Genomic DNA, 121,896 nt, shown 5'->3' with positions numbered 1-121,896 from the left:
CATCATTCATCTAATCTCAGGCTTCTACTTGAGATACTCGTATAAGTAAGCAAGATATTCGATGCCAACTGTCAGCAAGACCCATAACGCGTACACAGCAGCAAATTTTCACCTAAACAAATCTTTTACGACAGGCGCTCACGGTCGACAATATTGTGACACACAGAACACTCAACTGGCGTCACAATAACGCGAGTTACGACTGCAATAACTGGTGTTCGTTGCTACAGCTCGCAGGGTGATTCCAACCCTTGACAACTCGTAGAACACTCGTACACACTTGTCAGGGTAAGCGATTACTTTGCGAGCGATAATAACGATCGATTTTTATACACATAAATATAGAGCGTGTCATCCACGAAGACGCGCCCCACCATTCTTCCGCTAATGTTTGAGTGTTATCGGTACAGGCTAAATTATCCATGAGTGCACACGCTCACTACAATAATGACGCTCAAATTGCTCGGATCAAACTCCCCGCACCTCGCCCTTCCCTCAACCAAAAATTGGTGGGGCGCGTCTTCGTGGATGACACGATCTATAAGCACTTACAAATTTTTCAAACTTGAACAAAGTAGGTATATTTTCTTGCTACATGTAAATGATAAAGTTCTATGATTAAAAAAAGAAATGAAACAATTTATTCTGTTAAATATAAACATTAGTGTTTAATTTTCTTTCTAGATATGGTAACAGCTGGCTCTGTTTCATATTCAATCTCCACTCGTGGCTTCTTCTTGCTCACCAACTTCTCAGCAACGTCCTACAAGAAAACATAGTTCATTTTAATAAGTATTTAGGTATTATTCAAAATAAAAGTAGGGGGATCAGCTCAACTGTTCGAAATAAGTAATTTCTATTATTCTTTACACTGATAACTATTTGATTTAACATCATGCAATATACCTCATCTACCACGCATGCATCGTGCCATCAAAATATACCAATTTAATACCAAAATGAATGTGACTATGTATGTCACTTATTAAGTGTGAAAAATGTATACCTCAATATCTGATGTCTCCGATTCAAAATCACTTCCAACATCAGCTCCTTCTTTGCGCCCAGAATCACTTTCCTAAAATAAAATTGATTTTTAGTAACCAAAAAAAAACACTAAAACTTCAGTTGAGTATTTTGGTAAAGCAGCATTTTGCATTTCAGTATGTGAAAAATATATCTAATACCTACCTACACCTTTAGAACTATACTAAAAAGCAATACCAAGAGCTTTGCACATTAATAAACTAACAGTATTTGATAGCCATAATAAAAACTTGGACTGATTATGGAAAACAAAAAAGTTTTAAAAACTTGTTTAGTTCCAGTAGTCCATATTAGCAATACAGTTTAAAAAAAATCATCTCAAATAAGTATGGTAATCATGTGAGTTACATTAGGGGTTCAGCCAAACCAACGCGATCACACGCGATCAGCCGGCGTGCAGCGATGGCGATCCGACTTATGCATTGCGTTGGTTTGGCTGAACCTTTAGAGTAGGCGCACACCGTTGATTTTTAGTTGGCCGATAGTTGAGCCCGATTTTAAATTGTATGAAGAATCGACCAAATCGAATCGGCGTAGTGTGCGCACTCCCATACATGCCCATACTGATCAACTGCCCGACTAAACTATCGGCCGACGAAAAATCAACGGTGTGCGCCTACTCTTAGTGCCGAAATGATTTATTCCTAGTCACAAACCTCATCAGTGTCCATGTCGCTGTCCGCTTCCACAAACTCGTCGGCGTCCTCCACGGCCCTCTTCAGCTCTCTCTCTAACTCCGGCTCCATTTCTACCTCTCTCTCTTCCTCATCCTCATCTTCCCTCTCACTCTCACTTTCGGCAGAAACTTCTTCCGCTTTGAGCGCTTCGTCAAATGCCATTTGTGGGAAGTTGTATATGTCGTTGTACTGGAAATATTAAATGTAAAACGTAGGAAATATGCTATTGAATATAGAAAACCTTTCAAGAGCGAAAATATAGAGTTGATGTAGAAAGTAAAGGTAGTTTTTTGTAAGTGCCAATGTTTTTGTATGTAAGGATAAAAAAATTAAGATATACAGAATAGATTTCAGCATTACTAGAAGAATTATCACAATGATAAAATAAATGATACTCACAGTTCCTTTCTTAAGCCTTTCCAGCAGTTGTTTCTCTATGGCGTTGTCTATGCGGGCCGCAACTAATGCTTTTTCTTCACGCCTCCTCTCTCTCCTTTCTATCTTACGCTGTATTGGTACCAGTTCCTTTCTGAAATTCAAGAGACAGCAATAATTATTAATTTGTTATACTAATTTATATTTTCATAGTTGTCTGGAAATGCATACCATACACAATTTTTTAAATATCTTTTACAACAAAGCAGACAATTATCCAAAGCAATAAATAGCTAAATGCTACTAATAAAAATAATACTTACACTCGTCTCAGTTTCAGTTTTCTCATGCGTATGAGATATTGTGTTATTTTAACAAATCTTTGTTTGCATTTCGCTTTGATGAAAGCTGGCCAGTACAAAAGATTTTCATTTATCTGATGAATTGCCTTCTCAAAGTTGCGAGACAGTTTCACTTTTTCCCACTGTTTTGCTGGAAACATCACTCTGAAATACAAGAATACATGATGCTTAAATCATTTATTAAGCAGGTGTGTTTGTTTCTTGTTTACTTTACATTTGAATTCATACATATATTTTCACATAAAATTTAAGTTATATTGGGTACCTTTCAGCTGTTCTCATGAACAAGTAAATGATACCATTTTCTTCTCTAACGGTTGCGTATTTACTATTGGCTAGAGGGCAGGAGGCCCTGCTACATAGCCCGGTGAGGTTATATTCATTACGGCAGAAATGCTGCGTTTTTGTCCTGTAAAACGAAAAATACTTTATGAGGCGAGATACTTGATAAAGGAAACATGTTTTAGGGACAAATTATATTATTAAGTACTTACGTTACTTTATGTGAGCAATGCCTCTTGTTGATGATGGCCCATACAACCTAAAAAAATACAAAATTTAACACCTTAAAGGAACCATTTCTAAATAAAACCGGAATAAATGTTACATAATGCACTAAAACTTACATCGTCGTGTTGCATTTTCTTAGTTTAAATTGTAATTTATCACAATAAAACGAATAAATTAAAACGCGCAACGCAACACATTCACCCAAAAAAAATCAACACATGCTTTTGACACTGACATTACTTTTTTTCAGTTTTTTTTTATTATTGGCTTTGCACTGCATTACTTTGCACCAAAATCCATAATCGACTAAGGACATAGTAACCTCGGAATCGATTCATTCAATTGAATAATCGTTTTGCGCGTCATGTTGGTATGACAATTGAGCTTAGTTTAGTCACAGCACTTTAAGAAAAAAATAAATTTGAAAAGTCGGTTGGATTTATGGCTGTGTGTAAACAAATTGGTTATTTTTCGTGTTTTTCTATTTCAAGAAAAGTGAAAATGTTAGCATTGTATCTGCTAAACGCTTCAATAATAGCGAACTAATGATATTTAGATTTTATTAATTTCAAAGGTTCATGCAAAATGAGTGACAATATCAAAGTAGTTGTCAAAGTTAGACCTCTAATTCCTCGTGAATTAGAAGAGAAACTTTCTTATCAATGGCGCGTAAAGAATAACACCTTATACCAGCTGGATCAGAACGGTCGGGACTTTGGATCGTGTTTTACATTCGGTAAGTACATTTTTATGTTACAGGTTACATTGCATATTTGGTGGTTCGAGAGAAATCAATTGTTATTCTAATAAGGATTGCTGTATACGTCATGAGTGAAGGTCACTATCTGTAAAAAACCATACTTGTACATTTCAGATCAAGTTTATGACACAGAAACCAAAACTAGTGATATTTACAATGACATTGCGAAGCCCATTGTGGAAGCAGCAACAGCTGGCTTCAATGGCACTATATTCGCATATGGACAGACCTCCTCAGGCAAAACTTATACCATGACAGGCACAGAAGACTCCCCAGGCATCATACCGCTTGCTGTGTTTAATTTGTTTGAAATCATCAAGAATATACCCGACAGAGATTTCCTCGTGAGGTACCTTATTCCTTATTTATTAATTTTTATTAACTTCTGAAACCCGTAACTGATATCTGTCATAGAATGTATAGCACTCATAAACAGTACATTATTTTTCTCAAATAATTATGACACATAATAAAGAACAATAATGTAGTATGTAAATAGTCCCATAAAATAATTACTAACTTTACAGAGTGTCATACATAGAAATCTACAACGAAACAGTGAAAGACCTGCTGAATGACAAGAAGAATGTCAAGGTACATGAAACTCTGCAAGGTGTCAAAGTGGACTGCACAGAACAAGTTACCACCTCCCCGGAAGAAGTGCTGAAATATTTAAAAGAGGTATGTAATATTCTAACATTGAATTATACCTCACACAACCCTCATGATAAAAGAAGATTGATTTCAACAATGTCTTGAATGTGACCAATAAGAATTGTATTACTTGTAATGGAAAGGTTACAAATCCCTACTACTATTAGGAAATACCTATTTCTAAAAAGATTCCTCACAGGATGTTGTTTACTAACAATATATTTCCATTTGTAGGGTGAGGCGAACAGGCAGACAGGTGCAACTAATATGAATGAAGAAAGCAGTAGATCTCATTCAATATTTCAAATTGTAAGTACATACTTAATTATTATAAATTGTGAATTGTATTTTATGTTTCCAAAAATATTTTTAATAATGGCAATTTTGCCTAATGGTTTCCAAAGACTACATGCCTTTTAGCTCTGGGCTTCGGCTTGACACTACTTTTTGGGACACCCTGTATAACAACCTACTCATAGCAACTATTATATTATTTATGTTTGTTTAGACCATAGAGTCCCGTGAACACATAGAGGGAGAAGCGGAAGTGGGATGTGTCAACGTGTCCCAACTCAACCTGGTAGATCTGGCCGGCTCAGAGAGAGCAGGTCAAACTGGTGCCACCGGCATAAGGTTCAGAGAAGGCACCCACATCAATAAATCTCTATCCACACTTGCACTAGTCATAAAACAACTGTCGGAAGATCAGAACAAGTAAGCAATCTTGAGATTTTCTTGCTATGCAAAGTAGTTAATTTATTGTAGCAGATATTTTCTTATGTGCACTTTTCATTTTTAATTCAGTAAGAATTCCTACAACTTCCAATCATTCGATTTCATATTTTAGATAAGATTAGTCTAATCCTGAAACCTGTAGCTTATAATGATGAATACTATATTATGTATACTATCATCATTTCAGCCATAGGACGTCCACTGCTGAACATAGGCCTCCCCCAATGCTTTCCATGTTGATCGATTGGTAGCGGCCTGCGTCCAGCGCTTCCCTGCCACCCTTACGATGTCGTCGGTCCACCTTGTAGGTGGACGTCCCACGCTGCGTTTTCCGGTACGCGGCCTCCATTCCAGAACCTTTCTGCCCCATCGGCCGTCATGCCATGCCTGAAGACTAGAGTGTATAACCAATGTGTATTACCAGTGATAACTTATGGCTCGGAAACGTGGCCTCTCACTATTATAGGCCTTATACAGAAGCTCAAAGTTGCACAGCGTGCTATGGAGAGGGCTATGCTTGGTGTTTCTTTGCGAGATCGAATCAGAAATGAGGAGATCCGTAAACGAACCAAAGTCGCTGACATAGCCCGACGGATTAGCAAGCTGAAGTGGCAATGGGCAGGGCACATAGTATGTATACTATTTGATCTATTATTACAGGCACGTCAACTACCGCGACAGCAAATTGACGCGTATACTCCAGAATTCGTTAGGTGGAAATGCCAAAACAAGTATTATTTGCGCCATCACACCTGCAGCGGTTGAGGAAACCATCTCCACGCTCCAGTTAGTATCTCCATCTGCTATTTATAAGAGCTGGCTCACAGCACAAGCTAAGCTTACTAATCATCTTAGGCTGAGTTTCACCAACTTACTAAACGTAACTAAAACAATAACCAGTTTTGTTTATGGAGTTTCACACACTTTTGACGTTTGTTAAAGTAAAGTAAGATAGTGCAAATCAGCCTTTGTTGAGTCCCAGACTACACAGACTTTGTCGACCGATGTCTGGTAAGAAAGTATGCACATTACACCAATTTGGTATTTGATTCCGTGTACAAATTAGAAGCTGACCAAACTATTGGCTGACAAAAAGTGTAGTCTGTAGGGGACTTATATTTCACATGAGTTAACTGAACCAGACTACTCAAGAAACTTAGCTTGTAGTATGTTATATGTGTGTATGAATATTGACTTACAATTTAATAAACTGTTTATTTTTCCAGGTTTGCAAATAGGGCCAAAGCAATTAAAAACAAACCAGAAGTAAACGCTGTTGCCACAGATGCGACTATGATACAGAGCTTGACGAAACAACTATCAAAGCTACAGTCTCAGCTGGAATCCAAGAAGAACTTGGAAGTTATGCTCGAAAGCAAGAAAAATGTGGAGGCACGTATTGTGTTTAAATTTATTGTCTTGTAGCATGTTATGTAGTTGTTTTGTTATATGTGCTATTTTGCAATAAATATGTTTGGTCTGATATGCTTTTGAAGATGAAGGTCGCCACACACGGTCTTCACGCCACAGCCACAAAACGCTGGTGGCCGCCACACGAAAATGTATGTAAATATGCCGTTGACAGCGTTTTGTGGCTGTGACGTGAAGCCAGTATGCGGCGACCCTTAGAATAGTCATGTATTTTTTTTATCTATGCTCAAGAGATAAAGTACCCATTTAACATCCCTATTCTATTTGTTTTACAGTTCAATTTGCAAAAGCAAATAGCGGCCTTACAGCGGTTGATATTGAACGGGTTCGGACAACGGAGCTCAATGGATATGATGGCAGGCAGTCGCCGAAAACTGGTCCCGCCGCGCAGAATCACTATATCCACTTTGCATCCTATAGAGGAGAACCCTGTGCCCTCAGTGCCAAAGTTTCACACTCCACTTCTGAAGTACAAGTATGTATTATTGCATTTTATGGCTCTCGATATCTACTAGTTACTGAAATAAATATCAGGAATTAACTGTTTGTGCTTGGCTCAAATAAGAAATTAAACATATGAAATCTTATTCGAGTGTCCATAGTGCCGCCCCCGCGCGTTTTAAGGCCTATTCAAACCTGAGCGATATTCGCTGCCGCTGTGGGTAGAGGTACAAACCGCGCGGGTTTCGCTCAGGTATTTAGTATCAAGTATCGCGGCTAGAGCGACCTGAGCGATATTCGCTGCCGCTGTGGGTAGAGGTACATAGGTAGACGGTAGCGAATACCGCTTAGGTCTGAACAGTATTATTACCGCATACCCACTGGGTTTTCTCTGCCGCAGACGGTAGCGAATACCGCTTAGGTCTGAATAGGCCTTTATGTTTGACGCATCGCGAAAAACTAAAGGTATAGCCAAACCAACGCGATCAGCCGGCGTGCAGCGATGGCGATCAATGCATTTAAGTCTGGTCGCCATCGCTGCACGCCGGCTGATCGCGTGTGATCGCGTTGGTTTGGCCGAACCTTAAGAAAGTCAGCCTGACCAAGCACTTTTGGTTGGTTGGTTGTGTGTATATTACTTGATAAACTTTTTTTGTAGCCCCATGGTGATTCCCGGCGCTCCCACAACGGATTTTGTGCCGATCCAGAATGCTAGTAAAGGGAACAGTTTGTCTTGTTTGCCGGAAGAGAGTGAAAACAGGCTGATAACTCCGCCCCCATACAATAAGAAAGTCAACTTCAATGATGAAATCATTGAACTTGGTAAGTTGTTTAATGAAGAAGGTGCTTACTGTTTATAGTTTGGCCTAATCTCATAAAGAAATAGTTTCTTCTTTTTGTTTTTCGCCACTGAGGGCACACTGTATGAGTAATGTAGTTACATATTCAATGAATTTTCGCGCCCAAACTGCTTAACCAATTTAGTCTTTCTTGCAAAAGTAATAGGGTTAGAAATGGCGTATTTTGTTCGCGGGATGCGTGATTTAGACCACGTTAAGAAGCTAATATAAATGAACAAACATGTTCTGTTACAGATAGTGATGATGACAACAGCGCTCTTGACATCCAAACCTGTTCTCCTTATCACAAATGTTATGGTAAGATTTATTTCTTTTTTGGGTGTACAATACAAAATACTAGAATAAAAATTATAACGTCTCAATTATATCATCTCACAGGTTCATCCAAAACTCCTCCGTGTGTTTTAAGAAAGAATGCCAAACAGGCTGAAAAGAATTTAAAAGATATCGTAGAGCTTACTGAGAGGGAGAAAATTTACACACCAAGTGTGGTAAGTAGTCTTAATTGGACTGGTTCTCTTGTTGATTTCATTTGTTCTTTTTCTATATTTATTTATTTATTATTTATGATGTTCCAGATTGAACTGATAGAAAAGTTAGAACAAAACAATACTGTGATAACTAGGTTACAAGATGAAGTTCAAATACTCAATATGAAAAGCAAAGAAAAGGATATGGAAATTGACTCATTAAAAGTTAAAGTAAGCAAATCGAATGACGAAATAAGGAATGTGGAGACTGCAAAGGTGAGATAGAAACGCAACTGGAAAATGCAACAACTTTACCAAACAATTAATAAAAATTCAATTAATAAACGATTATTTTGTTTTCAGGCTGAATTAGAAGCGCTCTGTAAAGAATACACTACCAAATTAACTGACTGGGAAGTCAGCTTCGATACTCTAAAGTCTAAATCCAAACGCAGAGAAGATGAGTTATTATCTCTTCTAGATGAACAAAAGGTCTACAAAAAGCAAGATGACAATAGTAAGTTTTACAAATATTGCCTTTACATCAGATTTTTCAAAAGTTTTCACACAGCATTTGATACAAAATAAGACGACAGTGATCAAGTTATTATTTTTATTTTATTTTCATAAAATAACTACTTTATTTTTACTAGGTAAATTGTTGACTCGTAATCTTGAAAAAGAACTCAACTTCATGGATATGTCAAAAGATATCTCACTAGTCAACAGTGATAATGAAAGTAGTGTCACCAATTTAACTACAAATGACGACGAAACTACCTCCCAAGTTCAAGACCTCGTAAAGGACATGCAAAACCAAATACAATCCAAGAACCAATCAGTTTTAGAGTTAGAGGCTGATCTTTTATCTCAAAAACAGAGGATTCTATCCCTAGAAAATACCACTCGGGAATCTCAAAAAAGTATTGAAGAATTAAAGGAACTTATTCACGCTTTAGAAAATGAAAGAGATTTACTAACATCTACGGTACATACTCTAAATTCAACAATCAAAAGTCAAAAAGCTACAATAGAGTCTGCTAACAACGACATAGAATCATATAATAGCTTAATACAAGAACTACAAATTAAATTAACTAATAAAGATAAAATACTAGATATAAATATTACTGAAAATTATTTAGAAAAAATGATTGCCAATGAAGAAAAGTTTATTGCTAACAATGATAATATGAAGAATATTATTCATTCATTTAAAATAGCTTTAGTTTCCCGAAATAAAGAGATTGAATCACTAAAATCAGCATTTGCAAAGCATTCAACGTTAACGGAGAATGAAAGTAAATTGCAAGAACAATTGAAGCTAAAAGAAACTGAAATAGAAAAATTAAATTCAAACGCATTTTATTTACAAGATCAAATCGATAAAAATATAGCAACTATCGATAATCTTATGAAAGAAAAGACTAACTTAACAGTTATTGAACAACAGCTTACTAGCAAATTATCTGATATTACTGAACAAAATAGCTTATTAGAAAAACTATGCAATGAAAGAACAAAGTGTGTGGATGGATTGAAAGCAAGTCATGACGAAATGTTAGCAACTTTGACTACAAAAGATTCAATTGAAAAGGAACTCCAACAAAAACATGAAGACTTAGACAAACAAATAGGAGAATTAAACTTAAAAGTTGTTGAATTAAAAAAAGAGATAGAACAAAAAGATAATCTTATTGCCACTTTGAAAACATCTGATCTGCAGTCACAAGAATATCTTACTCAGGCTAACTCAATAATGCCGGTTTTAGAAAATATTTTGAGAAAATTCTCTACCACTAGTTCTGTAGAATTATGTAGTGAAATGGATAATGTACCCGGAGTTTTCACTTCACTCAAAGATCACTTAACTGCCTTAGACACCACCGTCACCGAATTTATGTCACAAAAAGAATTAGAATTAGGGTTAAACATTGAATCAAATAATAATCTTAAGACAACGAATATTACACTTGAAAAGGAAGTTGGAGAGCTGAAAGATAAAGTTGAAACTTTGGAAAAAGATAATCGGAATCTGAAACAACTACAAGAGGATTTGTCAAAACAAATAATCACTCAGACCAATGAACGTGATAAAATTAATGAGGAGCTACAAAAGAAAAAGGAAGAAATTACTGAATTAGAAACCAATTTGAATAGTTATGACGACAATAATGAAAGCTTACGCAAAGACATATTAGCCAAAGAACACATTATAGCATCTTTGACTGACAAAGTACAGTCCACCCAATCAGAATTAGATGTTTTGAAACGAGAAGCAGACGAACAGTATAACGAATTTAAACAACAAATAGAAGATCTACGTAACACCATTGAATCTAAAGATGTGTCGTCAGATACTGCACTGCAAGAAAAAGATACTATGATTGTTGACCTTCAAGAGGCAATAAAGAAAGCAGAGAAATGTCTTGAAGAGAAATCCTCGGATCTGGAACGGCTTCATTCAAGGCTGAATGAAGAGATTGATGAAAGAAATAATCAACTACAAACTATATTCGAACTTGCATCCATTGCTACAGCTTCTGTGAATATTGAATTTGAAAATAATAATCACAGCACATACGATAAAATCCTTCTGGTCCTTAATAAATTAGGAAATCATACAATACAGATACATGAAAATAACCAAAATGCCACTGACATATTAGAAACCAACGAAAACTTGAGATTACAGATAAAAAGGATTCAAGAAGAAAATAAAGTATTAAATGACGATATGTTCAAAAGTAATGAAATTATCAGCTCTTTGAGGAAGGAATTGAATGAAAAAGCAAATGAAATCGAAAACATGGTAGCCAAGGCACAGGAGCTGAAAGATAATTTCACCGATCTTGATCTAATAATGAAAGAACAACTTAAAAGTTTGCAAGCTGATAAGGACCATCTAGAAGCAAGATGTTCGGAATTAGAGCTTAATTTAAATGATAGAAAAAGTTCCATTGAAATACAAAACATCGATGATAATGAAGTGTTTAGTGCTAATCATCCAAGGAAATCGTTGAGTACCACAACTCACACAATAGAAACAGTTGGTCCGCCAAGTCTCTTGACAATTTGTTGTAACAAAATTGTGGAGTACATACAACCCAACGAAGACTCAGTTTCTCCTTCCGATTCAAACACAAGCATTGAATATCAGCATAAAGAAACACAATTTGTTAGTTGTGAGTGTCCTTCATTATTGCCAGAGTTAAAATCAGCGCAAATAGAAAGTGTAAGACTGCAAAAGATGGTCGAGCAACTGGAAGCAGTAAATCGGCAACTTATATCAGAACATGAAGCAGTGCGTCGCGAAATACAGCTTCTAGCAGAACCAGCTTATGAACTGCAGAAGAAAATAGCCAGTCACAAAACTAATCTGTCGACTTTAACAGCTACTACTTATGCTGAAAACAAATCGCTCAGATCTCAAGTAAAAGTCCTGCAGCACCATCATAGCCGTTTTCACAATGTCTGTCAAAAAGATTTACCAGTTGTAAAGAAACAACTTTTTGAATTGCTGACAATTCTAAAAGGTGATCCACACTTCGATAGGCTAAATGCCAGTTTCAAGAGATATTCCTTACCAATTATTTTAGATAATAATGGTACTTTGCAAAATGCTAAAAATGAATCTACTTTAGATGGCGATCTTCTAATGTTAGACACCAACTTAACCCTGACGACTTCAGCCGATAACACGTTGATGGATCAGACATGCTTAGACATGACACAAGCTTATGCAAACCACGATTTTGGTTGCCAAACCGATGACTTGGAGCATTTGGACAGTACAAATCGATCTCAAGTCGAATCGTTGACAAAAGATAATATCGAAATTATGAAAAAGATGGAGGCTTTAGAAATGGTAAATAAAGATCTACAGAAACAAATAAATGATTATTCGTTGAAGAAAGCTGGCGCAAAAGATGCTCACAGCAGTCCTATAAAGGCAAAAGATACATCCATCGACGAATGTTTATTTAAATGTGAGGAGTGTGAGAGCCTCAAAGAAAAACACCATTCATTAGAGGAGGAATTTAAATTACTTGCTCAAAAACTTCGCGATGTCGACGCGCAAAGATCGGATTTTGAAAATAAGTACAAAAATCTTTCATTAGAAATTCCATCTACTGATGCTCTTGTTAAAAAATTAAACATCTTTGAGAAAGAGTTGAGCGGTAATATTAAAGAAATAACAAGGCTGAAAAACTTGGTAACCAGCAAAAATGAAGAGCTAAAACTTCTTCAACAAGAAAACGATGCTTTATCCAACCAGTTGATGGAAAATATTTCGGAAACAGATGATTTAAATAAAGAGCTAGATAACATTAAAGACGAAAATGCAAAGTTGGTTGAGAAATGTAAAGATTTAGAAAAAATACATAATGAACCTAAGACAGATGATAACGAAAAATTAGATTGTTCACAGTGTCAAATAAAAGATGTCGTTATAAGTACGTTAAAAAAGTTTGAGATACATTCAAAATTGAATAGAAGTCTCAGTGACTCGGATACTTCATCTAGGTACAATAAGATTTGCACCCTTCAACATGAGTTACACGCAGGAAGAGAAGATTGCAAAGAACTAACTGAAGAAGTCGCCACCATAAAGAATCACTTAGAACGCAGTAATTTAACTGTAGAACAAAATATGGATTTAGATGAAAGCATGGGTGAATCAAATATTTTCACAATTACCAAACATTTCGATACAGTTGAGACTCAATTAAATAGAATTACGATGCCGAACGTTCCGTCAGAACGACAGCCGGATATCTATTCTTCTGAAAAGTTAGACTGTATAACTTTTTATGTTGAAAAAACTGGAGCTGATAAAGAAAACCTAGATGGCAACGTAAAGATCATAGATGTCATGAAATTATTCTACAACGACTTTGTTTTAAAACATAATAACGAAGTTGAAAACTTAGTAAATAAAATAAAATGCTTTGAAGAATCCAAAAAACAATTAGAGGGCCACGTGAACAAGCTGTCCACTGAATATTCTAAGCTAACGACAAAGTTAGAGGAGAAAGAAAATAACATTAAAACAGTCACCAATTCTTTGTCACAGATTAGACAAAATATAACTTTGATACAAGAAGAAATAATGAACCTTAGTCATTCCAATAATAATACTAAAGCAATTGCCATGTTCAAAGAAAAGTTATTAAATATCATTGATAAAGAATTTGAGTTATCGGCTGAAGGCGTTTTTGACATGGTTATGGATAGTCTAGTTAGTAAACATGAAAATGCTTTAACAAGTATTACGAATCAATACTCTAAATTGCAAGAACACATGGAAAGTGTAACTGAAGAACTAAATTCCGTTAAGAACAATTTACTAGAGATGAAGAGTCAGCTAACTGAAAGGGAAAATCAATATAATTTACTGAAGGCACAGAAGGAAAAGATTCATGAAATAAGCAATGCAGTAACATTAGACCTAGTACGAAAGGAGCAAGAACTTTGCCAGACTATAGTGAGTGGCTGCAAAAAACTAGTTGAACACAACGTCCTCTGCTCCAGTGACTTCGACAATACCTTACCGATTCATCAAAATATAAATACGCTATTCGATCGCTTATTGACAGAATTAAAAAATCAAACTGATACTGAAAAAGAAAAACTCACCTTAGAAATTAAGACATCTAAAGCAGAAATAGAAGAACAGCAAAAGGATCTACAAACTTTGAAGCTTGAAAACGACAAATTAAAAGAAGAATTCCAATTGGCTCTATCTAATGTAAATGATAAAGATAATAAATTGGAGGTTCATACATCAGTCATTGAAGAGCTAAATAAAAGGTACCAAAGTGTAGTAGAAGAAAACAGCTCTCATCTAAACACAATTAATGTGATAAGTCAAGAAATCAAAACATTAAAAGAAACATTACTTGAAAAAGAAACTGCATTGCAAAATGCTATGAGCAATACAAGCGAAAAATCTGAAAATGAGTTGACCGAACTTTACAATACACTGGCACGTTACAAACAAGAGATTGACCATTTGAAATCAGTCAACGAAATGATTTTAAAAGAAAAGGAGCTAGCAGCGTTAGAGTTAGAGAAATCTAGAGAACTTTTGAAATCAAACAAATTGGAGCTGGATAAAATGACATCAGACCTACTAGTGTTGCGTGAATCTGTGAAAGATAATGTAACCGTCATCGACAATTTGAAGCAGGAAGCGAAATCATTGTTGCAACAAAATATACAATTGAAGGAACAATTCGAAGCGAAATGTCAGGATTGTTCCAGGTTGGAAATGAATATCAAGACTCACGAAAAGACGGCTGAAATACAGAGCAAAATGATCATTAGGTAAGAATTACTTTATTTTTGACAAATATTTAATTTCGTTGATGTGGTAACATTTATTACATGAGTCTACAAAACTATTTGCACATTTATTATCTTTCAGACTTCAAAAACAAAAAGAAGATGTAGACAAAGCTCTCATAGAAAAGAACAAACATTTGGAAGAACTCACCCAAAAATGTTCAGATTTAACGAAAGACTGTGAAGTTATGAAAAATAATATTAAGACATCTAGAGAAGAATTGGATACAATGAAGAGCGCAAAAGAAGCTTTGGAGGTTTGTTATATAAACTTTAATACATATTTGTTATATCGCGCAATGCCTTTTAAATGTAATTTTTTAGAGGCTTTGTTTTCAAATGTTAGGAACTGGAGTCAAGACGGCATATTCTTAAATTCAAGAAAAACATGCTAAGATCATAAGCCAGACTCCCAATGTCAGAAACATTTAAAAAGGTTACTTACTGACACTTAAATAGCGCCGCCCTGGTGGCAAACATGGGAATTTAAGTTTCATTACAGTACGACACTGGCCACAGGACGACTGGCAGTCAGTCATCTCTTTAATAAATAAAAAGTTGTTTAAAAATCCTTCAAGCAATTTCCTGTAGTTAGAACAAATCTTACAATATCATTGACGTGATAATCTAATATTCAACAGTCTATTTTACCAAAACCATAATCTATTTTATTATTTACTGACTATTAAAATGTTAATTTAATATGTGTACAGATGCGAATTTCGGAGATGGAAATGGATTTGGAGAATGGTCACAAGCCCCGCCTCTCGATGGAAGCGACTGCCGACACTGTGCGCAGGCGCCGCCAAAGCATTCACGATTCTAAGCGAATGTTCTCTGAAAAGGATCACGGAGGTAAGAAAGATAAAAAACTTTTTGCGAGAAGTAACTTTTCTTTGTTTTTGAGCTTTGCGCAGTTTAACAATGTAAAGTGTGTATTGTAATAAGACAGCATGTTTGAAAATATGCAATAAAAATACTTTAGTCATTTAAAACACTCACAACTGACCTTTACAGACAGAAGCTCTGAGTGCAACAGTGGACAGGCAAATATTTTACTGTTATGTTAATAGGGATAATGTGTTTCTAAATTTTTCTAATTGGTCCAGTACTTTCGGAGCCTATTCAATACAAACAAACAATAAAATCTTTCTTCTTTTTAACCGACTTCAAAAAAGGAGGAGGTTATTAATATTAGTATTTATCCGCCAATATGTTCTATTCCATATTTCTATGTTGTTTCAGATCATAACAAAATGGATGCTGTCTTTGAATCCCGATCCAAACCAGCAGACCTCTTCATGGACGTAGATGATGACGACAGTTCCAATGGAAGCACGCCCCGTAGAAACAGCAAAGGGTAAGAAAATTCACACTACCATTACTTTAGAAGACTGATTTTAGATCTTACTGACTTGTTTTTAGATTGCAAGATAAAAGTATCAACAAATATATGTTAAATAGATGCAATTCATGAGGAAACCCATGCAGCGAATCGACAGATGTCACTCCATATGCATGGATTTGACGTCAAAAGATCTAAATTTAGATGATACGCAATTTTATTCCTCTTGAAACATGCCAATTTATTCCTCTTGTATTTTATGTATCCTTACTTATGTGTGGTATCATTTTAATAAAATGTTTACTTGTTCCAGAAGAGACAGTGTATCCAAACATGATCAGGTATGTGTTTAAGTTGGTACAATATTTAGTCTTTCTATTGCATTATGTTTTATCTCGCCTCATGTTCTGGGTCACATAGTAAAAGAAAACAAAAACTGAACGGTTTAAATCATTTATTTATTTCAAAGGACAAAAATTACCTAATATATTATTTTAAAATCTGTTACTTCTTTGTTTATAACCCAAAGGATATTTTGACCTACTTCTTAAAAATTGATTTTTCACATCACCGTTTGAATTCCAAAGAGTTTGCTGAAGTCTAAGAGTAGGCGCACACCGTTGATTTTTAGTTGGCCGATAGTTGTGCCCGATTTCAAATTGTATGAAGAATCGGCCAAATCGAATCGGCGTAGTGTGCGCATTCCCATACACGCCCACACTGATCAACTGCCAGACTAAACTATCGGTCGACGAAAAATCAACGGTGTGCGCCTACTCTAACCGCGAATAGATCGAATAATAAATGCGTATATTTTGTCAGAGCGAAGAACCTGTGTCGCGACCGAGCAGTGTGGCCGAAACGCGTCGCAGGCGGCAGAGCATCCACGATCTACACCGGAGCGTGCGACAAACACCTTCACCGCACGGTAAGTTATTTATATTTTTCTTAAATTAATGAGGGCTATAGTTTTTATACTTAACAGTTGGCACCCCTGGCGATTGACAGGACCTTACTCTACAGTGGCGCCATCTTGATGAGTGCAAACGCGATAGTCCTCCTACCACTTTCGCGCTCACCAGTTGGTGCCACTGTCTTCGCTACTAGCAAGTGACAGGACCTTACTCTACAGTGGCGCTAACTGGTGAGCGCTAAAACGATAGCCCTCATTGTGCGTTCATTGTTTTGTAATAATTTCACAGTAAAATAAAATTATTCTTTCAGAACGATACACAAGCAGATTTGCTGAAATAAACAATATGAAAACTACTGATGACGAAAACAATTATGTGCCCAGGTACGAATATCAATTCATCTTCGCTCCATTATCAGCTTTTTCGTACCTTTCTTCAGGCGCTATTTTTAGTAAATAAGCCGTAACAAACGTCGGAATAAAAATCATTAAAGCTGAGTTGCACCACCTATCTTTGACAGTAAATTTAACCATAACCGCTGCTTTTTGTATGGAGTTTGACAGATTTTTGACGTTTGTCAAAGTTAAAGTAAGTCAAAGTCAAAGTCACTTTGACCGTAACTATAACAATAACCAGTTATTTTTGTATGGAGTTTGACAGATTTTGACGTGTTACAGTTAAAGTAAGATGGTGCAACCCATCCTAAATGTTTTTTTGTGTAAAGACTTGGTTTATGCTTTGAAATTTCGTTGTATTAACCTGAGATAATAATAAGCAATCGTGCTATTTCTTTAGCAATGAAGTATCAGAACTACGCGAGCGTTTGACCTCGTGCCAACAAGAGTTAGAAGAATTGAGGGAACAGTATCGCGAGTTGGACGAAGAGTGCGAGACGTGCGCGCAGTACTTGCGGGAAAGAGACGACCAGTGCGCGCGGCTGAAGAAAGAGAAGGCTGCATTGGAGGTGGGTGTGGTTTAATTTGAACGTGCAAAATTAATGAGCAATAGCTCAGTAACACTGCTTTAAAGGCAGCAATCTACTAAAACAGTGCACAAAACCTTGTTCGCACTAGGCGTAGTAGTAATTTAGCAACTAAACTTGTCCGAACATCAAAAATTTTGTCAAGTAGGTTACTAAACCGTTTAGTAGTCGAGCCAATCCATTTTGTTCCAATTTGACAGGCGAGTGGCACCCGCATCACGCGTCCCTACTCTACGAGGAGACTACGACCAGAGTAAATACAAATGAGTAGGTCATCTTCATAGAAACGCACCGAGCGCGGTTTGTATGTGAGCGCGCCAATACGTATGCGGCGCGCACGCACACACTGACAAAATTTAGCGGGGATTAGCGGGGTGTTGCGTCGGTGCGTTTCTATGAAGATGACCTACTCATTTGTATTTACTCTCTACGACTAAACGAGTCCGAACCGGTTTAGTCGAGTTAGTTTAAAAATTGTGCCACTTTATGTGGTTATGATAGGTGCTATTCTATTTTCCACGAAAAGTGCATTTTGTGTTGACGACTTACGAACAAAGAATAGCCACACTGTTGTTCACCGCAATCGTTGATATGTTACAGGGACTGGTTTCGGAGCTGAAAGAAAAACTACAGTCTATAAATCCAAACCGAAGTCAACAAGAGCCGAAAACCACGTTCTGTCACGCTGCTGTTAACACTGATGAAGGTATTTATTAAAGACACAAATACTTTATTTTTTATTAATGAAAATATGTGAACATTAAACAAGATTTGCGAATTTGATCCTTATTTCCACCACACTTGTATTAAAATCACTTAACCATTTCAGACTGGTCAAACCTTCACTCGGTAGTGGTAGATCGAATGTCATTCGACGCGGAGGTGGACAAAAATAAGCGCTTGACCAAGACCATAGAAGATCTGCGATTCAAGAAGCAAGACCTGAAACTTACGATCGCAAAGATGCAGAAGGCGTTGGAAAAGCATGCCAATAAAGACCATAGGTAATAAATTAATCTGAATTTAGGCAATATTCAATCTAGGTGAATTTACTAACAGGGTGTAAAAATTCTCAAATTTCTAGCCAATCAGTTCTCTCAAAAATAGGACTCAAATACATTATACAGTATTATTTTCATATTTTTTTTTAATGACAGATTTGATTCTTAATTCATATTTTTACAGCAGTTTTTTTTTCTAATTTGAGTGACGTCAATTTTTGTTATCACTTTATGTTTTTATTTTTATTTTTAGTAAAGAGTTAGAACACACTAAAGCAGAATTGAAAGCGTGCAAGCAAGAACTGAAGGAGCTGAAAGAGAGGTACAAAGAGCTCGATGAAGAGTGCGAGACGTGCTCCCAGTATCTGCGAGAGCGAGACGAACAGTGCCGCAAACTCAAAGAGGCGAAGGCCGCTTTAGAGGTACAGTATCCATAGACAATACATGCGAGTTATTTCCTAACGTACTATTGAAGAAGGCAAACTTAACATCATTATATGCTTGAATTTTCTTTACACAGTTTTTTTTACTCTATACGCGCGACAGTATATGAAATTGTTAACCTGTACAATTGTCAATTTTAGTTATATTGTATTTGCTGTGTTATAATAATTAATTCAAGTAGCTGATCCGATTATTATTATTGACCAAATAAGTAATGACTATTATCTATGGTCCCAAACAGAAATACATTTATTACTTTACTAAATAAAAAATAGGGTACTTGACGACCTTTATAACTGACATACTTTTTATGAGCTGTCACAACGTGACTCCAGTAAATTGTCTTAAAATTATTGGTGTTAACTATTCTGGAGGCGTTGCAGTGGCGAAACTACAGGGTGGCAGGGCTGGCAAATTGCCATGGGCCCGATCCGAGGGGGCCCCAAGCCTCGGCCCAAGGGCTCGGAAAAAAGTATTTTTTTTTTACAAAATAAGTATGTTTTAATATCATGGCATGCCAGAGGTCAGGCCACACCTCAATGAATTTGCCACGGGCCTCGGATGGTATAGTTACGCCACTGAGGCGTTGCTAGACAATGTATTTAGGGGGCGTCCATTAATTACGTGAGACTTTAAGGGGGGAGGGGGTCCAGAAAAACCTTACTTAATCGGACGTGGGGGGGGGGGGGGGGGGGGTGTCGAGAAATATCACGTAATTTTTTCCCACAACAAACAGAGTAAATCCTCCGTCTGCATTTGTGAACACAGGCCCAGTTTTTAGATCCGCAGTTTGCTACCAATGCTTAAATATTAACAAAATGTAAACTAATAATTAAAAATTGTACTAAAAGTAAAAAAACTGGGCCTAAGTTGTTTTGTTTTGTCATTTCACTTAATTTTTTTACGCAGGTTGGTTTTTTTTTATAAAATCTAATACCTATTTTCGAAGCATGGATTATCTTATTTACATTGCAAATAGGCATTTTGGAAAATTTCACGAGAGATCAGGGGGTGGGGGAGGGGGTCAGGCAAAATCTCATGAAATCTCGCCAAGGGGGGCGGGGGGGTTAAATAATAGCCAAAATTGTCTCACGTAATTAATGGACGCCCCCTTATGTGAGGTACTTATCCGTTTCAGGCCAAGTTGGCGGAGTACACCGAAGAGTCGGGCAACATCTCTCTCCTGCGCAAGAAGCGACACAGCGCACACGACCAGCGCCGTCCCGCGGCGAGTCTCGCCGACGCCGACACGCAGATCGCTGACGGTAAATACTAGGCTTATTGATTTGATAGATAGGACAGAAAATTTAAAATCTGTTGAAATGATTACTCAGTTAAGACATTGATCAGGCTTGAACAAGTGACACGTATTTATGAGACATGTATGGGCTCCTTAAGAGCATTTGACGATTTGCAAGTACTAATTTAATTAGTCTAAACAAATAAAAATAATTTTGATTTTTTTTTTATTTTGATTTAAGGCGTGTGTCAACATCGCATTTAAATATTATGAAAATCTATAATTTAAATACATAATATCGTTGCAGATTTCCTAAATAATCAAGTTGAGCGAGATGATAATTCAAGGCAGACAAATGACGACAAGTCCAAAGAACTGAAGCATTTGAAAATGGTAAGTCGTTTATTGTTCATCATCATCATCAATTCATTAATCTCCACTGCAGGCGCACGACACGACCCTCTCTAATTTACCAGAGGCAAAATAAATTTCGGCTTTCACTCCCCACCCTGGCCAGACGGGTTGAAGAGGGACGTGTATTTGTAGTTTGCACCATCACATTCAACTAAGCTATCTCGATACCCTTACATTGACTAACGTACATTATTATTAAATAGGCGGTAGAGCGACTGTCGCAGCAGAAGGCAGCCTTGGAGCAGCAACTGGCTACCGCCGCCGCCTCCGCGCCCGTCTATGTTGCTACGGGCAGCGCTATTGTGCAGGTGAGATATTAATAACTTAGATTTAAAAAGGGACAGTGGAGTGCAATTTTTATGTTTTTTTAGACTCGTTTGTTATTAATAAAAATCCACTTATATATTTTCAGACTCAGCAGTTATCTGACGTCATGAAAGAAAACCAGAAACTGAAGAAGATAAATACAAAATTGATTGACATCTGCAAGAAGAGAGGCAAGAAAACCGACTTCGTCAATGAAGACTAATACGAGTATTGCGGCACTAGCAGCCATTGATTGATACCTCCTGACAAAATACGTATTGGTCATAAATGATTAGAATCACTTCAACAGCTGGATTTGTTGATTAAATTATTGTGATTTTAAAAATTATTCAAATTGATTGATGATCATGACACGAATGTTAGACTGCATGGAACGACATTCCACCAGCATTTTACAACGATATTATTATTTACATATTAGAAGAATGTTTGGCCGGTTGTGAGAATCTGTGCCATTGCATACGCATGTGTGTGATTTGCCAATAAATTGTTATGCCCCGTGAATAAGGTACAATAATATAGTATTATTAGATTAGACTGTACTTAATCTTCTGTGGTGCCTAAAACTTAATCTAATCTATATTTTTATAGCAATGTAAAATTTTAGTATTTATATTTTATGCCCTTGTATATAAATTATTATATTTATGCAGTAATAAATACAAATTAATAATATTCATAAATATTGCACAATATGATTGTCACATAATGTTGCTTTGTTTAAAGTAGTACTAGATATGTGATTGCATAAAATAACCTGTTGACAAATGCACAAAACTAATTTTAATACTAAATCAGCACTGAAGATTCTAATTAATTGTATTTCTCTAAAAAAAACTTAAATATGATACGTATACTAATAAATGATGTGATTTGATGTCGTTGTTTCAATAAAAAACAATATATTTAGAGCACAACATTTAATGATACCTCGCATAGATATACACATATTCTTAAAAACTAAAAAACAATGCTCTTTTGAGAAGAGTTTTAAAATCGGAAATGTGTAATCATAACTATCACAAATTTTACTTACAAATACATAAAATAACAAAATGAAAAGGAGGCTAAAATTAATTCACATTGATTCATCAACAAAATTGAGATTCAAAATGAACAACAAAAGTAAAATATCAGTAGGTACCCTAACCTGACTAAGTACCCCTGTAGGGTAGTGAGAGAAATAGGAGGCGGATATAAAATTGGTACTTCATTAGCTTACAGCTACAAGTATCAAATACGAGGCTTACATGATAGTAACACAGATTAAAACCAACACGAATAAATAAATGCATTATGATTAGTATTAAATACTGTTGGCACTCGATTTGACAAAGGAACTAACTCTAAAATCTCACTCTTTGGTTTCCTGGCTTGCACTGGCCACCGCACCATCACCGTTGGCCACATAAGCACCACCATTAGCCACAGCACTGTGACCGTTGGCTACAGCACCTCCGTTTAACCCAGAACAGTGTCCGTTGGTCACGTTACTGTCTCCATTAATTTTTGGTCCCCCGTTGATTTCATTGTCGGATTTTTTCATAAGCAGCTCAATTCTAGATGGCAACTGTTCCAGTATCTCTTCAGTGTCCTCAGTTTCAGCTGTGCTTTTTATATTCTCTCTTTTTTCGGCGATGTGATCAGCTAGCAAGTTTTGGCCCACGACTTTGGCCATGCTAGCTGCGAGGTTGAGACTGCCCTCGTCATTCATTTTCCCGAGCATTGCTGACGCTTGCGCTATTTCTCCGAGGGCTACGTAGCTGTAAAATAATGACATTCGTTTAAGAATCAGTCTGAAGCTTTTGCTTTTAAACATAAAGTACCCACTTCAAATTGACATTACATAATAATAATGCTGGTGGATCGACTTATGGGCAGTCAATTTTCATTGAAGGTAGCAGAAACAAATTTGTATATGAAGTTATTGGTATATTTTTACAGCATTGGAAACAAATTAAAACCAAATGAGTATTTGGATGTAAAACCCGGTCTGCGAGCACGTAGAATTTTGTCCATTGACCCCAAGCTACCCATCCTTATCGCTCGTAAAATTCTACGTGCTCGCAGACCAGACTATAATAGATTGAAAGCGTACCATATAGCAGCTCGTATGTAGAGTCCGTCATGCAAGTTGTCGCGCGCCCATTTCCAAAGTGTCTCTTGGGCAATGCTATCCATGTACCTGGAACGATGATCAGAGATTGGTTACGGTCAGCGTATTGTGTGTCATAACTTTACGTGCTAGGGCTGTACCTATAACATGAGACCGACGCATTCTCAAGCAGTGCTACTCCTAAACGTCGTATACGTAGTTTCAGGTGTATTTGTCACTGTCGCTCATGCTGGCGTCTTGCTTTGTGGGAGAGGGATAGAAACATCCGAACTTCGGATTTTTGGGAGTCGCCCCGCTGGTTTCTTGTTCAATCAAAAGGCTCAAGGAACCAGCCATTGAGCCCGGCAGTTTTGCAGAACTTCGTCTCGCCAAATATGCGCCTCGACTTTACGACTAGATACTGGTCGAAGATAACCCTAAGTCAAGTCGCGTGTTTCCACTCTAGGTCAATCTGGCAAGTAACTCAGTATAGTTCCAAAATACTGAACTGTCCTATGCATGACATTGACAGGGGGGCGCCACCGTCCGGATACCGGATCGCTGGTTCCGATTTTTGCCATGTTGGAAACCATATAGTTAAACGATGGTAGCGCCCCCTGTCATTGAGTTTGGTGGGACAGTTCAGCGTGGGTCATCTATAGCAGTAAGTTGACTTGGGCGCACTTGCCGACAGTGGGGTGGGGATAAAGAAACTTGTCGAGTTCTTATCAAGTATGTGTTCACGTTGACTTGGCTTGGCCAATTTCCCGCAGTGTTCCCGCACCATTTAGGGCAGTAAAAGGTGGTGTATGGTCCCAGATGTCCGTTACCTGATCCGGCACAAGATATACGCTTCCTGGAAGAGCCGAGCGTCCACTAACGTCTGCACCGCGGCCTTCACGTCGTGCGCGCCCAGCTGAGTCGCCGTCTTGCGGAACACGTACCCGCCGTAGTTCTTATTCTCTGAGAAATAAGACACAAACTTATGTATAGTCAGCGTCAAATAGTTCGGACACTAGAGGTCAAAAAGTGATACAAAAATTTGACACAACATTATTGCATTGTAACAAAGACGTGTTGCGAACTTATTGGCTATTTTGATTGGGTGTCACGAACAATTTGACGCCGACTGTACATTCAGCGATGCCACACATGCAGTCATTATACACAAACTCTCACAATGGCGTCAAAGATTATGAAACATCTGTCACAACTGTAGCGGCGCTCACTCAATGTAATTTGACAACCATTTGTTGCGACGATTTTGTAGCCAATTTGTATGGTAAATATAAATTACCTGCTAGTGTAAATGGATCATAGTACAGAAATTAAACATACCTGAAAGCTTATGTTCCTCTCCTTTTGCTACCAATCTATCAATCTGTGCCAAATATAACTGGGTCGCGTCCTTCCAATACCTATAACAATATATTTTTCATTATTTTTACAAGCTGTTGCTTTGAATACATATGGCATTCATGACAATTATTGGTACAAGTAAAACTACACATGGTGAATTTTTCTAAAGTAATTTGGATAAATTCATAACAAAACAATATAGCACAAAAATATTATGAAAAATAAGTTACAGGGTTGCCATGCAAAATACTGACAAGGACAATAGAAAAACTCTTGCTGAATGAGGGCTAGGTCACTGTCACTTGCTAGTGGCGAAGACAGTGGCGCCAACTTGTGAGCGCTGAAGCGGTAGGAGGACTAACGCATTTGCACTGCTAGCCGGTGATATACTTTATCGACGTCAAAATGTATGGACAAAATCGATAAAATGGCGTGGCGCATCCTAGGCCTACAGGATGGCGCCACCGTAGATTCACAGTGGTGCCAACACTGCCAACTATTAAGTCTTAACACGATAGTCCTTAATAAAGTGCTGTTCATAAAAAGACACGGTGAACTTACTTGAGCGACACACAAGGCGCTAAACTTAGCAGATACGGGCAAAGTATGTCTCGCTGGCTGGCGAATTGCATCATATCATCGATGTGTCCGCGGAATACGGCCAGCATAATCCAGCTCTCAAAGTGGTTCGTTTTCAGGTGGCATTCCACTGAAATAAAACAGATGTCGGTTCAAACTTAACGCTGTGACATATTGTGTTGTTTAGATAATAGCTTAGAACAATAATAAACAGTACAGTACAAACAGCAGCACATTATCCAACTCCCTGACAGTTCAAAAACGAAACTTGAATTGATTTTGAACTATATAATCTGTGGTCGCGCACTATCACAAAAGAAACACTATTTTTTTTTAATTGTTTATCCACATTTTAACTGCTAAACTTACTTTGTTCGTCCAGCAAATCATTGACATCCTTGACCGTTCCGAATATTTTAATCATTTCCATATCGTTCTGCGCCTCATCTTCCGGGTTTAAATCAAGTTCGGCGTCTGGTATTTTCTCCAAATATTCTTTGAAGAGGGCCTTCGCTATGTTCAACTCGCATTCTGGTGTCAAGGTTTTGTTCAGGATGGGTAACAAGAACCTTTTGGGTCCTTTCGGGACGTTCGTGCGGTTAGTTAGCCGCGTTGCCACTTGTGTCATAGTGGATTCTTCCTCCTCAGGCAAGGCAACCTTGAGTTTTTCTTTCTTATTTTTGCTACTTTTATTGTTGATCTTTTTGGGTATCAATTCTAGGTTATGACCTGAAAAAGATTTGTTTTTATAGCTTACAAATTGTAGATAAAAAATATTTTCAGAATTTAGAATTACGAAAGAATAACATTCGCAATAATTCATTTCATTACTAACTGACGAAAGTTTCAAGACTTTCAAGGGCTGATAGGTAGGAGACTGCCTACATTAATTCCAACCGAAATTAATTATTTTCTCGCCGATCACAAAGACTGACCAATGTGGCAGTTTATAATTTACCACACCCTTGCTTGGACTAAATCACATCTTAGTTCTGATCAACTATCTATCGTAGTATTTGCTCTCATACCCTTGTATTCTTCTGCTGGATAGTCGGCAGCGTCCCAGACGCGCAGTGTACAATCACCGCCGCCGGACATCACTAGTGTCGGCAGTTGTGGGAAGGCGGACCAACACGCGCCCAGCGTGTTAGCTGTGTGGCCCTCGAATATCGACACGCAGGTGGCGGTGACCACGTCCCATACCTAGCGAAATGTATCCATGTAAAGCCCGGTCCGTGAGCACGTAGAATTTTGTCCAATGACCCCAAGCTACCCATCCTTATCGCTCGCACGTAATTATGTTGCTGTCGCGCTCGCACACTCACTGCGGGCGCCCGTCGCACGGTCGCGACAGCAATATAATTACGCGCGAGCGATAAGGATGGGTAGATTATAGCTAGCCGTATTTTAAACATTATAAAGGTGGGTCTACGCTAGACGAGCCGCTCTACTCGCGATGTCAAGTGTGAACGTACAACGAGCCTACAACACTCCTTTGCGCGATGCAAACCAAACTACGTACCTACTATATGTGAAATTAACAGAGTTTAAACTAACATGTTTTAAATAAAGCATCTACTGATCTGTCTAGAAATTAATAATATCACAAAAGAAAGGCTACCTATCTATTTGATACTTCTAAATTGAAACCGGACGTAGGCAGCAGACGCGTCTAGAGAACTGGCGCTCCAATGTGAATGTCCCATGCCTATCGAAATATTCCACTGTTATCTATTTTGCTTTGGAGGCTACAAGAAACCTGTTTTGAGTCTAAGATGTCTGTCATGACTTGTAGAATTACTTTACAGAGACAGAAAACGGAACTGCAAACTGAATAAATATTAATTGATAGATTTTATCTACATAATTATTTTAATCATCTTATTGTTATTTCAGCCACAGGACGTCCACTGCTGAACATAAGCCTCCCCCAATGATTTCCATATCGCCAGGTTGGTGGCAGTCTGCAGCCAGCGCCTTCCTGCTACCTTTATGAGATCATCGGTCCACCTTGTGGGTGGAAGTCCCACGCTGAGTTTTCCGTACATACTTTAATAAACTTACATAACATCTAGACTTACCCTCACTGTGCCGTCTTGACAAGTGGATAGTAATCGAGCTTCCACATGCGGGTTCCACATAATTTGCAACACTGGCATTTTGTGGCCCTCCAACGTTTTATAAGTCTGCAGCTGTTTACTGCCATCTGTCGGCAATAACACAAAACAGTTTAGCCATTAATTCATTCAGGCAAAAAAGTCAGATAATTTACTGGTTAAATTATTATTTGTGCTTGCCTTCTTTATCTGTGTATTCCAAGATAACAATTTTGCCGTGTTTCTCCACAGAACACACTGCAATCAGATTTTTGTAGGGAGAATCTTCACTCGAGTTCGATGTCTGATGTGGATGCCAGTCGACAGTGTGAATCATTTTACTGTAAAAGAAACACTGTTCAGTAGATTTCTTGTTAGGCATCAGCAAGAACACATTGTAATGTTATTTAATTTGAGTTTTATGTGACTAATTCACAACGATAGACTTCTGACACAACACTTGCGATTGGTGGTTTTCATCTGTAAAGACTGCTTGGAAACGGTGATACTGTCAGTATTTTTAAGGTCTCCCTGTCTGCTTAAAAACGAAACATTTTTTTATGCGTAACAAGACAGGTATTTGACCGCAAACGCACCTGGTGTTAAGTGAGATGAAGATTACGTAGGGTCCCAATTTCCAGGGAGGACAGGGGAGCTGATCATCATGCTTAGAATCAACAGTGCCCTGCGACCTAATCCCTACCTGTACAGTTCCTAGCTATAGAAGGCGTAGTATCACCAGTGTCGTAATTAGGGCGGTGAGAGCGGTGTCCTGTGGGTCTAGTCAAAATGCCATCGCAAACCAATGTGAAGTTTTCACTAATGTCAGTCGCCGCGTCACCAGTGATTCGATTCGATCGGAAAATGGCAGCCAAAATGCACATTGAACCACCAACGACGCGGCGATATAAAAGTTCATTCAAAATCGAATAAAAGTTAAAAAATGTCTATGACTTTGCGATTGTTTTTACTTTTTCTAGCTTTTTTTTTTTAAATTAGTTTCTTCCTTCTTTCTGCTCTCTGTTTACGTCTATGCTTCGCTGTCAAACTAGCTGTCAAAACGACATCGCGATACGGATTTGTCAAAACAGCCTTAGGGTGGGTTGCACCATCTTAGTTTAACTTTGACAAACGTCTAAAATCTGTCAAACTCCATACAAAAAACACCGGTTAACGTCATAGTTACGTTTAAAGTTAGGTGGTGCAACTCACCCTATTGGTTTTCGATCGAATCCAAGCTTAACACCGGGGTTTTAGTGATCGCAATGAAAATGGCGGGTGTTGCGATTCGATTCGATTTTGATTGAGTCTTAAATGCATGTTGGCTAAGCCTTTGTATGGGAAATTTCAAACCAGTCTTTCGATTATCGATAGGTAGGGCTTTGCGATTCGATTTTTTGTCGTTTGACTAAGCCTTTTTTGTTATCGACCTCTTTTGCGATTTGTTTATTTGTTTGCGACTGGTTTGCGATGGGTTTGCGATTTTAAAGTGCGTTTTGACTAGACCCGCAGAACGGCACAGAGCGCAGATTGTGAAGGGTCACTGAAAAACCTAACTGACGGCTGACAACCACGCCGTTGTTATAGAAGGCAGGTATCTGGCTAGGAGCTTTCAATCCGGTCGAATCAATTGCAGCTGGCAGCCGTGACGTCACATCGATGATCTGGTACGGAGAGGGTAAACGCGGGGAGGTGGCAAGTAATCGGGTTGCAGTGTCACTACAGAATAATAATAAGTACTACCACAGAATACGTACAGAAGTTTTACTTCGCGAAGTTATTTAAAAAAATGTATCCTCAATGTCATTAACAATATTGTGTAATTTAGCTTGTCTCAAGAGTCAAGCACCATTTTGTTGACAAACGTCAGTGATCGGCACTGCGCCGAAGCTATAGGGCTGACTTCGGTAAAATCATGTGACGTGAGGTGCCAAACTGCAGAAAATGGCGGAGGAAATACATTATTTATAGCCTGACCAGGAACATAAAAACCCTCGCCATGTTGCGGAAAATTAATGGTACTAATTTCTTTTAATGGCAACAGTAACTGAAAACTTCATTGACATATCACCTTGCATGTCAGTCTATTGCTGTCAAAGTGTAAACAAACTTTATTTTAAATGTGCGCAATTGATTTTGTGAATTAAATTGCTAAAATCTTTTTATAGTCGTGAAAGAAAAGTGGTTCACAATGGTGTTAAAGTATTTGTCGAAGAGAAATACTAAGGGTTCGGACAATATTTTCATTGAATAATGTTTCCGACAAAGGTTGTCAAATTGACTGACATGTTTATCATATAGTACAGTCAACTATGAAAATTAGCTGTGGTTTGTTTCAACTACCTATTTTAAAGTTTTTTGTCACTTTGTAAGTATTGAATTTTATGGAATTGGGAAAGAAGTACCGAGTTTGAAGCGTTCATGAGCAGACATTGTAGTTGAATATTCAAGTTCAGAATTTGATTATTGATGAATAATAATAAAATCCTACTTGCTCGATTGATGGTTTCATTTAATTTATTTAAACCAGTTTACCTATAATATAATATTTTTTTGTTAATTTATGAAAATATTAAATTAGCCTATAATCCTGAAACCTGATACATAAAGTTAGCCTATTAATTTAATACAGGTACGACTGTACCCAGTGTTGCACTATCAAATGCAATTGACGCGCCTCTATGCCAGGGTTTTTATGTTCCTGGTCAGGCTATAGCATGAATTATAATGAATAATATTAACTACTTATTTACCTCTCAGTGTCTTCAGGCAACTTAAAAAAGTACATTCTGTGTTTTTATTATTATTTAGGCAGTTACACTGCACAGTTTATTTAGTACACCATTTTCTTTATTTTTTTTCACCATTTTCCATCATACACAAGAATACGCGTGCGTGAGTTAATGCTCGCTCGTATGTGAGGCCTTGTCGAATAGTAATCCTGTAGGGTGCCATCGTGCGTGTTTTGTTTTCGATGTAAACTCGCGGAGATGCACAGGCCTGGTACTACGTACAGGTTTTCTTCGCGAAGGTATTTAAAAATAATGTATGCTCAATGTCGTTAACAATATAGTGTAATTTAGCTTGTGTCAAGAGTTGAGCACCATTTTGTTGACAAACGTCAGTGATCGGTACTGCGCCGAAGCCATAGGGCTGACTTCGTGAGGTACCAAACTGTGGAAAATGGCGGAGGAAATACATGAATATGCATGAATTATATTTTGTGTTTCTATTTTTATTCAAGCATAAGCAGTTAAAATACTGCACAGTATTAATTACACCACCGTTTTACATACATAGTTTATTGTCTTTACAATGCAAATGCTCGCTCGTGATTGTCCTGTCAATTAGATATCTCAAGAGGTGTAGTCGCGCGTGTTTTGTTTTCGATGCAAACTTGCGGAGATGAACAGGCCTGGTGTCACTCACCTGAACGCCAGGTGTGCGGCTTGCACGTCATAAGGCGCGCGCGGCGACAGCACGGCCACACAGCCCGTATTGCTACCGCACACCATTGCGTGCGGTAGCCAACGCACGAAGCTCACCTCCATCTGCTTGCCTTCCACCACCACGCTCATGGGTGAAGGCGCTGCGGGAAACAGGTGGATATAGAGATTTTAGAGATCACACTAATAGAAATAATACATCACATTACAATATCAGTCCACAAGGCGAATGAGCTAAGGATATACCCTCTTTGCAGCCTTTCACTTGCTCGCAATCGACTAAACGAGTTTTTGATACATGTATCTTAGTTCAACACTGCCTGATAAAGGCTTCGGCAGACCAATCGCGGGGCAGTAGCAGCGCAGTTTGGATGCGGACAAGAAACTCTTTGAAGTGTGTCACACCAAATTTGAACGCGGGCCCGCGCTCCAACCGCGCCGCGCTGCAACTGCCGAACGACAAACAAGGCGGCGCGGGTGCGGGTCAGAAGCGGCGCGAACGCGGGCCCGCGCTGTTACTATGGCGGCCATATTAGCATGACACACCGGACGCAGGGCGGTAGCAGCGCGTTGAAAGCGGTTTTCGAATATTTAAATTTTTGACAACCGCCCGCGTTGCAACTGCTTTGAAACTGCGCTGCTTTCAGTGTGCCTCAGCCGCGCTGCAACTGACCCGCACTGCTTCTGACCCGCGTTTGGTCTGTGGAAGCCTGAAGTGTTTGGATTCGCAAAGAAATATCTGTGTCAAAATTCAACTAATCATCATAGAACTGACCTTCATCAGGCTTGTTCGCGTGGTATATGATGAGGTCGCCGCCCGCGCAAGCGTACAGGTCGTTGCCCTCGCCCCAGCTGATCGAGTAGATGGCGCCACTAAGAGCGGGTATGAACGTACGAGCGGCCTTCTCGCATTTGCCGCTGGTGTCTAGTAGGCCGATCTGAAATGACGCGGCCGTTTAATTTTATGTCCTTTGCTATAGAACATAAAGCTTGGAATCCCGCAAAGGGTAAATTAAATGGTGAGCATGAAGACTACAAAAGTTGTGATTGCTGGTATTTTTTTCGTAAAATGAAAATCATCTCTCAACAAATCAACTCTTGTATTGTAACATGCAGTCACATACCTTGGAGTATAAACTCGCATTTGATTCAAAAACCACCAATTAACATAATTAATTATAACAACCAATGTTACAATTAAAATAAGATTAATCTAAAATCCAATGTCTCATTGATTAATTTGATAACATTGCTTGGTATTGTATGGTAATTAAAAACAGTCAGGGAAAATGTAAAAAAATACCCTCGATTCTGCAGTTCCAAAAGCCACCAAATTCTCCCGAGTAGGATGCCATGCGACAGTCAACACTTTGCCCTGGACATTCTGCCAGTACGTCGACACATGTCCAGGGCTCAACTTCATGTCATCATTCTCCAAGGTGCTGGTTTCCCATATCCTGACACACCCATCGCCGATGCTTATAGCCACTCTGGAAAAGACAAATAAAAAAGTTCAGTAATGACGTTTCACCAAATGACGTCCACTCCTGGACAAAGGTCTCCAAATCGTCGGTTCTACCTAGTGGGAAGCCTGCCCACGCTACGTCTTCCGGCCCGTGGTCGAGACTCGAGAACTTTTCTGCCCCAACGGCCATCATCTTTATGAGCTATGTGCCCACCCACAGCCACTTAATTTTAGCAATTCTGCGGGCTATATCGGTCACTTTGGTTTTCTTACCAAACCAGTAAAAATCGCAAATGGCAATAATCGCAAATGCAGCATTAAGCAAGAAAAGGTATTGTAGCTGACTATGGTGACTTCTCAATTTGCCTGATACAAATGGTGTGAAGGATAGTATAATATTTTACTCACTTGGACGCGTCGTAAGGGCACGATGCCACAGTATACACGAAGCCGCCAGACGTGGCGTGCTGAGCCACTTTCTGCTTGCTGTGCATGGAATACTGGATGATGTAGCGATCCTGCGAGTTGGTATACACCACCCAATCCACATCGGACTCCGACCCCGTCTGCACTCGAGGAGCGTTCGACGAGAGCGAGTATATTGAGCGCTTGTGATATCCATGGACTAAACCCCAATCCAATTTGTTCTTACTGTAAAAACAAAACATTTAAAACCAAATTGCATTAACCCTTATTCAAATAAAGGTAGATATATTACCACTTTGTTTACTTTTAAAAAAGGATCCTAATTTTCGATATGGTAATACTTAAAGATATCTTGGTCACTTATTTATATTTTTAAATATATTTTTTTACTTATCTATGCCATTTTACAACTTTTCAACGTCATTTGTCACTGTCAGGTAATGTCAAAGTCAAACAAACGGTTTTGGTGTGAAAAATTTCAAGTTTTTAGCGCGCGTTTTTGGTATTTTTGAAACTTTGTTCAACGAAAATTCTGATAGGTGTTTTTTCGATTCAAATTCCTAAACTTTAACATTTATTGTATAATCTCACTTATAGGCAACGTCTGCAATTGATTTATTCACATAATTTAGACATTTCAAAGAAGTGGTAAATAGTTTACCATTGTCCGATCCCGTCTTGACAAAAGTTTGATGATATATAAAAAAAACTGTTGTTTTTTGTATGTGCACAAATAAAACTAAATAAATATTTGGAGAAATTTTAAGTTATTTTGATAACTATTTACGTAACGTTTTGACGTTACGTAATTAGTGAATTGTTAGTTTCAGACTCAAGGTAAGCATCCTAATTGTAAGCATAATAAGTAATATTAATATTATTATTTTTTTATAAAAACAATAAATTTATTTCGTTCCCAAAATATTTAATAAAATATAGGTAGAACCAAGAGGAAGTCACTAGTCAAGAACCAAAAATAAAACAAAACGGACAATGGTAACTATTTTACCACCAACATTTAATAATTTGTAGTCATGAATGGATAATGGTAAATTATTTACCACCCAAAAAACTACCCCTTCCCCTATTTTTTTATAAATTTTGATCAAAAATATGAAATAAGTGACCCACAATTACCCAAAATCCACTTCAACTTTGTAAAAAAAATGCATACCAGCTCGCGTTTGAATAAGGGTTAACTTAATTATAATTCAAAATAATTTGGTTAATCAGTAAACCAATTAGTATTTTCACATAAACATGGAATTTTTTGTTCATTTATGCTTATCCTACTACATAATATTACTTGTCACTACCCACCAGTCAATTTTAAGTGGATCACATTGTAGTAGCTGATTCTTTCCATCTGCTATGATCAATAAATCTGGTTTGTACCATAATAATGTAGGGTAAGAAGGCAACAGCTTAACCTTCTGGTTTTTGCTGGGGAAACTGGGGACAACACAGCTGCCCACCAGTTTTCCAGCCTTAGACCATACACGAATGCTTCTGGAAGTTAAGATTTTGATATATTAGTCAATATTTATTTGGAATAAGTAAAATTATAACATAAAGGTAGCAGGGAAGCGCTGGACGCAGGCCGCTACCAATCGATCAACATGGAAAGCATTGGGAGAGGCCTATGTCCAGCAGTGGACGTCCTATGGCTGAAATGATGATGATGATGAAGTAAAATTATTTCAATTCACAGTTGACTTACCCATGTTTACCAATAGTGGCCAATAAATGTTTATGGACATGTTCACTGGCCTCAATTGTCTTTTTTGCTGTCTTTTTTTTATCAACATCAGATTCTTCTGTGTTATCACCAGGCTTATCACTGGTGCTACCATCAGGTTGTGCAGTATCAGTTAATGTAGAAGCCTTCTCACTATCTACATGGGTGTTTTCAATAGCATCTACCAAAGACTGTATAGCAGTTTCGCTTTCAGCCTTGTTCTTTAATATCTCCTCTTTCAGTTTCATACATTCAGCTAAATAGTCGTCCTCTTTATCTTCAGAAGCAACTTTTACGTATATATCTTCTGGCTGATACTTCTTATGGCCAAACTCGTCAGCCTCATGGTCCTTGTAGATGTCAAACAACTCATCTTCTTGTGTAGCAGCTGATTCATCGAAGCTGTCATCAGGCAAATTTTTCCCTACACCTGATGCTTCCAGTTCATTCACCGACTCATTCTCCAGTACACGACTCTTGAGACTAAGCCTTTTCTCTGACTCGTTGAGTGTCTTTTTGAGTGATAGATCATATTTAGGACACCAGCTAAGATTTGTGATTTCATCATCTTGACCACGGACTTTGTATACAATTCTACCCGGCCCTGAAAATATGATTATGATAAAATAAGTGTATTTTTTGCATTTGTATTTAAATAAGATTCACAATTTTTTTTACTCTACCCACCGTTTAAATCTAATAAAATGACAACTCCCTGTTTAGTTCCTACAGCCACATGCAGCGGTAAATGCGGTGAACAGGACATGCAAATTGGCCTGAATTGTCTGATATGATGGAATGTCTTCACAATATTTGAAACCAGGTTCCATTTCACAATACTTCCGTTACCACCAACTGTGATGGCGGTTGTTTCATTTGAGAATCCAACACCAGCTATTTCCTAAAAAGTAAAAAAAAAACAATGGAAATTTGGCAGAGAAAGGCAAAAAATACATAGATAACCGGCATAGTAGTTATTTCCACTTTTCTTGTAGAAAGAAAGAACTACAGGAGAAAGTAACAATTTCATCGCAAAAGTGGGTAGTCAATTCATTTGTAATGGATTTATAAAGCTATTTGATAGAGGGTTGGGTACTACTGAACTTCATCAATTCTGGGTAGCCATTACAAATTTCAAACCACTAATACACTGAAAACTGTAGGCACTGTCTTAGATAAGGTCCATACAAAGCTTCCTTTATTATCTCCTTAAACAGCATTACATTTTACTTAAATGATAAAAGTCCTGCAGGATGCAATAGAAATATGAAACACTAAACCTTTTAATTTTGAATACCTATGTGGGTAGTATTATTTTAAATAATAACAGCACACATTCAAATTTGAGGAAAGTGAATTTAGAAATTCTGATATCAATGCATAAAATGGTTGAAATTGATAACAATATCAATACATTATTGACAATAATAAAATTAGCTCCTTGATCAAACACACAGATCTTACCTCCTTGTCGCTACGATGTACATCATGACTTAGCAATAATTTGAATGTTTTTGACTCAAGTAGAGGCTCCAAGCTCCACAGTTTAACAGCACCACTGGCACTGCCAGTCAGTACAGTGCGTGTTTGTGGCCATTCCGGTGAAATATCCACACTTATGATCCTACCCAACAAAAAACCATTAGAATCTTGATCAACAGGGATGGTAGGCAACAAATGTAATTACATTTTTTAGGTTTTGGCTCTAAATATCGACAGTGCTAATTTAAATGGCGAAACAAGAAATCAATAATAAAATGGTTTGCTCACCTCTCTCCACAGGCTCTGTTGAGGACATGTGCTTTGTATCTTTTACCCTCTATCAAGGTCTTGTCCTCAGCAGATAGAGGCTGCAAAGCACAAAGACTCTTGGTAGGACCGCCGTACACCATCCACCCATCGTTGCTAACCGCTAAAACGGAAACTTGAAACCAGTTGGGCGATGGAGGCAATAAAGTATCATCCATGGTTGTTGAAGAATTTGAAATGATCGTTATAATCCAATGCAAGGTATCGACCTGGAGGTCGTGTATGAAAGACTGACGACGCGCGCAGAATACCAACCAACCAAGTAAGTAAATATTTTTTCACATTCACCCGGCACAGCAAGCAACAAATTTTATTTGACAGTATTGACAGTTGGTTGACAGTTCGTCGATATTTTTTTTCTTCGCCTGTGCCTACTACGGAGTAGGCTAAGGCACAAAATATTAAAAATGATCATGCTTTATCCTGTAACAATTTGGAAGTATTGATGTTTGCAATTAATAGAAAAGAAGAACACGTTTTGCTTTGAGAGTAAATTCTTTTAGATATCGCATAGATTCATCAAACACCTAATATATATCGTATCAATCGTGTCGTTCATTGATAATTTAGATACTGGCCAACACTAGTTTCCTCCAAGAACTCTGTGGTGATGTCAGTCCAAAGGGCTTGCACCCAGAGCCGTAAAACATTAAATAAAAAAAGTTGTCATATCATACTCAGTGTTGCCAGAAGGTTACTTTTGTAACCTTTTAGGTTACTTTTGAACTGCTGTGGTTACTTTTAGGTTACACTAATGAAAAGGTTACTTTTAGGTGATTTTTCAGAAATTGTAGAATTAACTTTACAGGTTATTCAGTAAAAAAAATATTAATAGTGACAATTTAAAAATTATGTCATAAAGTGCATTTAAACTTGAATTTGATGTTAGGATATAGAATTTTATCATGAGATGACATGTTGCTGGCAGGTTTTATTTTAAAAGTAAACAGCATTAGAATAAAGTTTGAAAATAATGACAGGTGTAGAAAAACGAGAAAATGTGACATTGTATCATTGTATTATTGAAGTTCGATAGATTCAGTTGTAAATGTTTTAATATTTAATATGTAATAGATTTTGATAATATTTTAATAATAAAGTGTGAAGTATTGAAGTGGCGGTATTATGATTGATTGAATAACCTCCCAGGAGTTGTGTGGAGAGTCACACTCCTCGAACAGGTTATATGTGCATCGTTATAGGCAATTAATCGGCTCGTTGTTGTATTTAGTGAACAAAACAAGATTAGATCTGTCGTTTCATGTTGGTTATTGTAGTAGACATCAGGAACATCCTAATTTGAATGATTTTGCAAATATTAAAAACATTTTTAGATATATTAAAAATACAGTTAGCAGTGGTATAAAATATGTTCGTGGTAGCGATCTAAGTTTAAAAGCATATTGTGATGCAGACTTTGCAGGTGATCCTGATACTAGGAAGAGCACGACTGGTTTTGTAGTGTTTTATGGTGGTGGTCCAATTCACTGGTGTTCTCGCAAACAGTCAGTAACTGCTTTGTCTAGTACTGAGGCTGAATATATATCTGCAGCCGAGTGTATAAAAGATCTGCTTTACATTCAGAGTCTGATTCATGAGTTGACAGGGGAGTTACCAAAAACACAATTGTTTGTTGATAATCAATCAGCAATAGTTTTGATTAAAAACGGAATCTTAAATAGGAGGAGCAAGCACATTGATGTGAAATACCATTTTATTAAGGAGAAATTAGATAAAAATTTATTAGAAATTTATTATTGTCCTACTAAAGACAATTTGGCTGATATTTTAACTAAACCACTGGATAGAACAAAGTTTTTGAGACTTAGACAATGTATAGTGAGTGATACATAGTGGACATTTGTGATGTGACGAATTATGTAGGTTTATTAGAATATAAGGTTTTTGGGAGTTAACTTGAAATTTTAATTTTAAGTTAGTTATGTAAGGTGTTTAGGTTAATTAATTCAAAAGTATATTTGTTGTATGGTTGTATTGGGTAAGTTAGTTAAGTTGGGTTTTAAGGAGTAGATAGGTAGTTGTTATGATTATATAAAGATAAAATTCAGAGGGGATGTTAGGATATAGAATTTTATCATGAGATGACATGTTGCTGGCAGGTTTTATTTTAAAAGTAAACAGCATTAGAATAAAGTTTGAAAATAATGACAGGTGTAGAAAAACGAGAAAATGTGACATTGTATCATTGTATTATTGAAGTTCGATAGATTCAGTTGTAAATGTTTTAATATTTAATATGTAATAGATTTTGATAATATTTTAATAATAAAGTGTGAAGTATTGAAGTGGCGGTATTATGATTGATTGAATAACCTCCCAGGAGTTGTGTGGAGAGTCACACTCCTCGAACATTTGATTTATTATTTGTTAAAAAAAATGAGTTTTAGCGAATGTTTTTCGATAATAAAACGCAAATCCATGAAACGTTTTTATACGACTGGTCACTTTTCGAATTTAGATGATCAATTGTATTTAAAGGCACTGGGTCTCTATCAGAAGGAACTCTAGGGGTGGAATCTCCATTGGCGTGGGTTAGCGGGCAAGGAGATAATAATATGTTGGATGGTTGACAATCACTCCCTACAATTTAACGTTCCACCAAACTCAATACGCTTTCAAAGATAACCTCGTAGCCGCTTGCTCACACTTGACATGACACAACTGTTTGACAGTTACCTTTTTCTGCGCATCATCTCTACAGTTTATACAGATAACATAATATTAAGATTGGTACTATTAATCATCAATAATAATTTGCAGCATCTGTGTCCGGCGCCGACATATTCATTTTCCATCCATGAACAACCTTACACAATCATCGCTCCGCACCCCCCCCCCCCCCGTATGAAGGTTACTTTTGATTCAAAAAGGTTACTTTTTTTTATATTTCTGGTAATTTCTGACTAGACCCGACTGGCAACACTGATCATACTTGTCAATTCAGTCAAACTTTTTTTGTTGCGAGAGATTTGTGTTTTGGTGTATTTTATTGAAAATCTCATCTTCCGTTATTGTTCTTTACACTTTTTTTGCACAAAATCTTCAAACTCACAACGTTTCAACGTATTGTTTAACTAGGTACCCAGTTATCAAAAGGAAGGCAAACTAAACAAGGCAATCATGGCTCACTACAAAGGTGCTGCTTCAGAAGCTGGCAGAGCCATGCACCTGATGAAGAAACGGGAGAAAGCGCAACAGGAAATAGAACTGCGCAAAAAGAAAATTGAGGAAGATTTGAAAATAGATAACATTGAAAACAAGTTTGCAACGCACTACGATGCTGTAGAGCAGCAACTAAAGAGTTCCACGATAGGTCTGGTCACTCTCGATGAGATGAAAGCGAAACAGGAGCATATTGTCCGCGAAAGAGAGAAAAAGCTGGCTCAGAAAAAGGCTGAAAAAGAAAAGGAGAGACAGAAGGAAATTGAAGCAAAACAGGCACAAAAAAATAAACAAAAAAGACAGGTAAATAAACAAACATAATGGAAATATTAATAATGTTTGATGATAATTTAATTGTAAGGCTCTAGAAAGTTAACGGTTGGTCCTAGAAAAAAAAGTTATCTGAAGATTAGTCTTATTTTTATCTATTCTAAACATTCCCGGCAAAAAAAGCCAAAAATTCAAAAAAAAAATTTTTTTTCATAAAAATTTAAGTCTCGTGCCCCATAGCGCCCCGTTTCCTATACACTGACCGTATTTTCTTTAATCTTTCAGATCCAGGCATTGTCCTTTGATTTAAATGAAGAAGAGGAGGAAGATAGTTTGTCTGATGATGACTCAAAAAAACCTGAAACCAGTTGGAAAGAGAAAGAACCAGTAAGATTAATTATTTTAAAATTTAAATAAGATTTGATGCCCTTTTCTATAAATTTCTACTTATTACTCCTTCACTGCTTGGTTCTTGGCACACAAATTTTGCTTGAAATAGTGCTTGATAGTGGTAGTTATAAGATGCTATCTCATTACATATTTTGTTCATGCAGGTAATAAAAAAAATTAAGAAAAATCCCGATGTTGACACCTCATTTTTGCCTGACCGCGAGAGAGAGGAGGCAGACTTGAAGTTACGTGAAGAACTCCGACTGGAATGGGTGATGACACAAGCCAGCCTCAAAGATGAGCCTATTACGGTCACATTCAGCTACTGGGATGGCTCTGGGCACAGAAGGAATGTCACTTTAAAGAAAGGTAATGTCATAACATCTTTTTATGGTCTGTAAGTTCAACTATAGTGTCACAGCTGTGCTACAATCATGTCATTTGTGGTGAATTTTATGAGGACATAAAAACACAGCAAAGGAATAAAATTCTAAGCCTGAAACAGATCAAATTTAAAGCACACCATAGTCCAATAATACTGCAAATTATGGCATCATTTTTGTCTACATCATCTTCATTGTGTACTGCCAAAAATAAAATTTTAGTTTCTCATATTTTACAGGTAACTCCATCTACCAATTTCTCCAAAGATGTTTGGATACACTGAGGCCTGAGTTCAGTGAACTGAAAACAGTTTCAGCTGACCAACTTATGTATGTTAAAGAAGATCTTATACTGCCTCATCATTATACATTCTATGACTTTATTGTTACCAAGGTATTTTTTTTAATTAATTTGAAGACAGTCTTAGAATATTATTGTAAACTTTATTACTATTGTGTGTTCTTTATGTTACAGGCCAGGGGGAAAAGTGGTCCTCTATTCCAATTTGATGCTACAGATGATGTCAGATTAGTAAATGATGCTACACAGGAGAAACAGGATTCACATGCTGGAAAAGTACTCCTTAGGTATGATTTTACATCATATAATTTATGAGTTTTTATAGTATTTAGTTGGTCATTATAATCATAAAGCATGTCAAATTAATTTTCAATGCATCTTAAACTAAGACCCATAAAAATATTATTGTGTAACCAAGGTGAATTCTGTACCTAGGCAGTAAAAGATTATTGTATTTAAATTAAAATAATTTATTTTTCTTTCCAGGTCATGGTATGAAAGAAATAAACACATTTTTCCTGCCTCCAGATGGGAACCATATGACCCCACTAAAACATACTCAAAGTACACCATTAAAGGAAAGTAATTTTAGCATAATTATGTAGAATAAATATAGATTACTTTTATAAAGCAATCTTGTTCACTTTATAGGCCTGTTAGAGCAATAAATAAGTATATTTATGACATAGCTGTGTAGTTTATTCTAAAAAACAATTCTCATTTAATAAAATTACCCTCGGAACCTGAATAAATATCCTCAATCCATTACATTAAAATTTCCAATTCCTTTTAATCTACATAATCAAATAACCCAATATTAGTCTAGGAAAACTATCTTTCTCATAACTTAAATAATGGAATAAACTTATGCAATAACATGATTGATCAATATTTACAATTTAACCTGTCTAATTTAAACCCTAAAGTCAACAGTTCACTAGTTTTTCTAAATCTTTCCATCTTCTGTCTTCTAGTTGCTCCAAGAACTGCAGCTTGCTATTACTGATGGTTTCTTCATGCTTTATGGGAGGTGCTTGTCTTTGGAAATGAATGATGGCAGCCAAGAGGTTCCATATTGTGAACTCAGGCCATAAGACATCAGTGAAGTAGAGAACACAGTTAGATATCTGTAAAAGATAAAATGATTGAGTGAGCTGACCTAATGGACATTCAAAAACATCTGCAACTATAAAACTAATGCAGAACTTCTAGAGTTTTTGTAAAATGTTACTTTAAAAAACTGTTATTTACCTGCCATATCATAAAGTCTGAGAGTCTCACTTCCCCTGAAGTCCGAACCAACAACTCGGGTTCCCCAAGCTCTAGTGTGTGGGAAACTAATTCTTCATCTATATCATCTGCATGAAGCTCATTGTTTTTCACACCATCTACAATGGCTGAAGCTGCCCTACTAATTTCATCACGTCCTAAAACAAAGTTAATTTATAAACTACATCCAAACTTACAAGATTAGGCATCATTGTAAATGATAAGTTTTCAAATAATATAGAGTACTGCATACCTGTGTAAGCATAAGCGATGTTTAGTCGTAACTTGTTGTTGTATCTGGTTGCTAACATTGCCCTAGACACCATTTTTCTTAAATCTTTTGGTAACATTGATAATCTCCCAGCTATATGCATACGGACACCTAACTCATTTATTTGGTCTCTAAAACAACACAACTACATTAAAATTTACAATCCTATCTTAATAAAATTCAATTTAAATCACAATGGCTTTAAAACTTATTTATTTGGCACTTACATTTCATCAATTAACCTCTGAAATTTATCTCTAGCAAGATCCATGAGTGCACTGACTTCATCTTCACTTCTTTTGAAATTCTCAATGCTGAACGCATATACTGTCACCTCTGGAATACCAAGATCAAGACACCACTGGAATATATTAAAAAAAACTTTATTTTCAAAAACTACAACTTGTTTTGTACACTTGCAGCAAGGTTGTGTTATGAAGTTAAGAGTGATGCAATGTTTGTCAATCCTGCCTTCATCATTCCAATTCAAACCTACCTTTAAAGTTTCTGAAAGCTTATCAAAGCCTTTAGAATGGCCAGCAGCCGTATTTTCATTGTGTTTTTTGGCGTAACGACGATTTCCATCCATTATAAAAGCTATGTGTTGCGGAACGCGGCCAGTCTTAACAACTTTGATACAGAATAACTGGAAGAACGATACGACGTCTTCTTTCACCCACGACATACTTATCGCAGAACACTCCCTTCACTTAATTTGAAAACTAACTTGTTAAACAATCTGTAATTTTAAAAGAATTAAACTAAATAACCTTGCGGTAAATATGATGTGTTCCTCATTTGACAACAACATTGACAATCACCTGATTTTGACGGATTACTAATGTTTGGCCAAAAAACGTTTCCCAAATTATCACATCGCAAACAACGTTTCGCAAATTTTCATTTGGCAAATTCTTATTTGGCAAAACAACTTATTGCAAACTTTTAATTCGCAAATGTCGTTTTTGGCATATTATTGTTTAGCAAATTATTGTTTGGCAAAATATGTTTTGCCAAATGTTTCATTTGGCAAAAATATTTCACGATAAACTATTTACAAAACAATTTGATTGGTGCATAGAATGGAATACAAATTAGCTTGTGGTTATTATTTTGTTTAGTGGGTAGTTTATATAAAATTTGTTCTAAATTAATTTTCATATTTCATTCTTTTATCGAAATTTCCAAATTATTCATTAACAATAGAGGTGATTCTAGCGCTCGGCGGCCGCTGCCGCGGCACGCTTCGCTCGCCTTCGCGCGTTAAGGGTCACTGTTCTAACCTAACCTAACCTACTATTTTCTGCAATACCTACTTTCTGCAACCATACTGTTTTCTGCAATCTCTTTGTTTTACATAAAATTCTTGTGACAACCACGATCATGTGCCTTATGCTTTGATTTGTGGGTAACGGTGGGTATGTGAAGTGTCAATTTGACCAAACAAATTATTTGGGATATAATATTATGGCAAAATAAAACATTTGCTATACAAAGATTTGCCAAGTAAAATTTTGCCAAATGATAATTTGACCAAATGAATTAGTTGCGAAAAGTACATTTGCTAAAAGTTTATTTGGGAAATGAAACTTTGGCGATAAGTTGTTTGCGAAGTGAAATTTGGCGAAAAGTAATTTGGCTAAACGGAAGGATACCGATTTTGACACGTAATGTTATTGTTGCTTTTTTTTTCTATAAAGCTAGCAAAGGATGTTCACATTATGTAGCAGCTTAACTGGAGGAAAATGCCAAATGGCCTTAAGTTTGCCTTATGGACTGTGTTTTATAAGTATATACGTTTTTATAAATAAATTCAACGAACTATTGATTCCGTTCATTGTTCGCTTTGGAAATCATTTCTAAATATAGGATCAAAACTTTTGTTGCAGTCGTATTGTATTTGTATAATCCGCCGTATTACACATGAAGCTAAAGATAAAAATGGAGGCCAGACTTGGAACAAAAACTTGAGTCAAATACCTACTTATCTCTATCTCGCTCTCTGTGGGCCGACCTCTCTTTTTAGTGTGGACTGTAGTATTGCTATCTCCTGATTTAAATCTCCTAGTAAATTCTTCGAAATAGCCAATTCACTAACCAAATCAGAAGTTAAACAAATAAATAATTAAATATTTGAACTACGATTACCTAGTTGAAATAAAAATCACAAAATTGTCGGCCGTTTAGGTTTAATGTGTTGGCGAATCAGGGAATTCCAATTCCTGGGGAATTGGTACCATGTGGCAACATCGGCCCAATCCGGCCCATCATGGCGGTTGTTTACTATTTTGTTCATTATGCAGTTAATTTCGTTTGAGATTGTTTACAGGAAATAATCATTGTTTTATCACAAGAAATGGTGCAAAATTTTGTAGTGCGTGGTTGCGGTAGTACGTGGTGTCCTGGAAGTGACATAAGATTCCACGCGTAAGTGTTTATTTCGTGATTTCCGACATTGGATCATTGTAAACATTTTTCACATTTTTTACAGTAATTTTTTCCTAAAACGTTTTACCAGTATTTACACTTATCATTTAATTATACCTATGTCAAGAAATAAAGATTTTACATTGAGTTTCATTGAATTTGAGCAAATTTATATTTTTTGTTTATTTAGAAAGAGAGAGTCTGCCCACAGAGAGCGAGATAGTGATACATAGTTTGTGCTTCAAGTTGGTATTCGGAGTGTGGCCTCCATTTTTATCTATAGCTTCATGGTATTACATTACGTCTATCATTAAAAACGCTGCGATTCAAGGATTAGCCGGATTTTCTTCGGTCATCATAAACTTTTATGCTCTTACTGCTTCCCGGTCTCCAGTGCGTTTTTCCCTACAAAATCAACAAAAACTAAAAACATTCAACATTTATTATCGGCAATATTGTTGAATGTTGACATGTTTTTGTTGATTGTAGGTATAGGGTACACACACTAACGCCCGTATTCACAAACATTACCATGAGGTCTCAGCAGCTCACCATAGAGCTATATAGAGGAACTATGCCAAAGAGGGACTACCGATCATAGTGCTGTCAAGTGTCCTATTGACCGGTATCACAATTTAGCCATCTAATAGATCTCCAAAGCCGTGAACAATTAAAATACCTACACGTCGTGTAGCTGTCAATGTCACTCTTGTTGATGTGATTTGGTGGTGGGTGGTGGTGATTCTAGATTTTCTTGCCGGAAAAACGATAATTTTCGATTATTACCGCTATGTTCAAGCTAAAACTTTCTGCGCTAGGTCATCCGACTCCCGATAGCTTTAACTGTGAAGGTAATAATAATTCATACACCTTTTACTGTAGATGATAAATTGATCGAATAATCATGAATTTGTTTGCTTTCGTTTTACAGATGAAAAGGAGTATAGAAGTGTAGTGCTTTGGTTGGAAGATCAAAAAATACGGCATTACAAGATAGAAGAGCGTGAAGGTCTAAGAAACATCGATGCCGATAGTTGGACCGATGCTTATAATTCATATCAAAAAGATTTAGTCAGCCCTGCGTCTGAGGGAACTTTAAATGAACAACTGAATTGGTTGCTCTCGTATGCTGTCCGATTAGAGTATGCTGATAATGGTATATAACAATTTACATAAGCTTGTTAAAATCTATTTTTTTTAATATATTAAAGATTGTACTTGTCTACATACTGAAACAATAACACTTAGGTATGTTAAAATGAAATTATGATACTAATAATGCTTTCATGTTTTCAGTTGAAAAATATAAAGATGCTAAAGTTGAAGAAACAAAAAAGACTGCGCCTAATGTGGTATCTTCAAACCCATTGGATAATCTCGATTGTAAGTTACACAAATCATTTCTTATGTTATATGCATTGTCCTAACCTAACCTATCTGCAATTTTAAAATCTCATTTTAGTTTCAAGCCCTGCCTTCAAAGCCGGAGTGGAGAGAGTATCAGCACTGGCTGGGGTTGGCCCACATCCAGACCCAAAAATGAGACTTGCAGCGCTAGCTAAAATACTAAAAACAGCACCTCATCCAGATCCCCCGAAGACTGAAGCAAACATGATTCAACGTCCATCTGATGTCCTTACCCTCTTATTTGTGCAAGATCTTAGAGATTTGCAAACGAAAATTAATGAGGCCCTAGTGGCTGTGCAAAATGTAACAGCTGATCCTCGCACTGACACTAAACTTGGAAAAGTTGGAAGATAATTTATTTTGGTCTAAATCTCACAATAAATATCTTAAATATTCAAAGATGATTATGTTTTCTTTAATAAGATTGCAGCATATGTATTTATTTCAGTAACAAAAATGTATATTGCTTTTTGAGTGAACTGAGTAATTTATAAAACATAAATCCTAAATTAAAAATACACAACATATTTATAGTTACTGCATTTTATTTATTAACAATCTAACAATGTGATACATTCTTGAGAACATTCAAAGCTTTTAGTCATGTTTTCTGACTAATTTCCTGGTATGCCTTCAATACAGTATATTTTTTAACAGAATAGGCGAGGGCTTAACGTAAATGCTACATTTATTATACAGACTTCAACATCACAATTTATTTTCTAGTACTTTGCAATGGCAACTACTATATCAGACCATGCAAAGTTAAATGCCTTAAATATGTTAAAATTGAGTGCATTACCGCAGCAAAATTTTTATAAATGTTGTGCTTTAGAGAGTCGAGAGTATAGCAGATAATTAGTCCATCGTGAGCAGAAATTTGTCCACTAATAGCAAAATTCGTTCAAATTATAGTTTTAAAGTTATTAGGAAAAAACAGATTTTGCTGGGGTAATGTTTCAAACATTACCCCAGCAAAATTTTTTTTTGAAAGTCGTTCTATCCCGGAACCAAATACATGGATAGATAGCTTTTGTTGCGTAGTAATTTGTCCAGGTATAGCAAAATTTGTTCGTGTTCCGGTTCTCAAGTTATTCAGAATTTTGCTGGGGTAATGTTTTGTGATGTCCCAGATCTCGTAAATGGCTCAACGCAGAAGTTTGAAAAAAATACCAATGATAGACCTTGATATGTCCAAATTAGTTCAAGCATTGGTCATTGATTTGAATGATAAACACCAGTGTAATTAAATTATTTCGAAAATCAGATAAAACGGATTTGTGAGTAAACCAGTACTTTTACAATCGAATAAAAAGGTGTAGCATGTACCCTTGGTATACCTTTATAACCACAGTAAATATAAATGATGTGGCTTTGCGCAAAAGAGAGATTTCAAGAAATTTAATTTATTTTAACAGTCTTACTTTCGTGGCCGAATACGCAATTCCCTTATAACAAGGGAACATGGCATACAATGGACAAATTAAAATGTTCCTTGAATAAGCTATCCTGTTAATTTCAGCTTTATATTACGGCTTATAAGAAAGTTATCGGACTGCAAGAAAATATCAGGAATTCTTCTATAAGCCGACCAAATTATAAAGGTCACAAAAAAGCGACCGTTCCATACATAAGGCTTGCCATCTTAAATCAACGGTATGATATCGAGCTTTCGTCAGTACAGTTGCGAACAAAGGTGTTGTGTTGAGTTGAGAGGTCAGATTATTGAAATAATAAAACGAACATTTTATTTTTTAAATACATTTTAAAAATAATTTACATTACAGATAACAATGAGAGGATGACATTGCAAGGTGGTGCCAGTCCAGTCTTAAATCCGTTGATATATGCTGCATCTGCTATCTTTTTGACTAAAAGATTCTTCTATCTCGCAGCTTAGACTTTTACTACAGACCTTAGACAGTATTTTTGGAAAATTCTTACGCATGGCGGAGTAAGGGACGCTCTAGAGACTCATGTCTACAAGGAGTCACATGAACTCCAGTTTTAAATCCGTTGACATCTGCTGCATCTGCCATCTTTTTGGCTAGAAGATTCTTCCATCTTGCAGCGTAGACCTTCACCTACAGACCTTAGACAGTATTTTCGTGAAAATTCTTATGCATGGTGGAGGAATGGACGCTCTAGACACTCAAGTCTACAAGGAGTCACATGAACTCCAGTTTTAAATCCGTTGACATCTGCTGCATCTGCCATCTTTTTGGCTAGAAGATTCTTCCATCTTGCAGCGTAGACCTTTACCTACAGACCTTAGACAGTATTTTCGTGAAAATTCTTACGCATGGTGGAGGAAGGGACGCTCTAGACACTCAAGTCTACAAGGAGTCACATGAACTCCAGTTTTAAATCCGTTGACATCTGCTGCATCTGCCATCTTTTTGGCTAGAAGATTCTTCCATCTTGCAGCGTAGACCTTTAGCTACAGACCTTAGACAGTATTTTTGTGAAAATTCTTACGCATGGTGGAGGAAGGGACGCTCTAGACACTCAAGTCTACAAGGAGTCACATGAACTCCAGTTTTAAATCCGTTGACATCTGCTGCATCTGCCATCTTTTTGGCTAGAAGATTCTTCCATCTTGCAGCGTAGACCTTTAGCTACAGACCTTAGACAGTATTTTTGTGAAAATTCTTACACATGGTGGAGGAAGGGACTCTCTAGACACTCAAGTCTACAAGGAGTCACATGAACTCCAGTTTTAAATCCGTTGACATCTGCTGCATCTGCCATTTTTTTGGTTAGAATATTCTTCCATCTTGCAGCGTAGACCTTTAGCTACAGACTTTAGACATTATTTTTGAAAAAAAAAAAACGCATTTTGGAAGGACGATGGAGACTGATTAGAAATTTAATATTTAAAAATCGTTTGCACGAATTACAATATTCCACATAACTGTACAAAACATTGACAGCTAAGCTACTAATTTGCGAAGTATACCTGTATGTATGGAGTGATCGCTTTTCTGTAACCTTTATAATTTGGTTGGCTTATAGAAGAATTCCTGATATTTTTTGCAGTTCAATAACTTTCTTTTAAGTCGTAATATAAAGCTGAAATTAACAGGATAGCTTACTCAAGGAACATTTTAATTTGTCCATTGTATGCCATGTTCCCTTGTTATAAGGGAATTGCGTATTCGGCCACGAAAGTAAGACTGTTAAAATAAATTAAATTTCTTGAAATCTCTCTTTTGCGCAAAGCCACATCATTTATATTTACTGTGGTTATAAAGGTGTACCAAGGGTACATGCTACACCTTTTTATTCGATTGTAAGAGTACTGGTTTACTCACAAATCCGTTTTAACTGATTTTCGAAATCATTTAATTACACTGGTGTTTATCATTCAAATCAATGACCAATGCTTGAACTAATTTGGACATATCAAGGTCTATCATTGGTATTTTTTTCAAACTTCTGCGTTGAGCCATTTACGAGATCTGGGACATCACAAAACATTACCCCAGCAAAATTCTGAATAACTTGAAAACCGGAACACGAACAAATTTTGCTATTCGTGGACAAATTACTACGCAACAAAAGCTATCTATCCATATATTTGGTTCCGGGATAGAACGACTTTCAAAAAAAAATTTTGCTGGGGTAACGTTTCAAACATTACCCCAGCAAAATCTGTTTTTTCCTAATAACTTTAAAACTATAATTTGAACGAATTTTGCTATTAGTGGACAAATTTCTGCTCACGATGGACTAATTATCTGCTATACTCTCGACTCTCTAAAGCACAACATTTATAAAAATTTTGCTGCGGTAATGCACTCGTTAAAATTGTACATTAGTTCATGCCGCCTCCTTTTTCCAACATCTGTGCAAAACGATTTGTAATAAGAAGCGAGACGTCGATGAATCTCTCCACGCAGTTTGTAATGCAGGTTTCAGTGCGGGAGTCTAGTTTCGCGCCAGGCTTATCCACACATTTATCCCAACAAAAATCGTTGAATTCATGGATCTGAAAAGAAGCATTACACATTTTTATGAATATTACAGCAATCCTGATGTAATTCCATGTTAACATGAAGCAACCAAGAATAAAATTTTACCTGAGCATGAAATTGGGCTTTTTGTTTTTCTGCTAAAAGAAAATCTTGAAGTTCATTATCTACTCCTTTTGTAGCAGAAAAGTCCGACAAATCGCTCATATTGGAGTTTCTAATAAAACTTTTCAAATTTACGAAATTTTGAAATCCAAGAAAGATTTTAGGTTATGTCTAGAACCAGACAGACAAATACAGTTTGACAGTTTGTTTTTTAATTTATCAAATTGCTTAGTCGCCTAAGGAATCCATTTAGAAACAAAAATAACAAAAACGTTATCTACTTAACCCCTTAAAGCCTGATACTCACTAGGCGAGTTACTCTACTAAATTACTTGACTAGTGCGACCAAACGCCTTTACGTATCGAAACTCACGCTTGGGAATAATTCTATCATATTAAAATCAATACCGAGATAATTACAAATATTTTATTTCTCGATCAAACAACCAATAAGTAATTTAGATATTATATTTATCTATGAAACTCTGCACTTTATTCACAACTGTTTTTTGAACATCCGCAAAAATGTGTTGGCAGGCATCAAGGGATAATCTCGCCACTCTTGATTGATCTAAATTAAATGTTTCAGCACATATTCTGTATTCGTTTGATAACGATGTCGTGAAGACACCTTTGTCATCAGTCTGTAAATAAATTACCATATCTAAGTACCAAATAATTAGTCGAAAAGCCAAACTAAAGTAAGCAGAATAAGTAATAAGGCAATACTAACACATATGATTACAGGGACCCCAGCTTCATACAAATCCTTGAAATGGTGGGAATCATAATCAGGAGTTGATTTTGTGTTCACATTGCTAGTCAGGCAGACTTCTGTAATTTAAAATTTGAATATTATTAATAAAATTGGGTTTTATTCCATATTTACTGAACATCCTGCTTGTAACGTTATACTTACCAACAGGTATTTTACTAGCACATAATGCAGACCAAGTATCATTAGTGCCTCCAAATCTAGGATGTATACAAGTCCCGTGGCCAATCCTGTCTGGTTTAAATTTAAGCATTTCAATTATTTCCTCTGGATTACAAACTTCACCACAGTGAAGAGTAATCTGGAATTAAAGAGATAATTTAATAATATTTAATTTTTACCCTAATATTATTTTATTCAATGATTTTTTTTTTATAATTCTTTCTACATTTAACTTAAAGCTGTATGTTTTTAAGTAAATTAAATAACTATCATGAAAGACTTAACTTACTTTTAATCCAGCTTCTCTGGCTCTAGTAAGAGCTGGTACAAAATCCTGAAACTTCCCAATGGTAGGTTCACCACTAAGTTCCAAACCCACAACCACGTCTGGGTATTTTTTATAGCTCGCTATAGCCAGTTCTGCAATCGCTTCAGCTTCTGCCACTGGATAGCTTCGGTTAATGGATATTATAAAACGCGACAGCATAGATAAATGCAGTGATGATTTCCTGGAATATTAAAAAACTTTAAATACTGTAATAAAAATTAATAAGGCTTGGTATCTCTAAAGTAAGGAACTGTGTGTTACTAAATCTGACGGTAGAAATTAACTGTGCCAAAGACAGATATTAAAATCAATAATGGTAACATGTTGATTGTTACAAATACTCATCAACTATTTTATTTACTTACTGCATACAATGCACAATTGTATCAACATATTGTTCTTTGGTCATGTACTGAGTGTTTCTCGGAGTGCTCCTGAGTTCGATGTAACAGCACCCGTCACTGTGGAACTCTTGGAGAGTTAGAGTTGTCGCCATAGCTAAAGCCTCCGGAGTGCTTGTTAAGGAGTGGGCTATGCTAAACACTTGAAAACAGCTGTAACAGATTAAACTTTATTTTGTAGAACTTCAATATTCTTCTTCTTCTCCTTTGGCTATTGTGTTTCCACGTTTGCCAATGTCACATGAGCATAGCCATTAATCAACTTCAATATTATTTTTAGACATCTTTCCTTTAACTTTATAACTTACTTTAGTAAATTCATAGAGAACTTCAATATTCTTCTTCTTCTCCTTTGGCTATTGTGTTTCCACGTTTGCCAATGTCACATGAGCATAGCCATTAATCAAATTCAATATTATTTTTAGACATCTTTCCTTTAACTTTATAACTTACTTTAGTAAATTCATATTCCATACTTACAAAAGTTTGATACCTACTCGGACAAGTTTCTGCAATCTCCCGCGCCTATTTGGAATTCATCAAAAAAGGCGTTCGTCTTATCTTCTAATCCAGAGTCAGCGTAATATCTTTTCAAGTGTAACATAGTAGATCGACTTAAAGACCCATTCAAATGAGCGTGTAGCTCCTGGAATAATACTGTTCATTAATTTTAGTTACTTAAGTACACGTTTACTAAATGAGTTATTAGTGAATGAATTAAAAAAGTTTTTGTAAACTATTTCATTGGTTATTTTATGAATGAATTCTGTAATTTTACTCACGACTTTTGGGAGCTCATGGCAAAAGTTATTTAGATCCATGTCAGCTGTTATATTATTTAAGATTGTGTACGAACGAAAAAAAATATTTTTGAAACGTTCACAAGAACCAAAACAAAACAAGCAGTGACTGACAGACAATCGAATTGATGTCAATCTGACAGTTTACCGGAAGTAATCTCTTTTTTTATAAAATTATTCCAGCACTGGAAATAGCATTTAGGCCAAATCGGTAAATAGTGTTGTACTCGAACTTCCGGTGGTATATCGGTAAGCTCAATTTTTATATGTTGCTAGTCTACCACTAGAATTATAATATCTTTGTCTCTCTGACAAGTTGCTGACAACTACTGACAAGACATTTTGACTGTGATAAAAATGTTTGGAATTTTTGCTATGTTGTGTTTACCTACTGTAAATAATTTAGATTACAAAGTTTATTAACAGAAAATAACCGTGTCGTGTGTCAAATACTAAATAATTATTTCATGTGTATTTGTAGCGATACAACAATGTACTTAGGCATTTTATTTATTACATTTACTTGCTTTATTCAAACTCTACATACAGAACGAAATATTCCTATCGTGATAACGACTTGGAACTTTACAAATGCCACTATAAAAGGTATGTTTCCCTCATTAGCAATATAAAAATAACCCTGTACCTTTTTTTTCTATAAAATTGAAATATTTAATGTTTTTTATATGATTGCGTTTTTATTTGTTATTCATCTAACTCAAAAATAAAAACGAGGCAGCATGGGAAGTGTTAAAAGAAGGCGGAGTAGCTTTGGATGCAATTGAGCAGGGAGCAGCGATCTGCGAAGAGCAACAGTGCGATGGCACAGTTGGCTACGGTGGTAGCCCTGATGAAAATTCCGAGACTACTTTGGATGCCCTTATAATGGACGGGTACTAGAATTTTCAGAACTATTTAATACCTAACTGCTTATTATACCTAGCTTATTGTAATCGTTCAAAATTATTGTATGCCTGATTTGGCCATGAAATTATTAATTGACTAATTAAGTCGTAGAGTAGGTACATAAATTATGATTTATTATGTTTTTCTACAGAAAACCAGAAAAAGGTTTTTGTATTGTTTTAGGAGAACAATGAATGTTGGAGCTGTTGGATCTTTGCGGGGTATTAAGAATGCTATATCAGTGGCTCGACATGTTTTAGAACACACAAAGCATTCCTTCCTAGTTGGGGAACTGGCTACTCAATTTGCCGTCCAAATGGGCTTCCATAAAGAAAGTCTGGTTACTCCTGAATCTAAGGCAATGTGGAAAAAATGGTTTAACGAGGACCATTGCCAACCCAACTTTTGGCTGGTAATTATTTTCTTCAATTTTTAAAATGCATGTTGGCATTTCCAATTTACTATTGTATTTATAAGTAGTTTGTTAATACATTAGTCAATTGGAACCTATATTTTCCTATATATTGAGATACAAAGATTAAGTATCTTATAAATTCATTTATCTTATCTTAGAATGTCAAACCAGATCCAAGGCAGTCATGTGGTCCTTACAGCAAACTTGAAGATAAAAACTTTGAAGTGGATGCTAAAGGTCATAATATGAATGTAGACAGGTTCAATCATGACACGATTGGCATGGTAGCCATCGATACCAATGGAGATATTGCTGCTGGTACTTCAACAAATGGAGCTAAATTTAAAATACCAGGGTGAGAACTACGTAATGTGTTACATAACTTTTATTTCTTTAAATACTTCAGCCTGGACATTTGAAAATTGTTTTCATTTTGTTTTGCAGGAGGATTGGTGATTCACCTATACCTGGATCCGGCGCTTATGCAGAAAATGCTGTAGGTGGGGCTGCTGCTACAGGTGATGGTGATGTAATGCTTCGGTTTCTGCCTAGGTATTGTTAATAAAAATCAAGAATACTTTAGTGGTTTATTTATGTTTTCCTCATGCAGCTCATATTGGTATCTAAACTTTCAGCTTTTTAGCAGTGGAGGAGATGCGCCATGGGTCTTCACCAGACGTGGCAGCGCGGGTGGCAGTTGAAAGAATATCGGGCTACTATCCAGATTTCATGGGAGCTGTTGTAGCTTTATCAAAAGATGGGAAGCACGGTGCTGCGTGTCATGGTATCACCTCCTTCCCTTACGTTGTTTATGATAAGAGTCAAGAAACTTATACTGTTATCAAAGTAGACTGTTCGTGATATGACAATGAATCATGTAAAATAGTATAAATAATAAATATATGACGTTGTATTATACTGAATTAAGTGTTTTTTCAATCCGTTTTATTGTAACTATTCGCATTCAAATTCACCTGAAGTCTAAACGGTTTCGTACGAAATTTGTGCGATTATGTCTAAGAAACCAATTTTACCCGACCCATAATAACACATAAATAGGTAGATGTAAGTAGTCAAACCGCATCAAATCAAATAATTTATTTGTCAGAAATAGGTGATTACAGAATAGTTCTTACTAATTAATGATTAATGGAAAGAATTTTGTGCATACGGAAATGTCTGTCTTATTTTACCAGTGAGACCATAAGTTAGACAATCGCTATCCGACATCATGATGTAAGCGTTATTTAGAAACTACCGATTTTTTAAAGAACAAATTATGAAATTAATTCATTATTTTTTATTATTAATTTCTCATAGAAATTAAATGTATAAACAAAATCATTTTTGTTAGTCGATTCATGTAAAACAATATAAATATGATATCGATTATTCAATTAATCTAAGCTCAAAATTGACACATCCCTATTTTTCCTGCGTGGAGTTTCGGAGCGGAAATTATTAGGTCCGCGCACCGGCCATTTTGTGTTTGACCGTCTTCTAGCGCACACTGTTCAACGTAAGTTTCTCCATTTTAATAATTTTATGAAATAGATTCATAATTTATTCGTCTTTTGTTGATAATTCATAAACTCAAGTGCATTTTGTGAGTGTAGCAATTAAATATTTGTACAATTACTCGTGTTACAGTGTTCTAAACGAATAATAACCTCCAATCATTCCCACGTGTTATTTCAATGATGAAGCCAAAAAAACAATTCATTCGTGGTATCTACCATAGTGTTTACACAGTGATGGCCTAAACGCGTCTGATTTTTGTAATATTCATGAATTGGGATTGGTATTTTGGCAATGGGTCGTAATTTCCATGATGTTATCATTTCAGAATGGCGGACGCTGCTCCTGCCGGTGGACGTGGCGGATTTCGCGGAGGTTTTGGTTCTCGAGGCGGTGATAGAGGCCGCGGGGGCCCACGTGGTCGTGGACGCGGTCGCGGACGCGGCCGTGGTCGCGGCAAGGAAGACCAGAAGGAATGGGTGCCAGTAACAAAGTTGGGCCGTTTGGTTCGCGATGGCAAAATTGACAAGCTCGAGAACATTTACTTGTTCTCCCTTCCCATCAAAGAGTTCGAGATCATCGATTTCTTCCTTGGCCCATCCCTCAACGATGAGGTCTTGAAGATTATGCCAGTACAGAAGCAGACGCGTGCCGGTCAGCGTACGCGCTTCAAGGCGTTCGTGGCCATCGGAGACAACAACGGACACATCGGGCTGGGCGTCAAGTGCAGCAAGGAAGTCGCCACTGCTATTCGCGGAGCTATCATCCTTGCCAAGCTGTCGGTCCTGCCAGTCCGCAGAGGCTACTGGGGTAACAAGATCGGAAAGCCCCATACCGTCCCTTGCAAGGTGGGTTATCATTGATCTTATTTCATATTCAAAATAATTGCAATTCACTGATATCTTTTATGATGAAAACTGATAACAAATTCATTCGTGGTATCCTCTTGAGGTTCGTCCAATGAAGTTTTTTATGCGTCTGATTCTTATATTTACTTCCACTTTTTCAAAGATGGTTTCTTCTCCCTTATTAATTTGTTGAAATATGTTTTCAGGTTACCGGCAAGTGCGGTTCAGTCACCGTGAGGCTGATCCCAGCACCCCGTGGTACGGGCATTGTGTCTGCTCCCGTCCCCAAGAAGCTTCTCCAGATGGCTGGTGTCCAGGACTGCTACACCTCGGCGCGTGGCTCCACCGGCACCCTTGGCAACTTCGCCAAGGCCACCTACGCCGCTATTGCCAAGACCTACGCCTACCTCACCCCTGACTTGTGGCGCGACATTCCTTTGACCAAGTCCCCCTACTCTGAATTCAAGGTCTAGATGGTGGTCGTTGAATTTCATGTTATGAAATAATATAACACAATAACTTATTTTTTTTGTTTTATTTTGTTTTTTGTATTATTCCTACAATATTCAACAAGTTACTTATTGGTAGAAATCTAAATTATTTTCTGCTAGAGTCAAGCTTGTGTAACTACTATTCTAGTAACTTTATAATATTAGTTCAAAATAAATGATTTTCACTCGATAAATATTTTGCAGCAGTAGAGTAGGTATACACAATACACATACATAAACCTGCCCATATAACTATTATACCTAACTTATTATAAATAGGTAGGAAGGAATAGAAAGTATAAAATGTGGGGTAAGTAGGCAGGGTGATGCTAAAATAATTACAACCCACATGCATACCATGCATGAGCGTGACGTGAGAATTCAAAGTAATAAATAGGACTTATCAGACCAGTAATTGTCTGTCTGTAGTTCAACTAGGAGTACCAAGTATGAACACCTTTTTCACATCAATTGAATTAGTCTATTTTTACCTAATTGGGTAAACAGGTACTACTTTTAATTAAAAGTCAAGACTTTATTATGAACTTTTATTAAATTCCTAAACTTCTTTTTCAAACAGATCCATAGTGTGGTCACAAACTTTCTGAAGATCTTTTAGCCCTCGTTTCAGTATTTCTAACGCTGGTGTCTTTCTTGTCTGTATCCTGAAGTGCATTTTGGCTTCAGCTGGGTGTGGCACTGTGTAGCCACAAAATTCTACTTCTTCACTGCAAATAAAAAAGATGAGTTTAAAAAAATAAGTACATACTAGGTATTTTAAGTTCAATTTAGAAATTGGCTAAAACAGGGTGAGATGTCGTCAAAATTTTTGAAAAATAAGGCGTACAGGTCAGCATGCAAAGGATTTAATTATTTCTTATGGAGGACATGTTGACTAGATCTTTGAAGTGATTAGTCGAGGTTGCTATTAGAGCAACCTTCTGAATACAAATATTGAGGTAATCAATAAATGATTTAATTTCTAGATGCCTTTGTTATCATATATATTTCTGTATTTTTGTGTGAGAAATAAATCATTTATTATTAAAAAAACGAAAAAATATATATTAATATACTTACTATCCATTAATAATACATTTTAAAGCATTTCCTAAAGTGTGGCTCTCATTTTGAAAAACGTATGTGCGGCAAGTTAAGCCAGAATCTTCATCACCGGGTAGCTGAAACAAAACAATTTTTGATATAGATTTATTGTACTATGTATTCCATACTTGAAATATATTAATTAATACAATATAAATATTTATTAACAAAACTTTAATAAAAATATTATTGACTAACATGAAAATTAAAGTAATATTAGGTACATACTTCTGAGATTTTCATTTTATGCAGTGGTTTCGATGAACACTTAATAAATAACGTTTGCTTTTGTAGTGATCAAGTATCTTTTCCAAAAACGTATGTTTCACTACTATTATTTTTCATAATTTTATTACCACGATTTTTGAGGTTATGTTGATTACCACAGACAATGAATGTTATGACAATTTACTTCTTAAACTTTATTTTTTAAGCACGGGCTTTGGACCAATACCATAAAGCTAAAATTTTCTAGCAACTTTTTGTCGGTCGATAGGTTTTCTTTCAGCTAATGGTGCGGGTACACTATGCGGGAAATTGGCCAAGCCAAGTCAATGTGAACACATACTTAGTAAGAACTCGACAAGTTTCTTCATCCTTACCCCACAGTCGGCAAATGCGCCCAAGTCAACTTGGCGAACTCCGCGCTACCAGACTAACGCCCGTATTCACAAACGATGCTTGCTTATGTGAATTAGAAAACGGAACGCACAGCGCTGAATAGAGCTTTGTGATTGGTTCGTGTGTCACCCTGTGCGTCCACGCGCACTGTGAGACCTCATAGTAATGTTTGTGAATACGGGCATGAGTTACTAATAACATGAAGTATGGAAGAGGAAATTTTATTTTTTGTGTGTTATAAGATTTTGTGTGATATAAGATTTAGAGAGCAAATTTTAATAATATTACCTTCTCCAGACTACACTGGAAGAGAGAAGAGACCGTAGCCGTAGCGTAGTGGAACTCTAAATAAAATTGTTATGTGACAGAGAGGATCGTTCGTTTCAGCCAAATGACGTCCATTGCTGGACAAAGGCCTCCTCCAAGGTTTTCCACAATGCACGGTCCTGCGCTGCCCGCATCCAGGTTCTTCCCGCGACCTTTACCAGATCGTCGGTCCACCTAGTAGGAGGCCTTCCCACGCTACGTCTTCCAGCCCGTGGTCGTCACTCGAGAACTTTTCTGCCCCAACGGCCATCGTCTCTACGAGCTATGTGCCCCCCGCCCACTGCCACTTGATTTTAGCAATTCTGCGAGCTTCGATGTGATGATTTACCTACTGTATGCAGGTAGCAAGGTAGATGGAGTTTTAAAACCTTCACAAAAATGCGGGCCTGGGTATATTAGTATGTAGGACGTAGGTACATTCTTGTGATAATTTTATTTGTACTTAAGTATAAGTAAGATACAAGTTTATTGATAAGTTAATTAAATAGGTACTAATAAAGTAGTTAAGGTTTTACTGCCTACGTGAATCAATGTTATAATATCTAGAAATAAATAAATTGAATTGACTTCTGAAAGGCATAAGTAGATAGGCATTTAAAATATTATTGTTTAACTTGTTTATAGGTAGGTTTATATGAAAATGTAGGATTTAAATAAGCTCTTAGATAAACTCAAGTAATCATGAAGACGTCTACCACATAATGAAGTGCTCGCAACAAAGTAATTTATCTTTATATCCTTTGTCACCCGCGGCGGTGCCTCGAGAGAATTTCATCATTGTGCTCATGGGTGCCTGCAAAGTGATCTTCCTCAGCATAAATTAAAGTTTGTGGGTTCCCAGACCTTAACGTGAGACGTAGAGTGTCTTCGTGACAATTTATATGCGACGCCGTTACCCTTCCATTTATATCAGCCTCCAAATATGGAGGCAAACCTACCTGCAAACACCGCATATTTACTTAGGCAATATCGAGGTAATGAACAAACCTGTCTGGGTTTGAAAGGAAACGCGTAAGGGATGAGGGTTGGCAATCAAGTCTCAAATTGTCTTGTGCCTATATTTGGAGGCGTGTGGGTGCCCTCGGCTTTGGCTGTCACTGTTTTGGTTAGGGAATTGGGCAAGCTGTTTTGTGTGCCTACCCAACATTTAAGTAGGACCCAATATATCCTCTTAAGTGGCATTAGTTATCGTACCTACTCTATAACTTAAAACAATCAGTAGGTTTTGATTTATTTTACATTATCTTGAATTATGATGTGTTTTAATGTAAGTTACTGATGTAAGTACGAAGGTATCCATCTAATAATCTACTTTTGATCTTCGATATCAAAAATAGAAAACCATCAACCTCTAACGCCAACATTTGAAGTTTAAGTGAAAATAATAGCCATGTTTGCAATTTCTTTCCCCTCGCTGATTCCATTGCTTTTCAACACAAAAGCGTCTGACGGTCGGCGCAAAAGAGATTTATGCGGCCTTCTTTTTGGAACCCCGTTCGTGATAGTGAGCGAGCGAGCTAGGATTAGCGTCTAGCTTTCGAGTGGTATGCGTCATTAGCGAGCAAATAGCTCCAGTAACAGTTCCACTCTCTATTCAGGAAAGCAGCACGTTTTCGCAAACTTTTTTGCAGAGATCCACTCGCTACATAATTTCATCGTTAGGTAGATACGATCTCTACTGGCCATATTATTGTCGTGAAACAGTGGAAGGGTTAATGCTTAATATTATATTGGGTGGATTGTGTACCTACTTAAAATTACTCTCTGGAAGCCAACTTACTGAAAATAATTGAATTTTCAGTTGTTTTTTAACAACTCTCTTACGCAACGATCCCTGTCTATCGTAAAAGTTAATTTGGGTTTCTGGGTTCTATTCAAAGGTGCGTGCGGATACTAATCTAAATAAAATGTGATGTTTAACAAATTGTTTGCTATGTTAACCTTAACGGCAGCAGGGCGCAGCGGTGTTGGCGTGTAACAATCGCTGGGTCAGCATACCTCGTGCCCATAAAACGTAACGGTAGACACATAAAGTCAGTAATGGAAGGTAGGCCTTTATTAAGACACTGCCGCATGGGTTTTACTTAACCATTACGTGTCAGAGATAGGATCGGTGCGTGACAGGGCTGAGTTTAGGTAGTTAAATTTGAATAAAAACAACTCTACATACTTACCTTATTTAATTCTTTTATTAATACGCTACAAGTAATGGTATTACTAAGTTTCCTTCAGTAGGTATTCATCTAATATACGATCAAAGAGTACATTAAAACTTATTTGGAAAATCACATTAACTACCTACGCTCTTGCTACCAAAAGTTGCTGGATAAAGTGAGCCAAACGCCTGAAGCTGAACTATTCACAAAATAGAGCTATTCATAAAAACATTATTATATTTTTAATATAAATGAAAATTATCTTCTACTTTGATAAAGGAAGCAACCGAGGATGCCGGCTGTAATTTTGTTTAGCAATTTAATGATCCGTTCGAATTGTGCCGTCGAAGGATGCCAAATATCGCCGCGGGCCGAGCCCAGCCCTGGCGAATACCTGGAATTCCAGGATCCGCTGAAAGCCGTTATTTAGCTCCGGCACGAGTAATTATTAGAATAAATGCAAAATATAGCGCGGTTGACGCTGTTTGAGAGCCGTCTGTCGCGTTAGCACTTGCGGTTGTTTAAATTAATGAACACGGCCCTGTGAATAAATTTCAAGGGCTTTTCTCGAGGAACTTCTAATGTCGGTTAATAAATTTCATGGGCCATTGCAACTTCTGTACAATCAAGTCCTACAGCTTTCACGCTAATTCAACCTAGCCAGAAAAGGGTTGGGTGGTGTCAGTGGAATTTACAATGAGGAAACCGAAGCTTAGTATCGGCGTACAGGCAGATAGCGGGACATTTCTCTACATAAATTTTCACCATTGTAGCCAAGGAGGAAAATCAAATTAACTTATTTTTAACTAACAACGAAATACAGGAGTTCGAAAATGTAAATCTACTACCATTCAGGGCAAAGTGGATGTCAGAAGACAAAAAAGTTGTAAAACTTTTAGAGCAGTATTGCCAATGATTACGGCTACCGCAACGGTATCACCTTTGGTTTATGCCTGAGATAAGGCACCTGCAAGTTTTATTAAGGCTCACTACACCAGTCAAGGTGCTACGTGACGTCATAAACCAAATGTGTGTACAACAAAGCTATCCGTAGTCACGTAATAAAGACAAACGCAGTCGTGTCACGTGACACATTATTAAATTGCAAGAAAACAAAGCAGGCAGGAAGAGGAACGTACCTAAGTAACGACATGAATATGAAATGATGTTATCTCTAATAACTACCTAAGGCATAAGTGTATTATTTTATAAGGTAAAATTTTCTCGATCTCTACATACCGGTGCTTATTCAATGACAAATCGATGATGTTGTTTGATATCTTTTACAGTCACATTTACAAAAACTCTACCTTAACAGAACAACACCGCTGAAAGTTACTAATGAAAATGTTAAATCCAACAAGTTCAAGAGACTTGGCGGAACTTTTGGGTCTCCAGCGACTGTCCCATGGCAGGAGGGTACAGAGGCTCTACTCTAAACAGCGGTTTCCATTTTCTTCACTCTATATGTCTCTATCACTCATCATGCAGTTATAAGAGAGAGAAACATTTGAAAATCTTTTAGGAGTAGGTACCGCACGCCACAACTCCTCGTCCTTTCGGTGTCACAACATGTTACAAGGAAGTAATCAAACTTCCAGTTTGAACACCGATACCTGGAGAACTAATTTTGAACCAATTTTCGGGGATAGATCTGAAACCTCTATGGAAATGTGTTTGTTTGAATAACGTTTTGCCCCGATACACAAAGTCCATTAGATACAGGATGTCAGTGTGAGTGCTAATTTTGGGACATTCTGTATTGCTTTTGCGTTTAACTATCCTCCACAGGATTCCCTTTACATGTCAGTTAAGTAGTTAGGTATTTCTGAAGGTAAAGTCGTAATCATAATTCGACAGGAATTAGTTTTGATGTTTGTTTCCTTTTTCTTTGTAAAACAATACTGGAAGACAAGCTGAGATTCTTCCTACCTCTTGCTTTTTCAACTGGCAACCCTATAACGAATGCGAGTGTTGACATCGCCGGCGGCGGGATCCTGAAACTTTATTATATTACGTCAGTTAGTGCAAGAGGAGCTAAATTTTCACATTAAAGCCTATCCCAAAAGTTTCATTGCGGTTGTTATGAAATTCTAGGGATATTTTAATACTTTCGCTGCCGAAATACGAGTTTTATTAAGGTTAGAAGTTAGTTAGGGATCGCGTAGCCGTTGGTAAAATTTAGTGTTGTAGTGCATAGTTAGTTACCTACCTGAATAGAATGTTCAGAGTTATCTAACTTTGATAGAGGTAGGTACTTCTAACTATCAACAACAATAGTCATACAACATTTACTAACGAGTTAAATTCATCCGTATTATTGATAGAAACATAAAGAAAAGAAAATAGGTAACTAGGTAAGAAAGAACAAACTTTATTTCACATAAATGGGGGCTTATTTATGTGAAATAAAATCATGGCCTATCTTTACTGATCAAATTATTGCCTTTACATTATTTTGTAACAAAAGGAAGGTCTATCGTAGTTTCGGAGGAATAGGTAATATCTCTAGTCTATAATTTGAATGAAGGCTGTAGGAGCGCTCGAAATGCCTACCTAAACGTTACATAGTAAATTAGATTTTACATAAGGCTTAAACTTGGTCGTAAAATATTATGTTTCAGGCTTTTATGGCTGCAGTAAATATTTTATGATACCTATGTATTGGAAGGCACCGAAAATTTACTCGTGGTGCCAAAGATAAATGTGAATTTTAATTATTAATGCCCGTATTTACAAACATTACTATCGCACAGTGCGCGTGGACGCAATGGGTCACACTGCACACACGAGCAGAGGTCACAGAGCTTTATTTAACGCTGTTCGTTCAATTTGCTGCTTAACGTAAGCAAGCATAGTTTGTGAATACGGTTGTTACGAATCAACTAATAAACTTGCAGCTCAATTCGGCTGAAAAGAATTAGCCTACATCTTCAGATCGAAGACAAAATCTTGAGAAGCTTCTTACGTCAGCATAACACATCTATTTTTATACTCGTACTACCTGAAAAACACTTCGTTATGATAATATGTGAGGCTTTCGGGTCTTAACGATAAAGGCATAAAATAAGGGAGGCAAGTTGTTAACTCCCGTAGAGTCGGGATTCTTTCGGTCGGCAGCGCCGCGCAGATGGCCGGCGCGCTCCAGTGGCCCGAGATGACTCAAATGGGATGAATAATGAAATCAATGGACCAGCGCCATAATCGATTAGTTTATTCTAATTTGTCCGATTTACAATCGATTAGAGACCCTGATTTGGTGGTAAGAGATTTGTCGGCTAAAAGTTGTGGATGAATTTTTCTTTCTTTTTAAACGTGGCCCGCGGCAAACCACTTTATTTGATGTTCAAATGTTTTATGTCATGATATGGGTACTACGTTTTACTGTACTCTAATAAAATTAGAATAGAGAGTACATATTCGTATAATATTAGGCTGATTGAATGAAATAATCAAAGTTGATTACACTCTTAAAAGGACATAATTATCTTGTCATAATATTACAGGCATCGAACTTTCCGGCTATGATAATCTTGAAATACCTACTTGCGGAAATTAAAATGACAGATGATAAATTCAAACGATATAAAGTTTCTGGCAATGGCATGAGAAAATGTAGAGGATATTTTTACTATAACTTTCATCATTTATATCCCACGACAGTTTTTCACTTGGGCTATTAAGCCTTAATGCTTTCCATTACGATTTTTCTCTTTAATCTGAAATGTTTTAATGGGAGTTTGCCCATTTTATTTATGGGGAGATTGGTGACAGAATTTACTTTAAACATTTTTATATAACTTGTCATCAGTAAAGATTACCAAAAACAATATAAAGATTATTTTATTTCCTTGCAACGGGGCGTCTTAGCTAGCTCAGTCTGACACCCCGCTGTTTAGTACTAAGTCCCAGTTCGCCTTCTGCGATGAGGGATGTGTACCTATCTAGGATGCCTACAGGGATATTTGACCAAGGAAACGCACAATCAATAACACAATGGCACTTATAATTCAGGTTCCACAATAGTTTACTTATTCTAGTTTCACTGACTCTAAATTACTATTATTTAAATAATGAACAAGTTATTCTACAATTGCAAATCTACTATGACAAGAGGGATAGCGACGCGCCCGGTTCGCGTCCCGAGACTAGTTTACGTATCCGCAAGAGGGGCGGCGCCCTGTGCGAGGTTTAGCGAGTGTTAGTTTGGATACTTATAAACTAGGGGGGTAGGACGGTTCGCTCCCAAATCGGTAACCGAGGTCAACGAAGTGGGGATTCGTGCACCGAAGGTAAAGGGCTTGGGACCTACGTGGCGAGTGGGGAGGAATTTCAGGAAGGGTGGCAGCGGGATTGCTACCGCAGGTCGGGATTGAGTAAAGCATGCACTCGGTAAGGATTTGAATGTGAATACAGGCAGCGATGGTTCGCTCGTGTCGCGGAAACCGCGCGAGCAGAAAGTCCTATCGAGCCAGGTTAGTGGGAACAGTGAGGGTAGCTATTCGCTAGGGACTCTTGCGCAATTAACCGTAGACGCGCGCGCGATCGTCTGGCTGTTGCGATGGCTCCCGAGCGAATGCTAGGCGCCCGCGGTCGCCGCCGTCTCTTATATTAGCTCGGTCCGTGCGGCGTGCGGCCGCGCAGCCGTAGGGTTGTCAAAATCTCCGTGCTCGGTGCTAGGGCTGTCGATGCGTCGCGGGGCGCGTCACATCCTCCCTTGTTTTGGAGATTTTTACCTGGAAAAATCACAAGTCTGGTACATAAAGGTTTTACAAGAACAACTACAATTCATGTTAATAATAAGTTATTTTTGGGTAACTTCATAGCGAGTAAAAATTAAAATATAAAACATGACTGAACTTGTATTTAATCGTTAGCCCAATAATAACTCTTCATTTAAAACATGACGGAACATTACTTATTTACTTATAATAATATTAGCTAACTTGGTCTTGAAACAATGTTATTGAGATACCCTTAACTTTTTGCTTACAATGAACTAATTAAACGCTAATATAAGCTAACTTAGTTTTGAAACAATGTTGTTAAGATAGGTAGGACCTTTGACCTTTTGTTTACAATTAACCCGTTAAACGCTAATTTTAGCTAATTTAGTTTTGAAACAATGTTATTAAGATACCTTTAATTTTTTTTTGCTTACAATGAACTAATTAAAGGTTAATTTTAGCTTAGTTTTGAAACAATGTTATTAAGATACCTTTAATTTTTTTTGCTTACAATTAACTAATGAGCTAATTAAACGAGTTGTTTAATTTGTTATTACGAGTATTACTTGAAATATTTCTTTAATACAATAATAGTATTCATGGCACTTGTTATTAATATTTCTAGTTTACTAGTTTTATTATTTAAATTACCATACTCAGAATAGGCATCTGATTAATGTTAATAATTTCTATAATTATTAAAAGTTATACAAGACAATGGCAGTTAAGGGGTTAAGTTTTAAGTACAATAATATTATTTCATAATGGAATGCAGCCTGACGCGGCGCGCAAACATTAGGCAGGTAAAATCTAGTTATGAGTCATCTAGTAAGCGAGCGCTGTTGATCGCCCGTGGCGAAGAGAAAAAATACATGTTTCTCTGATAATATGCAAATGAGCTCGCTCGGTGAATCGTTCTTACAATGTTTGTTTACTATTTAAAAGTTATGGAGAAACTGGTAGTACTATTGACGCGTAGCAAACCGGTTTGTTATTTATGTGAGTTTAGGTTGCGAGCCACGAGTAAATAACAATGCGATTTGCGTCAATAGTTATTTAACGAGATTAAATAGAACAATTGAACGGTTTAAATTATACAGGGCTACTATGTAATGTTAATTAACATTTATAGGTTATTGATATGTGATATTTAACGAGATTAAATTCGAGAACTGAATGATCTAGATTATACAGGGCTGCTATGTAATGTTAATTAATACCCTTACATCATTGACCCGTTTTCAATCTTGATAAACTTACTTTAACGAGAACTGACTAGACAATAAACAATTTGTACTTTTAAATACTGAGAAGATTGCTTAAACGAGAACAGACTAGATAATAATCAATTTGTACTTTGTACTTGAAACCTAGCTTAGGTATTAAGTTTAAACTACGAGTAAATGTTACTAGCCTTGTTTAGCTGGTTCTGGATTTGGCGGTGCTCGCCTCTTCTTTCTCCCGGCCGCCTCCTGGTCTGGTCCTCAGCTCGGGTCGGCTCCTCTCCAGGGCCGGATTCGCGCCAGTCCAGGTCTTGTGGGTGGTCGACGGTGTCGACATCGAGGATTTCAGTCCAGTCTGTGGACCGGTTTGATGATCTGGGTAGTGGTCTATTCTGTTTTGTAGATACTACGCTCCAGGTTTTGCGTGCGTTGTTGACTTGACAAGTTTTGCAGTTATTGACGTACGTTGACACATCTCTGAACATACCGGGCCAATAATATCTCTGTGATATTTTGTTCAGTGTTCTAGCTGTTCCTAGATGGCCTGCGATTGGTGTATCGTGGTTTTCTTTGAGAATCTGGTCTTTTTCTTTGTTGTTTATGCATAATTTCCAGTCTGATGATGCTTCTGTTCTTGGTCCGTATGCGTGATTTGTTATTTTCCTGAATAAACTATTATTTGACATTTTATAATCTTTGTTTCCGTTTTTCTGTAGTTCTTGAATTTTCTTTTGGATCCAGTCTTTTTGTTTTTCTTGTGTTAAGCGTGTTACGTGTTTATTTATTACTTCTTGATTTTTAGGGTTCCGTGAATAGTCTTTTTTCTTGATTGGTTTTTCGTGTACGAGTTTCATTTTGTGTATTTTCTTGCTTGTCGGTATTTCAGCCATTTCGTATGTAGGTACGATGTTGGCTTCTGTAGTTTTTCTTGACGTTGTTCCCACTTGTTCCGCTTGCTTGGTACTATCTTGAGGCCATTCTATTTTGGCTCCTATTCTATTCAATATGTCCATGCCGATCAGTATGTTCGTGATTTGTGGATGATATAACACTTGGTGGTTAATTGTTTTTCCTTTTATATTTATTTGCAAGTCTAGTGCTTCTTTTATTCGAGTTGTGTGCCCATCTGTCATGCTAGCCGTTATGCTTACTGTTTTCGGTTTCAGGTTTCTTTTCACGAATTTATTGTACACTTGGTCGTTGATGTATGATCTTGTGGCTCCGGTGTCTACGAGTGCTTGATATTTTTCGCCTAGTATCGATACATCTACGAAGGGACGGTTATCTTTAATTTGCGGACTTGTGTTCATTGTCATGGCCTGTGTGTACTCAGTTGTTTTCTTACAGCACTGTTTACTCATTTTGCCGATCTTGCCACAACCGTTACAAAATAGTATTTTCTTACTTCTGCAATCTTTCATCGAGTGTCCTTGTTTTCCACAGCTCCAGCAGCAAGTATTTGTGTTGTAATTGTGTATGTATGATGCCGTCTCCTTGTGTCCTTGATATGTGCTTGTTTCGTGGTAGTTATTTCGTGGTTCTCGTTCTGTGAAGCTAGTTTGACGTTCTGCTGTGACATTTTCATAGTCGTTTGCCAGTTGTATTAATTTGCTTACCGAGTCTGCTTCTGATTTCTTGATATAGTACTTGTATTTTGCGTTCATGTTTTCGTAGATTCTAGTTAGTTCTTCTTCTTTTGACATTTTTGCGTATCTGCGCATGAGTGTTTGTATTTCAATGAGGTAGTCTGTGAATTTTTGGCGGTGGTGTTGCCTATAGTTCACTATTTTAGCTAACAGGTCACTGTCACGGCTCACAAATGTCAACTTGAAGTAATCTATGAAGTCGTTCCATGTAGTAAACGAGTTTTTATTATTTCTATACCACAGCACAGCTTTACCTTTCAGGAATCTGGGGAGCACTTTGAGCACTTTATCTGGTTTGACCTCGCTCGACGATATTAGTTCGTCCAGTTGCTCTAAAAACTCCACCGGGTCGTTGTATGTGTCGAAACTTAGGTTCCATCTTGCCGTTATGTTTTCAGTTTGATCCATGGTGTATGACATGTTTGGTTTGTCGTTGTCTAGTTCTTGGTGCATCTCTGTGTCTTCGAAATCGGTTTCTGACTCACTGTTAGACTGTTCTTCGGAGGACTTACTGGCGGACTGGATTGGTTGACGGGATTGCTTGGTTCTGAGTACTTCTGTGAGGTTCTGTCTCAGTTCTTGTACGGTTCTGTTCTCCGTTTTTATGTTTCTTCTTTTGCACTCGTTCTCAAGTTCTGTCTTCTTGAGTTTGTATATCCAAGATGTCGGTTCTGACATGTGTGATTATCAATTTGGTGCCAAGTTTTGCTTTCCTTTTGGTCTTTCGCTTGTGTCTAGCGATCTGGTGTTCCCTGTAGGTTCCGTGGGTTATTTAGTTGGGCGCCATTGCAACGGGGCGTCTTAGCTAGCTCAGTCTGACACCCCGCTGTTTAGTACTAAGTCCCAGTTCGCCTTCTGCGATGAGGGATGTGTACCTATCTAGGATGCCTACAGGGATATTTGACCAAGGAAACGCACAATCAATAACACAATGGCACTTATAATTCAGGTTCCACAATAGTTTACTTATTCTAGTTTCACTGACTCTAAATTACTATTATTTAAATAATGAACAAGTTATTCTACAATTGCAAATCTACTATGACAAGAGGGATAGCGACGCGCCCGGTTCGCGTCCCGAGACTAGTTTACGTATCCGCAAGAGGGGCGGCGCCCTGTGCGAGGTTTAGCGAGTGTTAGTTTGGATACTTATAAACTAGGGGGGTAGGACGGTTCGCTCCCAAATCGGTAACCGAGGTCAACGAAGTGGGGATTCGTGCACCGAAGGTAAAGGGCTTGGGACCTACGTGGCGAGTGGGGAGGAATTTCAGGAAGGGTGGCAGCGGGATTGCTACCGCAGGTCGGGATTGAGTAAAGCATGCACTCGGTAAGGATTTGAATGTGAATACAGGCAGCGATGGTTCGCTCGTGTCGCGGAAACCGCGCGAGCAGAAAGTCCTATCGAGCCAGGTTAGTGGGAACAGTGAGGGTAGCTATTCGCTAGGGACTCTTGCGCAATTAACCGTAGACGCGCGCGCGATCGTCTGGCTGTTGCGATGGCTCCCGAGCGAATGCTAGGCGCCCGCGGTCGCCGCCGTCTCTTATATTAGCTCGGTCCGTGCGGCGTGCGGCCGCGCAGCCGTAGGGTTGTCAAAATCTCCGTGCTCGGTGCTAGGGCTGTCGATGCGTCGCGGGGCGCGTCACATCCTTAGTAGAATTTATTAATTGATTCAGAACGTATGTGCACATATAAATCACAGTACATAAGGCGAAATTAATGCCATTCGACTTTACTGCATTTAATTTTAATTTTCACAAAAAACCGTTTTAAATTGTAAGGAAAATAACGTCTCAGTTATGGTAATTTAAACTTATTATAGCGAGAACAATTAATTCTTTCACTGCACTGGCAAGGCAGGTAATGAATAATATTCTCATAAAATTAACGACTACCATAAATAAATTAGCATGGCATGCAATTTCATAAGAATAAGCTTTACTTACATTAGGGTTGAAGGCTGCACAGAAAAATTTCTGGACAGTTAATGTTAACTTTTCTTTGTGGACTAGACGTAAGAAAATGAAATTTAAGAAGCGCTGAAGATGGCGACGATTTTTTCCAGACTAGCAAAACAGAACCTCGAGGAATAAAGCAAATATAGTGCAGCTAAGCTCGATAGATTTGATAAGTTTTAAAGAATAGATTCAAGCTATTTTTTCCAACTTCAATATTGAATTACCTACAGGCTTGAGTTTGAATCGTTTTAGACTGCGGGTCTTTCTCTGACTTTTCTATAACTTCCAAAAGCTTGTAGGCCGATTGGCAAATAAATTCAAGCTTGTATTTTTTCCAATTTTCAATATTTTACAGGCTTGAGTTTGAATCGTTTCAGACTGCGGCTTTTTCTCTGACTTTCCATCACTTCCAAAAGCCTGTAGGCCTGTAGGCCGATTAGCAAATTAGTCACGTGGGCCGCGCCGCACCCGCGTCAGGCGGATAATTTGATTGGAGCCCGACAACAGGCTGACCGACCCTCCGTCGGTCGTGCACAGGAATGTTCCGAAATTGCAATGCCAAATACACACGTAGTATAGCAGTTAAAGGGTTAACGTGCCTGCTAACTGGTTTGGCTTGAAGGTGGAATATAATTGATTATTCTGAACTAGATGACTTCTATCAGATAATAGTTCTAAATAATATCATAGAATGAGTAACAAATACAAAATAATACCTGCCAGATAATACCTACGTAAAGCGGTGGTCGATTATCGAGAAAATTTTGTCGAGATATTCTTACTTTAATTAGGAGTAAATTATCGCCAAAGAGTATTTTTCCATATTATAAAAACGGTACTGGTTACGATATTAAATGAAAACTCTTTCTGAAATATCTTACAGTTAAACACCCTGTATACCAGAAAGTCATCTTCAAATCAATATTCCGTGTAAAGAGTTGATCAATTTAGCCTGTCTCTTCGCCGCACCCATTTCAAGTCGACATCATTTTATTGATTCTGTCATTTCGATAATAATCGGCCATTTCACGCTGACTATGACAAGATCATGACTTGTATTTGCGATTAAACTAAACTTGAGTATGATTTGTAGAAAGATATTCTGTCTAAGTAAACAGACTTAAGTCAAAATTTTGAATGTTTATCACGTAGCATTATAAGATTGTTGTACTAGTTCAAGCGATTGAAATAAATACGTTCTTATTTTCGAATTGACAGCAAAAACTAGGAGCTCTACAAAATTATTTATCAGTAGAAGCAATCATCCCCAACTTTAGAAATACCATTATAGGTTGTTATACTGTCGAATCCCATTCACTTAACGCTACAGTTGTCCGGTAATTGTGAGTATCTTTCACACATTGGGAACATTTCCATTACTTAATAAAGCAGTTACACCACCCAATATCTGTCTACCCCAGGAATAGGCTCTGATCAGATTACAGCCTCCCGCTTGACCGGGATGATTTGATTGAATCCGGTCAACAGGCACCCGGAGATCTCGGGTGTTACTGACTCCAACTCGGCTAATTCAATTGTGCAGTTCGCTGTTCTGGCACTTATTATGAACGATGGAAATACGAAGAAATGCCGAAAAGAAAAAAGGGACGAAATATGCGAGAGTGACTATTGATTCTTTGTGCGTAGAAATTGATTTGCATTTGTTTGTACAATGGAAAACAAATGTATCACGTACCTATTTCAAACCTCAGCCCCCCTAGACAAAACGCACTTTTTGATCGAATCGAAAATCGAATCCGTCAAAACTCCATACAAATTCATTTCGACCACTTTTCGACTGGTTTGCGATTATAATTTGCACTTTGTCTAGACCACCTGTTCTAATGTGAACCGTAAACATCTGTCGTACGAGTTAATGTCGTCCTTATATTCCGTTAACTAAAGCAAAAGTTATAATGTTTTAGGATTAACACACTTCCTCAGACCCAAAAGTTTGTAATCAAATTTCTAAAGAGTTATCCCGGTATTCAGCACACTTTTCACATGTACATAATTTTCAAATGTGTACATAACTTTTCTCTAGTGTACCTTTCTGACCTAATAAACAGAAACTTAGGCATACGAGTTGTAACTTTCCGCCATGTCTCTCTAAGTTATGATTTTTATTCAGTTGGAATACAGGAGTTTCGTTTTCCTACTTTCGTATCCACGTAAAATGTATTGTGATTTTATTTGATATATCATATCAATAAGATAATCTGAATAAGAAGTTACAGCGATGAAATTGTCAACGGTATCTTAAAGGAATATTCAATACTATTCTATTCAATAATATTCAAATAGGTACAATGTTATTGTTATGTAACCAAAGATCTAATCAACGTTGAGATCTTTATAGAACAATGCAAAGGTAACTCGCTATTTCTTAAGGCAATCTATTTTACTTATCCAGTTAGTTACTGCAGGTGTACTGAACTTGTCGCTCTACACAAAACCTAATCCAAACGAAATGAAAACGAATTAACTGACATTGCGAAGTATCAGGGCCATAAACAAAGGCCAATTCCTTGTAGAACGGTGAAAATGAAACCAGCCAGCTGGAAGTTATTGGGGTCCTGGATTAATTAAAGTTTCACTAAACACCGTATCTAAAGGTCAGCGAACTTTATTTGACATGCAATCAGGGGCAGCCGAAGAATAATATGGTCTTTAACAGATATAAATGGCACATCTATAAATGATTAATACCTACTATGTATGTGATTTGATTGTTTTTTAAAAACCTATCTGTAATTTCATACATAAGTACCCACAGCCAGGTAGATATTTATTAATTTGATCTATGTCACTTATTACGAGTAATACCTGTCATACATACCTACTCGTACATGACAACATACATTAAATTCACATCGTCGTAAATTGATGTTATAATTTTCAAAGAACACGCAGCGTCTCGGGTTGCCGCAACACATTTACTGATATTATGTAAATTTCGTCAGAGAATTAAATATTTGAGAGTGCCATACGCCTTATTTACGCATCGCTCGTCAAAGGAATCGCGTGAAACATTCTAAATTCACGTATTAAGGCGCTTATCTGTGCGAAAGTGCTGTCACCTCCACGATTCATTACTTTGTTATTTATGCAAATGGGATTTTAATGCTCGCAGAAGAAAATCTGAGTGCCTCATCCTCACGAGTTACTTTGTCAACATGTTACTTACATGTTAGAATGAAGCAAGCAAGAGTTGCTTGCTTCTAACACAAAATCTTCAAGCCTCACAAAGTGGTCTGTTCTAGTAGTCTATTTATTTGCGTTGAATGGAATTTAATAATATTTCAATTAAGTACAAAACTAAAATGATAAACAGCAAGGATAATGAATAATAAACAATAATGGTTGTTCCAACTGGTTCCAAGTACTCCAAATAAATAGCCCCAAAGCTGAGCAGCTTGCTCTAGTTAAATAAACGCAGGTGCGCCGTGCCGGTTAAATAAAGTAAATCATGTAAACAAATGTGTACATAAATAGTTAATTACAGTGTTGGTTTGTGGATTACAACCCTCTTCGCGGTGAACATCTCCTTCTCTAGCTCACTTGCAGTCGAGTAGACTAAATGAGTTGTGGACTGGACATTTTGACCGACCTGTAACTTATTAAGTAATGTCTCAGTGCCCCATAGCATGACTAGTACCTAGTTAGTTAGTATACATGACGCAGTATTTATTACAAAACGGCGCTGTTTTTGAAAATGGCTAGCCGTAATGTAATACGGCGGATAATACAATCAGACTGCGACATACATAAGAAGTCTTTGACATCAATTTAGAATGATCCAGGAAAGATTCCTCGTGAATCCTTTGAAAACGAATGCACTTTCATTTAGCGGTGCAATTTATTCCAGTCCCAATACTTTTTCTGCAGTCCGCGAGCGAAGACGCCGGAAGGAATAAAATGTCTCTAAAGAAATAAAGCAGCCATCGAACAAGTTGAAAGATAAGGGTATTAAGTAGACGCTGTAAGTTTAATCTTTAAGGAAAGGTTATTTAAAAGACAGTTATCCTTTAGTCTTAGAGTATGGAAGTAATACCCTGATAAAACTAAGTAATTAAGAAAATCTTTGAAGTTCCACTGTGGTTTCTAGTTAGGTAGTTTAGGTTCAAGTTAAGAAGTTGGCTTAGAATGCTACTTGATACGATGCTTGGCTTCGTTTATCAACACAAATATTTTACCTTTTTTGTCGAATTTTCTCGACGATACCAGAACTAGAAAGAAGATTCATTTATCCGAAGTGTAGCAACTCCAGATGAAGATAGCTGAAAGTTATTAAATTAACAAATTCCTGCCCTCGTATTGGGGTGCCAGTGGCGATTAAAAGTTTTGTGTCTCGCCCAGCTCTTAATTCAATTTTGGAAAATTCTCGTTAGGCCGTGATTTGGTTTTTTCGACCCTGGTTTAGAACTTTGAATACGGTTACATGTTTATGTAACATTATCGGTCGCACATATTATTATAGGTATGTTTTTAGCCTAAAATAATATTTTTGGTAGTTTTAGTAAATGGGCTGAAGAACTTGAGCATTTTCTTTTCCATAAAATATACAAAAAGAGAAAACTCTCGGAGAAGATAATTGAAATATTTGATTTTTCATAGAGATTGTACTCATAGTTTATTTATTTAATAAAAAAGTCTTATGTTTAAACGACTTTTCAGAGCATTTTAAAGTTTCTCACACGAGACGATGCCCTTGTCTTTCTAATCAAACAAAAGGCATTTACTATCTCAGAACCTTACCTTGTTAACTAAGATGAAGGATGACTTAGAGACGGTGCCTGTGAATTGAATGGGGAATGGTTTGGCGAGCTGATTGAATCGGAGTTGGACGGGGCAACAATTTTCTCATTGAGAATTCCAGGAGCATTTCGCACCGAAGAAAGGTTGATTTTACAGCCAAAATGGCTCTGGAAAATGCTGTAAAGATGGTTTACTTGTACTAAAATGTTTGCGCAGTTCTACTTGGTTAGTTAGAACTTGATGAAGAGTCATTTGCGACAATGGGATTAGGGGACCAAAAAAGATTGATGAAATCAAAATTATTGTGAGCTTTGGAGGCATTAAGTACAAAATGATAACCAATCGATAGCGGAACAATCGCTTTATGATTATATTTCTGATCTAAAAATTGACTACCCTCATGATAAGTTTTTGCTTGTAGGTGACTTTAATATAACAATTGCTAGGTGGAACTCAACTCCACATACTTCTGATAGTAAACTGTGTCTTGAAAATCCACAAGATAATGTACTAACTTCTCAAATATATGCGTTTTTAAACTTTAACGACTTATCTCAATATAATCACGTTGACAATATGAACTGTAGGAAATTAGATTTAGTAATATCCGACTTGAACTGTACAGTACAACGAGCCACGCCGTTGTCACTACCTGAGGATGGTCATCATCCTCCTTTGTGTATCGACATAATTATTAATTATACATCAAGTCTGTGTCCTGCCCCTCGGGTAGTGCGACAATTTCACGCGGCGGACTATATTAAAATTAATTATGAACTGTCAAATATTGATTGGGAGAATCATCTAGACCCAAACGACATTTTAACTGCTGTGAATAGCTTTTATAAGGTTGTCAATGATCTAATAAATAAGTTTGTTCCTCAAAAGATTGTTAAAGACAACAATAGGTACCCTGTTTGGTTTGATAAACGTCTAATTAAACTTCTAAATAAAAAACTTAAACTTCATAAAAAATGGAAAGTTTATGGTAGACAGTGTGACTATGAGAACTACTCTAATGCACGTCGTGATTTTAAAAAGTATGAAATTTTGTGTTATGATCAATATATTGCTCGCGCTGAGGGAAATATCCAGATCATTATGCTCGTGCTTTGTCCTCGAGATTAGAAATAAGAACTATGTAGTATCACGTACGGTGATGCCAGTTTACGCACTGTTAGTTGAGGATTTTTTTTTTTTTTTTGTGGGTATCTCACTTTACATCTTATTTGACATTGGTATCCGTCGTCAGTCACGATTCAGTGCTCTGCCAGTTCGCACTTCTACTTAAATACGTACCCAGTGTTAAAAATAGTGTTTTTGTGTCGTCAAAATGCCGAACGAAAAACGTCAAATGAGGATAAGGAACATTTGCTGAAGAAAATAAATAAATTGGAGCAGAAGATATGGGGTGCTGAACGTCGTTCAAGCGGTTCAACAGAAGATCATCGTTACACATTACCATAATGCGAACAACCATCCCGGGTTGTCTCTTTATGCCAGTTGTGTTTTTTGTCTGAGGGTTTGCGGTTTAACGTTTGAGTTCTACTCCTACCCCTAATTCAGACAATTGGAAAAATCGCAAGTTCATCGCCTTCAACCAAAAGAAGAAGAAGAAGAACATCATCATTACACATTACCATAATGCGAACAACCATCCCGGGTTGTCTCTTTATGCCAGTTGTGTTTTTTGTCTGAGGGTTTGCGGTTTTACGTTTGAGTTCTACTCCTACCCCTAATTCAGACAATTGGGAAAAATCGCAAGTTCATCGCCTTCAACCAAAAGAAGAAGAAGAAGAACATCATCATTACACATTACCATAATGCGAACAACCATCCCGGGTTGTCTCTTTATGCCAGTTGTGTTTTTTGTCTGAGGGTTTGCGGTTTAACGTTTGAGTTCTACTCCTACCCCTAATTCAGACAATTGGAAAAATCGCAAGTTCATCGCCTTCAACCAAAAGAAGAAGAAGAAGAACATCATCATTACACATACTACCATAGTGCGGGCAACCATCCCGGGTTGTCTCCTTATGCCAGTTGTGTTTTTTGTCTGAGGGGTTGCGGTTTAACGTTTGAGTTCTACTCCTACCTCTAATTCAGACAATTAGAAAAAACGCAAGTTCATCGCCTTCAACCAAACGAAGAAGAAGACAGATGCAGTAAGTTCTATCCATTATTACACATACTACCATGGTGCGGGCAACCATACCGGGTTGTCTTCTTATGCTAGTTGTGTTTTTTGTCTGAGGGTTTGCGGTTTAACGTTCGAGTTCTACTCCTACCTCTAATTCAGACGAATACGGTAAATTATTTTTATTATAATATTATCATTACACATACTACCATATTGCGGGCAACCATACCAGGTTGTCACGTTATGCTAGTTGTGGTTTTTTGTCTGACGATTTGCGTTTTAACGTTTGAGTTATTACCTACCTCTAATTCAGACGAATACAGTAAATTCTATTTACTTAATACAATATTATCATTACACATACTACCATATTGCGGGCAACCATATCAGGTTGTCACGTTATGCTAGTTGTGGTTTTTGTCTGACGATTTGCGTTTTAACGTTTGAGTTATTACCTACCTCTAATTCAGACGAATACAGTAAATTATATTTACTTAATACAATATTATCATTACACATACTACCATATTGCGGGCAACCGTACACGGGTTGTCACGTTATTTAATTTGTGTGGTTATTTTTGTCTGACAGTTTGCGATATTAATATATACTTGCCTCCAAATCAGACGTTCGTAATGTAATGATTTATCTATATCTAAGGGTTTGCGGCACTAAAAACTTTGCATTAATAACCTACTTCTAAATCAGATGTTCGAAGTTAATTATTTTTTTAAATAATAATTACCCATACTACCATACTGCGGAGCTGTGTGATTTTTATAATATGATGGTTTGCGGTATTATCAACAATACCTACCCTCTAAATCAGACGCAGAATCCTAAAAATATTACGATACTTACGGTATTGCGGGCAACTACAACGGGTTGTAATTTTACTGTCTTACCTACTTAATTCTTCAAGTCAAGTAAGTTCAAGTCTAAGTTTTTCGGTGATAACAATTTGGCGATATTTAATTTTAAATTGATATGAACGTTAATATTACTAGGCATGCAGATAATTCGTGTTAAGTTGTTACCTACCCGCTACATATTTTAGCAGGCAGTCAAAAGGGCTGTTCCATACTGGTAAAAGTACATATCACATTAAAAAAAATGCAATAATGCATACCTACTTGTTTAAAAATTGGGAGTTATCTTAATAAGACATAATTTGATGGGTTTATATCCACACTACCGGGTGGTGATATGATACACGCCAAATCGTTAGCAGGTGAAAAACCATTAGTGGCTATCGAAACATTGGACTCAGAACCCTTAGCCTCGAACCCTGCCGCCGCCGACGCTGCTGCTCTCGTTGACATCTGCGCCGCTTCCGCTGCTGCTGAAACTAGAAATCAATTAGATTCGACACCTGCAACGCTGTTGGTCTGAAACAGCTGCGCCCCTTCATGATGAGATTGTAATATTGGTGATGATCCTGTGTAGGACAAGCCTCAACACAATTACCTTAATATGAATTTCTTATCGATGCCAATCGCATTTTCTCGACTGTCTACTAAGAATTCCTTATCAGAAAAAACGTAATTCTACTTAGACTCATTAAAGATAAGATCAATTATTACCTACTTTGGGGCCAGCTGGCGCTGTGTGAAATTGTTAAAAGACTCATCTATTTATTTATTTATTACAAACACCGAAGATTGACGCCATGTCTTTTGATAAAAACTTTCCAAAACACGAAAAACTGCCTAGCGAACTTCAAAGTTTGGGGCTGATCTGGAATTGAATCCCAAAATCAAATCAGCAGCCACCAAAAAGTCCTTTCTTATACGAATTTAACCTTGAAGGGACTTCCCCGAAAGGCAGACAACCGATGAAAACAGAGGACTTGACCTCCTGACTTTCAAAACAGTCATCACGTGTCATGCTCGTGAGCGCACCAGCCGCATCCAGCTCAGAACCGCAACAGTTGAATCTCGTAAAATATGTCGGTTGGCTTTTAAATTTTTACCATCAGTGGTCACTAGTAATAAGTGACTCTGTTGTACTAGGATAGAGTTATGTGATTTCAATCTCACAACCAATAATAAATGTCAGTATAAATCACATAATACATGATTATATTCGGACATAGAAAAATTGCAATTATATCAGGCTATTCATAAACTTATATTAAGTGTCATGAAATATAGTACTCCGATGTCTCAACTACGGGATGGGGGGCGGCGTGTTACGGGGAAACTTCTGGGGACCCATGGTCCAACATCTATTTTATTTTATTAATATTATCTAATATTAAAAACATAATATAAGAATTAATCTGCAAAGATTCCAAACATTGACCTTTCTTGGCCTAAAAGTATTTACTAAGGATCTTCAAAATTTTCAGTTTCTCAGAATGAAATTCAGTTTTGTACACCGCATAGGTGGCGTGCAGTTTCCCCCCACTTAACACAAATAAAAATAATTGTGGCAATGATGCGAAACTAGAAAAATCATTATAATCATCAATACACAATGATGTGTCCTATCTAATGATCTATCTTATCTAGATAATAGCATGGTAGATACCGAATCTTGAAGAGTCCATTCAATATTAGTATGGACTCGACATAACCAAATTCACCATTTTATTATTTTAGCATTTGGAGAACGTGGCATCGTTAATTTTGCTAAATTCGTTATCGTTATATACCCTAAATTAGATAGGTACCCTGATGCATACGCAATTAAAATTTTAAGACAACAAGGTCAAGCTTATTTCTGCGGTTTCCTTCCTTTTTTGTATTACACATACATTGCAAAAATCACATGTGATCAAGCGACGGGTATACTAGCAGTACCCTTATAATGTAGTCTAGCTTTGTTTCTTTAATTGGATAAAAATAAAAACGCTACATGTGTCTAAATGTCTCATATAAAACGAAGATTACATCTTCATCTATCTATGGATATTATATCTTCATCATTGTCTGATGATCAAGCAGTACAATAATTGTTCAAGGAAATTGTTTTACTTTTACCATAACTATCATTCATTGAGGTATTAGATTCCACTATTTTAATAAAAAATTGTGAATTTCGATAGCTGTAATAAGCTTGTCTTTTAATTTGGCTGTCATATTGGAAACATAATCAGATATTATGGTTTCCAAAAAATTTAAAATATTGAGAAATTAGCCATTTTACTGTCATTTGTTAGTGTAATTACTACACACATTGTTCAAACCTTCCTTATAAGCATTCAAATATTATGCATACAAATATTCAATTTAATCACGACATCGCGCCCAAGTTCACAACAATCAATCTTGGTATTGTTTTGACAATTTATGTCATGTACAAGCATTTTGTGCAAAGTGTTGCTTACGAAATTGTTTACCGCTCTAACACCGAGCACTTAGTTTAGTCACAAGTTTAGTTCAATTAACATTGCAGGCTTGTGATATTGACACCTTGATATTCACCACTCACAGCACGAGGCATGCTGCCTCGTCTAGAGCACATACATTAGGAATTAATCTTGATTATCAGAATTACCCCCGGTTGGAGCGTTATTTCAAATAGCTACTTTGGGCAAATTCTTTAATAGAATGCCTATTGCGTCCAGAAATAACAATCAACATTTAATTGCCAGAAGAACCTAATACTGACAATTGATTTGGGAAACAATAATTAACTTTCCCACTTACATTATGGCTAATATAACAGCTAATTATACTTGCCTTTAATTACTTACCCTTAATAATAATTATCAATTATACGAAAGTATTCACTCGGGTAACTACGACAGTTATGTCACACTTAATAGTAATTATAAAACAAGCATTGTATTCTTACTAATGATTTATTATTTTTGCAAAGTAATAAACAGCTTTGTTTTTATTATCATTTCACATCAGTTCTCTCAAAATCTACATAGTTCTTATTTCTAATCTCGAGGACAAAGCACGAGCATAATTAATGATTAAACGAACTTAAAAAGTGAAGTTCTATCATAATTATGCGAGGGCTTTGTCCGAAGAGATTAGAAACCCTCCCACCCGTCTTTAACAATCATTATATGTATATTATTAAAAACACAAACCCCCATATTAGTGAAATGATAAAAAATACAAATTACTACTCCAAACTAACTGACGACGGATACCAATGTCAAATAAGATGTAAAGTGAGATACCCACAAAAAAAAAAAAAAAATCCTCAACTAACAGTGCGTAAACTGGCATCACCGTACGTGATACTACATAGTTCTTATTTCTAATCTCTTCGGACAAAGCCCTCGCATAATTATGATAGAACTTCACTTTTTAAGTTCGTTTAATCATTAAATACCAAGTACTTCTGGTCTTTCATAAAATCAAAGCGAGATAACAGTAGTATACCTGACAGTTTATATCTAGGGGATATGCATGCATCTGAGGGTAGAACGATTGCTGACCTTTTTAACACATTCTTTCAGTCTGTTTTTGAGCCCCCCTGTAGCAATACCTCGGATTGTGATGTAACATACAATGCCTGTATTATTAATTCTGTGGACATAGTGATAGCGTCACTGTCGAAAAATATTTAAAGAATCTTGACGTCACCAAGGGAGCTGGCCCTGATGGTATACACCCAATATTTCTCAGGCAGTGTAATAAGCTTATGGCACTTCCTTTATCTTTGCTATTTAATATGTCTCTAAAACAGGGTGTGATGCCCTCGATCTGGAAGCAATCTATTATTGTGCCCATACATAAGAATGGTGACAAACATAATATCGCTAACTACCGTGGCATCTCCAAATTGTCTGTAATACCAAAAGTCTTCGAAAAAATAATTTACGATTCTCTTTTCCCCGCAATTAAACCGTTAATTATCCCAAATCAACATGGTTTTATACCTCGTCGTTCCACAGAATCTAATCTATGTGAATTTTTGGATTTAACATTGCAAGCTATGGAGGATGGCTTCCAGGTGGATGCTGTGTATACGAATTTTTCGAAAGCGTTTGACAAAATTTCCCATAATTTATTGATTAGCAAAATCGGAAGGGTAGGTATACACGGCGATCTCCTGAGATGGTTGACCTCATACTTGCGCGAAAGATCCCAGGCAGTTGCGATAAAGGGCTATACTTCTAGCTTTGTTCCTATCACATCTGGCGTGCCTCAGGGCTCTCATCTCGGCCCTCTTCTCTTTAATATATTTATTAATGACGTCATGGATTGTTTTCTTCATTCCAAAGCATTATTATACGCCGACGATACTAAAATTTTTACATTCATTAAATCTGTTGAAGAATCATTGCTATTTCAAAACGATTTGAATAATTTTTATGATTATTGCTCAGCTAACAATCTAAAATTAAATATTGATAAATGTCATACTATTACCTTTTCACGCAAAAAACGTCCGATTAATTATAATTATACATTTAATAACATTCTGATTAAAAGAGTGGCCGAGGTGAGAGACCTGGGAGTATATCTAGATAATGAACTTAACTTGGCGTCTCATATTGATAGAGTTACTGCGAAATCTTATAAAATGTTGGGTTTTGTCTTTCGTCAATGTAAAGATTTTAAAAATATAAACACCTATATAATGTTGTATAACTCCTTAGTAAGAAGTCATCTCGAATATGCATCAACAGTATGGAACCCAATTTATGCCACTTATATTGATCAGATGGAAAGGATACAAAACAAATTCTTAAAAAAAAGACTTAAATACTTGTTTAGGGATCATTCAGCGCAGCTTCAGTCATTAGAATTAAGACGTGAACATTAGGGTGTCCCATAAATGGCTGAAAAAAATTTTTTTTTAGATATTGAAATGCATACCCTCTATTTCTTTTAGTACTACTCAGACATAGTTAAATACAAAATTTCATCTTCCTACGTCAACATTAACCCGTGCCGACTGAGCTCTGAAGATTTTGAAAAATGCTGGTTTTATCCCTTTGGTTATGTAGCTTAATCAATTAAAATATTTAAATTTTATAAAATATTTATATAAAGAAGATATCAGACAATATATTTTCCCCCTTGGGTCCCTTTTTTACATTCTGGATACAGATTTCCATGAATATTGGCCTTTTTCTCTTCCTTTGCAGTGATCAAACAATGAAAATCTTGCATAAGCTTTATAGCCCTCTCAGCTGTATCATTAACTACCCTTAAAGAAAGCACTTTTTTGCTTTTAAATAGGCAACATCTTCATCTCATTAAGAAATGGGTCTCAGGGGAAAATTCTTATCAATTTTCAATGGGAAAAATAAATGTATAGTCTTGACAGACCCTAAATCACTCAATGGGTTTCCAGCAACAATAAATAAGGCAGTATTATTATCAATTCATTAAAAACATGATAAAAAAATTTGTACTAGTCCTATTTACCATAGAAATAATCATACCTTCTTCAGATGGAATGTATACGAGTATCTTCCCAGAATCATACATACTCTCTCTTTGTACTTTTACTACAGTATTGACAGTGTTTGTTCATTACCTTCATCATCAAAGAGTGATAAAACGGCAATTTCTTCTGACATGAAATAACAAAGATGTTGACTAAACTTGCTCAAGGCTGCTTTGGAAATCAATTTGTCAACACTCTCATATACCTTTTGGAAAGTGGATGTCAAGAGTTCCTTAAGGCTTTCATCAGAGCTGGTAAGTTGGTCGTGATGATTAATTGAGAACAAATGAATACGCACCGCTACTGCCGTGCAACATGTTTCGATGCAAGTCGGCACGGGTTATCATACTCCAAATAAAGTAAAAATTTATTTCCGAGTGTTTTAGAGACAAACAAACAAAACTAAGACCTATGCGTTACAAATTTAAAACTTTGAAAATTATGGGACACCCTAGTGAACATAGGGATCAAGTATTTTTGTTTAAAATTTTAAATGACTACATCGATTCATCCTTCCTTCTCAGCCGAGTGTCATTCAGGTGCCCCAGGCTCAGTGCCCGCTCCAATGCAGTTTTCTCTGTTCCTATTTGTAGAACTAATTATTCAAAGAATAGATTTCTTGTTCGTGCTTGCAACACACATAATGTTCGATACAGTCACATTGATATATTCAATTGTTCTCTGCGTGTTTTTACCTCACATGTTAAGAAGGTTGACCACGTTTAAGTGGGATTATTTTGTTTCTGATGAGCGTTTAATTACCTAGTTAAATTAATACGAAACTTTTTATAATATGTCTTCGCTATTGACAAATTAACATTGGAAACTTTTTTGGCTTATGAATAAACTAAACTTTTCATACGTACCTATATGTGATATAAAAGCTGTATGTTTCTTTCATTAAATAAATAAAAATACGGTTGCTATTTAAAAGTTTCTCGAAGTTTTTACATAAAATATGAAAGAAAAAAACTTCTTTTAAATATATTGTGTACAAATAACTTGTTATCAACGAACTATATTTTAATGAAGATTAGGTACTTGCCACATTAAATATCCAGACTGAGGAGAATTATCGGCTGAAATCATAGCCCTTGCCAAGAGGATTAATGATCCAATTAGGATTGCAACATTTGAGTTCAACGGGCTAGAGGTCGGACTGTCTTCAGTAGAGCGATTACAACTAAAATAAATATAAATATAAAATTATATGTATAGAGATTTGGGTACTTTTAAAATTAAACTGACGTGGAACACAAGTTTATTTAAAGACTACAGAACGTACACTCGTTAATTTTGGCATTCAGAACGTCCTGATGCGAGATTTATGGCTCAATCTATGAGTCGTGAATGAATGATTTATTGACCAAGATTTATAACCGAAATGCAATGTGTACATGAAAACCTAAATTCATTTTTAGTTTGTTATTTTATAATATTATTTAATTAAACAATTTGGTAACTGTAAGTCCTAGTTGGACAACTTAATTCCAAGTCATTATCTACATTAGTGCTGTTGTCCGTTCTGAATATACTCGTCCAGAAACCCAGTTTTATGGGTGCTGTACTAGCCAGATGCGGTTGCGTGTGTCCGACCTATACTTTTTTAATAAAAACTTTATAGTTCTCGTAAACTTTTAGCTCACTTTTATGTTTCTTGCTTAATGTTCTTGCCTAGAGGATAATACGACTATATTATCGCTTTGTCCTTTCCAAAGTGTACAACGACGTAACTCACAAATTCGAGAAAACAGCAATTTGGCGATTTGGGTACGCGGTAACAACATGTAGCGCAAACTTTTCACCATTCGATCTAAGTGAATTGCGATGTGGGTTTGTTAAATATCTTTATCATACACAATGTACGCAGTTGAGCTGTTTATAATGACAGTTTCTGCTGTTGTTTGGGCAAAATGTGTCGGTAAAGGCCAAGGGATGGTATTAATTTGAAATTTACGATACTAATTCACAGTAAATGTTTTGGTTGTAGATATTGCTGTACTATTTCGACGGCACCGTATTAATTTGTTAAACAAAAAGGACAAACTAACAATAGAATAAATTATGCTACCTATGAAAAATGAATGCTAAATTGACTTATACTTTTTTCTCATTCGGATGTCACTATATTCCAAACCACAGCAATTTTAATTAAAACTAAATTAGTGGATAATCTCTGTACTGATATCATTTAAAATAAAAGTGAATTGTTTTAATCAGAATCGGGTTCAGTGCTGTCCCAATCTCATTCGTTGCCTTAAGCCCCAATAATATTTACCGTGTTAATTGTTAATCCGGCCCGTTATTTTTTAATGTCCGTCTTAACCGTAAGGCTTTGTAGGCAGTAAACCGATTTATTTAATCGCTTTAAGTTTAATGATTCGCGGAAATGGCTCCTAGTACGGATGAGCTTTATAAGTACTTAATAAAGCTTTCCTACATTTATCTGTGCAGTGTATAAAGTTTGGATCCAGAAATAAATTAATCAATTTTCGTCAATAAACAAACTTACTGAACTGAGCACTTGAGACTCTACTTAAAGTTGTAAAGTAATTAATTAATTGACGATCAACTTTCAGACCAATTTCTAGTGTAAGTACTTTGTACGGGTAAGCTCCACGAGTAAAAGCTTCCCCTACATTTATCTGTGGAGTGTATGAATGAAGTTTTGGCGGAGGATTGATACATTAAACAAAGGAGTCTCGCCGATTAACTTACTGAACTGAGCACTTAAAACTTGATGTTATAATGTAATTAATTAATTGACAATTAACTTTCAGACCAATTTACAATGTTGACTAGGTGGGACGAAGAAGGTAAGAAAAAAGTACATTTTAAATGTCAAAATAAGTATCTAGTACTTGTTGTAATGGAATGTGGCGATAATACATCGATGCTAAGCAAAAACAAGACTATCTGACCTATATTTTACTACAGAGATATTGCCTAAAGCCAATTTGAATAAGCAAGCGAACCATACGAGTAAAGTTAATGCGTTGCAGTCAAAGCCGACATTGGTTGGGAACCACCAATTCCCCGAAGCAATATTTCAGCCGATAACCTATCAATGTTTAACGGTGTAACGAAAGTTGTTGAATCACTGCTGCAGAGGGCACTTCGCTCGTCAAATATTCAGAGCGAGCCCTTCAGATTCTTACACCGTTTTTAAATTATATCCAGATGGTCTCACTGAATTCTAATCACTCTACTTTTTATGATAAACAACAGTTTCGAAGAAATTATAATTTAGAACGCTTGATCAGCTGTAAACCAGCGATAACCACGGTTCTCATTATAATATGCTTACTGAATCTTATTAAATCGTTTCAACTTAAAATTCGGCAATAAGTAGGTTTCAAATATTCACGAATATTTAAAAACATATTATAATCAGGTGAGTATTGACTGGAGCCTTTATTTGTAACAGAACAACGAGCCGCTCTATGATATGTTCTAGCTACCCCTTTCAGGAACCAAACGACGTATATTTACATACATAGTAAGAAATGATCGAGAAAATGCTCTATTCTATACTCACTTTTAAAGATTACACCTTTGATTTGAAAGACGACTAATGTAATAACTTAATAAGTTCTCTCTTTTGGCGTGTGGATCATCTCTGACTGAAGCGTGGTGTACGTAAATTCATTTAGTTTGTGACGTAAGAACACGAACTCAATCAATAATTAATGACTCGTCTCGAATGAGGTCTCTGGAGTAATTTACCAAATGACATTTAATTACAAAAGTGGCAGATTTCGTAGGAATTACCTGGATGGATAAACATTAACTTATTCCAATTCCATATGCGAAGAGGAAATGTAATCCGTTTTATTATAAGACATTAGGGCGCGGTGACACTTCCATTTTAAAAACGAATAGCTCACGCATGGCGTCGCGCTGATGAGATGTCTCTGGAATGATTTAGGGCTGGAGCTGCGTTATGGTATTCCTTTTCATGAATATTTCTTGCTACCCTCAAAAAAGGTACTCTAGCAATGAACGAACATTATCCAGATTTTTTTTAAAGTATTATTTATTTAAAAACGAACTTGCTTGTTTGTAATGATCATTATAGGCGCAGAAGTTAAATTAATTCAATAGCTGTGTTTAAATACTAGGATACTCAATACTCAATAATTTATTGCTTCCATAATGTTACAAAAGGTGTGATTTAGCCAGGGTTCACTTAATTATGCCAACTAAAATTATCCCAGAGCCAGCCCTATGGCGCCAGGTAAAATTTACATTTAATTATACAGATGACTGTTTGTGTGTTCACATGTAACAGCATCGCGTTTATTATGCACACTGGAATAATCACAGGAGCATTGTTACCTGGATTGCTACAATATTTGCTTTTTGTGACAAAAAGGTTTGTGTTTCAACGTTTTGTTCAGAATTTTGAATAATTATTTGTAATTATCTGTCTGTAGATCGTTCTTCATGAATAGTAATTTTACTTTTTGATGAATAGAGTTATTATAATCACGAATTAGAAGTCATAATTGCTATAAGTTGTTTAAATACGAGTATTTTGAAAGCTGTGCATTTATAAATGCGAAGAGCACTTACTTAAATATTAATTTATAAACATAACACAGTTTAATTTAAATTTTCTTGCTTTAATTAGGCACTATAAACTTGAAGTAAAGATTTCATAGACATTCATTTCGGGCGGCTGGCTCCAGTTTCCACATTATGCAAATAAGTTAATAAATTATGGAAAAGTTCTGAAGTAATTTAAGGTTGAATCTTCTCAGGTGCGCCTGATAATACTGCAGGATTCAAATCAAAGGATCCAAAGGGTGGGATTGTTTCCATCCATAACAGATATTAATATAGGATTTTTAATCTTATTTCGTAGGTACACTAAAACGAGTTAAACCGATAGTTTTAAGTTAGTGACAAGCTTGAACTCGGTAGAGCTTAAATCGTGTTTAATGTCAATGGTGAAATCGAACTTTGGTATCTACTTATTAGCATGGTGAAATGCACTCTGGTACTTTCATATGGAAAAGAAAATGCAATTGAAAAGTCGGGTAGAAACTGCAGGTACGGGTATTGGGTAGGTAGGTATTATTCTGTGTTTATACTCAAGTTACAGGAAAAAACAGCAAAAACATAAATTAATCCACCCTTTGAATCTCTACAGAAGCTTAATACCTATTTAAAAAGAAATTCCAAGTAAATTAAAATTATACATACAAAGAGACTGCGTACTATTTCTATTTAGGGTTCTGTAATATACTCGTAGGTATTATATAATTTTTGGGAGGTATTTTGGAGTGCCAATTAGCTGTTCCAAACCTTCCATAAAATTACCCAATTACACCCAAAATTACACGTAATTATTGATTAAAATACTGTAACCAAAGTAAAAGATTTTGAGTAGGAATAATACATTTCATGTTTTTCTAAATTCCAAATTACTCAATATTTGCAAGTACACTTACTAAAGCAATTATTAGAACACACTTAATTGTATGAGCATAAAAAATACGGAACCCTCTGCGTGTGGTAAGCTCGCAGTTGCCCAGTTTTTGTCTAAACGGCCAAAGTTTTACATTTGTATATTAAAAGACAAAGCTTTCTCTTTTAAATTTTCTGCTCGGTTCGTTATCACTTTTTTCCATAATACCTCGTCGCGGGGGAGCACAAAGCACGGCACAAAGCCGAATTCAGGACTGCCAGATAATCTAAATAAAATCCACTCGCTCCTCTGCTAACTCAGTCGCTAAGGGCTCCTCCCACTTAGGCACTTTTGCAATCGCTAAATTGTTTCTATTAGCAAGTATAATACGCTTTACTGCTGGGTAACTTTCAAATTTTATAGGTCACGTTAGTTTCTGAGAAAATAGGTTTATAAAATAGCATTATATTCAATCTGCCTCTTTGTTTATGAAGTTCTGATGTTGTTACGGCCCACACAGTATTATGTAAAGAACTGCTGATAAACTTTAAAAGTAAAATTAGAGATACAGCCTGTAACTATTTCTGATTTTGAAGTAGACGTATCAAAAATCTGGATTAAAAATGTGGTTTAACAAAGCAACTCCTTAAACGTTTAATCGTAAATATAATTTTGAAAGGAAAATATGTGATACTGTTTCCCAAAGTGGAAAATACCCGAGATGGGATTAGGACCGTTCCGGCGCGACCTGTTTATGGGCTGCCTGATTCCATTCTGTTTCTTTTATTGTAATGGCGGCAACTAGCGGCTTTGTCGGCTGCAGCCTGAAAGGGAAAGTTTAGATTTCATCAGCTTAACTCGTTATTATTATCTCCAGGACCGAGAAGGATATTTTGCAACCTTCCTTTTCTTCTCTTGTGGGTAGGATGGGGCAAATGAGGAGATTAAACTTTTGACAAAGATCTCAATACTAAGGTTGGGTTGCACCATCTTAATTTAACTTTAACAAACGTCAAAAGTCTGTCAAACTCCATACAAAAAAGTTATCTGCTGTTTTGTCGCAATAGTACACCTCTTTACTTTTCTCTACTTATTTAATGCTTGTTTTGATGATATTGTTAAGATTATGACGTCATTGATAATAAATTCTTAAATGTTTTCACTCACTAAGCAAATCATTGTGTGGTTATTGTGGCGCAGTTTAGATGGAAACCTGCGGTTCAAAACCAACGTCGTGAGTTCATATTATCCTCACTTAGTTGAGTACGAGCCATCACTCTCGGACCGCTGTAAATCACGCTACGGTACATTTCCCCCGCACATTTCTACGAGTATAATGCGCTAACCTTTTCAAGTAGGTGCGAACTTTTGGATATTGTAAACGAAGGTAAAATTGTCTAATAAAACGTAAGATTTGATTTAAAACCTATCGATTGATTTGTAGTTTTTTCAAACGATTTTAGGTACTATCATCTTGAATGAATACTAGGTGAAGTACGAGTGTATCAAAATTCAAGAATGTCTCGCGACAGACCTCATCTATTAACTCGAAGCTGAATGTAACCCAAGTGAGTCACTGAACCATTGCGAATAGAACTTTAAAAAGTTTCTGACATTTTGTGGTGTATAGTAATAGAAATGAATTTTCTACTGCATTAGACTAATTTACCGCAAGCTGCTGAATATTGAAGGACAAAAATGATACTAAACATAAGCTGGTATATGAAGTGCGGTATTTGTGGTGAGCGAGACGATACATAAAAGCAGGCCGTCTGTTACTGTAATAAGCTTTTCTGGAACAAGTTGCGCCGTAACCATTTAGCATCGAAAAGTATGCGAAAACAAGAGGCTGAGAGGGCTTATTTTGTAAGGGGATTTAGGCAGAGGTTACGACTTACGAGTCAGTAAGTTAGAGTCTTACGAACGTACGAGTAGAGTTGTTTTATTAATATTTAGTAGGTAGAGTAATAAAGTTGAGCTATTGTAAATATGTCAGAAGTATTTGGACTCCCTAATGGAAAGAAATGAAGGTAAAACAGTCTGTCATCCCTCCCATCTCTCATCCAATATTTCATAATAATAAAAACTTGAGGAAGCTTACTTAATAAAAATATCGAGTTAATTCACTGTCAACAGACGACACTGCCGTTTTTGATAGATGTTGAGCGATGCTTCAATCCCCTTAATGTCTACTTCAGTCAGTGGGTAGGACTTGATAACAGCATACAAACGAGGTAAACTAACAAGGACTAAATCCACATAGCGAGGTGCCAAATAATCAGTCGCTCTCCCAATCTCAGGTGTGTTTCCCCAACCTCTAGCCTGTCATAATGCAAACAGCACAGCAAAGACTGGCGACAAAATGCGTCTAACGACTAGTCGCAGGTTGCAAACTCTTTGAGGGTCGTGTTCATACAATTGAACATGGCACCACCGCAATTGCGCCTTCCTGTACATTGTGTACACTTATTTGCTAGGGTTGTCAAAAGAAGCCAGTTTATTTATTTATGAAGTTCATTGCTTGTCAAGTTTTGTTTGATAAATTGGTCTAGTATGGATCGTTGAGTAACGCATTGGGGCAGGTAAATCGGGTCTTTGTTCATCAATCAAGGCGGTTTAAGTGGGCGGTTGTCTACCTATCGGATAAGGGAAAGGTTCTTCAAGGTAAGCAGCAGCCCTGCCCTACTATAGGCGGCAAAACGGCGCATAGCGGCAGGTGTGCCGAATCGTCCTTCATGAATATATGGAACGGCAAATATTTGTTCGGCCCGATGAGCAGCCGCGCCCCAGGATTGACGACGCCCTACACCCGATACATCGCGCCCGATAGTTTTTTACGATAAGTTGGACTAAAACATTCCACCAGGGTTTTTGTTGGAGGATTAGGTTTTCTAGTGCATTAAGGGCGAAAATTGGTAAAATCATTCCTCAGCAGACGCCGTGGTGTCTTCGTACATGAATGTATCGTTTATCAAATGTCTACTTTTTATATTCAGTAGTTTAGCTATGAGTTTAAAGATATTTCAGTTAATTAATCAGTCAGGAAAAACAAAATAATAACTCGTACATTTTTTTAATTTTACATAATGAATTCCACTGCTGAGCAATAACTGTATGTACCTACTTACGAATTGACTATAATTTTTCTTAGCAACACAGAATTATAATTTACACAAAATCATGAATCTGTAAGAAAATTGGCAATTTAGCAAGATTTGCCAGCAGCCTCTTCTGAATACGTTGTAAATACTTTTGAATATTTAAATAAATATTAATGACAAATTGTGAAACTATTCTAAATTGTCGATACTTTAGTTAGATGGTTGAAAATGTAGTTATAGAGTCGGCTAGAAGCTACTTCATTATTCACCGATAGGAACTGATAATAATTAATGATGATCGAGTACAGTATTAATTGGTTGGTCGTACACCACGAATACCAGTAATTGATGTTGTCGAAATCGAAACGGAAATCTATTTCATCTGGCTATATTGGAATTTAGATTCCACTCGGCGGATCATTCATTAGCTTAATTAAATTAACATTAATTACCCACTCGTAATGACTATGATTCTTTCTAAAAATGGGTCGCTTTGTAACGACGACGAGCAGTTCAATAACGATTGGTAAAAACATCGTTATTTTGTTTTAGCCAAATGACGTCCACAGCTGGATAATGGCTTCCCCTGTTTGTGCTGCGAGTATTCGAGTCTGGAACTGGTCTTAGTTCCCACAACCATCACCATAATTATCAAAAAGAATCAAAATATAATTTTGACCCTAGTTTTGTATAAAACCTTTGAAGTTGGGTTCTTCGTAAGTCTGGTTAAACCCCTGAACTGTTTCGAAACTTCCATTCATCCCGAAATTTGCAACTTCTCGAATTCTTGGACACACATTACTGTCGTATAAACACACTTTTGAAACTTACAAAGAAGCGTGGTGACCTAAAAAACCTGAACCCATCCAAGTTATTTGTAATTTGAATTAAAAATATCAATTGCAATGACCTCATCTAATTACTTTTCCAGATAATTTAAAGCAATCATCTAAAGTTTCTTCTCATGAAAGTGTCCGTAGTTACTCGTTTAATGCAGAAATTAGTGATGGTGTTTAAAATAAAACATTTCTTAATTTCTATTTTCTAAACTTTACTAAATCAAACTTTTTAGTAAAGCATTGTTTCCACTAAGTGGTTAATGTAATGAAAACTTGCAGCTCATTTTCTAAACAAGTTTTGCGCAACTTATTATAAGAAAGGTATAATATCTCGTCATATAAAAGAATGCTACCAATCCTCTTACAAGCTTTATTAAAAAGAGCCTAAAAGGCTGGATAGTTATCGTATAGTTATCATCATCATCATCATCATCATTTCAGCCATAGGACGTCTACTCCTGAACATAGGCCTCCCCCAATGCTTTCCATGTTGATCGATTGGTAGCGGCCTGCGTCCAGCACTTCCCTGCTACCTCTATGATGTCGTCGGTCCACCTTGTGGGTGTTATAGTTATTGGTGTTGGGATAGGCGGTGGGATAGTTATCATCAACTATTTATCAATGGACAACAACCGTAGAATAATACTTATTGCCAAACTATCGTATCGATTGACCTTCTGAGGATGTGCTTCGCACCTCACTAGTCCGAACGCTTATAAATTAAATAGATCGGTAAACAGAAAGCGATTGCGTCCGCGCTCCACCCGCTTGCTCTAGTAAATACCATTGTACTACTTTTAAATTTTTTTGGACGACTTTCCAGCTTTATCGGTTCACTTGGTGCGATTCGATTTCACTTAAGTTTGGATAGGACTTCCAACTAATGGAGTTTTGGTTTTAAAACGGAGAAAACCTTTTAAGTATCATTAGAATGGTTATGTAAATTTTATTACGCTACTGTTGGCGTTGAAAATGAATTTAAAGTTTGCCCGAGGTTAGATATTTTCTAAGGATAATTGTGTAATTTTCTCTTGAATAAAATAGTTGGTTCGTATTGCGCTGTGTAATGTAATACCTACCTAGTTCATGAGGACTAATTATACTAACTTACAAATATAATTATGTCAGTGTCATCTTTTTGATAGAAATATTTTGTAGGTATTACTAAAAGGAAAGAAAGATAAATGAGACAGGGGCTCTGGAAGCTCAAGGGTCAGAAGTATAGTCTCCAAAACTCTGCTTAAAATTAAAATGTTCATGTTTTCAAAGAACCGAGGTTTCGACGACAGCTGTCATAGTACTCGGTCAGGTGGAACGGAAAAGTCCTTCGAAAATATTAATTTTATTTACAAGCTTTTATTTTGTATGTATTCCCAAGTATCCTTGACGTCGTCTTGGAAATCATCATAGATACGAAGACTTTCACAACTTTCTCGGTTTGATTTAAGTATTCCGAGTATATTTCTCGTAATTAAAAGGTTCACGATAGAGATGGGTTATACTAGGTAAATTTGATACTAGGTGCACCTATTCCTAGTATTTATTAATACTCGATCCAAATACCTATTCCACCTAGTACGTAGTAATTTAGCATACTTGACGCGACTAGTGCGGACTAATCCACGTAATATGACTTTAAAATACAATTTGTTTTTGAAAAGATACAACCGTAGTATGAATAATGCAATTTGAAATTGAATAATAATTCCTCCCTTCATACTTCAACGGGCTTAGGACTGTCAACTTAAAAGTTGGCGTATTTAAAATATATCAATTTCATAAAAATATTTACATATTTTTTCTTATTTACATGAATATGGTTTGACTACGTTTGTGTGCGTTTGCTTCGTCGCGCTCAAATTTGTTTGGTCAGACAGAGACGGAGTGAATCTCTACGTTCGCACATAAGCTTAGCGAGAAATACTAGGTGCGCGTAATACGCGACTACGGATTACGCAATAATAACCTCTATTGCTTTGATGATAGGGTCGGAAATCGTGTAATTTATAAAATACTAGGTGGATCAAGTATTTAAAAAATTGGAATAGGTGCCGCCTAGTACTGTAAAATACCTAGTGTGTGGATCTGTTCTAGTAAATACGTCTCATCTCTAGTTCACGATCTCAGATATCTGAAGTGCCATCCAAGATTTATTTTAATAGCATAACATATTTCTATTATGAATAGTTAGTTTGAAATGATTGTGATATCAAATAGAAGTGCATTAATTTTGCATTTCCAAAGCGCTCTCAATCTTAACATTACCTTCGATGCCTTAGAAGCTATTCTGGCTCAACACTGAAACTTGAACCGTTTCTGGGCTACATGGTTTGGCTTAACGCAATTTACATAGATGCTTCGCTTAAAACAACCAAACTTAGTCACAGATTACCGAAAGTTAGTCCTTAAAAAGTGAAAGTTTGTGTTTCCCTATTTGGTGTTGTTCCCCAAGTTTACTCGTAAAAGACATCGCAACAGCGTCGCTTATAGTGTTTTCCTCGTGTTTACGGCACTACACCGCCGTTTGAGGATACAGCTGGCAAAAAATAATGATCCAAGTTCCAAGTTTGGCCCAAATTTGTTCCATCACAGCCTGTCACGCCAGCCGTCTCTAATCGCTAAGGCCATGCCACACATGATTGCGAAGCTGAGCGCTTTAATCATTGTACTGGCTACATAGTAATATGCCTAGTTTTTTAAATTCTTGTGGGCTTTGATAGCCATGTCAGATTATAGTTCGTTCGTTTCAGCCAAATGACGTCCACCGCTGGTATAAAAACCTCTTCCGAAGATTTCCACAATGACTGGTCTTGCACTGCCCGTATCTAGGAGAAAAAGAAGAAAGGCCGGGAGATGTAGTGTGGGCAGGCCTTTCACTAGGTAGACAGACGGCGGGAAATACCTGCTGGCAGCGCAGTCTTCGTTAAATAATAGGTATGTAAACAATTCTCATAAGTTTAACTTATTTGCTTCTTCTAAGGACTTTTATTTAAACACTTTAAATTAAGAACCTCTGAAAGTAATCCAGTTAGATCTTCCCAGTGGTTTAACTTCCTCCGCTCTCGACACACGGCTCATTACCGCTCGTCGCGGAGACGGCGAAGAAATGTAAAACTTAATGAACTCATTAATCATGTAGCATTAGGTGTTAAGCGTTTGATCAAGTGCCGCTCAATTATTCAAAATTAATTAGAAGTTCGAACGAGTTGATAACTCGTTAGGATAAATTGTTGGATATGTACGTAGGTGCTGGAAAGTTGGAGTGAAGTCTTTGGCGCGCTACCTGCGTTGGACTGATCGAATTAAACGCAAATGATTGGAATACCGGTACCAAGGTATTTGCTAATGGTCGTTGTAACGCATAGAATGCCGAATACCGAATAATGAATCAAATAATTAGATGGAATTATAAAAGAAATAGCAAAAGCTGTAAAAATACTTAAACGAATTACAAAAAAAAAACAAATGTTTGCGAGTTACTTTAAAAAATTGAACAAACACTAAAGCCAAATCATAAAATGACACTCAACTATGAATCTATTCAGACATTGATTGAGCAAGTGATTGGTCCAATTATTGGAATTTAACCAATTACACATTGGAATCTACACTTGAATTACAATCGAGTTAGGGTTTCGTTTCTACAAGCCCTAGAATCTCTTGGAATGTTACAGTTTACATTAGTTAATGTTTTCTGCTCGAAGACAAATGATAGGCAGATGAGAAGACATTATCATCCATAAATGTAAGTTAACGTACGAGTACCTACGTCATGTACGATCTTATGAATTGAAACAGTTAGCGCATTAGGACCGTGGTACATTTATGCCAAAACTTTCACATAATGTTTCTTTGCCGGCTTCGGTAGCATACTTAGGTTCTCATCCTTTAATGCCCTCTAGATTCGTCTTATTAGTACGTACGCTTAGACAATTTGGTTAGGTACTGTGTGATATAATATCACCTATATATATTTTCTATACAAACATTCTGGATACTATTAACCTGAATTAGGCGTCAAGTGAAAATTTAAAAGGTTTTTTCACAAGGTATTTAACTATTTAGTTAAATCGAAAAAATACTTTGAACTTGAATCAAATAAATAAAGGTTTTATACTCCCTGATGAAAAATGCCGTGTCAGAACGAACCGACAGCGACTAATCTGGAAACTTCGATGGATATGGGCTCATTAGGCGTGTGAACTTACAAGAAATAAGTATCGCAAGTTGCGTGTATCCGCTACTTCTAGGGAATGACGCTCTATGCCAAGTTATCGATAAACGAATTATAAGAATTTAAATCATCCATGTTGTCAAGATCGTACCACCCATTGTAGTCATTTCTCCAATGATGCGTTATACTTGAGTAGGCACATCAGTCCTTTTTTTTATAACTTTATGATTGGAAATTATTCAATATCGTAGTAATCAAATCCGTAAAGGTAGAGTCGATCAGTAGAGAGTACCTGCTAGATGCGACAGTACTAAGTCTCTCCACAATCAAGCCTATCGATAAAATCATCCTATCGATAACGTGACAGCACTTAGCAGCTGATATATGGTTCACAGGTTAACTATAGTTGTGCCTTGTTTTCGACGAGTTTTCTTTTTCTAGATAGTTTTTGTTTTCTTCGTGTCTTTTCCTGTGTAATTTCGGGCGAACATTGAGGTTTGTTTCGGGGGGTAAATGATTTGCCCGCGAAGTTGTTTCACTTGTACAATGAAATAATGATAGTGTTGAGTTTAGTTTGGACACGTCTTATGTAAAAACATCGCCAGAGCTCATAATCTACGAACTTTATTTTCTATTTACATACTTTTAGCTACTCGTATTTGGTAAATATCAACTTTGTAAATAATCCAATAATACATACATACCTATAGGTATTGCGGTCTTTAGGTCTTGGAATTTGACAAATTCGGTCCAGAAATAGAGTCTATAATTGAATGTAAAATTTTAAACTTTCGCGTTCCATTTCAATTAAAATGGTAAGACACGGGTCTTAACGTGACATGTACCTACTCACGGCTTGACGTTTCGGCTGCGATGCTGCAGCCGTGGTCACAAGCAGACTCATTAATAAACGTCGCGTTAAGACCCGTGTCTTACTATTTTAATTATAATTGAATGTCTTAACATTTGCCTGTATCTTCGCAATGGGACAAACCGCGAGTTTGTAAAGTTGTCTTCATTTACTGGGAAGGGTGATAAAACTTTGCGATACCATATCGATGGAACAAGTCTAAGTTTAATTTATTACCTACCGAAGTAAAAGCAAGTAAAGTATCTCAAGATAATTCATTTTCTTAAACATAAGAAGTGTTTTAACTTCGCTGACTTTTAAACTTTTCTCGCAAATGTCTGAAGAAAATTAAGAACAGTCAACGTAAAGTCTAAGTTGACTACGGACCTAGATCACCCGAAGCATCAGACAGTTTGGAAGTACGAGTATAACTAGGTATGACCTAGATGGAAAATTTAAATATGATAATATTTGAACTTGGCTTAAACCTTGGGGATACTTAAACTTAGCTTAAAAGTGACGGATGCAAAAATTACTAATTAATTACTACTGTTTATAGTTGACTGAAGTATGCTCCATAACGTACAGAATATTCACTCAATAGAATACTGAAGTAAAAAAGGTTTCTTCGATATGTTTGATTTCCCAGTACATTTCCCAAAATGGCTGCCTTATTTCCTACGCCTAAACAGTAAACATTTTCAGTGTATCCTACCATCCTTAAGTAAAGTCAATGTTCAATATAGATACCATTTTTCGATTCAGACTTGTCGTTTGCAGAAAGCAAATGTTTGCTTACTAAGTTTATCTGCTAACGTATAATGTTCGAGTAGAAAAGCGATTAATACTAACAAAGGAATCGGCGCAAAAGTCCTCTCCAGCGATCTTAAGAACCCGAGGGTATTTACAAACAGACCGCTCTACAGTTTAGACTTTAAATCTACTCTGAGGCTGTTGACTGTGCTCTCCAGACCAGTTAATAAGTATAGAATTTACTCGTATATGTATTACCGCTGGTAATATGAGTTATTCTGTGGTATTATTGCCTTTTCCTGCTCGATATAGTTAGTCATCCAAATAACGGGACTATTCCCACCTCTCGTTCCCACCACTGCAACTCCTGTGTAGCCAGGATCTACAGCTTGAGCAGTCATCCAAATAATACAAATCTGTCTAAACTAAATTGTAAATATTGTAGGTACTCGTATGAAACATAGTTTGTAAATTACCACTATGAGTAGGCATGGAAAGAAAGTTATAGTAATCTTGACGTTTCTTTTTTACTAACTTTAGTGATGTTTCTTTTTAAGATAAGCAGTTTATTCAGCAGTTATTACTAAAGGCTTAACAATCTTACTCGCTTAGTTTTGAAAAAAATATGACGCTAGATTTAATTAGTCACCCTTAACTAATTGGGGATGATGAGACTACGAACGGCTGAGTTAAAGAGCAAAGATAAAAAATACAATTAGTGCTCTCTTCATTTAACTAAGCGTTTACTACTTTCAATTAAACTATAAAGAACATTAAATTAACACAAATTAATTTGAAACCCGAGCCTACGTTGAAAGGTCATACCTAAGTTTATAATTTAAGTTATGTAGAATGTCAAAATGAAAAGTTGTAAAATGTTCAATATTTATCTGTAAAGAATTTAAGCTGCCTATCAGTCATCAATTACTTTTGTGTTTTTACAAGGGCTACAAATAATAAAAATAGAGCAATCTTCTAAACTACGAATCAGCTCATTCCACCAGGAACATGACTAATTTTCAAGAGGTAAATGAAAGATTTGGAATATCTATATACAGGGTGGAATTTTATAATGCCTCCTGGAGGGAAAGTACTCTTAATATTGTAATTGCCCACGTTGACCAGACATGTTAGTGAGGCGCATCCCTAAATGTCAAACGTTATTTTATACCAATACTTAACGCGTTGGGTATGTGAACTTTCACATTAATGTGTTAATAGAGCCTTGTTATGTAATGGATCGTGACAGCTGTTGTCGATATTCCCAGCTGGCATGTAAAGCAGGGATGCGCTGACTGGACGTGCCTCCACATAATCAAGTTAATAAGTCGCGTCGTGACTCGTGCGCTCGTTGACCGAGGCTTTTGAGGAAGCGTGATTTTTGCTTGTATTTTTTGCTAATGAGATTTACTTAATTCATTAATGCTTACGTTCGCACTTATTGCTAAATGAGTTACTGATTTTGTAATTTTAAAATTGTGGGATAAGGATGTCATTGCTTATACTAATAGGTATTTGACTAAGTAAAGAGGACTTTATATGAAATATTCTATGACGAAATGTTTCCTAAACAATTTTCTCACCTTTTGCAAATTAATGTGACTCAACCCAATCAAGTTATACATACGAAAAGTATCAACATGAAGCCGTGAGAGCTCTCGGCAAATTCAGATTTATTACGCTCAGCAAATATTATTTCGATTGCCTCCAGTATATTACCTTAATCTAGCAATAATAACGCCTATTTGGAGAAACAGATTATTATTATTCATTACCTTAACATTAATGAGATATTATTACGGTCGTATCATATTATCTCCTGAGTACAAGAGCATTAGTCAACTACAGGTAGGGCTGTAACGTTTTGGCGAGTGGTGGTTCTAATGGGATCCCAAAAATGATTAGCGTACAAAATCAGGTTGTTAAGGGACTGATTTGACGTGTAGCTTGTGTTAATGAAATCGTCCAATAAAATTTTTCTTTTTCAAAGGCGATTAATGTAAAACTTTATATTTTGATTTCTGTAAAAAATGAGTTATAGCGTTTGGCACTCTGATACTGTACCATTCACAGTGTTTTAAAGCCCTCGTGAATACCTATCTGAAATCACTCGACACAGCTCTGAAGTAAAGATTCAATTTTCTTGTCTGATAATTTGATTGAGTCATTCAAGGCAGCGAAGTATTGTTTTCCACTTTTTTTATAAATAATTGTTTTCAACTTAGTTTCAAGAGCAATATTACCTTTTAGTCCTCCTGTTCAGAAAACGAACCTTCAAACATCTGTCTCTGAAGAAGAAAAAACTGATTCTATAAGGGTCCCGTTTTTTTCTTTTGAGGTACGGAATCTTAAAAAGAGATCTGAAGAGCTGGTAACCCTATAGGCAACAATCACTGATATATTAGGCCGTGGTAAACTGGCTACACTGGCTAGATTAGATAGCTACAATTATTAAACAGTCTGAACTAATGTTAACACAGCGGTTGATTAATTCACGCTGTGATCTTGTGTACTTAGACGTGGGAATAGCGTCGGTGTGCGATCGTGCTGACGCGAAAGCGTGGTTATATCGTGTAGCAAACATTGTTATTCGCTAAGTAACTAGTTAGAATACTTGATTGAAACAAACATATTTTTTACTAACCAGGACCTGTCCAGTGTCCATATACATATTATGTATATAGGTTATCCAATAGGTACACATACCTCTTATTAATAAAAAGTTACACCTAGGATGAACCTTGGATTAAAATGACATTACCATACTAAATGACAGCCAGAGTTCAACTAGGGTGTAACTTTTATTAATAAGGGGGTTACACATTACACAGGTTTAGTTTCAGCTAGCTTTTACAGCCTCGTTTCTTTTTATAGAAAAACTGTCGCCATCAATTGGCCAAATCCATATAATATATGGCCTCTGAAAATGTTTATTCACCAGACTGAAGTGATAAAAGCTTTTATTGCCACTTAAAACTTTCTTCTTTTTAAAACGCGTTCTTCATGTTCCATTATTCAGCGCCATTTGACTTGTCCAATTAACAAATAAAAACAGCGCGTAAACTTATGTCTTCAATCAAGACTAATTCCTCTTACACCGAAGTTTGTTCGGCTCGGCTAAGTTCTCGACTTGGTCGGTTGCCGATAGAATGTTTTATTGCAGACAGTATTGGTTAGCGCGAGCCGTGTTCGTAAGAGCACTCACTTAAGTCTAAACTTGTTAATTTATTGTATAGGGGCGTCGTAACTGCTAGAATAACCTTTTTACTTATTTAACCTTTTTACTCTATAACCACAAATAACACTAAAAGATTTTTTATGCGACAATAGCCAAGGGTGTTAGTGTCGGACTGGCTGACTCGAGATCCGAGTAACACTGGTTCGAACCCTGTCGCGGACACCCTGTGTCGGACTATAAACCCTGTTGTCGGTGGTAAAGTTTGTGCAATTCGATTTACTAATGTTTATTTAAAAAAAGTATTGGATTATGTACTATTTGTACAGTTAACATTATTCATACACAGTATTAAGTGTAATGTACAGCTTTAATATGCGCTACATAAGGAAGGTCTTTTGTTAGCGACTTTAATTTCGCTAGTGACTCTAACATCTGGCGTATAAGTTGTTTATGATGCGAGGTTAAGGCTTGGTATTTCTGCTAAAGTAGGTATTTCGCGCTGTCAAAATCTGCGCGCGCAATACTTCGCCGAAGACAGCGCGCCAAAGAGCTCTCGCGGCTACACAGTATAGAAATACGCAGTTGGTTAGGTTAGGTTGACTTCCTTCCGTTCAAGCGTCACACTCACAGCACTTTCTAATACAAATCATATCCAAGTGATACAAATTAAAACAACTTTCAAAATTTTTGGGAATATATTTTAGAATCGAATAAATATAGAATATAACTGTCAAAGTAAACACGGTTCAAAGAGGCGTGGCGTCACCCGACCTATCGGTAGATCCTCAGGAGCTTGAGCGATTGGAAAAACATTTTATGATAGTTACTCGTAGTAGCGATTATTTAGAGCTTGGATAATAAATTATTGTTGTTGCAATTCACAAAGCTTTGCATGTGGTTAATTACATTAATCAGTACACGCATCAATTTTGTTCAGTCTTTTTGTTTATTAATAAATAAAAATATACTAAAATTGCATACATATTTGTTTGTATTGGTCTGGGTGTTTTCTTTCCATAATTTATGTATAACGTATGTACGGGGATCTGTATCGAAAATCACTATGAGCAATGAGCATCACACACTGTTACATGGAGTGCATTACCGCAGCAAAATTTTTATAAATGTTGTGCTTTAGAGAGTCGAGAGTATAGCAGATAATTAGTCCATCGTGAGCAGAAATTTGTCCACTAATAGCAAAATTCGTTCAAATTATAGTTTTAAAGTTATTGGCTAGAAGATTCTTTTAACTTGCAGCTTAGACCTTTAGCTACAGACCTTAGACAGTATTTTTGAAACATTCTTACGCATGGTGGAGGAAGGGACGCTCTAGAGCAGTGGTTCTTAACCGGTGGTCCGCGGACCACTGGTGGTCCCTGGAGGCATTCCAAGTGGTCCACGATGTGCACTTGCACACCTTGGTCAAAACCACTTTTAACTGATTTTTGCAGTCAAACTGGTTTTGACCGATTATGAGGTGGTCCCTGACAAGACAGAAATTTGGTAAAATGGTCCCTCATGACTTAAGAAGGTTAAGAACCACTGCTCTAGAGATTCAAAACTACAAGGATACACATGAACTCCAGTTTTAAATCCGTTGATATCTGCTGCATCTGCCATGTTTTTGGCTATAAGATTCTTCTATCTTACGGCTTAGACCTTTAGCTACAGACCTTAGACAGTATTTTTGTGAAAATTCTTACGCATGGTGGAGGAAGGGACGCTCTAGACACTCAAGTCTACAAGGAGTCATATGAACTCCAGTTTTAAATCCGTTGACATCTGCTGCATCAGCCATCTTTTTGGGTAGAAGATTCTTCCATCTTGCAGCTTAGACCTTTAGCTACAGACCTTAGACAGTATTTTTGAAACATTCTTACGCATGGTGGAGGAAGGGACGCTCTAGAGACTCAATTCTACAAGGAGTCATATGAACTCCAGTTTTAAATTCGTTAACATCTGCTGCATCTGCCAATTTTTTGGCTAGAAGATTCTTCTATCTTACAGCTTAGACCTTTAGCTACAGACCTTAGACAGTATTTTTTATTATTTATTTGTGTCAGTGTGCTCTTCTAAAGAGTGTAAGACGATTGTATGTAGGTACTATTAAAATGTAATTTTAACTCATTGGTTTTGTCTCATATTTGAGGAATGTACTATGTATCATGAGTAGAGTCTTCGTTTAAAAGGATGCGAACGATTTAAAATTCAATAGGTAGACAAAATTGATAATTCTTAATTATCAAAAATTTAAGCTTTCTCCAGTAACACTGATATTATTATACTGTGACTCATCTAAGTCATCATTGTCAAAAATATTGACAAATCGCGAACTGTCACGGCCAGAAAACTGACACGCGTCCGTCCTCCGTAAGCGCCACCGCGCGACTGATTGAATTGTTCAAGCCGTCATGGACGATTTTTTCCACATTTTTTAACATAGTAACTAAATAAGACGCAATATAAAAATTTCATCCGTTAAAAGCCCTCAAGTTATTTCTGAACTTTAGTTTAGTAAAAGATTTAGAATCTCAAATCGCTTATTTTAAAAATAAAACCATAAATAGAAAACGAATAGAGGTAACTTTGGGAATATATTCTATCGAGTCAACTTCATCAAATCGTGTTTCCATCCGTTAATAGCCCTAGAAAATATCCTCAACTATGCCCAATAAAAATCTTAGCCTTTAATTTTACTGTTTAGTACCTCAAAAATGAAAAATGAAAACCTCATTTTCGCCATTTTCTCTGCCGAGTTTAGTCAGCATATAATAAATACCTCGTTATATTACAACTAGCTGAATATACACTAAAGTGCTCGACTACTAGGTATGATCACTTAATTTTATTGCACATCAATATCATAAAACGCCTAAAGCGTTCTGTCAACCAGACAAACAAAAGATAAAGCCGAATTTCTGACCATTGAGTATAAATCTGATAAATCAGAGATATCCATTATTTTTCTACACAATGCTCTCGCAGAATGACCCTCTAGCTCAGATATTGAATCTTGGCGAGGCATTTCAGGAATTTTCGTAATATTTGGGCAACATTCAACAAAAGATACGAGGGTTTCGATGTAAGGGTTCGGTTCAGTGTCAATATGAAAGAATTTATGGGAATAGGTACAGCAAGTAGGGGATCGCTCTCGAATTGGCCTCGTAAGTATTTGCGTAGTGTTACGATTATGCGTCGTGAATGTGATGTGTGCTCTGCAGTGATCCCGCCGCGACGAGCTACATAACGTCTTTATGAATCTTTTATGGAAATGTGTTATATTCGCGACGTACTCATTCTGGGCTTTCATGCTTGAGTAATGAGTGCAGAGTTTTCTGAGGGTAATGAATGATACTTATACGGTTACCATAAAGATATACTGCCACATAACATAATAACAATAGTAGGTATCTACTCGTATTTATAATTAATTGCATTTGCCAGAACAAAACAAATTGTTTGTTTGCGTGATGTGTAATTAAAATTCAAACAGGATTAGGTAATTCTCGAACCAAACCATTTCATCATACAATTTACTTTGTGGTGTTTGTAATCCGAAATTAATTTGGTAAACCTTTTGATTTCGAGCAATTAAAGCTCTTGGAAGGGTTATTGTGATTTTACTGTATCATTTTCACGTTTTGAAACGTTATCGGGTATTTTAAAGAGCCCATTAAACTGATACATTTAAGGGCGGTCGTATTTTAATAGCTATTATATGCTCTGAAGCTGATTTATGGAGGCTAAAAAGCGTCATAGCCGTTAATGGGTCGTTTCATAGCGACCGCCGATGGCCGCCGCTTTATAGACGCATTCAATGACACTCCATATTCCACACTTCCAATCTATAATATGTCGACCCATGTTTGACTTATATTAAAGGAAGATTATGTTGCAAAAAATTACATTATACAGTAACTTTTTGTACAAACTTCCTTAGTTGTTGCGATTAAGCGCCCCTTAAAGGATCGATTTCAACAGCGATATTAATCCATAAATGATTTATTTTTACAAAAAACCCAATAAATGAAACTACCTGGGATTAATATCTGTGTAAGCATTACTTGTATTTTCAGCGTTAATAAATAATTTTAAGAAACAGTAATCCGAAACTACTTCATTAAAGTATGATGGAAACTCTGGCGTTAAGCCCACCGCTTAATGAAGCTATTCATACAAAATTGTCTAATCTGGGAGCCATCTCTATTAAACAAAATTTCGGTTGCTGAAAATTGCTGGCGCTTATATTTCTTTTCCACTAAACGGTTTATGATAATTTCGATAAACAGTGTCGGCGAAATACCGCCGATGTTAATGAGAAAAGTTCAGAAAGCCTAACGATTTAATCAATCTAAGTAAATGAACGGCAACCTTGTTTTTTATGTAGAGCATTTGAAGTTTTATTTTGTTTCGCGGTCCAGTTGGGTTGGTTTTCCAACTTTTGTTCGTTTAAAGTTGAACCCGTAACGTAAATTGGATTTGCATACTTATTAAACAGCCTTTTGAGTCTAATGTTTACTTTGATCGTGTGGCGATTACAGCAAAAAATGGGCGAACTTTAATTAAGGTTTTTAGACACCGAGTAATGAATGGCTAGATTTCGGACGGACCTTCGGAAATTTAATTACTAATTGCGTTTATATTATTATTAGAGAGGTGGAACTAACTAGGTTTCTTTAACATAAAAATTTTGTTAACAGTTTATTACGACGAATTAAGCTCAATGTTCCTTAAAAATAATGACACGGAATAAATGTCTAAAGTCTGGAGTTTCGTTGACGTTTCGACATAACAGCCCTCTGGTACCGATCGACTTCCACAAAGACCTCAGTTATAAGTTTTACCTGTAGTAATATTTAAAAAGAAAAATACCCGTACTAATATAATTAATGATGCACGCGACAAATGTGGCATACTTGCCTGCAACAAACCGCCCCAGCTATTTGACTATTAAATTAAATAGATTTAAGCGACACCACATTTCCAGGTACGGTACGGTACAATGAATCGTTCCCCTTTGATTTACGCAATGTAACATTCGAACGCGTCACTGAACATGAGACAGACGTGCGTAAGCACACAATACCTGACAGCTATGGAAATAAGAAATATACGAGAAACGCCTGTCTACGTAGGAAGCTATTCCGCCTTTGAATGTTACGGAATCAATATGTAGATTCATCTTAATTTGACGTTTGCCATCTCCATTTTTGTTTGATCGATGATTTTTCTATGAAACCTTTGAAACCAGGTGATATGGAAATCATTGGGTGTGGCCTGTATAGCAGTGGATGTCTTTTGGCTGAAATGACGATGATGGTCTTTCGAAGACAGATTATTAAGTAAGTGATATAATTACTATCACAAATAATGCAATATAAAGTTGATCGAGAAAATTGCAATAATTTTGAATACAAAGTAAAGATTAAGGACTCTGCCCGTGCTCCAGTGATAAAAGTTTCACTTATCACATTTCGTACCCATCCAAAGTGTACGGTTACGATTATAGGGAAGGACTGGCGAGTCGTAAAATACAAATATTGGTCCGTTAGTACGGCTGGCCAGCGGAGGACTGTAGTTATCGGAAAACATTTAGCACTATCCACACGCTGCGCACGTTTCCCCCGGGCTTAATGTGACGGGCACCTACTTACACTGTGGTAAGTTGTGAATGGCAACATAGTGATTTATTAAATAAAAATAACTATCCCACGTTAATAATCCTGGGTCCAATAAGCGTTCCGTGTCGGGACTATGGAACGCAAAAAGTAGAGATTCCTATTTTTAGAGAGTCTCTATCTAGATCAATTTATCCTCCTCATCTTAAACGAATTTGTAATTTAATTTCAGAGGACTACATTTTAATAAATAGGTAATCCGCTTGTTACAATTCGGTGTGAATGTCGTCCCCGTAATCCGTACAGAAGTCTCTAAGGGCAGCGGTAATGGCATTGCTTATTATTTGACGACATTTAGGAGATGGAAGGCGGTTTCTGTGGAGCTTTTCCACTATTATCCTCGGCGCTATTCTAAAAACATTTGCAAAAATCGCTGGCCATTTACAAAAACGTTAAAAACGGCTAATACAATAAATAATTATGAACCATTTTACACCGTTATGTTTTATGTTTCTTGCTTACATAGTCTTTGTACAAGTACATTATTATTTAAGCAACTGACCTACTTCGTGAATACTTTTATATTACGTTTTTCCTTGTCATTCATGAATGTCCTTTGGTACTTTCATTTAAACTTCCATTTTAAGATCATTATTTTACTTGTAGTTAAATTATTAACGACGTTACTGAAGGAATTATAGGATTGAGCAGATGAAATGATGACAAAACGTAATGGTCGTATGAACGGGGAATGTGGGTCAAGTTTGACGGCCGCTTAGGAGCGCTGCACGCGCGATGGGGCGTGATAAATTACAGCGATTTCATAATGAATTAAATGATTTATCAAAGCCACAAAGTTTACGAGATGTTTAGGCTGCGTTTCCAGCAAAGATGTTTGACATAGCGTTAGATAGCGAGCCACTTTCTAACTAGGGCTGGCTTGCACCATCTTACTTAAACTTTGACAAATGTCATAAAACACCGGTTATCGTTATGGTTACGGTTAAAGTTAGTGTAGTGCAACTCAGCATAAGTAAAGCATGATTGTCAAATTGAGATCGAGACTCCAACAAATGTACAGTTCTGTAGAGCTCTCTATGTAGAGAGAATCTCGCTTTGGCAGCTGCTTGGTGGTTTCTTTATGAAATGAAATAGCCTATGTAGTCTAGTCGCGTTGCTAACAATTCCTCGATCGCCCACATGTTATCATGGTCGCGTAGGTAGAGATTACGGTTGCCACAGACCAACAAATAGTTTGGTGTAGTATTGGTGAAAGAAAACCCTAAAACTGTCGATTGGTAGATAAATAGTAGTTTACATAAGAAGAAAAAACGCAAACATTCCTTTCACCAGTTTAGGTAAATTACCTTTAGTTCTCGCGGCAGAATTTAGCACAATTTTGGTGGAAACTCAGCCTAAGTTCCGCTGCGCTTTATTTCTTTTGCATGAATTTTAAGAACTTTTTAATTTTCCTGACTTTTTCACCGACTTGATGGATGGCGTTTGTATATTTTTTAATAAATTCTTAGTTAGAAAATTTTTATTTTAGCTGGTAAAGGACATTGTCAGAAACCGCCTAAAAAACCGCCCAAAAACATTAACCCATCATAATTATTTTCTATTTTTTTTAATACATTAAGCACCCTTTCATTCTAATGGACACTTAAGCATTGAAAAATTAAATAAATAAGTCTTTTAACGTTTATTCTATAATACTATTACAACTTCCGGACGTTTTGGTGCGTGGCATGGTCTAAAACCTATCAAGTTCCATAATTTTTGCCGATAAAATCTGTACGAGGCATTACCGTACTTTATTGCTGGGAGTCCATGTATAGTGATGTTCCTGCGGCCATCATAGACAATAAAATATCGATTTTGAAAATAAAATAAATCGATTAAACTGCTTTGAAGACTAGATTTGCGTTAAAAGCTAAAAAGATATTGACAGTTTGACACTATTACAAGAAGATATCTAAAGTGTCCAACTGGTCGAAGGTCGTAAATAAAATAAAAATAATTAGGACCATAAACTGATATTCATGGTATCATAACTGTAAAAGTGTCAGAATCCGATGTTGAATCCAATGCCAGTTGAAGTGTGAGAAACATATATATTTTTTTTTTATGTGACAGGAGGCAAATGAGCAGACGGATCACCTGATATCAACCTAGTATAGTTGCCAGTCTCTCATAATCTATGCCAATGAGGGTTTTCGCGATTGAAAAATCCGCCAGATGGCAATACGTAGACGTGAGGTCCAAATGCTGCATGATTGGTTATTTTTGACATGACATTGACAGATATCCACCAATCATGCAGCATTTGGACCTCGCGTCTACGTATTGCCATCTCGCGGATTTTTCAATCGCGAAAACCCTCATTCATAGCACATGTATAATAATAGACCAAATGAACTTTTATAGATTGTGAAAGAGAAGATAAAGATTTTATTATTTTATTAAAATCTTGCCACGAGGTAGTTTTTCAGTAGAAACCAGGATTGGATAATCGCTACAGGCAAGTATCAGAACATTTTATAAATATTTTTAATCGATTATATCCATGTGAATCGTTTTAATAAATTGTCATTTTACTTTTTCAATTAAAACTTTTTCAATCCCTAGTCTTGTCAAACTGTCATAATGTCAACAAATTATAAATGTCACGTCAGTTGACTCAATTTCAGTCTTCTGTGCGTTTATTGTATTTTTATTTCAATGAAATAGTGCTAAAGGGTTAGTACTAAAACTGAAAGCCTTTTTTCAGAAAGAAAACCAATGTGGTGCCCTTATTATTCATGCTGTTTGAAAGTTACAAGTCAGTGATACAGAGTTGCCGACATTATAACTCCGTAGTGATACCATACCAAAGAAGAAGTTTTCCTAAACACTTGTGTTGTTTTTATATGTGATCGAATAAAAAGGATTAATTCTACTGCTCAAATGGAATAACTTATCCCAAGAGACCGAATATAAAAAAAACCTCTCCATAGAAATTATCACCATCACGAGGATGTGAATTTTTTTGAGAATTTGATATTGGTCCTGTAAGAAAAGTAGTTGTATTTCAGTAGTAGAATCAACCCTTCTTGTTTCATCAGCAAGAGTAACTATAAAAACGCCCTGTAGGTAGGTATTATTAAGCTGAAGAGTTTGTTTAGTGTCAAAGACTGTCACACAGTGTAACTTAAATTGGCATATTATGATAATGAACATAAAAACTTAAATAAATATTTATGTTAATATTTTTTCTATTTATTTATTTTCCCAAAGCTTCACAGTGACAGCTGAAACAGCAATACTGTTAACAAAACAGTAAAACTAAACTTGGAACAAACTGTTACAAATATGAGGGGTTTAATATTTTACAAATTAAAATAAAACCGCATGTTGCTTTACTTTCTCGTATAGGTAATAAATGTAATTAATGGCTAGATTATTAATGTTACTTTGTTACCCTCAATAGTGAGGAAATCTTATAAAATGGTAACCCTGATTTTTATTGTCATTCAAGTGCTCTTTCTTCGCATAGGCTTCTGTGATTTGGCCAAGGGCCACACACATTGCGATAACATTATGCGACATTGATTTGACAGCAGCAGAGTGAAGTCTTGCGACTATGCAAAATGATACCCTGTTATCGTAGCGCATACAGACATAGACGGGGCGGGGCACATAGCTCGTAGAGCTGATGGCCGCTGGGGCAGGAAAGTTCTTGAGTGGCGACCACGAGCCGAAAGACGTAGCGTGGGCAGGCCTCCCACTAGGTGGACCGACGATCTGGTGAAGATCGCGGGAGGTGCCTGTATGCGAGTGGTGCAGGATCGGTCTTCGTGGAAATCCTTGGGGGAGGCCTTTGTCCAGCAGTGGACGTCTTTTCGGCTGAAACGAACGAACGAACGATACGTATTACCACTATTTACCAGACATTACTATTTATTGCATACTCGCCGGATTACACGTAGGAGCACGCGCGTAACAGCTTCGGCCTTGCATTATTATAAGATCTTGTTCCGCCCTTTTACGAACTTCCTCCGTAGGATATCCCCGCCGAATTCTATGATGAACCTATCAAAAGTCATATTCTGCAATGTCAACCCACCACAAGGTGGACCGACGACCTGATAAAGGTAGCGGGAAGGCGCTGGATGCAGGCCGCTACCAACCGTGCGATGTGGAAGTCATTGGGGGAGGCCTATGTTCAGTAGTGGACGTCCTGTGGCTGAAATGATGATGATGATGAAGAAATGAATGAAAATGACAAATCTTCGAACGTGTATAATACCGTGCCAAAGTAATCATATAATTTTGGCACCTTAATAACTATTGCCGTTTTTGTTGTAAAGATCATGCAGCGCTACTTGCGGATATTATTGGAAAGAAAACTATGTGGGCTCTAGATCTGAAGCCGCTTTAACGAACACGAAGTGCTCATACAATGCGGCGTATTTTCTTCCAGTCTTTAGTCAGGACTTTAGTCGAATTAAAACCCCGGTTGAACGTGATATAGCCGCACTAGAATACGATGCTTTTTTGCATAATCGCAAGACTTCGTTCCGGTGTCGACCGAATGTTATCATGATGTATGTGGCCCAGGGGTTACCGTAGCCGCTAAGGTTTGAAACTTCTTGCTTAAAATATTGTAGTCTTTGGCATTGACTACGATGGTAGTCATGGAGATAGGAGTTTGTTATCTCGTGTCAGATGTAAATGGTGAAAAGAAAACTCATGATTCGTGGTATTTTTATGTAATATGTAGGTATTTTATAAAAGTGGAACCCCGAGTGATCTCCAAAACCCATTCTATTATTATATACGATTCGGCTTCGATATCTATAATACAATAGGAGTTTATTTCATGTGTCAGATGACAAGGGTGGAAACAACCTACGATTCATGTTGTTTATTTACGTGCAATATGTGGGCATATTGTAAAAGTGGAATGCCGAGTTGTATTTCTAAAACTTGTTCTATTATTTTATACTATTTGGCTGCGACTCGGCGTGACGACAGTACAAAACATTTTTCGCGAATCGGTGTTCATACATTCACACAATACATTAGACGCCATGTTGTCATAAACGACATATTATAAAATCGCTGTGATTTAATATTCTTAATCATTAATTTTATGGCAAGTGTCCATCAGGAATCATTGTTCTTACACACAGAATCGTATTATTTCGCTTTCGGGTAGTAATATGTCAAAATTGTTGGTTCTTTAGGCGAACAATGTATGGAGAACGAACATTGTCCTTTATGTACAAAACAATTTCGAGTAAAGATTGTTTGCGTACTTTTTTTTGGTATTAACTTTGTTAAACTTAATTTGAATAATAATCTACGACATTATGTACGTGTAAACTTGGCTTATTGGGTAATGGATCTACTTCTATGTGTTTTCATACATATTTTATGTTATTATTAGTAATTATTATAGTCACAATCGCGGCAAACTGAACTATTGTTTGTAGGTATACCTATACCATAATCCATTGCAATAATTGAATAATGACAAATCTAGTTGATATATTTGGGCATGAAATAAAATTAAAACAATCATTAATACATGTCACATGGATGGTTTTGCGGTCTAGGTTAATTGGAAATTCGATTGTTGGAGTGGTGAAATGAAATCAGCGCAATGAGCGTAAAATTGTTCTCTACTACAGCACATTTATTTGATTTCCATGTCCCGTGACAGTGTTCGACAGCTGGAGCCGTGGATGGCAATGATAATTAACTTTTTAAAAAAATAAAACCGACTTCAAATGCGTGAACACAAAAAAAACTAAAAATTGCGTATAAAAAAGTTCATCCCCAATTTTCCACCCTTGGGGGTGAAATATTTTCTTCAAATTCGCATGAAACCACCCTTTTGATAATACCTATTCAACAAAAAAATAATCGTTCAAATTGATTTATAATCGGCGGAGATATTGCGTATAAAAAAGTTCATCCCCAATTTTCCACCCTTGGGGGTTGTTTTTTCTATTATTAAATTTAAATGGGACCACCCTTGAGGTATTACCTATACGCCGAAAAAAGATTTGTTCAAATCGGTTCATAATTGGCGGAGTTATCGCGTAACAAACATAGAAAAAAAAAAAAAAAAAAAACATACGGGTCGAATTGAGAACCTCCTCCTTTTTTTTGAAGTCGGTTGAAAATTATGGTAATGAGAGCGGAGCGAACGACGCCGCCATAGCGTATGATGGCCACGGAGCGTTCACGTTCCACACCTGTGCGCATAGGCTTCTTAAATGTATTAGGAGTACTACATTACCCTTTATATTTCACTATTTTACACACAACTATATGTATTTTGTGTGTTATTGAAAAACGGTTTAACAAGACCAATGTTTTCGTTCAATTTTGATGGCCGGATAGCGCAGAAAAACACGGTGTCCTGGCTGTGTGCGGTTTGTAAGCGGATTATGTCTGGAAATAGATCGATTTTTTGTTGATAGACCTCAAATGCACCTACAAAAATATTCTAGCTGTTATACCCATTTATTCTTTCACTAGGGTCACGATCACATCAAATTGGTATTAAATTCAATGCCACTATCACTTATGCAATGTCAAGTCCACTCTACCGCGGTTGCGATTCGATTGTACCCGATTACCATGAATATTGAAACTCAAACCGACTATGACAATATCAAACGATACCAAGTACAAATTCAACTACGCGCGCCAATAGCGAAGTTGTGTTAATTAAGGCAACACTGAATAGTTTTAATTGCAAAAGTTTTAACTGTTAAAACGGGTAGAATTTTGGCAAAAACCTAACGTACCTACTCGTATAACGTACGCTTAAAATTATTTTAAAGCATATTTCAGTTGGAACTTATTATTTAGAATTTTAGATTAAAGTCTGCATGCTATGCACATTTTGAAATACCCAGGCTGGTGTATTATAACGTGGGTTGTATACACGGCTTGTACAAACAGTAGGGAAATATTAAAATTCGCTGGAAGTGCCCCACTGCACTTTCGTACAAAAATACACTAGCGGATAGAAAAGACTCGTTCATGTTTTATTCCCGAATATTTCACTTTAAAAGCACTATTAACAGTTCAGATCGATCGGATTCTATTTAGGTTTGAAACAACTAAGTAGCTAAGCATGTGCCGTTGCCGGGAAAAATCTGAGGAATATTCCCAGTAGATATTCAATGGGAATTTTTCCAAGACTGTTAGACAGGACAGGGGAATCCAACATCTTTTTCCAGTCAAGTAAGGCTAAAAGCTACTATGTAAACTAACCACTCAATTAGCAACGGCCACGCTTATTACACTAGTATTTCTTCTTTATGGTTATTGGATAGGTTTCGTTTTCAGAAGCGCTAAACATTAGCCGCGCCTTTGTGAAAGTTAAAACCCTGTTCAAGGTTATGACTTCAATAGGTAATATTGTTAAAAAATGCTAACTAAATTTATTATAGGGTTAACAAATGGCTTCTGTACCTGACTGTAAAAAACTCCTCTTTTTGAGAAAACACCTATCTCCGGCGGCGTTTGATAAATGTTTGCGACGGAATAATGCAACGTCCCGATGCTACGGGTTCTATGTTTTTATTGGCAATTCGATTTCCGGTCCGCGACTTCCATTTTTTGCTATCGTTCATCATTTTGAGAGAAATATTATACACAATATGGGACTATTGATCTGATAAATTAAATTAGTTTACCAATTCAAAGTATGAGAATTTCATTGAGGATCGAGCAAATGATGAAAACTGAATGAAGACAAAATATTATTTTTCTTTGAATATTTCAAGCACCTAATTGCCAATTTAGTGAAATTGTAATAGTGTTAATAATTAACGAGTGTTGTTATGTAATTACGATCAAATTAAGTAATTGTAACTAACGAGTAGCTCAAGTTTAAAATGAAAATAAAAGCTCAAATAATCAGAAAATAACATTCACATTACAGCGATATGTCTAAATCAAAGCAATCCCTAGTCACTCGGAACAGAAATAACATTTTGTTTCATTTCCAAGGAAATGTTCTTGATTCTTGTTCGCCTAAAGTAACACGGTTAGTGAGAAATATGGGTATATCGTCGGCTGATTGCAAGAAGTCATTAACTAGCAGAAACATGATTTCGAGAAATAGCTTAATAAAGTTTGGAGAGAAAAAAGCCATTTAAAAAAAATATATAATAGGTAGCGCCGCAATAAAAATGCCGATACATAAAAATAAGTCTTAGTAAAAAATTTTAGTTACTGGCATTTCAAAATAACGTACACAGTATTTTAAAAAAATCAAAATATGAAGTTAATGTCTTTTGACTGACGGCCAACTATAACAAACCAAGAAGTAATTACTTTTTACTTTATTGGATTACCGTGATACATGTTAAATCAAGTTAAATTACGTTTATAATAATATATTAAACAATCATAATAACGAAATATGTATTATGACCTGTCATCTACTGGGTCACATTCTAAACAAAAAATTCAGAAACAGTGCAGTGTGGATGACATAGAAAAGACAACACACGAGATGTTTCTTCATGAAAATTTTCGCAACTACAGATGATAAATAATTTTGTAAATCTGTAGCTACGAATTCTTACCTAACCGATGCTAATTGCTAGATAAAAATAGGGTATACACGAGCACAAAATAATCCTCCCTCAGACACTACCGTGTAGAAAATTTTCATGAAGAAAACATCTCGTGTGTTGTCGCAAAATTTTCGCAACTACAGATGATATAATTTTATAAATCAGTAGCTACGAATTCTTACATAACCGATGCTAATTGCTAGATAAAAATACGGTATACCTACACGAGCACAAAATAATCCTCCCTCAGACACTACCGTGTAGAAAATGTTCATGAAGAAAACATCTCATGTGTTGTCTTTTCTATGTCATCCACACTGCACTGTCTCTGTTGGTAAGATTAGATTGAAAGGACGATATCACGATAGTTATTTGAAACCATACCTAATACCTATACACAAATATTCATATCCTAATCTTGCTTATTAGGCCAGTAGAATTAGATTTTAAATCGGAAATAATTCCTACAAAAGATTTTATTGCTTTAATGATGCTTGTTGTTGTTGATTTTTGGCATCGAACCTTAGACCAGGCATACGGCTAGGCAACGTAGTCGTCCAGGAGGATACAAGGAAGAGGGGTAGCCACAGTAGGTAACACAGAGTCGTTCAGGTGAGTGCCAGGAAGAGGTGCAGCAACCGCAGTTAAGGAACGGCTGGGATGAACAAGGATAGGCGCATCCAGTTCGTAAGCCTTGATAGGGGTTACACTGGTTAAGGCGCTCCTTTTCAAGACTTGGAAGCCTGCGGGTAACGAGCCATTGGACGTGGAGAGTGGAGAGGGTCATTAATTATAAACATATTTTCTACTTTGCCGAACATTTGCACGAGAACGGTTTGTTCAAAACATATGAATTTGGTCTTATTTAATGCAGGATTAAATGCCCTTCGACCGTCAGGAAGACCACTTTTCGATAGGGTAAGTCCTTTACGCGGTATAACCGGAAAACCGAAAAACGCCCCTTTCGGGGGCCCCCACCACTTAAGCACAACAACGTCGAAGTCGAAAACCTAGGAGAGTCTTTATGGGCAACTAATGAAGCCATTAAAGCACTAAAATCTTTAGTAGGAATTATTTCCGATTTAATTCATTTTTGTGTTTAATTCTACTGGCCAATATAATGATTTTATCACTAATTTGGTTCCAAAGTTTTTTACGCAAAAAGTCATTATAAATCTTTATTAAGTTCTGGCAGTTAGTCAAAACAGAGTGTGTATCGACTATGTTACGACACAAAATCATTAATGGACAATAATTACTTTAATTCTATAAAAATTGACGAAACTGGATTTATCAAGTTTTACAAAAATAAATCTTCCAAAGTACGGCAGATATCCATTTTCTGATCTTTGCATAATATAGTATAAGTCGCGGCCAATATCGCCATGCTAGTGTGGACACTTAATGACTTTTTGTAGTTAATGACTTCTTGCAATCAGCCGACGATATGTACATAGTCGCAAATTGAATATCATACAGGAGCACCCGTTCTGTTGTATGCTCCCAATAATGGTTCGGCCTTTTGCCTCACTTGGATGCTGCAATGGCTAATTAGAAATGTAGGTACTGAAAGGTTTTATTTGGTGCCGTGTTTTCTTATTTTATATCTCGCTCTATCGTCAAATCATGAGTGACAAAACTACACGTCGTACGTAATTGAAACTATGAAAATTTTTATGCGGAGAGGCTCCGTCGTTTTTTTTTTTTTTTTTTTTTTTTTTTTTTTTTTTTTTTTTTTTTTTTTTTTTTTTTTGAAGGGACGCGCGCTGGTAGCTTGAGGAGCTTTTCCAGCTTCACCGGGCAGAGTGGCGAGTACAGAAGGTACTCTAGCCGTTTGGCGATCGTCGGTGCGCGTGCCGATGAGGCCGAGTGTGGGCTTCGCGAAGCGAAGCCCAGGCTCGTCCGCGTCGGTCGCAGACCGACGTTCGCGATCGGGCCGTATCGAGCGCATAAGGCGCCCGATCAGTGGCGAACCCAACTAGAGGGTTGCCCACCGCGGTGTTGGACCAAAGTCCAGCCTACGGCGGGCTCACTCTAGTGGGCCCGATCGAGGGGGACTACGGACGCGGCCTGAGGGCGCCACGGTAGGCTCGGACCTCGGCTCAGGCCGTGTCCGGGGGACGGATAGGGGAGAACCGGCCCGGTACATGTCTGTACCGTCCGAAATGGAAAGCAGGGCCTCGTACTCGCCGGCGAGTACGGTGTAACGAGCTACTGTGTTGTGGAGTAGTTGGCGTGCTTAAGGCAGTGATGTCTGTGTTCAGAAATTCGGTAATAGGATCGTCCGGGTCGTCTAGGACATGCCTAGGTCGTCGGTATTGGGCAGCGACATCTTTCTGGGGTGTATACGTGGCGGCGCTAACGATAAGAGGGTTCTTGTGGTTGATCGCTTTATCAAAGTAGCGGCGAGAGGCTTCTTTCATAAAGTGATCGATCGATGGGATCTCGAAATCTCTATGGAGATTCGTATTACGCACGAACCACGGGGCATCCGCGGCTCGGCGTAAGAATTTGTTTTGGAGGGTCTGGAATTTCTTAAGGTCTGTGCAGGAAGTGTGAGCAAACACCGGACTGGCGTAAGTCAACACTGGACGGATGCAGGTTTTGTAAATTGTCAACTTATTTCTAAGTGACAATTTACTTTTCCTTCCAACTAGGTGGTAGAGTCGGTGGATGTAGTGGTTCGCACGGCTCAAGACGCGTCTGAGGTGCGGAGCGAACGATAATCTCTGGTCGAGAGTGACACCTAAGTATTTGGCCTCACTTTTCCAAGGAATAGTTTGGTCAAATAAGGTGAGATGGGTGGGGACATTAGGACGAGTGCTAACCGGAGGACGTTTCGCAGACAAAGCCCTAGAAAAGTACACTGCTGCACTTTTTTCGGGATTTACCTCGATACGCCACTTCCTGAACCATTCGCCTAATTGTGTGACTGCGCGTTGGAGCGCCAAGATGACGTAATTCCGATTACGTCCGGACTTGTAGAGTGCGGTGTCGTCCGCAAACAGGGCTAAATCCGTATTCGGATATTTGGGGATGTCATTGACGTACAATGAAAAGAGGATGGGCGAGAGCACGGAGCCCTGGGGGACTCCGGCTCTTATGGGGCGGGGGGAGGAGAGGGAGCCATCTACTCGGTAACGAAAGGTGCGATTCGATAAAAAGTCACGTAAGATGTGCACGAGACTGTCCGGCACACCGAGTTCGTAAAGCTTGTAAATCAAACCATTGTGCCAGACTTTATCGAATGCCTTCGCTACGTCGAAGAATAGCACTCCTGTCCCTACGGGTGGCTTAGCAGTGAGGCCGCTAAGTATGTGCTCCGTTAAGCGGTGCACCTGCTGTACGCAGGAATGTGAGGCGCGGAAGCCAAACTGTTCGTTTATTAAGAGATTATTAGAAAAAACATAATCTCTTAATCGAGAAACAATTATACGTTCGTATAACTTACCCATGGTCTTTAAGAGACTGATGGGTCTGTAGCTTGTGGGGTCAGCCAGTTTCTTACCGGGCTTCGGGATGCCAATGACTTCTGCCTCTTTCCACGCGTCGGGAAAGATGCAGTGAGACATGGCCGCGTTGAAAATAGCAACCAAGAGGTATACTAGGGGGGCGGGCAGGGCGCGTAAGACTCTATTAGAGATACGGTCCGGGCCGGGGGCTTTGTTGGGACGGAAACCTTTGATTATCGTTCGCACCTCGTCGACGTTGGTCGGGTCTAGGGTTGTGGTCGGAGGGAGGGCGGCTCTACGTTCGACTTCGCTGTCCACCATGCGGAGGTGGGCAGAGTCTACTGGGAGGGTACTGGGGGAGCACTGTGCTTCTAGACTGTCGGCTAGACATTCGGCTTTGGCGTCGTCGTCAAACGCAAGCGTTTGATCGGGACGTAAAAGCGGTGGCGTGGACGCTACGGTGTCGGACTTAAAGGCTCTCGTCAACTTCCAATAGGCTTGGTGAGATGGCGAGATTTCTTTAAGTAGATCATCCCACTGATTGTTACGGAGTTCCGCGATACGAGCCTTGACAGCGCGCTGTAAGGAACGTAGGCGGGCTCTGTTTTCCTCGGTTGGATAAGCGTCATAATCGCGAGTGGCTGCGTTCTTTGCCCTCAATAGCTCTCGCGCGTCGTCCGGCAGCCTGAGACGGTGGTTAGCCATCGCAGGCACTTGCCTAGACGAGTCGCCGATGGCGACCGAGATGTGACTAGTGAGGGCATCGATCGCGTGAATAGTTTCGTGAGGCGAAACTATATCGTCAGGGATTGAGGACAGTTGTGGGCTCTGACAGTTCCCAAGTTTTACCTTGAGTTTGTCCCAGTCCACAACTGTCTTCATAGTGGGTGTAGACTCAGGAGAGCCTAATTGGAGTACGACCGGGCGATGGTCAGAAGTGAGCGCGTGCATGGTTTCTATAGAGTGTAGGCGGAGGCCTATATTCTTTAGAATTGCCATGTCAAGAATGTCGGGCCGATGCTCGACATTGTAAGGATAGTGAGTGGGCGTCATAGGGACTAAGATGTCAAAAATGAGTTCCTCAGAGAGTTCGCTTAGCATCATGCCGTTGGCAGTGGATGTTACGCAACCCCAATGAGTGTGTTTGCTATTAAAGTCGCCGCCAAGAATGACTGCACTATTCATAGCAAACAGGGCCTCAAAGTCGCTCCTTAGGGGAGTCTTGTTCGGGGAGAGGTAAACCGAGCCGATGAGAATGGGCTCGTGTCCAGTCATGGCTAGCCGACAGAGTGAGACTTCTAGGTTAGAGAGAGAAGGGGGATCGACTAAAGCACAGTGCAGAGAACGCTTATAATAAATAAGCGTGCCGCCGCCACGTGTGGGCCTATCGTGTCTAATGATATTGTAGTTCGCTATCCTAGGATTGCGAATAGAGGGTGTTAGGAGGGTCTCTTGAACCAGAAAGATGTCGACCTGGTGGTCGGTAAGGAACTGAGTAACCTCGTCCTTCTGCTGTCTTAGACCGTTAGCGTTGAAAAAAGCTAAGGTGATTGACCGGGGTTTGATCCTAGCGGTGGGATTAGCCATTACGGAGCGTGGAAAGAGGAGATAGCGTAGCAAAAGTCTACGTGTTCGGCGAGGATAGATAACCTGTCCATGATGTTGCCTTCGCCATTAGTCGCGCGCAGTTTTGCGGCGATCACAAACATCTCGCCGACATTAATTTGGCCAAAGAAGTCTCTGACCAGTTTAATGTCAGCCGCAGGTGAATGTGACGGCTGGGGCTTGGCCTGAGGGGCCGGGATTTTGTGGGCCGGTGCCTTAGGGGCAGGGGGGCTAGGTGTGGGCGCCTGGTAGGTAGGTGCCTTTAGCGAAGCCTTAGGGGCTGGGTGGGGTTGAGGAGCCTGCTGGGGCGCGGGTGGGACCACAGCTGCC

General features: G+C 37.1%; 11 protein-coding genes across 12 annotated transcripts; 5 read left to right on the top strand and 6 right to left on the bottom strand.

The window, feature by feature from the left end:
- Positions 1-648: 648 nt before the first annotated feature.
- On the bottom strand, positions 649-3,199 carry LOC135073650 (protein MAK16 homolog A). Its single transcript, XM_063967807.1, has 8 exons — positions 3,088-3,199; positions 2,956-3,002; positions 2,727-2,870; positions 2,423-2,605; positions 2,124-2,253; positions 1,704-1,913; positions 1,007-1,078; positions 649-763 (listed from the first exon to the last, which is right to left on the bottom strand). Exons 1-8 carry the CDS (start codon positions 3,100-3,102, stop codon positions 662-664), a joined length of 903 nt encoding a protein of 300 aa, XP_063823877.1. The 5' UTR covers positions 3,103-3,199; the 3' UTR covers positions 649-661.
- A 182-nt stretch (positions 3,200-3,381) lies between these two features.
- Positions 3,382-22,214, top strand: LOC135073372 (kinesin-related protein 4-like). Its single transcript, XM_063967525.1, has 28 exons — positions 3,382-3,707; positions 3,846-4,080; positions 4,259-4,412; positions 4,620-4,694; positions 4,894-5,099; positions 5,781-5,906; positions 6,347-6,512; positions 6,827-7,026; positions 7,651-7,814; positions 8,087-8,149; positions 8,231-8,343; positions 8,431-8,598; positions 8,686-8,839; positions 8,976-14,652; positions 14,753-14,927; positions 15,384-15,525; positions 15,916-16,030; positions 16,329-16,356; positions 16,838-16,943; positions 17,240-17,312; positions 17,725-17,893; positions 18,512-18,617; positions 18,741-18,915; positions 19,166-19,334; positions 20,495-20,621; positions 20,904-20,989; positions 21,214-21,318; positions 21,423-22,214. Exons 1-28 carry the CDS (start codon positions 3,557-3,559, stop codon positions 21,537-21,539), a joined length of 9,345 nt encoding a protein of 3,114 aa, XP_063823595.1. The 5' UTR covers positions 3,382-3,556; the 3' UTR covers positions 21,540-22,214.
- A 28-nt stretch (positions 22,215-22,242) lies between these two features.
- LOC135073368 (gem-associated protein 5-like) lies at positions 22,243-36,681 on the bottom strand. The gene is made up of 18 exons (XM_063967521.1): positions 36,312-36,681; positions 36,006-36,165; positions 35,229-35,442; positions 34,524-35,145; positions 34,124-34,312; positions 32,786-33,028; positions 32,216-32,402; positions 31,688-31,850; positions 30,896-31,055; positions 27,668-27,807; positions 27,452-27,576; positions 26,399-26,573; positions 25,740-26,099; positions 25,353-25,500; positions 24,771-24,850; positions 24,263-24,395; positions 23,436-23,522; positions 22,243-23,100 (listed from the first exon to the last, which is right to left on the bottom strand). Exons 1-18 carry the CDS (start codon positions 36,506-36,508, stop codon positions 22,692-22,694), a joined length of 3,792 nt encoding a protein of 1,263 aa, XP_063823591.1. The 5' UTR covers positions 36,509-36,681; the 3' UTR covers positions 22,243-22,691.
- A 2,624-nt stretch (positions 36,682-39,305) lies between these two features.
- On the top strand, positions 39,306-41,565 carry LOC135073366 (protein FAM50 homolog). Its single transcript, XM_063967518.1, has 6 exons — positions 39,306-39,836; positions 40,089-40,190; positions 40,358-40,562; positions 40,816-40,970; positions 41,052-41,164; positions 41,364-41,565. The coding sequence occupies exons 1-6, from the start codon at positions 39,492-39,494 to the stop codon at positions 41,461-41,463; spliced, it is 1,020 nt and encodes a 339-aa protein (XP_063823588.1). The 5' UTR covers positions 39,306-39,491; the 3' UTR covers positions 41,464-41,565.
- Positions 41,566-41,616: 51 nt separating this feature from the next.
- On the bottom strand, positions 41,617-43,241 carry LOC135073367 (dehydrodolichyl diphosphate synthase complex subunit DHDDS). Its single transcript, XM_063967519.1, has 5 exons — positions 42,914-43,241; positions 42,645-42,778; positions 42,400-42,548; positions 42,129-42,304; positions 41,617-42,004 (listed from the first exon to the last, which is right to left on the bottom strand). The coding sequence occupies exons 1-5, from the start codon at positions 43,100-43,102 to the stop codon at positions 41,804-41,806; spliced, it is 849 nt and encodes a 282-aa protein (XP_063823589.1). The 5' UTR covers positions 43,103-43,241; the 3' UTR covers positions 41,617-41,803.
- A 2,293-nt stretch (positions 43,242-45,534) lies between these two features.
- LOC135073364 (RNA transcription, translation and transport factor protein) lies at positions 45,535-46,784 on the top strand. The gene is made up of 4 exons (XM_063967516.1): positions 45,535-45,695; positions 45,776-46,000; positions 46,141-46,227; positions 46,307-46,784. The coding sequence occupies exons 1-4, from the start codon at positions 45,635-45,637 to the stop codon at positions 46,603-46,605; spliced, it is 672 nt and encodes a 223-aa protein (XP_063823586.1). The 5' UTR covers positions 45,535-45,634; the 3' UTR covers positions 46,606-46,784.
- Positions 46,779-50,541, bottom strand: LOC135073365 (mitochondrial import inner membrane translocase subunit Tim8). The gene is made up of 3 exons (XM_063967517.1): positions 50,334-50,541; positions 50,065-50,242; positions 46,779-47,043 (listed from the first exon to the last, which is right to left on the bottom strand). Exons 1-2 carry the CDS (start codon positions 50,430-50,432, stop codon positions 50,069-50,071), a joined length of 273 nt encoding a protein of 90 aa, XP_063823587.1. The 5' UTR covers positions 50,433-50,541; the 3' UTR covers positions 46,779-47,043; positions 50,065-50,068.
- A 202-nt stretch (positions 50,542-50,743) lies between these two features.
- On the bottom strand, positions 50,744-52,904 carry LOC135073649 (adenosine deaminase-like protein). Of its 2 annotated transcripts, none has more exons than XM_063967805.1 (7): positions 52,779-52,904; positions 52,494-52,642; positions 51,961-52,149; positions 51,557-51,776; positions 51,250-51,406; positions 51,064-51,164; positions 50,744-50,974 (listed from the first exon to the last, which is right to left on the bottom strand). In XM_063967805.1, exons 1-7 carry the CDS (start codon positions 52,815-52,817, stop codon positions 50,789-50,791), a joined length of 1,041 nt encoding a protein of 346 aa, XP_063823875.1. In that variant the 5' UTR covers positions 52,818-52,904; the 3' UTR covers positions 50,744-50,788. The 2 variants fall into 2 exon arrangements, with proteins under 2 accessions (XP_063823875.1, XP_063823876.1); XM_063967806.1 differs by having other exon boundaries at positions 52,494-52,653; positions 52,779-52,883.
- A 226-nt stretch (positions 52,905-53,130) lies between these two features.
- LOC135073369 (N(4)-(Beta-N-acetylglucosaminyl)-L-asparaginase-like) lies at positions 53,131-55,040 on the top strand. Its single transcript, XM_063967522.1, has 6 exons — positions 53,131-53,402; positions 53,536-53,689; positions 53,886-54,114; positions 54,276-54,472; positions 54,562-54,669; positions 54,753-55,040. The coding sequence occupies exons 1-6, from the start codon at positions 53,264-53,266 to the stop codon at positions 54,976-54,978; spliced, it is 1,053 nt and encodes a 350-aa protein (XP_063823592.1). The 5' UTR covers positions 53,131-53,263; the 3' UTR covers positions 54,979-55,040.
- A 520-nt stretch (positions 55,041-55,560) lies between these two features.
- Positions 55,561-57,006, top strand: LOC135073370 (small ribosomal subunit protein uS5). Its single transcript, XM_063967523.1, has 3 exons — positions 55,561-55,636; positions 55,964-56,483; positions 56,690-57,006. Exons 2-3 carry the CDS (start codon positions 55,965-55,967, stop codon positions 56,954-56,956), a joined length of 786 nt encoding a protein of 261 aa, XP_063823593.1. The 5' UTR covers positions 55,561-55,636; position 55,964; the 3' UTR covers positions 56,957-57,006.
- Positions 57,007-57,508: 502 nt separating this feature from the next.
- On the bottom strand, positions 57,509-58,474 carry LOC135073371 (probable DNA-directed RNA polymerases I and III subunit RPAC2). Its single transcript, XM_063967524.1, has 3 exons — positions 58,307-58,474; positions 58,055-58,155; positions 57,509-57,702 (listed from the first exon to the last, which is right to left on the bottom strand). The coding sequence occupies exons 1-3, from the start codon at positions 58,319-58,321 to the stop codon at positions 57,534-57,536; spliced, it is 285 nt and encodes a 94-aa protein (XP_063823594.1). The 5' UTR covers positions 58,322-58,474; the 3' UTR covers positions 57,509-57,533.
- Positions 58,475-121,896: the final 63,422 nt, after the last annotated feature.

This window comes from Ostrinia nubilalis, chromosome 7, assembly GCF_963855985.1.
Source record: "Ostrinia nubilalis chromosome 7, ilOstNubi1.1, whole genome shotgun sequence".
Taxonomy (NCBI): domain Eukaryota; kingdom Metazoa; phylum Arthropoda; class Insecta; order Lepidoptera; family Crambidae; genus Ostrinia; species Ostrinia nubilalis.
The sequence above is the reverse complement of the archived record's forward strand: the minus strand, read 5'-3'. Positions and strand labels throughout refer to the sequence as shown.

What these genes read in the sequence shown, in the direction of transcription:
- LOC135073650 (XM_063967807.1), bottom strand. An exon ending in AAAGGCTTAAGAAAGGAACT is followed by an intron (nt 1,914 to 2,123) that starts GTGAGTATCATT and finishes TAATATTTCCAG; the next exon opens with TACAACGACATATACAACTT. An exon ending in GCGACATGGACACTGATGAG is followed by an intron (nt 1,079 to 1,703) that starts GTTTGTGACTAG and finishes ATTTTATTTTAG; the next exon opens with GAAAGTGATTCTGGGCGCAA.
- LOC135073372 (XM_063967525.1), top strand. Translation starts at nt 3,557, where the DNA reads ATGAGTGACAATATCAAAGTAGTTGTCAAAGTTAGACCTCTAATTCCT. An exon ending in CTCATTCAATATTTCAAATT is followed by an intron (nt 4,695 to 4,893) that starts GTAAGTACATAC and finishes ATGTTTGTTTAG; the next exon opens with ACCATAGAGTCCCGTGAACA. An exon ending in AAAGCAAGAAAAATGTGGAG is followed by an intron (nt 6,513 to 6,826) that starts GCACGTATTGTG and finishes TTTGTTTTACAG; the next exon opens with TTCAATTTGCAAAAGCAAAT.
- LOC135073368 (XM_063967521.1), bottom strand. Translation starts at nt 36,508, where the DNA reads ATGGATGATACTTTATTGCCTCCATCGCCCAACTGGTTTCAAGTTTCC. An exon ending in CATTTTATTAGATTTAAACG is followed by an intron (nt 35,146 to 35,228) that starts GTGGGTAGAGTA and finishes TCATATTTTCAG; the next exon opens with GGCCGGGTAGAATTGTATAC. An exon ending in TCCAGCAGAAGAATACAAGG is followed by an intron (nt 26,100 to 26,398) that starts GTATGAGAGCAA and finishes AATCTTTTTCAG; the next exon opens with GTCATAACCTAGAATTGATA.
- LOC135073366 (XM_063967518.1), top strand. Translation starts at nt 39,492, where the DNA reads ATGGCTCACTACAAAGGTGCTGCTTCAGAAGCTGGCAGAGCCATGCAC. An exon ending in GTTGGAAAGAGAAAGAACCA is followed by an intron (nt 40,191 to 40,357) that starts GTAAGATTAATT and finishes TTGTTCATGCAG; the next exon opens with GTAATAAAAAAAATTAAGAA. An exon ending in GCTGGAAAAGTACTCCTTAG is followed by an intron (nt 41,165 to 41,363) that starts GTATGATTTTAC and finishes TTTTCTTTCCAG; the next exon opens with GTCATGGTATGAAAGAAATA.
- LOC135073367 (XM_063967519.1), bottom strand. Translation starts at nt 43,102, where the DNA reads ATGTCGTGGGTGAAAGAAGACGTCGTATCGTTCTTCCAGTTATTCTGT. An exon ending in CAGAGGTTAATTGATGAAAT is followed by an intron (nt 42,549 to 42,644) that starts GTAAGTGCCAAA and finishes GTGTTGTTTTAG; the next exon opens with AGACCAAATAAATGAGTTAG. An exon ending in CAGACTTTATGATATGGCAG is followed by an intron (nt 42,005 to 42,128) that starts GTAAATAACAGT and finishes TATCTTTTACAG; the next exon opens with ATATCTAACTGTGTTCTCTA.
- LOC135073364 (XM_063967516.1), top strand. Translation starts at nt 45,635, where the DNA reads ATGTTCAAGCTAAAACTTTCTGCGCTAGGTCATCCGACTCCCGATAGC. An exon ending in ATTAGAGTATGCTGATAATG is followed by an intron (nt 46,001 to 46,140) that starts GTATATAACAAT and finishes TCATGTTTTCAG; the next exon opens with TTGAAAAATATAAAGATGCT. An exon ending in CCCATTGGATAATCTCGATT is followed by an intron (nt 46,228 to 46,306) that starts GTAAGTTACACA and finishes ATCTCATTTTAG; the next exon opens with TTTCAAGCCCTGCCTTCAAA.
- LOC135073365 (XM_063967517.1), bottom strand. Translation starts at nt 50,432, where the DNA reads ATGAGCGATTTGTCGGACTTTTCTGCTACAAAAGGAGTAGATAATGAA. An exon ending in AAGCCCAATTTCATGCTCAG is followed by an intron (nt 50,243 to 50,333) that starts GTAAAATTTTAT and finishes GCTTCTTTTCAG; the next exon opens with ATCCATGAATTCAACGATTT.
- LOC135073649 (XM_063967805.1), bottom strand. Translation starts at nt 52,817, where the DNA reads ATGGATCTAAATAACTTTTGCCATGAGCTCCCAAAAGTC. An exon ending in GCCATGAGCTCCCAAAAGTC is followed by an intron (nt 52,643 to 52,778) that starts GTGAGTAAAATT and finishes GTATTATTCCAG; the next exon opens with GAGCTACACGCTCATTTGAA. An exon ending in GGGTCCCTGTAATCATATGT is followed by an intron (nt 50,975 to 51,063) that starts GTTAGTATTGCC and finishes ATTTATTTACAG; the next exon opens with ACTGATGACAAAGGTGTCTT.
- LOC135073369 (XM_063967522.1), top strand. Translation starts at nt 53,264, where the DNA reads ATGTGTATTTGTAGCGATACAACAATGTACTTAGGCATTTTATTTATT. An exon ending in TACAAATGCCACTATAAAAG is followed by an intron (nt 53,403 to 53,535) that starts GTATGTTTCCCT and finishes AAAACGAGGCAG; the next exon opens with CATGGGAAGTGTTAAAAGAA. An exon ending in GATGCCCTTATAATGGACGG is followed by an intron (nt 53,690 to 53,885) that starts GTACTAGAATTT and finishes GTATTGTTTTAG; the next exon opens with GAGAACAATGAATGTTGGAG.
- LOC135073370 (XM_063967523.1), top strand. Translation starts at nt 55,965, where the DNA reads ATGGCGGACGCTGCTCCTGCCGGTGGACGTGGCGGATTTCGCGGAGGT. An exon ending in CCCATACCGTCCCTTGCAAG is followed by an intron (nt 56,484 to 56,689) that starts GTGGGTTATCAT and finishes ATATGTTTTCAG; the next exon opens with GTTACCGGCAAGTGCGGTTC.
- LOC135073371 (XM_063967524.1), bottom strand. An exon ending in AAATGTATTATTAATGGATA is followed by an intron (nt 57,703 to 58,054) that starts GTAAGTATATTA and finishes TTTTATTTGCAG; the next exon opens with TGAAGAAGTAGAATTTTGTG.